General features: G+C 40.6%; 5 protein-coding genes across 8 annotated transcripts in view; all 5 read right to left on the reverse strand.

Moving 5' to 3' along the window:
- The window catches only part of LOC141776481 (tripartite motif-containing protein 16-like), a 2,161-nt gene extending 1,931 nt beyond the window's left edge, over positions 1-230 (reverse strand). The window contains exon 1 of the mRNA XM_074650096.1: positions 1-230. This exon is cut by the window's left edge and continues 1,931 nt beyond it. Within this exon, the coding sequence (XP_074506197.1) occupies positions 1-193 (193 nt within the window). The 5' untranslated portion in view covers positions 194-230.
- A 4,552-nt stretch (positions 231-4,782) lies between these two features.
- LOC141776485 (tripartite motif-containing protein 16-like) lies at positions 4,783-7,073 on the reverse strand. The gene has a single exon (XM_074650100.1). It carries the CDS (start codon positions 7,028-7,030, stop codon positions 5,357-5,359), a length of 1,674 nt encoding a protein of 557 aa, XP_074506201.1. The 5' UTR covers positions 7,031-7,073; the 3' UTR covers positions 4,783-5,356.
- A 7,076-nt stretch (positions 7,074-14,149) lies between these two features.
- On the reverse strand, positions 14,150-16,301 carry LOC141776487 (tripartite motif-containing protein 16-like). Its single transcript, XM_074650102.1, has one exon. The coding sequence runs from the start codon at positions 16,208-16,210 to the stop codon at positions 14,540-14,542; it is 1,671 nt and encodes a 556-aa protein (XP_074506203.1). The 5' UTR covers positions 16,211-16,301; the 3' UTR covers positions 14,150-14,539.
- Positions 16,302-47,933: 31,632 nt separating this feature from the next.
- On the reverse strand, positions 47,934-101,694 carry LOC141776444 (vasoactive intestinal polypeptide receptor 2-like). Of its 2 annotated transcripts, none has more exons than XM_074650054.1 (13): positions 101,419-101,694; positions 83,090-83,195; positions 74,927-75,040; positions 68,789-68,880; positions 61,446-61,543; positions 59,952-60,084; positions 58,102-58,252; positions 57,154-57,214; positions 54,730-54,799; positions 52,595-52,686; positions 51,174-51,303; positions 51,007-51,048; positions 47,934-49,422 (listed from the first exon to the last, which is right to left on the reverse strand). In XM_074650054.1, exons 1-13 carry the CDS (start codon positions 101,467-101,469, stop codon positions 49,249-49,251), a joined length of 1,314 nt encoding a protein of 437 aa, XP_074506155.1. In that variant the 5' UTR covers positions 101,470-101,694; the 3' UTR covers positions 47,934-49,248. The 2 variants fall into 2 exon arrangements, with proteins under 2 accessions (XP_074506155.1, XP_074506156.1); XM_074650055.1 differs by lacking the exon at positions 101,419-101,694 and adding an exon at positions 86,296-86,471.
- Positions 101,695-111,596: 9,902 nt separating this feature from the next.
- On the reverse strand, positions 111,597-121,038 carry LOC141776445 (tissue factor-like). Of its 3 annotated transcripts, XM_074650058.1 has the most exons (8): positions 120,838-120,993; positions 118,444-118,558; positions 117,362-117,416; positions 116,856-116,945; positions 116,069-116,175; positions 114,262-114,440; positions 113,953-114,118; positions 111,597-112,450 (listed from the first exon to the last, which is right to left on the reverse strand). In XM_074650058.1, the coding sequence occupies exons 2-8, from the start codon at positions 118,556-118,558 to the stop codon at positions 112,314-112,316; spliced, it is 849 nt and encodes a 282-aa protein (XP_074506159.1). In that variant the 5' UTR covers positions 120,838-120,993; the 3' UTR covers positions 111,597-112,313. The 3 variants fall into 3 exon arrangements, with proteins under 3 accessions (XP_074506159.1, XP_074506157.1, XP_074506158.1); XM_074650056.1 differs by lacking the exon at positions 117,362-117,416 and having other exon boundaries at positions 120,838-121,038; XM_074650057.1 differs by lacking the exon at positions 117,362-117,416 and having other exon boundaries at positions 113,962-114,118; positions 120,838-121,036.
- Between the last annotated feature and the right edge of the window lie 858 nt (positions 121,039-121,896).

Below are 121,896 nucleotides of genomic sequence, written 5' to 3' on the forward strand. Positions count from 1 at the left end.
GCCTCCGTTTGAAGGTTTGCCTACACTGAGGGCAGCTGTAGATCTTCTTCTCATCCTCTCCATTCCAGTGGGTTTTAATACAGTTCATGCAGTAGCTGTGTCCACAGGGAGTAGTCACCGGATCCTTCAGTAGATCCAGACAGATTGAGCAAGAGAATGACTCTCGGTCCAGCTGAACTCCTTGCAGCTCCATATCCAAACATCTGTTCTCAGAGTGGAGCAGGCTGTGCTTTAGAGCAGGAAGAAGAGGGGGAGGAGGAGGAGGGTTTTGATTGGACCACAGCAGAGGTGGGGGTGGGTCCTGTGTGAGTAATGGAGTCACCCCATTGGTCGGTGGAGATGGAGCTTCCCAATTGGCTGTTACAAAATTACTGTTATTGTTTCAGCCAGTGACGTCTCCATCAGTCAGCAGAGGCCTGAGGCCTGTACTACGAAGTGAGTTCAACATACCCAGGGTATCTTCTCGTTATCTGGCTTCACTTAACCTAACAAACGAGATCTCGCTAAACTGTACTACGAAGCTGGTTATCAACTCGGTAAGTCAACCCAGGGTTTCTCTGTCTGGTTATGAGCGCGTTCACATGAACGAGGAGGTGTTTGAAGCATCTGACCAATCACAGACATGAATAAGACTACTGCCAGACAGCCAGACAGAGCGGCACATTATACAAAGAGTAAACTATATTAGACAAATACGAAGAAGTTAAACACTTCATCTACATATCTGTTGGCTCTGTAGGCGAACTGCAGTGGGTCCAGCAGGGGGTTGGTGATAGTCTTTAGGTGGTGGAGCACAAGGCGTTCAAAGGTCTTCATAATCACAGAGGTCAGAGCGACGGGTCTGTAATCCTGAAGACCTTTGATCCTTGGCTTCTTGGGGACCGGGATGATGGTGGAGGCTTTGAAGCAGAAAGGCACCCTGCAGATTTCCAGGGAGGTGTTGAAAATCCCTGTAAACACTGGAGACAACTGGTCTGCACAGTGTTTGAGGGTTGCAGGTGAGACAACGTCTGGGCCGGTTGCCTTGCGGGGGTTTTGTCCTTTGAGCGGCCTGTTGACCTCCCCCTCTTGGATGGACAGAGGTGTGAAGGGGGGTAGGGGTGTGCTCAGGCTTGGTGCTTTTGGAGAAAGCTGGGGGGTGTTGGTGTGAACTGTGTTTACTGCTGGTGGCTGATGGCTGGGGGGAGAGGAGATGCAGTCAGGACTGGCACTTTGTCTGTCGAATCTAAAGTAGTCGTTGCTGTTGCTGAGCAATGTGTTCTCCCCTCAAAGCTCAAGCTAGAAATATGCATATCCAAACAGGCTGAGCTCTCAGAGTGGAGCAGGCTGTGCTTTAGAGCAGGAAGAAGAGGGGGAGGGTTTTGATTGGACCACAGCAGAGAGGGGGCGGGTCCTGTGTGAGTAATGAAGTCACCCCATTGGTCGGTGGAGATGGAGCTTCCCCATTGGCTGTTCCAAAATGACTGTTATTGTTTCAGCCAGTGACGTCTCCATCAGTCAGCTGATCCACTTCCTCAACACATGCTCATTATTGTTGCTGAGCAATGTGTTCTCCCCTGAATGCTCAAGCTAGAAATACACATTTGAAGTAATTCTCATTCTCTCATTTCATGTCCTCACTACTGAATGACTCTTTCTTTTATAACCTTATGTATCTTAACTTAGCTGTAAACCAGAGTTTAAATATACCAAATATACACATTTTTAAATAAAAATAGACATCCATTATTGGATTTCTATCCAATTTCTTTTCACTTTTGCTCAAAACTGAAGAGAACATGACAAACACTTCACCAAAAAAAGCTTTTGCATTTCTGAAATTATTTTACTTTTTCAGATTTTATTGTTTAATTTTACCTTTTTATTTCATTCATTTTTATTATTATTTTTTTTGTCTAACGCAAGTCAAGTTTAAAAATATGGAATCCAAAAGTATCAGAATATGCCTTAAAATGTGAGGCATTGAATTTGTGTATAATTTAAACTACTTATGTTGTTTTAAACTTCTATCTTAACTTAGCTGTAAACCAGAGTTTGAATATACCAAATATACACACTTATTCTTTTCAAAACAATGAGATCAAATCTCTGAACAATTAGTTTGTTGTCACGGCGTCTTTAATAACTAACCAACACAATGCAGAAGTCCACCAGTTACACACATCAAAACTACAACTACAACTGATGATCAATTATAAATATACAACAGCCTTTTGTCAGTGCAGCATCACTAGAATTAACCAGAGAGGAGGACACAACTCAGACAATTAAACAAAAATGACCAACAACAAATAAGAACTATATGGACACAGCAGCTGGTGCAAGAATCACATTGAAAACACATAAATTAAATAACCTGAAACTTCTTATCTGAAGAAGTCAAAACTCCAGCAACATTTGTAATATATATTATTGTTAGACCAACGTGTTTCGGCTTGTGGCCTTCATCAAGATCATCATAAAACACATTACCAAACAACAATTAAATAAGTTATGAAGCAGAAAAAAATAAAATGTGGTAAAAAACATAAATATGATAGACAAATAATCATATACATTCTACACACGTATCAGCTAAAGGCACAACTACAAAGGTGGGTTGGGATATGATCATCATTATTTAGATTATTGAAATAACAATGTTAATTTAACAGAATATAATAAAAAAAGTAAGAAGTGCTTTTATCTCAGGAAAAGCATTGCCACTGATGGAAACTGATGCTTAATATAATATAGAAATTAATGACAAAAATATTTTAAAACCAAAGATTAAATCAGGGATATCTGATGACATGGCCTTGATATTGTTTCTGAAATTTTCGGGTTTTTAAAAACATAATTATTTACAAATTCAATGCCTCAATTTTTTAAAGACATATTCTGAAACCATATTTTTAAACTTGAATTCCTGCCCCTCTACATTCTGCACCTTTGCTTGGATCACACCCAGTTTTTTACTCAGCCTTCATTTTGATCTCAACTTGTAAAGTTTCATCGCTGCATCTTGCACGGTTGTGACGCCATCACGGTGACAAAATACTACATGACAAAGTTCTGTTAAATTAAAGAAAACCAGGCTACAAAATAGATTGCATTAAATGTCAATGTAATCACTACTGAAACAACATCACTCCACAGATCCCTGATGTCAAAACCAACAGTTAAATTCTATTTGTAAAGACTTTGCAGCACCTGATGATCGATTACAAATATACAACAGCTTTCCTCGGTGCAAACTTAATGAAAACAGAGACAAAACTCAGATAATTTATCAAAAAGGATGAATAATAAATAACAAATCTATGGACACAGCGGCGGGTGCAACAATCATTATTAAGCCACATAAATTAAATAACCTGCCACATCTTATAGAATCAACAGCAGAATAAAACATCACCAAAGAAGACAACATGAAGCAAATATAAATTCAACAGCAGCTGCAAACACATACATACATATTGAAGTAAAGGAGAGTTGCAGTTTTTACACTATGTATCACACTCACATGCACACACAGACACAATGCTCCGTTTCTATGCAACACAGTGGTTAAAAAACTCTGCTCATTTCTCTGTGACGAAGATGTTTGAGTGAGGAAAGTTTAAAGGACAGAGACTGACTGACTCTAAACATGAACACTGTAGTTTGTGGTGTTTCAGGAGGAAAGCTGTCTCAGTTATACTCTCATATTATATTATATTGACTCCCTGGCGAAGGCTTGATGCCGAAAGTTGGAGATTGCTTTTGCTTTTGGGTCTAACATGACTATGCCATTACAATAAAGGCATTTTAATTGTTTAAAAAGAAAGTGTCTTGGAATTTGGATTTTTGTGCCAATTCTAACACCAGGAAAATCACTCATTTCTCTTTGTTTTTTTACTTAAAAAAAGGAGAATTCACTTTGACTAAGAGAAGTCCGACACCCCTGACCATGATGTATGAGACATTATAAAGTTTCTGATGGGCTTAAAAACATGGTTTAAAACATGCAGACAGACTGAGTAGAGGTGCTTTAACCTCCACTACATCCCTGGTTAGCAGGATGAGGGCGCCCTCTTGTGTTGTGCATCAGGTTTCACATTTCTCTTGTTATTAACCTGCTGTGATGTTCACTGCAGGAAGACATGTCAAAACTTCACTGAGCCTTTGGCAGCTTCAAACAACATCAGTAAAGAGACATTTAAATAGATGTAATATCACACTATGTCAGTTTGTTCACAGGAGTCACACCCTGTAACACTGATGCTGCATTCAGGTCACATGGGAAAGATGGTAGAGAGGAGTTTCCAATTTACAAATATTATTCTAACATCAGCTCTCAGGTTGTAAATAGTATTTGGGAATGTGAGATTTGAGGCTGTAGGTTAAATTTTCTCTGACGTCTTTAATTCTGATTAAACAACATTGAAATATTTATAACCAAATGTAGAGAATCATCTACACAATATCTGTTGTCTCATGTGTGTCAGGACTCAACAAAACCTCCTCATACCCAAACTTGACCAAATTCATTTATACTGTTTTTAAGTCTGTGTAATAAATCCTGTTTATTGACTAAGTGCACAAAGAAAATGTTGTTTTTAAAAAGAAGCAGTTGATGTAAAACTCTGCTCATTTCTCTGTGACAAACTGATTTAGGACAGAGACTGACTGACTCTAAACATGAACACTGGACCTTGTGGTGTTTCAGGAGGAAAACTGTCTCAGTTATACTCTCAGATCAGTTTAATATTTTCTCCATCAGCTTTGTATGATACCCTGGTATGAAGACAAGGAGGAAAATACTTTGTTCATGTTTGTTTATTCATCATGTAAACCTTCAGTTTGTTCACACATCCCATCAGTAAAGTCTGTTAAATTACTCTTGTTCAGTTATTCAATGTATAATGAATGATCTCCTTATTGATTATGATCATGCTAAACAATTAAATGAAATAATACATTTCTCTACAAAGTGTGAGAACAAAATATCTACAGTAAGTGAAGGTCTGATGCTTTCTCTCTTAAGACTCATGCAGTGAGAGAAACAACAACCTACAAATGCATCAATACAAATATTCATCAAACATTTAGAGCACAGAGAAGTTTACATTTTCATGCAGAGAAATATCAGTTCAGGTGAACAAACATCATCATGAGCAGTGAAACAGACACAGGAAGGAGCGCCACCTGAAGACACTCACACATTTACAGAACAACTCATGAGAAGATGTCAAAGAATCTCCATAATGTTTGATTGACAGCGGATCTCTGAGCAGTGAAGATATGACACAACAATCAGCTCTCAACAACAAACATGGAAACAGAATGAGTTTAAGAGTTAAAACACAGAATTTAACCCTTAAATGACTTCTGTCTATTTCAGTTTACACAACTCAGCAGTGACATCATAATCTAAAAGCCAAAGTCCAGCATAGAGAGGCTCAGTGAATGTGGTCTGGACTCTGTGGAGGAGAGTCATGGTTTCAGAGACGCTGTAGAAGGACAGAATACCTGCACTGTGATCCAGGTACACTCCTATTCTGGAGGACGGAGGACCTGAGACGGGAGTTTTGACTTTGTTGTACAAAAATATATAACTGTTGTTGTCACATCTTAACGCCCAAGATTTGTCATTTTGGCCAAACCCACATTCATCCCAGCTCCCTGCTCTCCTGACACTCTTGTAGGCGACCACCACATAAACTCCTCTTCCTCTCCACTCCCCCTCCCAGTAACAACGTCCAGTCAGACTCTCTCTACTCAGGACCTGCCCACATACAGTGAATCTGTCTGGATGAGTAGGATAAGACTGTTGTTGTTTCTTTAATGTTGCTTTTCTGTTCCCCTCAGATAATAACAGCCGTGTGTGTGCTGTGTTTGGATCCAGTGTGATTTCACGTGAATATTTTAAGAATCCAGCTCTGGTCTTGGGCTCTGGTTGTGACAGTAAAACATCCACTTCAGTCACTGTCTGTGAGACGTTTGTCCATTTCTCTCTCAGAATGTCCTGTAGTTTATCTCTGACTTCTGACACAGCCGCCGTCACGTCCTCAAAGTAGCTCAGAGGACGGATATTGATGCTGGATGAGTGTTTAGATTCACTGAGTGGTGACAGTGAGGGGTAGTTACGTAGAAACTGGTTGTGATCCTCTGTGTGTACCAGCAGCTTCAGCTCAGCGTCTCTCCTCTTCAGCTCAGTGATCTCCTGCTCCAGCTTCTCCTGAAGCTCTTTGACTCGACTCACTTCACTTTTCTGCTGGGATCTGACCTGCTGCTTCACATCACAGCTTCTTTTCTCCATGAGACGGATCAGCTCAGTGAAGATCTTCTCACTGTCCTCCACTGCTTTATCAGCAGAGCAATTGACAGCCTTCACCTCCTGTTGGAGCAGCTTCACATCTTTCTCTCTGTCCTGGATCCACTGCAGGATGTTGAGTCGACTCACCTCCAGCTCTCTCTGCCTCTCGGTCCTTTCTACTGCAGCTGAGACGGTGTCGTGGCCTTTATGTTCATCCACAGAGCAGAGATAACAGATACACTGCTGATCAGTACGACAGAACATCTTCATCACCTCGTGGTGAAGAGAGCAGATGTTCTCCTGAAGCTTCTTGGAGGGCTCCACCAGCTTGTGTTTCTTTAATGGAGCCACATCATAATGAGGCTGGAGGTGTTTCTCACAGTAAGAGACCAGACACATCAAACAGGACTTGAGGGCTTTCCGTTTCCTACCAGTGCAGACATCACAGGCCACATCTTCAGGTCCAGCATAGCAGTGATCAGCAGGAGCAGCTTGGAGTCCAGTCTTCTTCAGTTCCTCCACTAAATCTGCTAACATGGTGTTTTTCATCAGGACAGGCTTCCGTTTGAAGGTCTGCCTACACTGAGGGCAGCTGTAGATCTTCTTCCATTCCTCTCCATTCCAGTGGGTTTTAATACAGTTCATGCAGTAGCTGTGTCCACAGGAAGTAGTCACTGGATCCTTCAGTAGATCCAGACAGATTGAACAAGAGAAGGCTTCCTGGTCCAGCTGAACTCCTCTCTGCGCCATTTCACCTCTCAGTAGCAACGACTGTCTGAGTTTCACTTCCTGAGAAGTGAAGCAAGTTTGAGCTCTGACCTAAACAGCATGTGTCTGTGAAGTGAATAGGGCCTGTCAGCTCTCACCATGTTGGTTACACCCTCCTTCAAACTGTAGATCTGAAGGGGAGGGAACAAGGAAATAAATAGACCGAGTGGAGCTGCTGTGTTTGAGAGCAGGAAAAGGGGGGAGGGGTTATCAAGCTTTGCTTCATTCCAGGAAGAGGAGCGGTTAGAGAGAGATACGTGTGTGTTTAGTTTACAATATAGAGGTAATTTTTCAGTTAAAAACACCGGAGCCATAAGCTTTTAGGAGGTAAACTCTTCTTGGTACCTCTGGGTTTGGAGACAGCTCGTCAGTTTTCAGAATTAGCTCTTCTGTTTTTCCTGAAATACTGTTTGATGACGTTGATACAGCAAATGAAAAAAAGAAGAGTGAATCACTGCTGTAGAAGGAATTAAATCCCCAAAAAAAAAAGTTTTTACTTATGTGATAAAGTCTTTCAAATGTTTGTGTGGAAAACAGATTTAATCTAGAATATAATTTTGAGTAAACGGTGTATTTTAATGTTAGATGCATTTAAACACATAAATCCGATATGTTAGTTGTCCTGAATCCCACAGGACATGAATGCATTAGATCATTTGACTCTAATGGGAGATTACTGGCCTTATAATAAGTATATCCTAAATAAACAAATGCAAACTGCATGAAAACAAACAGTGTGATAAAGGATCAGTGAGTAACAATTAGGGGGATCTATTGGCAGAAATGTAAGAGACATTATAAAGTTTCTGATGGGCTTAAAAACATGATTTAAAACATGCAGACAGACTGAATAGAGGAGCTTTAACCTCCACTACATCCCTGGTTAGCAGGATGAGGGCGCCCTCTTGTGTTGTGCATCAGGTTTCACATTTCTCTTGTTATTAACCTGCTGTGATGTTCACTGCAGGAAGACATGTCAACACTTCACTGAGCCTTTGGCAGCTTCAAACACATCAGTAAAGAGACATTTAAATAGATGTAATATCACACTATGTCAGTTTGTTCACAGGAGTCACACCCTGTAACACTGATGCTGCATTCAGGTCACATGGGCAAGATGGTAGAGAGGAGTTTCCAATTTACAAATATGATTCTAACATCAGCTCTCAGGTTGTAAATAGTATTTGGGAATGTGAGATTTGAGGCCGTTGGTTAAATTTTCTCTGACGTCTTTAATTCTGATTAAACAACATTGAAATGTTTATAACCAAATGTAGAGAATCATCTACACAATATCTGCTGTCTCATGTGTGTCAGGACTCAACAAAACCTCCTCATACCCAAACTTGACCAAATTCATTTATACTGTTTTTAAGTCTGTGTAATAAATCCTGTTTATTGACTAAGTGCACAAAGAAAATGTTGTTTTTAAAAAGAAGCAGTTGATGTATAACTCTGCTCATTTCTCTGTGACAAACTGATTTAGGACAGAGACTGACTGACTCTAAACATGAACACTGGACTTTGTGGTGTTTCAGGAGGAAAACTGTCTCAGTTATACTCTCAGATCAGTTTCATATTTTCTCCATCAGCATTGTATGATACCCTGGAATGAAGACAAGGAGGAAAATACTTTGTTCATGTTTGTTTATTCATCATGTAAACCTTCAGTTTGTTCACACATCCCATCAGTAAAGTCTGTTAAATTATTCTTGTTCAGTTATTCAATGTATAATGAATGATCTCCTTATTGATTATGATCATGCTAAACAATTAAATGAAATAATACATTTCTCTACAAATTGTGAGAACAAAATATCTACAGTAAAGGAAGGTCTGATTGCTTTCTCTCTTAAGACTCATGCAGTGAGAGAAACAACAACCTACAAATGCATCAATACAAATATTCATCAAAAATTTAGAGCACAAAGAAGTTTACATATTCATGCAGAGAAATATCAGTTCAGGTGAACAAACATCATCATGAGCAGTGAAACAGACACAGGAAGGAGCGCCACCTGAAGACACTCACACATTTACAGAACAACTCATGAGAAGATGTCAAAGTACCACCTTAATGTTTGATTGACAGCTGATCTCTGAGCAGTGAAGAAATGACACAACAATCAGCTCTCGGCAACAAACATGGAGACAGAATGAGTTTAAGAGTTAAAACACAGAATTTAACCCTTAAATGACTTCTGTCTATTTCAGTTTACACAACTCAGCAGTGACATCATAATCTAAAATCCAAAATTCAGCATAGAGAGGCTCAGTGAATGTGGTCTGGACTCTGTGGAGGAGGGTCATGGTTCCAGAGACGCTGTAGAAGGACAGAATACCTGCACTGTGATCCAGATACACTCCTATTCTGGAGGACAGAGGACCTGAGACGGGAGTTTTGACTTTGTTGTACAAAAATATATAACTCTTGTTGTCACATCTTAACGCCCAAGATTTGTCATTTTGGCCAAACCCACATTCATCCCAGCTCCCTGCTCTCCTGACACTCTTGTAGGCGACCACCACATAAACTCCTCTTCCTCTCCACTCCCCCTCCCAGTAACAACGTCCAGTCAGACTCTCTCTACTCAGGACCTGCCCACATACAGTGAATCTGTCTGGGTGAGTAAAATAAGACTGTTGTTGTTTCTTTAATGTTGTAATGTTGTTTAAACACATAATTCCGATATGTTAGTTGTCCTGAATCCCACGGGACATGAATGCATCAGATCATTTGACTCTAATGGGAGATTACTGGTCTTATAATAAGTATATCCTAAATAAACAAATGCAAACTGCATGAAAACAAACAGTGTGATAAAGGATCAGTGAGTAACAATTAGGGGGATCTAATGGCAGAAATGTAAGAGACATTATAAAGTTTCAGAATTCACTTTGACTAACAGAAATCCGACACCCCTGACCATGATGTATGAGACATTATAAAGTTTCTGATGGGCTTAAAAACATGGTTTAAAACATGCAGACAGACTGAGTAGAGGTGCTTTAACCTCCACTACATCCCTGGTTAGCAGGATGAGGGCGCCCTCTTGTGTTGTGCATCAGGTTTCACATTTCTCTTGTTATTAACCTGCTGTGATGTTCACTGCAGGAAGACATGTCAAAACTTCACTGAGCCTTTGGCAGCTTCAAACAACATCAATAAAGAGACATTTAAATAGATGTAATATCACACTATGTCAGTTTGTTCACAGGAGTCACACCCTGTAACACTGATGCTGCATTCAGGTCACATGGGCAAGATGGTAGAGAGGAGTTTCCAATTTACAAATATTATTCTAACATCAGCTCTCAGGTTGTAAATAATATTTGGGAATGTGAGATTTGAGGCTGTTGGTTAAATTTTCTCTAACGTCTTGAATTCTGATTAAACACCATTGAAATATTTATAACCAAATGTAGAGAATCATCTACACAATATCTGCTGTCTCATGTGTGTCAGGACTCCTCACACCCAAACTTGACCAGACTGACTGACTCTAAACATGAACACTGGACTTTGTGGTGTTTCAGGAGGAAAACTGTCAGTTGTTCTCTCACCTTCCAGTAACAACGTCCAGTCAAACTCTCTCTACTCAGGACCTGACGATATGCACTGAATTTGTCTGGGCAAATCCACATTTAAATAGGGTTTCAAATGGGGTATGAAGCAGAAAAAAATTAAAAGTGGTAAAAAAAAAATATACATTCCATATCAGCCAATTGCACAACTACAAAGGTGGGTTGGTTATGTGATCATCATTATTTAGACTATTGAAATAACAATGTTCATTTTACAGCATATACTACAAAATGTCAGAAGTGCTTTTATCTCAGGAACAGCATTGCAACTGATGGAAACTGATGCTTAAAAATACCATAGATATTAATGACAAAAATATTTTATACCAACAATAAAATCCAGTCTTTAGCTATCACTGTGGAAACTGAGGACATGGCATTGATATTGTTTCTGAAATGTTCTCCTTATGTTTTAGACAACATAGGATATTAAATTCTATACAAATGAAATGCCTCACATTTTTAAGGCATATTCTGATACTTTTTGATTCCATATCTTTAAAGTTGACTCGTGTTAGACAAAACATAACATTTTATAAAAATGAATGAAATAAAAAGGTAAAATATAACAATAAAATCTCAAAAAAATTAAATAATTGGAGCAATACAAATACTTTTTTGTGAAGTGTTTGTCACGTTCTCTTCAGTTTGGAGTAAAAGTGAAAAGAAATAGGATAGAAATTCAATAATGAATGGTCTATTTGTATTTAAATATTTGTATATTTTATAAACTCTGGTTCACAGCTAAGCACAGACAGCTAAGGTTGGAAAAGCAAAGAGTAATGCAGGAGTGGGGACATGGACACGTTTTAAGGGTTAAAATGCAAATTAATCAAGGCAGTGAGAGAAACGACTGTACTCTGGGAAACTCCAATAGCAGTTAACAATAAATGACTCTGCTTCTGTCTGAAAGGGTCTCAGATAGATACCAAATGCAAACCTAAAGCCCCCCCCCCCCCCACTCCACTAACGACGTCTGCATGGCCAACGACCTGAAAGAGTTCTACCGTCGTTTTAAAAGACAATAGAGCAGTCCTGAACACCAACGACGACTCTCTCCGTCCTGGAGAGGGACGTTAACAGGCTGTTCAAGAGAAGCCACTGTACACTACCTGCTCAGCATCAAACTGCAGACTCTAATCCAGAATGAACCAGATCAACTGCTTCTGCTGTTCTTTTGTTGATTCATATGAATTGATGAATCTGTAGCATTGATTTACTTTTTAATTTAACTAGTCCTTTTATTTTTTCAAAACTAATCAACAGACAGCACACTCAAACTTATTAGTTTCTTTGTACCCTTAAAATTAGAAAAGATTTACTGATAGTTGTAAATAAATCGGTTCATTATAAAGTATCAGCTTGAAATGAAATCTTCAAACACACCGTGGTCGACCTGAACTTCAGCAGGTGGAAGCATGAAGTCCAAAAGAACTTTTGTAAAACATGGGTGATTTTAAGTTGAAATAAAGGAGGGCAAACAGAAGTTAAACCTCCAGTCAGTGAGTATCATGAACCGAACAACCACTAATAAAGGAAACAATTTTAGCTTTTTTAAATTTTAAATGATGCCATCCTAGAAAGTCTGTCTATCTATGCAACACAGGGGTTAAAAACTCTGCTCAGTTCTCTGTGACAAAGGTGTTTTAGTGAGGAAAGTTTTAAGGACTGAGGAAAACTGTCTCAGTCTTATATTATATTGACTCCCTGACAAAGGCTTGATTCCCAGAGTTGAAGTTTGCTTTTGGGTCTAACATGACTATGCCATTACAATAAAAGCATTTTAATTGTTTAAAAAGAAAGTTCCTTGAAGTTTTTTGTGTATAGGGGAGAGTGGGGTAAGATGAGCCAATTTTTACTTATGCTGTCCTCGAGGTTAGGAAAAATGAGACAGAAGCAGAATGAAAACTTGAACCTTAAATTCAGGATCTCTCCTATCAAATGAAATGACCAGCATGCATCCATCACAAAGCTGTCTGGAAAAAATGACCTTCCCAAAAAAAGTGCTCCTGTGGCTTAACTTGCCCCAGGTAAGGGGTAAGTTGATCCGAGTCAGTGGGTAAGTTGAGCCATCGTGAGGTAAACTGAACATCTGAGTTTTTAAGTTTAAACCTCAGCATAAGTGTGTTAACAAACAGTTTCACAGTTATGAACTTGTGAGAACAAACCACCTGTGAGTTTCAAGACCATTGAACAATCAAAATATCATTCAATATTCGACAATATTCCAGTCGTCAAGGTTGCAGTGAAATATGAACTGTTGCTCCCTCCTTGCAGTTCCTCCAGCCTTTTGAGGTTGAGGTAGCTCCTTCAGCACATCACTCAGTGGAAAAGATGCCTCATCCTTTTCCTTGAATACAAAGGTGGGCTTCTCACGTCAAGTGTTCCCCCGGATTCTTCTGAGAAATCTTGCACTCACTTCGTTGCCCTCCAGGCTCTCAACCAAGCCAATGTAATGGTAGCTTCTGCCTTTGGATACAAAGTTTACTATGACAAAGTCACCAACTGACAGATCTGAGATGTCTGATTCACTTCTCTCATCATTAGAACTCTCATGCTCAGAAGTGTCATCAAATGGGATGGCATCACACTCTCCTCAGAACTGCTGTACGCTGTGATTTTCGTCTTGGTCTTTGGTTTGACCTAGGCCTACCTGCTAAACCCTGCTCTTTCCAGTTGTTGGGGACAGGAAGGTTGTTCTTTCTGCCAATTCCAATGCCAGTTCACAGCATTTCTTTGGAGTAAGGCCGTGGAACTGTTCAGCCAGCTTCTTGATATGGTCTGCAAGCTCCTTCTCTACCTCCTCTGTGAGGACCCTCTTTGCCTCTGCTGTTCCACTATAACCACCTGTTTTAACTTCCTTTATCTCACTCTTCTATAAAGGTTAACACATAAAAAAATCAAACCAAGTTGTGTAACACTCAACAGTAATACCATTTTATACATCAGAGAATTCATTTGGTTAATTTATGGTGGGGTAAGTTGAGCCAGTGGCTCGGAATAACAGTAGAATATTAGTGAGCCAGTGGCTCAACTTACCCCATAGCCTTTGGCTCACTTTGCCCCATAGCTACCATTTTGGAAAAAATGGCCCAGTTTAGCAATTCAGGCTAATCTTTAGTGAAGGGATTAACATGGTGTTATATCTTAGTAAATCACCAACATGTATAATATATTTTTTTAGACCTGGATAAATTTGCTTTGACCTAACATTCATTATTCCTGACATGCAGAAAATTTACTTTGATGGGAAAAAACTGTTTTTGGTGTAAAAAAGTACTACTTATCCCATGTGCTTCACTTCATCACAGCAAGATAGAAATGATGGGTACTTCCTGAATTTATGGTCACATGACAAAACATAATCACAGTTGCCAAGATACAGGGGGTGGGTAAACTTACCCACTGGCTCATTTTACCCCACTCTCCCCTACTCTCATATTAGTTTTACAGATTTCTCCATCAGCTTTGTATGATACCCTGGAATGAAGACAGGAGGAAAATACTTTGTTCTTGTTTGTTTATTCATCATGTAAACCTTCAGTTTCTTCACACATAGCATCAGTAATCATGTACAGATTCACTACATCAACACAATCAGTTGGTTTGACCAGAATCTCAGCAATGTAAAAGAGAATAATGAATGATCCCCTTAGTGATTATGATCAGGATAACTACAGTGACAAAGTGGTGAGAACAACATACGGTAAAGGAAGGTCTGGTGCTTTCTCTCTCAAGATCCATACAGTGGAACAACCTAAAAATGCAAAGTCAGTTCAGGTAAACAAACATCATCATCATCATGAACAGTGAAACAGGCACAGGAAGGAGCGCCACCTGAAGACACTCACACATTTACAGAACACCTCATGAGAAGGTGTCAGAGTACCCTTAAATGACTTCTGTCTATTTCTGTTTACAGAACTCAGCAGTGTCTCCGTAATAATAAGGAAGCCGAATTCCAGCATAGAGAGGCTCAGTGAATGTGGTCTGGACTCTGTGGAGGAGGGTCATGGTTCCAGAGACGCTGTAGAAGGACAGAATACCTGCACGGTGATCCAGATACACTCCTACTCTGGAGGACAGAGGACCTGAGACGGGAGTTTGGACTTTGTTGTGCAAAAATATATAACTATTTTTGTCACATCTTAATGCCCAAGATTTGTCATTCCACCCAAACCCACATTCATCCCAGCCTCCTGCTCTCCTGATACTCTTGTATGCAACCACCACATCAACTCCTTCCCCTCCCCTCTTCACCTCCCAGTAACAACGTCCAGTCAGACTCTCTCTACTCAGGACCTGCCAACAATCAGTGAATCTGTCTGGGTGACTAGGATAAGACTGTTGTTCTGTCATTAATATTGCTTTTCTGTTCCCCTTAGATAAGAACAGCTGTGTGTATGCTGTGTTTGGATCCAGTGTGATTTCTCGTGAATACTTTAAGAATCCAGCTCTGGTCTTGGGCTCTGGTCGTGACAGTAAAACATCCACTTCAGTCACTTTCTGTGAGACGTTTGTCCATTTCTCTCTCAGAACGTCCTGTAGTTTATCTCTGACTTCTGACACAGCCGCCGTCACGTCCTCAAAGTAGCTCAGAGGACGGATATTGATGCTGGATGTAGATTCAGTGAGAGGTGACAGTGAGGGGTAGCTGGGTAGAAACTGGTTGTGATCCTCTGTGTGTGACAGCAGCTTCAGCTCAGCGTCTCTCCTCTTCAGCTCAGTGATCTCCTGCTCCAGCTTCTCCTGAAGCTCTTTGACTCGACTCACTTCACTTTTCTGCTGGGATCTGACCTGCTGCTTCACATCACAGCTTCTTTTCTCCATGAGACGGATCAGCTCGGTGAAGATCTTCTCACTGTCCTCCACTGCTTTATCAGCAGAGCGATTGACAGCCTCCACCTCCTGTTGGAGCAGCTTCACATCTTTCTCTCTGTCCTGGATCCTCTGCTGGATGTTGAGTCGACTCACCTCCAGCTCTCTCTGCCTCTCGGTCCTTTCTGCTGCAGCTGAGACGGTGTCGTGGCCTTTATGTTCATCCATTAAGCAGAGATGACAGATACACTGCTGATCAGTACGACAGAACATCTTCATCACCTCATCGTGACGAGAGCAGATGTTCTCCTGGAGCTTCTTGGAGGGCTCCACCAGCTTGTGTTTCTTTAATTGAGCCACATCATAATGAGGCTGGAGGTGTTGCTCACAGTAAGAGGCCAGACACACCAGACAGGACTTGAAGGCTTTCAGTTTCCTCCCAGCGCAGACATCACAGGCCACATCTTCAGGTCCAGCATAGCAGTGATCAGCAGGAGCAGCTTGGAGTCCAGTCTTCTTCAGTTCCTCCACTAAATCTGCTAACATGGTGTTTTTCACCAGAGCCGGCCTCTGTGTGAAGGTCTGCCTACACTGAGGGCAGCTGTAGATCTCATTGTCATCCTCTCCATCCCAGTGGGTTTTAATACAGTTCATGCAGTAGTTGTGTCCACAGGGAATAGTCACCGGCTCCTTCAGTAGATCCAGACAGATCGAACAGCAGAATTTTGCTTGATCCCTCTGATTTTCTTGCTGCGCCATTTCACCTCTCTGTGACAATGACTGTCAAATAGTCTTACTTTCGATGAAGAGAAACAAACTCTGTGCTCTGACGGACAACAAATCTCTGCTCGTTCTGCTCTTGTTCAGTTGCTGCAGTGAATGAGGTTTATCAGCTCAACATTTCACAACATGTTGTTTACACGTATCCTAATACCTGCAGATCTGTGAAGGGAGGGAACGAGCAAATAATTTGATAGGGTGGAGTTCGCTGTGTTTGAGAGCTGGAAAAAGGGAATGATTTTCAGGCTTTACTGCATTCCACAAAGAGTCTTTTTCAAGAGGCAAGGTGTGTTATCTGTCATTTACAACATGCAGTAAGAATAGCTGGACTTAAAGCTAGGACACTCAGTTCACAACAGTTATGCATTTAATTACCAGCCCTGACAGTATATTGTTTTCACCTTGTGAGTCTGTGTGTGTGTCATCATGACAAAATGTGGTCCTGGAGAAACCCTCTGTAGCGGGAACTTCCACAGAAGCGGTTTTGAGTGCTTTGCCATGTGTTAATATGTCTGTGTGTAGTGCACGTGAGGTGGAGCGAGCTGAGTGAAGGCAGGCAGAGGAGCAGAGGAGCAGAGTACAGCAGAGACTCCGGCCCTGGAGACCAAAGCTACGGTCTCCCCCGCGTCCTCCACCAACAGTGTTTTGCAAGATGGGCTTCAGTAGATATAACTTTGGTGCTTCCGTGTAGTTTGTGTTGGAGTCTGAACAGCGTAGCCACACGCGAGCGCGCATGGGACACCGACCCGGATTGATTTATACGTGTAAGATGTTACAAACAGTCCCTTTAATTAAACTAATATTATCCTTTTATTTTTTCACAACTAATCAACAGACAGCACTCAAACGTATTAGTTTCTTTATACCTTTAAAATTAGAACAGATTTACTGATATTTGTAAATAAATCAGTTCATGATAAAGTATCAGCTTGAAATGAAATCTTCAAACACACCGTGGTTGACCTGGACTTCAGTAGGTGGAAGCAGGAAGTCCAAAAGCACTTTTGTAAAACATGGGTGATTTTAAGTTGAAATAAAGGAGGGCGAACAGAAGTTAAACCTCCAGTCAGCGAGTATCATGACCCAAACAACCAATAATAAAGGCAATCATTTCAGCTTTTTTTTTTTATTTTAAATGATGCCATCCTAGAAAATCGGTCTATTTATGCAACACAGTGGTTAAAAACTCTGCTCAGTTCTCTGTGACAAAGGTGTTTAAGTGAGGAAAGTTTTAAGGACTGAGAATGACTGCTCTAAACATGAACACTGTAGTTTGTGGTGTTTCAGGAGGAAAAATGTCTCAGTTATACTCTCATATTATATCATATTGACTCCCTGACAAAGGCCTGATGCCAAAAGTTGAAGTTTGCTTTTGCTTTTGGGTCTAACATGACTATGCCATTACAATAAAGGCATTTTAAAGGCATTTTAATTGTTTAAAATGAAAGTGCTTTGTAGTTTTTTGTGTATACTCTCATATTAGTTTTACATTTTCTCCATCAGCTTTGTATGATACCCTGGAATGAAGACAGGAGCAAACACTTTGTTCTTGTTTGTTTATTCATCATGTAAACCTTCAGCTTGTTCACACATCCCATCAATAATCATGTACAGATTCACTTCATCAACACAATCAGTTGGTTTGACCAGAATCTCAGCGATGTGAAAGAGAACAATGAATGATCTCCTTATTGATTATGATCAGGATAATTACAGTGACAAAGTGGTGAGAACAACATACAGTAAAGTAAGGTCTGGTGCCTTCTCTCTTAAGACTCATGCAGTGGAACAACCTAAAAATGCAAAGTCAGTTCAGGTAAATTAACAGTAAATAAGCAGTGAAACAGACACAGGAAGGAGCGCCACTTGAAGACACTCACACATTTACAGAACAACTCATGAGAAGATGTCCAAGAATCACCATAATGTTTGATTGTCAGCTGATTTCTGAGCAGTGAAGAAACGACACAACAATCAGCTCTAAGCAACAAACATGGAGACAAAATGAGTTTAAGAGTTAAAACACAGAATTTAACCCTTAAATGACTTCTGTCTAGTTCATTTAACAGAACCCAGCAGTGTCTCCGTAATAAGGAAGCCAAAGTCCAGCATGGAGAGGCTCAGTGAATCTGGTCTGGACTCTGTGGAGGAGAGTCATGGTTTCAGAGACGCTGTAGAAGGACAGAATACCTGCACTGTGATCCAGGTACACTCCTAGTCTGGATGACCGAGGACCTGAGAGGGGAGTATTGATAATGTTGTACCAAAATGTATAACTATTTTGTTTACATTCTAACGCACAAGATTTGTCATTGAATCCAAACAGACATTCATTCGACATCCCTGCTCTCCTGATACTCTTGTATGCGACCGCTACATTAACTCCTCTCCCTCCCCACTTCACCTCCCAGTAACAACGTCCAGTCAGACTCTCTCTACTCAGGACCTGAGGACAATCAGTGAATCTGTCTTGGTGACTAGGATAAGGCTGTTGGCGTCTCACTGATGTTGCTCTTCTGTTCCCCTCAGATAATAACACCACTGTGTGGGCTGTGTTTGGATCCAGTGAGATTTCTCGTGAATATTGTAAGAATCCAGCTCTGGTCTTGGGCTCTGAATGTGACAGTAAAACATCCACTTCAGTCACTGTCTGTGAGACGTTTGTCCATTTCTCTCTCAGAACATCCTGTAGTTTATCTCTGACTTCTGACACAGCCGCCGTCACGTCCTCAAAGTAGCTCAGGGGACGGATATTGATGCTGGATGAGTGTGTAGATTCACTGAGTGGTGACAGTGAGGGGTAGTGGAGTAGAAACTGGTTGTGATCCTCTGTGTGTGACAGCAGCTTCAGCTCAGCGTCTCTCCTCTTCAGCTCAGTGATCTCCTGCTCCAGCTTCTCCTGAAGCTCTTTGACTCGACTCACTTCACTTTCCTGCTGGGATCTGACCTGCTGCTTCACATCACAGCTTCTTCTCTCCATGAGACGGATCAGCTCGGTGAAGATCTTCTCACTGTCCTCCACTGCTTTATCAGCAGAGCGATTGACAGCCTCCACCTCCTGTTGGAGCAGCTTCACATCTTTCTCTCTGTCCTGGATCCTCTGCTGGATGTTAAGACAACTCACCTCGAGCTCTCTCTGCCTCTCGGTCCTTTCTTCTTTCTCCTGGAGCTTCTTGGAGGGCTCCACCAGCTTGTGTTTCTTTAATGGAGCCACATCATAATGCTGCTGGAGGTGTTGCTCACAGTAAGAGGCCAGACACACCAGACAGGACTTGAAGGCTTTCAGTTTCCTCCCAGTGCAGACATCACAGGCCACATCTTCAGATCCAGCATAGCAGTGATCAGCAGGACCAGCTTGGAGTCCAGTCTTCTTCAGTTCCTCCACTAAATCTGCTAACATGGTGTTTTTCATCAAGACAGGCCTCGGTGTGAAGGTCTGCCTACACTGAGGGCAGCTGTTGATTTGCCTCAGATCCTCTCCATTCCAGTGGGTTTTAATACAGTTCATGCAGTAGCTGTGTCCACAGGAAGTAGTCACCGGATCCTTCAGTAGATCCAGACAGATGGAACAAGAGAAGGTTTCCCAGTAAAGCTGAACTCCTTGCAGTGCCATTCCCAAACAGAAACTGTGCTCTCAGAGTGGAGCTGGCTGTGTTTTAGAGCAGGAAGACGAGGGAGGAGTTATCAGGATGTCCAGCAGGAGGAGGTTTTTGATTGGACCGCAGCAGAGCGGGGGCAGACCTTGTGTTAGTCACATTTTACTCCTTGGCGTATCTTGACTTTTTCTTGTGTACCGGCACTTCTCACAAGCTCCTGATACTCTCCTCTGCCCTCTCCATATCAGGTTCTCAGGGAGATACATAACGTCCATTTTAGTTTTGTAAAATAATCTGTGAACTGTTGGTCATAACTTTTTTTAAATTTGTGAACAAATATAATTAATGAAACATTATTTTAAAGTTTTCTGAATCTGCTCTTTTAGGACAAACATGTACAAGAATAATTAAATGTTCAGACCAAGGCTGTGATATGTGTAAATAATAAAATAATCATTTAACTAGTAATAATAATGGTCCAAAATGATGTAAAATGTCATAGTTCTAATTAAAAAATCCTCCAATTTTGGTGGGGGAGGACCCCTAACCCAATATCTCCTTGTATCTTTTATTCACTCTAGAAATTCAGAATATGTCTCTATCCTGCTGCTAAAACCTCAATGATACCGAACTATAGGCTACGGATAACACAGGAAAGCACTTTAAGTATTAACACTAAACACACAAGCTTAACCCTAGAATGTTCCAGTGTGAATATTATTGGAGTATTAAGGGCCTACAACAGAAGATGCATAGCACAAGTATAATAATATAGCACTAAAACCACAGCTGATTATGACTGACACAGTACAACATGCTAAAAGAAATAATGAATACATAGGAATAAGTCACAAGAGATTGCTGATACCGGCCGATACACACAACAACATGTGAATAAGAGAGAACTAGCACTTTTTTTCCCCCACTTCAAGCACTGTGTAAAAATACTGCATTACAACTAAAACATCTGCATTCAAAATCCTACTTAAGTAAAAGAACAAATGCACTTGAACTATCACAAGTGAAAGTATTTATTCTGCAGACAGTTGGCTCCTGTGTCTGATTATTAGACTATAATAAACTATAATCCTGATGCATCAGTGTGCATCATGTTTTAACTACTTTATATACAGTTAGGGAGTAGTCCGGTGGTTCCCAGCCTAGAGGTCAGATCACAAGATAAATCTGAGAGAAGAGGGGAAAAAAAACATAGGTTTTGCTACACAAATTAGTGCGTGGGGATATTGAGGTCTAGAATGTAACAATGGGTCTTTCTCAGGGGACACAAATATAATCTATAACAATGTATTCTGTTTTATAAACTTTATAACCCATATCGTCCCATATCGTGCTCATTTCCAGGTTTATGCTTGTATTTTATGTTTCTACTAGAACATGTTTACATGCTGTAATGTTCAAACAACTCTTTATTTTCCTCATACTGTCTGTCTGAATATACCTGTATTTACCCTCTGTCTGAAACGCTCCGTTTTAGTGCATTTCAACAAAATTGCAATGAAACTGCGTTGCTAGGCAACAGTTTGGGTCCATGTTTATTTCCTGTCAGCTGATATTATTTGCATACACTGCAACAGGAAATAAACTGGGACACATTTAGAATGTTTATGTTTAAAACCATGTGATGATCTAAATATTGTATATTTGTGACATCACAAATGGACAGAAATCCTAACGGCTTGTTTCAAACGCACAATTTCTGAATTCTGTGTATTTCTCTGTATATTGAGCGTTTTGATAGTTTAACAGTATTCATATAGCACTTAAGCCTGCTTTATAATATAAAAGACATGGATATCTCAATATGGGACCTTTAAATTGAGTCTCCAAAAATCCATGCTCAAAAAAACAATGAGGCATGAGCTTGAAAGTGGATGAGAGTCTTTGATCGTCACATCCTGCTCTAGCAGCTCACATCGCTCCACTGTTATCAACCTTAAACTGGTGCCTGTGGTGTCCCTGCATGGAGAGGAGTTTGGTTCAAATCATTCAAAGTGGAGTTTCCGGAGCTTCTGGGCAGCGAGCGGTCTGTTCAGTGTTTCGTGTTGCCCCTGCAGAGCCAAACAAACGCGCCATGTTCCTATTTTCAGTCAAGAATGTCATAACAGGAAGGCGGGACTGGAGACTGCAGGAGATCCTGCATCGTGTTAAAAGTGAAGCTCATTAAATCTCGCTGTTGCTTCGCTTATACTTATAATCTTAAGTGATGAATTGAATGTTGTATTGGGTTGTTGGTTGTGCCAGCAAATCATCATGAATTGACATTTATTTTGGTATCTGATGTATTTTTTTATTTTAAAGTCTAGTTTTGATTCCATTAATTTGAGTAATGTTCATATTACTGTTATTATATTAAAGTTACTAACAAATTATTAAGTAGAATATGTCTTTCAAGGCATAATTTAATATAAAGAAAATATAAATTGTAATAAATAATAGTAATATAATAAAATTATAAGATCATTGAAACAGGGATCTTCATTTTACAGAACATAAATAAAAAAGATGCTTTTATCTCACGAACAGCATTGCACTGATGAAATAGAACCCATTTTCATTCACATATCTTGAGGTCAGAGGTCAAGGGACCCCTTTGAAAATGGCAATGACAATTTTTCCTCACCAAAATTTGGCGCAAGTATGGCGCGTTATTTATCCTCCTTCCTGACAAGTTGTATGACATAGCTTTAAAACTGAGCCCTAAAAATCGCAATTTGCGTTAAAGAAATTAGTAATTTACGTTAATGCGTTATTATCACATTAACTTTGACAGCCCTACTTTAAAGCAAATAAAAATGGATGAAATAAAACTTTAAAATAAAACAATAAAATCTGATCTGTCATATTCTCTTCAGTTTTAAGCAAACGTGAACAGAAGTTGGATAGAAATCCAATAATGTATATCTTTTTTCATTTCAATATAGACATAATACCCTAGTTCACAGCTAAGCTCAGACAGCAAAGGTTGGAAAGGACATGTTTAAAGAGACAAAGTACAGGTTTAGCACGGCGGTGAGAGAAACTAAACGACTGTACTCGGAGAAACTCCAACAGCAGCAAACGACTCTACTCCTGTCTGAAAGGGTCTCAGATCATCTTCACCCACTTCACCAACGACTTGTACACGGCCAACGACCTGAATGAGTTTCACTGTCGTTTTGAAAGACAATGGGTCAGTCCTGAAACCAACAACGACTCTCTCCATAACAACAAGAGAACATAACGCCCCCCCGCCCCCTCTCTCTCCATTCACCCTGAAGCACTGTGCTGATCCAGCCCGTTCTCATTCATAGGGCGTCAAACACCGATGCTTTGTCACGGACGTCTGCGTTTGATACCGCCCAACAAGAGTTGGCAGTGAGAACTGAGGAATATTTAGACCACTAAAAAGACTGTATCATCTGTCTGTCAAAACCCTTACAAAAAAGAATTTTAATTCAAGTTTATTTCATGATGTAAACTTAAGTATAGGTCAAGTATAATCCCAAGTATAGTTTATGTAATAAGCATAATAATATCAATGTATGAGTAGTATACTTTTAAGTGTACTACTTCAATACATCTTGGGACTAAATTGGCCCACTTTTTAGTTTATAAAAGTGTACTTTAAATGTAATGAGTACACAACTAGTTTGCATCCAAGTTGTATTTTGTACTGCAACTACAATATGAACTATACTACAAGTGAACTTATAGGTATACTGTTAGTTATATACTTGTAGCCCACTTTTTAGTTTATGAAAGTACACTTTAAAGAATACTCTCAGTAAACTACTAGATTAGTAGTTTTTACTGCAGGTTCTTTAAGTAAACGTATAGTGCCAAGCCAATTATACTTAGACTTTTCTGTATACTTGCCAATGACACTTAGACTTCTCTGTATACTTTTCAGTATAAGCCAAGTATACTTGGACTTTTCTGTAAACTTGCCAAGTACACTTATATGTATATTTGTCGGTATAAGGCAAGTATACTTGGACTTTTCTGTATACTTGCCAAATACACTTAGACTTTTCTGTATACTTTTCAGTATAAGCCAAGTATATTTGGACTTTTCTGTATACTTTTCAGTATAAGCCAGGAATCCTTGGGCTTTTCTGTAAACCTGCCGAGTACATTTAGACTTTTCTGTGCACTTGTCGGTATAAGCAAAGTATACTGGGACTTTTCCGTATACTTTTCAGTATAAGCCAAGTATACTTGGACTTCTCTGTATGCTTGCCAAGTATACTTAGACTTTTCTGTATACTTGTTGGTATAAGTCAAGTATACTGAAGTATAATTCTGATAAGTACATAAAAAGTAATCTGAATGCATATTATGCATACATACGTTTTAAAAGAAGTATACTAATAGCATACTTGAATAAACTTCTTCTTTGTAAGGTAAAATCTGAGCCAGGACAGCAGCTCTCTGCTAAGCTTTAAGTCTGAAGGATGGTTGGTAAGACTGGAGGAGAACGTTACAGCTACTCTCCCATAGTTTCTACTTATTCTGCTCGACACTGTGTGCAGGACTCAGGAGCAACAACCAGATGGTGATGTTGTGCTCGTCTGCCTGAACTGAAATCTTACAGACTTAGTTTCACTGAAACTAAGCAGGCACTGACTCTTCTTCACTTGCTGTGCATCACTCATCTGCTGTGAGCTGCTCTCCAGAATCCCACCGATGGATTGGATTTCCTTTTAATTGTGGCTGCAGGCGCTCACTCTTTGTTGTATCAGACAGGCTAAACCGACTGTGGCAGTAAAACAGCCTTTTGTTTTCAATAAACCCATCAGACACGCCACTGTTAATAACGTAGTAACCCAGTGTAATGTTTAAGCCAGATCTGATAAAATGATTCCTTCATAGTTTAGCAAAGTTTTCTAAAACTACTTTAAAAGTCCAACATATATTTCAACCACTAACAGAAATACTCGAGGAAAACTGTTTTGAGAAAGTTACTTTCTAACTCTTTTCAATTCACTCCCCCCCCCCCCCCATTTTACTTTACTTTAATACAGACCACAATTACCATGCCCACCATGTTCTATCTAGAGACACCGACGAGCAGTTATCACCTCATTTCTCACCATTTGTTTTACCACTTTCATCTCCTACGGATTTTAACAGACAAACCAGATTACAGGGAAAATGGAGGAGCATGGATGCCTTTAGTGACACCATTAGATAAAAGGTGTCTTATATCCATTGTATCTAAATGCAGTTAAACTGTACATGAAGAGTCTTATTAAACCTTATATGGCATTCAAGTCAGATGTTTTCCACAGACTCATGGGAAAGAACAGGAAAAAGCCGACATGGTCTCATTCACAGGGCGTTAAATACAACACAAGGCACGCTTTAGTTAATGTAACTACAATGTAAACCCATATGAGTCAATGTTAAACGCTCAGAGAAAGTGCTCCGGGAGTGTGTTGACATAGTTTAAAGACCGACAAAAAAATAAAGAAATATATATACGTATATAGTAGTGGCTAATGTAGCCTTGAGTTGCTAGACTTAAAGGGATAGTTTGAGTTTTTGTTTTGAAGTGGGGTTGAATGAGGTATTTTTCCATAGTAGGTGTATTACCTACAGTAGATGGTGGTCCACACCACTGTATTGCTTTGATCCGGTGTCGGTACTCCTATCTGTTTCTCCAAGCTAAGGGTGTGTCGACCGTCATCTACTGTAGGTAATACACCTACTATGGATAAGCCCCCACTTCAAAACACTATCACAAGTATATCTTAGATGTGGAGCGGGCTACAGGTCTGGTAAACTCACTCCTCTCTAACTCCACAAATCCAGATTTTTTTCATTTTCAAACTTAGTGTTAGTTCGGGCTTAAAATAACTACAGTTATGGTTAAAAGAAATCAATGTAACCATCACCCTGTTACTTCCTGTATCCCTGCATATAGTCCCGGCCAGAAACTCCCTCTAGTCAGAGAGAAACTTCTGTCTCATCTGAACCAGCCACAGAATTGGACCTGACCTCAACGAGGTCCAACATTTGGCTCCGTGGCCTCCCAGCATGGCTCTTTAATCAGCTCATCAGCAGACCACACAAAGCAGCCAGCTACTGTATAGGATCAGCACTGTGCCCGTTAATTGCAGAATTAGTGTCTCGTTCCAAGAATATGCTGGTTAAGGGCAGTGACCTGTAAACTTTAGAAGCCACTGACATGCTCTCAGCTTGTTTACATCCCTTTGAGACGTGTAAACAGTTCACTGTAGGTTCAGTGTGGATACGATAACTGTCATGACAGATAACCATGGTGGCGTCAGGTTTTACATGCTGGGGACACACAATGAACCATCTCTTGTGGAGCATTACCCATCCGTGCATGATATTCTCTCTGTTTAGACCCCTATAGCGAGAGGAACATCTTCATTATTGATGACAGGATGCAGAATGTCAAGAATTCCTCATGGGCACCAAACTGGAACGTGACTGGAGCTGCCAGAGGAGGTATCAGCCTTGAACGCATGCACTCACACTCACCATCTCTATGCAGAAGATATGCTCTTTTTTTAGATTTAAAATACTAAAAGGGAATTGTTGAGGCTGTCTCTCTCTCTCTCTCTCTCTCTCTCTCTCTCTCTCTCTCTCTCTCTCTCTCTCTCTCTCTCTCTCTCTCTCTCTCTCTCTCTCTCTCTCTCTCTCTCTCTGAGCCAACTGAATTCAATCCCAGCATCCCTGTTGTCGTGGTGACAAAGTGTAGCATGTGCTTCAGTATTGTTCCAGAGACTAATTCTCCTCTTGGCAGCGGTGGAGGAAGTTAGTAATAACTTTATTGATACAGAACTTTTCGGCAGGACGACATCGTTTGTCAGTGACTTCCAAAACAAGTCACTGTTGGAAAATAAATGTGTTTAATGACAACACAGTCTCATGTCAGTTCATACCACAGTTATGAAATGTAATATATTTGATTCGTGAACATAGACACGAATTTCCCTTTTTTTCATGACGCTCAGCACGACTTTCAACAACGTATTTTTTGTGTGTTTTCCTACGAATGTCCAGCAACACATGATGCAATTTTAGCTCCAGTCTTTTTGAAATAAAACCACTTAGTTAGGTTTAGCTCATGCATTAGCCGAGGCCGCAATGACGGCAGTGGTTGTCCTTCCTTCATCCGTCAGCTTGGTTCTTGGGGTTCCCCACACAGAACAAAGTGTCAAAAGCTTTCACAGGGTCAGTTTCTGTAGTAGCAGACCATCACAAAGACGGTTTCCATTTGCAGTTCAGTCAGTCAACTCACTGGAATAGATTATTTATGTACAGCATTTATGGTTTGGTGTTCAGGTTCCCAACAGGGAAACATCAGGCTCAGCTCAGCTGGGAGCCACATTTTCTAACTCCCCCGCCCCTAGAAGGAAGCTAGACTGGGAGCCTACAGGTGGATGCTGGGTAGAGGGTGCTGACAGCAGCAGGCGGCAGCCAGCAGCAGCTTTCAGGAGGGATGGATGGGTAGATGGGTGGGTCAAACAAACACAGAACTTTCACCCAGGAGACCGCTGTTCATGTCCCGTGTGAAAGCAAAAGTCACCGTTGACTTATTTGACCTTACTTAAGTAAGGAGCGCGTCAGGAGCGCGTGGCGGCTGCGTCGCGTGGTGGCTGCGTGACGGCTGTGTTTCTGCTGCTGCTGTCAGCCCTTTCTTTCTGCATAGTTTGCCTTTTAATGGCCATTTAACTTCATGATAAATGTAATTTATATTTATTTTAGACAGAGAAAGGTTCAGAAACGTGTGGTAATTAGTAAATAATAGTAATAATCCACAATTAAAACTCCGTACTATATTCATTCATTGAGCTCTCCAAGTCACTCTATGTTCTAGAACACTGTCCGGCACATATTTCAGAATAAAAGCCTCGTGTTAACAAATGAAGGAATTCTATACAAAGAAAAAACGCTTGAGGGCTTTTATTTCGAAATGAAAGCAGGAAGTGTTGATTTAAACCCCAAACCCCCAAACTTTATCAATTCATGAAGCTCTCAAAAATGCCTGAGGGCTTTTATTTTGAAATGAAAGCAGGAAGTGTTGATTTAAAAATAAGTCTTTACTTTTTTTCATCTCCGTAACATATTCTACAGATAGACATCAAAACTGTAGTAAAGTCTTGCTGGTATGAAGTTAATATACTGTCAATAGATCACCTTCCCTGTCTGTTGCAGCTGAGAAAATAGGCGAGCCCTCTATCCTATAAAATAGACGCGCGTCTCATGCGGGCAGTGTGGCTGCTCTAACCTGTTAACATGGACGCCGAAATAAAAAACAACACGCCACGCAGCCGCCACGCGCTCCTGACGTTGGTAGTATGTCCACTACTTTATGGCTATATCTTACGAATGAGCATTCCGTAAGATATCATACGAACCCTTGTATGAGGCTACGTTGCACAGACAGAACTAATCTGGTCCATTAATACTCAATATGCCTCCCTTGAGAATAAACTAATTTTCAGTCATTTGTTGTATCGCTGATTGTGTTTATCTGCTGACGTCAAGCTGTGCACATTACTGTCATCGCTGGTTTCTCACAGCATGTTCCTCTTTATCAGAGTTTCTATGGGTTTTTCTGTAAATGGGTGACAAGGCGAGTTGAATTTTAATGGTTGACTGGGAGCATTGACTATATATCCTTCATGGTGTGTTGGTTCAAACCTGTTTTTAAGTGCATGCAGGTCATGCATCTGCTGCTCTGGAAAGCACTTTGCGATGACCTCTTTTTTGAAAGTATTAATTAATGACAGAAAATACAAAAATTATACGGTCACAGCTGTAAATTAGAGCTAAAAATTGACCCATTTTCATTCTGAGTAGAGTCACGTCCAGAGTGACGCGTAGATGGTGGAACAGAAAACACAAAGGCACTTTCATAAACTTTATAGGGCACGTCTTTCCACAGAGAACAGAATATCTTGAGAGCTTCCAGCCAGGAAATACTAATTTGCTGTCAGGCAGCTGTGAGGGAGCATCATAATCGTAGAAAAAAAGATTATTTCATGTGTGACAGCGACAGTGAGTGGTGATGTTATCCTGAGGACGTCAGCTAGGCTTGAGTGTGTGTGTGTGTGTGTGTGTCATCTGAAGACATTTTGATTCTAACACGACATGACACAAGAATCCAGCCGCCCTGTTACAACATGGATTTCACATGTAGCGGTGAAATCCAGATAGTCGATTGAGTGTCGTCTGCCATACAGTTTTACACCCCCCTTCCGCAGTTAATATAGTCCTGTACACAGATCACTACACCAGTGGTTAAAGGAATAGTTTGAAATACAAAGCTAGCGGCTGCAGCTGTGTCAGAAGTCACTCCCTCGTGCACCCTATATACCACAAACTAACATGTTTACTGTATAAATAATAAGTGAATAAATAGTAAAATTGGATTTTGTCATTGCCAATTTAATGTTTGTATATAGTATTTCTGTCAATTGATTAAAAACGTTTTTTTTATCTGTTCGAAATGAACCTTAAAGGGAGATTTGGCAAGTATTTAATACTCTTATTAACATGGGAGTAGACAAATATGCTGCTTTATGCAAATGTATGTATATATTTATTATCTGATATCAATTAACAACACAAAACAATGACAGATATTGATCCAGAAACCCTCACAGGTACTGCATTTAGCATAAAACAATATGCTCCAATCATAACATGGCAAACTGCAGCCCAACAGGCAACAACAGCTGTCAGTGTGTCAGTGTGCTGACTTGACTATGACTTGCCCCAAACTGCATGTGATTATCATAAAGTGGGCATGTCTGTAAAGGGGAGACTCGTGGGTACCCATAGAACCCATTTACATTCACATATCTGGAGGTCAGAGGTCAAGGGACCCACTTGAAAATGTCCGTGCCAGTTTTTCCTTGCCAAAATTTAGCGAAAGCTAGTATGACATGGTTGGTACCAATGGATTCATTAGGTTTTCTAGTTCATATGATGCCTGTTTCTGCAATCTAGGCTTAAAACTGAGCCTACAGCCTAAAAATCACAATTAGTGGCGTTGAAAGGAATTTCCGTTAATGTGTTTAAGAAAATCTAAATATGAAATCAATAAGAATTGTTGATTTCTTAATCATTTTGTTGAAAAAGATTCATATACTCAAGTTTTTTTTTTTCTCTCTGTGATGTCAAATCCTTTGACACTATTTCAAAGTTCCACATGAAATATAATAATATTCAGAAATGCAAAGGTCTCCATGTAATTTTCAGTGCAGCTGAACCTTTCAACTTGATCATTTGAAATTCTGTTCAGGTTGCAAACGGCTGGCAGAGATCCTTGAAGAAAAGGACGTGTTGTGCTCATTTGTTGTCGAGTAAGAGCTCAACAAAAGCTCAGAAACAGGAAATCAATTTGAATTTCATTTGAATCGATGACGGTTCGGATGATTGACGGCGGCCCGATTGTTGCAGATTTACCACACATCTTGGCTTTTGTCGGCTGAGGCGGAGTGACAGCTCACCCTCCCGACGCCTCTGGTTGTTACCGTAATGCCGCGCTCCACCGATGACCCCTGAACCCCGGCGACGTCAAGCCTCCACCGACCACCACTCGCCCCACGCTGCGCTGTCAGTCTTATATCACCCGTTCCCCTCAGTTATACACACAAACACACGCCGTGGTGTCCCCTCACAGCTCTCTCAGACACAATCTCACCATATTCAAGTGACGGGTAGAGGACACATCAGAAAGAACAAATGAAGAAAAACAATCCGAGTGCTGTGCTCAAGGCTTGGACCCAAACACAGGTAAGGATGAGGCGACAGCCGGCAGAGTTCAATGATTTTATAACGAAAAACTTAGAATGCAGAACAAAAATGCAGCTGATCCGGCAGAAACGTCAGCAGAGTCAAACCAATTCATTAAAAGTTTGGTCACAAATGGATAAAATTAATAATCTTTATTGTCCACAAATGTGGAAATTAACCTTCGGCTTTACAGTTTGGTTAAAACACATCATAGTGAATCACAATAAATACAATAAATAGCAAGACATGCAAAGTGCTGACTACAATAATGTGTGAATGGTGTTTATGAATTTAGTAAAGTTATTGCATTTAGAAAGACTTTTTGTAAATGTTCTTGGTTGCTGCGGCGGATCTGTAGCGTCTTCCCGAGGGCAGTTTTATAAACTCTTTAAAAAGAGGATGAACGGGATCAGACACAATTTGTCAGGCTTTTTGTCCCGCCTGTGTTTTATATCTACATCCCAGTTGTTTTTGTTCTTTCCCAATAATTTTACTGGCCATGTTTGTGATTCTGGATAGTCTAGTTTTGTTCTTAGCCCCCAGGTGCCCATACCATGTACACATATTAAAAGTTAAGACAATTTCAACAAGACTTTTGTAGACAGTCTCTAAAATGTTCTTGCTTATACAGAAAGAATAGACTTGAATGGGAGAAAAACTCAGACAAGAGTGAAAGACATGAGGAGAACGAACTCACACAGAGACAGGGAATCACACAGACTAAATATACTGAGGAGGTGAGGATAATTAGGACAGGTGAGGATAATTAGGGGCAGGTGAAACCAATCAGGGCGGAGTAGACAATCACAAAGGCGGGAAAATCCAAAGGCAGGAAGTAACGCTAGACATGACACACATGGTGAGTATATAAAAATAAAACAGGAAACACTAAATGAAAGAAACAAGGGATATAACAGAAAACCCCAAAACCTACAAACCAAAATCCTCCGGACAAAATCAGAAGCCACAAAAAAGATAAACACAAGATAGTCTAAAGTCTTAAAGGTCCCATATCATGCTCATTTTCAGGTTCATACTTGTATTTTGTGTTTCTACTAGAACATGTTTACATGCTGTAATGTTCAAAAAAACTTTTATTTTCCTCATACTGTCTGCCTGAATATACTTGTATTCACCCTCTGTCTGAAACGCTCCGTTTTAGTGCATTTCACAGAATTGCAACGGAATTGCGTTGCTAGGCAACAGTTTGGGTTCATGTTTACTTCCTGTCAGCTGATGTTATTAACATACACTGCAACAGGAAACAAACTGGGACACATTTAGAACATTTACATTTAAAAACGTGTAATGGTCTAAATATTGTATATTTGTGACATCACAAATGGACAGAAATCCTAACGGCTTGTTTCAAACGCACAATTTCTGAATACGGTCTATGTGTGTTTTTCTCCATATATTGAGCGTTTTGATAGTTTAACAGTAATTATATAGCACTTAAACCTGCTTTATAACATAAAAGACATGAAAATCTCACTTTTTACAATATGGGACCTTTAACAAAAAGTCCAAGGACCTCTGGGAACAGAGCCAGACCGTGACAATATCAACATAAAAGTTGCTTATTTCCACATCCAGCAGTTATAGAGCAACATGATGATTCATTAGGAGTCTTTGTGTTTGTGTCCACCTGATGAATGTAAGTCCAATTTTCTCTTTTTTTTAGCTCTGTTTTTGGTCTCCATCTCCAACTCCTAAGAAAAATATGTCTCTTTAGATGTTAAATGCTCCACTTTCTGCAGGTGTTTAGACAGCAGACATTACAGCACAACTCAGATCACCTCCCTCTGCTTGTTTTCCTCCGGTAAGTGACATCTTGCAGATGCCAGATTTTTTTCAGGTTACCTGTTTCATGTACTACTGTCACGATATAGCGACCATTTTATAAAAATAACTTTTTTAAAATCATATTTGCTCCAATCTTGCCTACTTCAGCTTTGACTTTGACAGCCCTAATAATAAACAATAAATACATGTTCTTGCTGACCTCCCTCTTTTAAACTGTTTCCAGTATGTGTGTGAGTGCACCAACACAAGATTCTAAAATACATTATAAATACATTACAGACATCGTATCAGTAACCTGGATGAGATGTTAGAAACGTGATTACACCCGTTGGGACACCTGGGACACATCCAGAAATATAAATGGTTTAATCTGTAGAGGAATGACGGAGACTGGCAGGTTGTCAAAGATCCGCCTACGTTGTGGAAATGATGCATCATGACAGATAATGACACCTATCACATCCTCTCCTCCTGTCAGTTCATATTGATGTATGCCAACTGTGCAGTGTGTGTGTGTGCAGTGTTAAGTGTAGGAAATACTGTTACACCTCAGCAGAAAAAAAGACAGATTTGGCCTCATCTCACCGGACTACAGATGCATCATTTTGGGGCATGAGGTTTTACAACAGTGAAACATGTATGTCACAACACAGTCTCACGGCAGTTTGTGAAATAGTCAGAATATGTAATCTGTTTGATTCGTGTACACAGACACGAATTTCCCCTTTTTTTCGTGACGCTCAGCACGACTTTCAACAACGTATTTTTCATGCATTTTCCTACGAATGTCCAGCAACACGTGACACACGTGTCAATTTCCGCTCCAGTCTTTTTAAAAGAAATAGACAATGCTGGCAAGAAAAGCAATGCCGTTCACCGGCTTCATTCCTTGTTATATCTTTTTTTTATTCCTCCTGGTAGCTCCTGCTGTTGTTGCAATATGCAGATATATCCAGGATTTCTGTTTGTTGTGCAATTTGACAGTATTTTCAAGGCCTCGTGACCAACTCCGCCAACTGTCTCTCAGCGTAAGAGGAGTTGTTATACGTGTTCAAATTACACTCGATATTCAACACAGTCTCACGGCATTTTGTGAAATTGTATTAATTTATTTTTTATTAATTTATAGTCAAATTTAATCTATTTGATTTGTGTACATTAGACGCAAATTTCCCTTTTTCTTTTCATGACACTCAGCACGACTTTCAACAACGTATTTCTGGCGTGCTTTCCTACAAATGTCCAGCAACACGTGACGCACGTGTCACTTTCCGCTCCAGTCTTTTCAAAATAAAACTACTTAGTTAGGTTTAGGAAAAGATTGCTGTTTGGGTTTAAATAACTCCGGATGTTATGGGACAAATAAATCAATGTGAACTTCTGGTTTCATACGGGACACAAACAGTGATCTCCTAAGTGAAAGTACTGTAAAATGTAGGTATGTAAAATCTGTATGTAAAAATAAAATCTTGGATTCTGGCTGTCTTGATCATCTTGATTTTTTGCAACCAGAAGTGATACGAGAGGGTGGAGCTATATTAACTTTGATGAGCTGTAAACACTGTGAAAGGGTTAAAGTTGTACGACGAAAACACGGACAACTCTCAGACCGGACAACGCCGTGGTAGCGACCTGTCAATCACAAGGTAGCCCCGCCCTAAAGCATTTCCTGCTTTATGGTCTATTTGACTCTAAAGGGGACCATAATTTACTAAATGAACATCATGCTGTATTGAATAAGACTTGAAACTAGCGATTGAGACCATAATATTTAGAATGTTTACTGAGGTAATAAATCAAGTGAGAAGTAGGCTCATTTTCTCATAGACTTCTATACATTCAGACTTCTTTTTGCAACCAGAGGAGTCGCCCCCTGCTGGCTGTTAGAGAGAATGCAAGTTTAAGGCACTTCTGCATTGGCTTCACTTCTGAGACCCGGACGTTGCCGCATGTTTGACACTGGCTGAGTCATTGCAGAACCTGTCAGTGAAATGCCTCAAAGGTCAAATATTTTCTGTATTTTGCTGTCTCCTCTATGTTTTTATTAATGGCTGTTAAAGAAACTGCAGTAAAGACTCAGTTTCCCCCTTCTGGAGGACTCTGGTTTCCACGCACAGCAACCAGCAACATGAAGCCAAGTGCTCAGTCATCGCCCTAACACCGACCCCCTTCCCCGCCCAACCCACCCTCTCCCTCCCAATTAGCGGCGCCATCGCCTCAAGTCGCTCTGTCAGCTCTGATAAAGGCAACTCGTCTTCTCAGAGATGACTGAACATCCAGCTCGCCACCTCCAGGCCGGGCAACCCCGGGGATGGAGCCGACATGTAGGAAGGACACGGGAGAGGAGGAGGAGGAGGAGGAGGAGGAGGAGGAGGAGGAGGAAGAAAAATGAGGGAAAATGAAGAAGTTATAAGACTCAATGTCAAGTTTTTTTAATTTTTTTTTTTAAATTGTGTGTTCCATCTCTGTTGCCGAGTGTTGCTCAGTCAGACAGTTTGAATGTGGCATCTTTTTCTTTGGATTTTCTGTCAAATTTGAGTGAAGCTCTTTCCTTCATCTCTTTTGACTTGACATCCATATTAACTAATTACCGTCCTTCGGTTCACTTCAGACTATTCAGAAAAATTAACAACTTTCTATTTGCCACGTGCAACCAGACTGAGTGTTTAGTTCATTGAATATTACAGCTTTCATGGACTAATTATGTTATATTACTAATATGCTTCTGTTAACTGCTATTTATGGTCATCAAACAGGTCTTTTTATTCGTCCTAGATACACTCACATCGTCCTCAGTACAGCTGGATTTCTGCAGAGAGATCAGAGTGAGGAGTGTTCGGCAGCTGTAATGGTGCAGTGTTTGGCTCATCATTAGCAGGTATCATACTTGAGAATATCTACTACCCTATTTATTTTTATAGCCACTTCTGGAGTGGTATATGTGTCTTTTTTTCTTGAGGAAATACCTACTATATACATATCTGTTATTTTAAAACACTCTCTTATTTATTTATGAAATACAATTGGCCACAAAGTCTGACTATTATTCCTATAACTATAGGCAGATTCTGGATCCATACGTCACCTTCGGGAACAGAAATGGGTAATTTAGTGTATCCTTAAAACACACTTTCATACAATCTCAATTGTATTAAAAATATCAAAAAGTCCCCATTCATTTCAAAACATTTTTTTTTATTGTCATAAAGAGTTTCTAAAGTTGGAGCTGTATTTTTTTGGTTACTTGATTAACATTTCCGCCTCTGAATGCTTTCAATCTTTTTATTGAATCAGAAAACATGTCATATTTGTTCTATAGTCTCCCCATAAGCCTTATATGAAATGTATTTTTACTTTTTTTGTACCTTATTTCAGGTAGCAGCTGCTTGTTATGTACCATACTTTATCTGATCTGTCATAATGTAAATCATTGTGCCAAGTTCATTTAGTTAATAAGTCAGTTAATTTGAAAATAAAGAATTTCAAAGAAAGATGAGTTATGGGCCCTTAAATATTTATTCATTTTATCGATAAATATTATCAATGTTTGTTTAACTGGCCCTTGGCCTCCAAGTTGCAGAGCAAATTGTAATATAACTGCAGTAAAGCGTTGTTTTCCAACTTAAATTCAGTGTATTGAGTTTTTCTCAGAACAGGTCAGAAGGTAAACAAAACCCAAAACAGATATTTAAATCAAAATTCTAGCTCGCTGTTGCCATGGTAACACAGCTAAAACCCTGTTCCACTCTGTACACCTTAGTGTTGTTCCTTCCCTTTGAGTGATGTCATCACATTCTAATTGTGTTGTCATTAGAATGTGAATCGGAATTTCCATTCAGTGATGTCATCACTGACATCTAAGCCACTGTCAGTGATGTCAGTGATAACATCGAGTCTTTTTTACAATACAATACAGAGACTCTCTACAGTCTTCTACGCACATCTCAAGTCTGCTACAGACAGAGTCGAGAAGATGACACCTTCCCAGAAACTGAGGATGCATGCCCAGATGGAGAAGCAGATCCAGCAGCAGAAAGCTCAAATTATGGATCTCATTGGAGAGAAGCAGCATCTCGCTGAAAAGCTCAAAGAGCAAGAGGAGTGGGGGCAGAGGCTTTTTGAATACGCCGACAAAGAGGACAAGAACCTCCGTCAGAACCTCAGTGAGACGATCATCATGCTGAAAAACAAACAGGTTGAACTCCTGCAGAGCTACAGTTCTTGGGAGGAAAGATACACGGCTATGGAGAAAAAGTGCACACAGGCCTTGAACAAACAGGGATTGAAGACGGAAGTCACACCGGGAGACACTACCGCAAGACAGTTCGAGGATGAAAAACAGGAACTTGTGACCCACTACAGCAAGATCGTGGCCGACCGAGAACAGTGGGCATCGCATATGTACCATCGCCTGCACGGGAAAATAAAGGAACTCACTCAGAAGCTCTTTGAGGCCGACAACCTGCTGACCAAAGCTGTACAGCCACAGAGTGACACTCTTTGCCATGAAAAGTGCACTGCTCAAATTCAACTAATGGAGACCAAACTAAATCAAATGGAGGGTGAGAAGAAGGAGCTCAAGGACAAGTTTGCTAAAGACCTGTCAGCAAATGACCAGAGATGGGAGTCAAAAATTCAGCTCATGGAGACAAAAGTCCAACAAGCTGAGGTTGAAAAGATTGAACTTGAAGACAAGTGTGCTAAACACCTGGCAGCAAATGACCAGAGCTGGGAGTCAAAAATTCAGCTCGTGGAGACAAAAGTCAAACAAGCTAAGGGTGAAAAGATTGAACTTGAGGACAAGTGTGCTAAACACCTGGCAGCAAATGACCAGAGCTGGGAGTCAAAAATTCAGCTCGTGGAGACAAAAGTCAAACAAGCTAAGGGTGAAAAGATTGAACTTGAGGACAAGTTTGCTAAACACCTGGCAGCAAATGACCAAACCTGGGAGAAGCTGCTGATGAAATACCAGCAGGATTTGTTTCAGTTAGAGGAACAGGTTGACCAGAAGAAAACCGAGGTCCTGAATCTCAGCAACGAAAAGGAAGGTCTCTTTCAGGAACTCAGAGAGACCACGAGCCAGCTGACCAGCAAGGGAGGTGAACTCCTACTGACTGAGGCAGCTTGGCAGAAAAGATTCAACGAGCTGAAGGACAACAAAGAACAACAGCGGATGGAATCCCACGAGCAGGTCAATCAGCTGAAGCAGGAGATGCATCTCAGAGACTCTGAGATCTTGGATCTCAGCAAGAAGAATGAGAGCCTTTCTCTTACGCTGACGGAGACAACAAGTCAGCTACAGAGCAAAGAAGCCGAACTCTCACAGTCAGACCGAGCCTGGCGGGACAAGCACGACGCTCTTGAGGACAGGATGACAAGAGCCCTGGCCGAAAAAGACCAGAGCTTGGATTCGCTGACGCTTAAGATGCATTTCAGAGACTCTGAGATCTTGGATCTCAGCAAGAAGAATGACAGCCTTTCTCTTACGCTGACGGAGACAACAAGTCAGCTACAGAGCAAAGAAGCCGAACTTTCACAGTCGGACCGAGCCTGGCAGGACAAGCACGACGCTCTTGAGGACAGGATGACAAGATCTCTGGCCGAAAAAGACCAGAGCTTGGATTCGCTGACGCTTAAGATGCATTTCAGAGACTCTGAGATCTTGGATCTCAGCAAGAAGAATGACAGCCTTTCTCTTACGCTGACGGAGACAACAAGTCAGCTACAGAGCAAAGAAGCCGAACTCTCACAGTCGGACCGAGCCTGGCGGGACAAGCACGACGCTCTTGAGGACAGGATGACAAGAGCTCTGGCCGAAAAAGAGCAGAGCTTGGATTCGCTGACGCTTAATAACCAGGAGTCAGCGTCAATGGTGGAGGAGCTCTTGCAGATCTGCAAAGAGAAGGACAGAATCTCTAAGAACTTCAGAGAGACTGCTGACCTGATGTGCACCAGAGGCAATGAACTCCTGGAAAGATGCAAAGCGCTGACCAACCAATCAAGAAAGATGGTCTCGACCAAACAAGAGGAGCAGACGGAGAAGAAGGAAAAGAAGAAGAAGGGTTGCTTTAGCTGGTTTTGCAAGAAGACGTGTGCCGACGACACAAGAGTGGTTGAGGAAGCTAATGATTGTTCAGCTCAGGCTGGACAACAGTAGCTCTCTCTTCCTCCACCTCTCCACTTCTTCACCCTCCATCTTTTCACCCCTCCTCCATCTCCATCACCCCTCCTTCTATCCACCTTCCCTCCATCCCCCCTCCACACTCTCATCCCATTAGTCCCATCCCTTTGTGGTTTTGCTCCTGTTGATCAGGTTCCCACAATCTAAAATGTACGAACTTGAGGCTTATGTGAAATACAGTCAAAAGTTCGATCATATAGGGTGTCTCCTGGTGATCAGGTTTCTCCCAAATATATATATATATACTAGATTGAAGATTTGGATAGGGTGTCTCCTGGTGATCAGGTTTCTCCCTTAATCCAAGTATACATCAAATCAAATAAACAATAATGATCATATATGGTTTTCTCCTGATGTCTAGGTTTCTCACACAATCCAAATATATAAATTGAAAAATCGTTAAAAATCAAATAAACAATCAAACAAAAGTTCAATGTGTTTGCCTCTCTGAATAAACATAGAGATTATGCAAACATTATTGTATGATATTTTGGTCACTATAAAGTAAAAGCACTGGTATCTGTTTAAGTTATGATTTTATAACTGACGCTGATCAATAAAACGATCAATGTTACGAATTAAAAGAGGTTCCAAATGTTATTTCAGGCGCTGGTTAACAACAAGAGCTCAATAGAGAGGTCCTATGGGTACCCACGAGTCTCCCCTTTACAGACACTTTATGATAATCACATGCAGTTTTATGCAAGCAGTATAAATGTGTTATTTTCTCCTATTCTAAAATGGTGTATTTGAATATTTCTGCATACTGGGGTCCCTAGACAGTTTTGAATTACATTAATTGGGTATCACTGTAAAGCTGAGACTCTTGTGGATCCAATGATTCCAACTGTATTCATGTGTGATGATGTTAGTCCCTATAGGAGACATGTCATTGTAGTGAGACCATTTTTTTAAACTTGACCTCACTGTATAAAATGACTTGTGGTGACCTCTAGGATAATCACAGCCTCATGAAACGTTACAGTCACAAACTAAAGACCTCGAGCATTCAGAGGATGGATGGCTTTCCTAGCTAGATTGACAATAAGGGGGTTTCTGAGAAGTTTACACAACAGAAGTGTTCGCCATCCAATCGCCGCAAAAATGCAATTCTTGCAGAAATCTCCAAATGTCAAAAGTTTTTGATCCCAAATCACAGCATGGCTTTTTCTGTGTTGTTCCTCAAGGTCTTGGTGTCTTAATGTGGTATTCTGGAGGGATTATTGATCATTTTTATCAATTTTCCAGTGGAAATAAATGGTTATATTTAGCACCAAATCTGTGTAACGAATAGTAACAACCCCAAAAATTGCAGCAACAACTTATGAGACATAATAGAGCATGGGGAATGGACATCATATACTTCAATCATAATGTTCTAAACCCTTATACACTTTAATAATTTATTTTAATATATTTAATTAATTTATGTTTATTTCTGATTTATGACTAGAAGAACTTGTCACGCAGTGCTGAGCAGCATTTCAAATTAATCTACAGGTTCCCAGCTTTCTGTTAAATTGAGCAATATTTTAAAGGAGTCTGGCAGTCAGAGTTTTATCGTACGATGAATGTCCTTTAACAAGATTTCTCATTTGTTTTTACTTTAATTGACAGGGGAGATTGTGTGAAACAAACTTAAAGTTTTAAGCATATATGAGACTTCATTTCTCTCTCTCTCTTTTCATAAAATCGATACACAGGATTTTGTGAAAGAACGTAATGCATGTCTCAAGATTATTCATTAAAATGTTAAAATGTGTGTTTGTATTTCCTGCTGCGCTGAGTCAGACAGATTGCATTCTTTGCTCATGCTGTTTACACTCTTACCAGATTAATTATCCCCCCGCTCATTCAGAAAGCCGTCTTTAATGATAAATAGTTCATCATGTGCAGAAAACCTTTCAAAAGCAGCTTGATGCAAAATGGGAAGAGGAATAGAAGGCTGACAGGGAGTCCATCACCAATATTAGACTCACAAAGCAAACAAAACAGAAAAACTCATTGCTTTTCTCACCCTCAGCCTGCTGACTACATGAGGATTAGTAGCCTTACATACAGTACACAGGTGCTTTCAGTTTTGTCTAATTGGAAGTCAACTAAATGTTAACAGATGCGTCAGAGAGTCAGGGAGGAAAGTCTTTACACACTCCACAGCCCTGGGAACGGAAGAGGTCCAATCAGACAAAGCAAGCAAGTACACCTGTGTGTTGTTGTTGCTCCCATCATGTGAGAGTTACCATAATCATCAGTTTCTGACTGTTCCCGAAATATTGTTCACATCAACATCCAATTTGTAGTTACGACTGAGAAACTTCAAAAACTTTAATAGCTCCGACGTGGCTTTAAATAATATGAAAGGGCCTGAAAAAGCAATTAATGGATGTCTCACATCAGTCAAAGAAAGTCGTTCAAGGTAATTAAATACATATTTGATGGTGCAATATAATCAGAAAGTAGTTTGTCCTCTATGTAGCGAGGCCCCGTGTTTACCTGGTATTAACAGGTGATCGGTATCTGAGTAGGCTACATTATTAATGACATCCGATCCACGGCTGTTTGCATTTACACCTGGTTTTAATGGTTATCTCAATTTTGCCGGCAATGTGATCTTATCTCAGTATGCAATTAGTAAGTTAATTAGTTAGACAAAGCTGGCAAAAAAAGCAATACCATTGACCGGTATCATTCCTTGTTATACAGTATATATTTTTTTATTCCACCTCGTAGCTCCCGCTATCACTTGTAGCTTTTGTGGGCTTGCTAGCAGCGTGATACAACATCTGACATCTGAGTTCACCTCCTGTTACAGGCCTGCAATTAACATGACTGATTTTATTAACTGCAGCCATTATCTTTATCTAAACTTGACCATTCTGGTGTTGCAGTATGCACATATATTTGCAGGATTTTTCCGATGTTTGTTGTGCAATTTTGATGACGCACAGTATATTCAAGGCCTTGTCAACAACTCTGCCAACTGTCTCTCAATGTTCAAATTACACTCGATATTCAACACAGTCTCACGGCAGTTCGTGAAATAATCAAAAAGGTATTTATTTATTATTAATTTAATTTACAGTCAAATTTAATCTATTTGAATTGACGCAAATTTACCTTTTTTTTCATGATGCTCAGCACGACTTTCAACAACGTATTTTTTTAGTGTTTTCCTACGAATGTCCAGCAACATATGATGCATGCGCCAATTTCCTCTCCAGTCTTTTCAAAATAAAACTACTTGGTTAGGTTTAGGAAAAGATCGCGGTTTGGGTAAAAATAACACCGGACGTTACGTGACAAATAAATCACCGTTGACCTCTGGTTTCACACGGGACACAAACGCTGGTCTCCTGGGCTAAAGTCCTGTGTTTTTTGACCCACCCATCCACCTAAACCTCTGCTCTGTACACGAATCAGTATATTCAATTTTCACAAACTGCTGTGCAACCGGGCTGCGTTATTAGTAGCCATTAATGGAGCATATTGATATCAAATAATATATTTGCCAGGTTATTTTACCCCTAATGACCGTTGACAGCAGCCAGAGATGATCCACTGCCTCAGATGTTTCAGAAACGTTATTTTGGTCTGATCAATCCACATTTGGAACCTGATCATCGAAACATCATATCTGAAACATCGTAAATTAATAAATATACCAGCAGTAAGCAGTAAGCGAAACAATGTGCAGGAGTTTTTCATTTTTATTCACGTCGTGATTTCCTCCAACACACCAGTCACATATTACGCTGTCCCTTTAAATTAAAAAACTAAAATGCCACCACATCAATCATAAATAAGCGACAAATGTGTTTTCAATATGCTGGTAATACACAACAAATGTAGCTGCAGAGATTGTTTGAAGACGCTTCCCTTCTCAAAGACCTCCAGTGGACAGTTGACACAGCCACATTTGGTGGACATTATTAGTTATGTACATTTGGTGTCTACATTACAGAACTGCAGATAGTAAGACAGTAAAACAGCTGGAATCTCCACTAAGGAGCAAAAAAGCAAGAGCACATTAAGACTCGCTGTTGCTGTCTTCAGTTGTCAGATAATGTGAACACTTGCAAATCGTAAACATGGGAATCCCACATCGCTACCTTCCATCCCACATAATATGAATGTGGCATTAACTCTGGAGGAGCTGTTTGCTTAGATGGGCTACATCATGGAAGATGTCAGAAGGGCACAAAATACACACTTGTTATCAGCCGATGAAATGGCCATTATCAGTCCTAATTGAATCAGTAGGCATCTGTCGGTAAACTGGATTACCGCAGGGAGGTTCAAAATTATTCCACGGAGACCTCTAGCGGCCGTGGTAATTATGACGGAAGCAAAGGCGGAAGTCAGGTAACGTAGTATTAAGATTGACAAAGACAAACACAAACAAACACGGGACTTTCACCAAGGAGACCGCTGTTTGTGTCCCGCGTGAGAACCAAAACTAAACACTTATTTTAATTTACGTACATAACTTGAGTTCTGTAACAATCATACGACCCAAACCGTGATCTTTTCCTAAACCTAACCAAGTAGTTTTGTTTCAATTCACAAAGTTAACCACATGTTTAAAACTTAGACCGATTCACAGTGTGCAGGTAGGTGCAGTTAGCCCCGTCTGAGGCATTATAATGGCAGTGATAATGGCCATTCAATGGGCTGATACCATTTGAAATGGGTGCACGAAACAGATTAGGATGTTACCATAATCAGTGCAAAGTTTCCGGAATTTATAGAATTGATTTCAGGCTCTACGCGTCGCTGAGGGGCTTTGTTACCCAGAAATCATCACCTATCATTAAGTACGATAAAAGCACAAACAGTATCAAAATGCAAAGTTTTAAAGAGTTACATTCACACAGTGCAACGCTTACAAAGATAGCCTTTTTCAATCATCTTTTGCATGACATTCATGGTGTCTCAAATACAAATACATGTGTTGAATAAAGACATGATACTCAGCATCATGGCAGTCAACATTAAATACAGTAACATTACAGTTACATAGACGTCTTATGATACACTGAGTAACATGGTGACATCCTGTTTGTAACATATTTGGTAACACTTTTCTTAAGGCATACAGCTGTATTGGATTTTAAAGTTTGCTTTTTGCATGGCAGCTATCAGAACCTCTTTTTATTCCTCACAAATGTATTTCTTTGTTTGCCTTGACAGGATTAACAGGGTCTTTTATAGCTGAACAAACAACAGAAAATTAATCAGATTTAACAAAAGATACCAGAATTCGATACCTAAAACTGCAACCAAAACTGTCAAGGAAAACAAGTATGATAATTGCTTACAAAAAACAATATCTTAGACTAGATGAAGCTTTTCCAGTGTATATTTTGACGCTTTACCTTTACATCCTCTTGAGAAACTTGTATGTAAAAAAAAAAAATTGCATTAGGAGGTGATACCTTAAAGAAGCATATCGACAGATTTCTCAGCAATTCTCAAAATTTTGCAAAAACATGTATGATTTCCTTATTTTGCTTCCCAGATTCAACAACAACTAAGAACACATCTAAATGTGCAATTGGTCCAGACCTGTGTTGAATAATATATTTTAAGGCACAGCGGAGTCTGGCTCCTAGGAAATGTTATATTAGAGTGCAAGTTTGGTTAAATATGTATCTCAAAGAAATCAAAATTTAATTTAAAAAGTAGGACATACAATTAAAGATAGTACAAATTAAACAAAATATGCCACTTATCCAGGACAGTAAGGGGTTTTAATCTTCTGTTCACAAAAGATTTTAACAGGACGGAGTACTGTTTTACAGATAGTGACGAAGTAATAACCAGTAGTGTGAAAATCTGATTACCCAAAATAAACCCTTATTCTGTATGCCTTAAGCCAAGTGTCACCAGATTTTTTTTGTCTTGTGGCAACAATTAAACACAACATGTAGACAAATATAGCATGCTGCACAAAGCAAGCATTTCCTTTTTTTTTCTTGTCATCTCAGCACAATTTACATGAGATTCAACAAGAAATTGACACATTGACCAACAGCAATGAAAAAAAGGCAAAAACTGAGAATATCATGCAACTGCTGCTTAGCACTTGCTGCATGAATAAAAGCAACATTATTCCCATTCATAAGCAAAGAATTATCATTTCCTTTTAGGTTCCTGTATCCACCTGGCACTTCTGCTTTAACTGGTGACTGTTAGTATAGAATATGTTTTGAGCAGATTGTTGACTTGTTTTAAATGTGCTCTATTGTACCTGTAACCACAACCAACACTGATGTCACAGTGTACTGACACCTCCTGCAGTACCAACCCGGTCTCATGGGAAGGCGTATAAATACCACGTCATTCCACGGACATTCCACGTATCGTGAGTACGCATTTAGGCTTCTTTGTGTTATTTGTATGCCGCTTATCACGTGTCATTTGTACACCGTGCAAACATCCGCAGTTTGGTTTAGGCAAGAAAACCACTAACTCATGGTACGTGTCCACAGGGGCGCACCGCTTCCCAGCATTGGACGCTTGGTGGGCGGTCACTAGACACAAGGCACTAGGCACCTGATTGGACGAACGCTTTCCCTCCGTGGGCTGCAGCTCCCAGCTTTCAAACCAGAAAAAATATGGAGACCCGTTTGGAAACTTTCTTCTCTTATTTCACGAAAATAGTTCACCGAAATGTGTTTCTGAAAACATTTTAGGCGAGAAATAAGCCATGCCGCTGCTAAATCTGTCTTTATTTTGGATCAACAACATTTATTTTAAGAAAATTCTCGGGAGTTTCGAAAGGCTGTGAGTCGCGTCGGACGCCAGTGATTTGCAAAAAGTAGACCAGCCCTCAACTTTATGCAAATGAGGAGCGGGCGTCGTGACGCTCCGTTTCTCGAATCGCGCTGCCACGCTACCAGAATGCATTGCACGGCTGCTTACATAGACGATGAATGGGGAGCGTGGAAGGGACGGAGCCTGTGAACACGTACCATAAGGTTCAGGCAAGCAAACCACTTAGTTAGGTTAAGGGAAAACATCATGGTTGGGCCTAAAATAAGAACGTAAACTAAGTAAAATATGTAAGGAAACAATAAAACCCAACTACGGAAAACACGTTACAAATGTCGTGACAGATGTCACTAACGTAACTTATAAACATAACAACGGTCAACATCGGTCTCAAACACCAGTCTCCTGGTTAAAAGTTCGGTGTTTGTTGCTTCTTATGCTACGTCACTAACTCTTACCGTAGCATTTATACGTGGATACGTTTACATTGCAGTCAGTACAGGATACATGGTGTACAAATGACACAAAAAGGTGTGCTTATTGCACGCTAAATGCCTTGCACAATATCGTGGCATTCATACGCCTTTTCGTTCAAATGGGCTGTGAGTACACATCTGGATCACTACAGCAAGGTAAGTTAAACCACTGGTGTTAAATTGATCTTTCATATCAGTGATCTAAGTACTATGATTGTACTGCACTTGAGCATGGTTGAGAATGATATTAAATACAAAATTTATACAACAACAACAAATCTTTTTAGAGGGCCACATTGTGGCTCTATTTGCACCAAAAATGAATCGGTTCTTGCGTTCCTCAAGGCCTTAACCTCCATCGAATTCCACTGACATATGTTGGGTCGTTTTTGAGATATTCTGCTCCCCAACAGACAAACAGACTGACAAACTGTTCCGAAAACATTTAACCTCCTTGATGTAGGTCGGAAAATAAACTTTCAATTTGTCGCCACTTACCCACTCACTTTCTTTTCATCTGTGCAACCTGTTGGCTTTCACATACTTTGAAAGAAATAGATGGAACTTTTTGGAAAATAACACTATCACGGTTGAAGTATTTTTTGTGATCCCTATCATTTCAACTACTTAAACGCCTTTAAGAATGCTTTTTTCCAGTCTTTAAGATTTGGCTTACTGAACCATTTCTTCAGATTAAAAACATTGCTCTAAGGATATAAGGGTCTTATTTTCCCTGTGGGATGGGGCAGAGAGGATTTTCAACAGAAAACAGTGTTGTGGGTGGGAGTGATCAAAATCGCTGCATGAGCAGGTGGGAATGGATGGAAATCCTACAGCGTAGATCAACACACATCATTGTGGGATGTGATCCCTCACTGGCTTCCCACGGAAACATCAGTCCTGCTCAAATTGTGCATTAAAAATCTGTGAAATATATCCTGTCCTCTCCCAGCTACCCATGGTGTGAAAACTGTATAGTTTGAGTACAATAATTGTGGTGGTTGTATTGAGCTTGTCAACAAATCAAGTGACAAATGGTTACGCCACCAATCGCAACAGAAGTTCCCGGTGGACACAACAAGTTTTCCCTTTTCATTAACATGGCATCTTCAGTCTGAGCACCTGCATTGTTTCATCATAACAGATTAGCACAGTATCAAAACCATCATAGCACAGATAAACGGTTTGGAGCATGCACAGCACTTCTCGATAACATCATATCATTAAATGTACATTAAAATGATGCAGTTTAGGGTTCTGAATCGGTACAAAACAACCCTGTTTACCAGTGTTTTAACCAGCAGCCCAGACAACCAGGGCTCATGTGCTGACCTGGGTCAAAAATTTATTCTTTAATCATTTTTATAAGTGATTTTAACAAGCTTCAAGTATCAGATGGGTGGGCGTGGGTGTATGAACCACAATATACGTCACTAAAGTAAGAAGTTGCCACCTTTTCCTGCAAACTTGTAGGAAAAACCAGCTGCTGCATTTGAGCTGGAATGAAAACTTTGACCTGCACATAACATGGTCTGAAAACCATCGATTAATTTTACCAAACACACGTAGCTTGATTGTACAAACTTCTTGGGTAGTAGACCTGCTATTATGTTGCTTGGTTGAGTAAAACCTTGATGGGCGAAACCAAAGAAACAGTCTTTAAAAGTTATCCACCTGATCTTGTTGCCTCAACAAGTCCTTCAAATTAAACGATAAGATAAGTGTTTTCTGATTTGACACCACTATCGGCAAGACGACACTGTTTGTCAGTATCTTCCAAAACTGTTACAACTCAGCGTTTAAACAATACAGTCGTCATGGTTATGGTTTGATGAGTTTTAGACAGAAAAATGACTTGGCTAGGGTTAGGGAACAACCGTGGTCATGGTTAAAAGAAACCAACATTGACTCGCGGTGGAAAACGGGAAATAAGCAGCGGTCTCACGCGTTTATGTCCAATGTTTTGTTGGCAAAAACGACACACTGTTTCCTCTTTTTCTCCCAACCCGTTCTCTCTCCCAACTCGTCAAATACTGCCGTTTGGTCAGTGCCTCTCGGCGTCAGAAACACTTTCAACTATCTCCAATGTAAACGTGACGTAGTCCGTTCAGGGTTGGCGGGAGGGTCAAACAAACACAAGACTTTCAACCAGGAGACCGCTGTTCGTGTCCCGTGTGAAACTAAAAGTAACTTTACTTATTTTGTCACGTCAGTCTTTAGTCACGTGAGTCATCGGTGTCGTCAGCCCTGTGAGTCAGTGAGACAGTGAGTCAGTAGTCACGTGAGTTTTAAGTATTGCCAGCCCCGTGTGTCGCTAGTCAGTGAAGTTAGCATCAACCACGACCGTTTCCTAACCTTAACGAAGTGGTTGTGTTTCCTAAACCTAACTTCCTGTGAAAACGGAAGTTTATTTTGAAAGGACACTATGCATGTAACGAGGGTATATTGACACGCCGTCCCTGGTCCGTCCAAAAGTAACGCAAGAGGGGTACCCCGTGCGTTGGTCTCCGATCCGGAGGGGCACTGAACCAAGTGGCGGTATTTGACTAGTTGGAAGGGAGAATGTGTTGCTGCTCCCGATGGACAACAGTCATTATTCCATACAACCACTAGAGAGCTTTGTCACTTGACCGCAAACACGCTGTTTTGGGGCATTTGTTGAAACGACTGATGCTGTCATTGGGCTGTCATTTCCTCAGGCTTAAGGGCCTTTCACACAGAACGCATTAACAGTACCACTGCGCTCTGAAACTTATTATTTCCAATGGCATGCACCGCGCAATGACAACTTTTTTGCTGTGCCGAGCAATGCGCAAGCACAGCGCACTATGATGTGTGCAATCTGCAATTATGTCTGCGATTATGAATTCCAGTTCAGTTACGCTAACTCACGAACACGACCGCATTTCAAGATTTCCCTTTATAGCTAATGTACGAGGCTTCATAAAATACCTATTTCTCTCATAAATGTTTCACTTATATCAACCGCACATTGTCACAATATTATGGCTCTGACAAAGTTTGTACATTTCTTACCTTTCTGATGTGCACAGGTCCTGAAAAACAGAGTAAAAATGAGGTTGTTGCAACGATTGTCTACAAGACCTGTCCTTTCTTGACTCACTGAATAGGAATGGTTCTTTCTCGGCAGCAAACACAAGCACACCCTCATAGGATGAATCAGAACTGCTTCAGGCCCACTTAAGGTACATTTTGAAGGCTCGCAGACATACAGTATGTAAAGCTAAAACCAAAATCTGCTCTGAAATGATGTGCAGGTCCCACCCATGTGGTACTTCACCTCAACTTTGTGTTAAAACCGTTTTGTAAAATTATTCGACCCAGGTCAACCTGGAGACTGTGTTTTTTTTTTTTGTTTTTTTTTTTAAAGGATCCCTCAAGTCCTCACAGCACTGTGGTCTCTGTCTGCATGATGGACTGGGTTCGGGAGTTGCGGTGAAACTGCACCATGTGCTCTGAACCGTTCCTGGAGGCGAACGCGCTGTTGAAGAGGTGCTCTCTGTTCAGACGGCAGTTCAGACACATACTCCGCCACTTTCTCTTGAGCTCCCCCTGAACCTGCAAAAACAGATTAATAAACAAATGGGGCAAACTAGTTATGGGGAAAACAAAGCTTTCCAAAGCACTGAATCACTCGTTTAGCCGCATACGTGCTGAAAATAGTTTACGGTTTCAAATACAGATTTGAAACTGCAAAAATGGGACATTTAATGGCCAACAGTGGTACTGCATTTGTAATGAAGGATTAGTTGTAACACCTCATGATGAAACGTTGTCATCCCAATTCTGACGCTTTGTCAGACCCCCCGGCTTCACTCTTTTCACAGTAAACACGTGGTTAATGTTGTGAAGTAAACAAAAACACATGCTGAGGATCAGGCAATAAAACCACTATAGTTAGGTTTAGGAAAAAACAACGTGGTTGGGCTTAAAACTATTATGTTTTTACAGTGAAAATGACACTGAACGTTGTGAACACGAGGACACGAACGAACAGTGTATTGTAACGTGACGCACGGGACACACAACAGTGGATGAAAGCAAGCCCCCCAGGAAGAGCGCCGGTCGTTGATGCCAATTTTCATAGGGTCCAAACTGCGGTACTACAACTTCCGTGTCGGTCAAGCGATGCCATCCCATAGACTCACATTGGAAAAGACATGTCTGTAACTCAGTGGATAATTTTTTTTTAGGTAAATCAACTTCCCAGTCTGAACACTTGAATAGCCCTTATTTAAATCATTGGGTCCTAAAAGTTGTAAAATAGCTGAATCCAGAGTTATTTTCCTTCCTCTGTTCATGTGAATGAGACCCAGACCGAGGCTGCAGCGAGGGCTGGGAGACGGAGTTAAAGGAAACGCTACTGCGCCTGCTCCACGGGCCCAATGGATGCGGAGGATCGTCGGAAGATCCGGGTACTTGGAAGTCGAGCCATTTCGGCTTCATGTGCCATTGAGCCACTCTCATGGGAATGAACGAGAGCCCGCCTACAACGCTGTATCCAGTTCTCTTTATACATCCATGGATGAAAGCCTTGTGTTTGTTGGATGATGATTTTCAACATGTGAAGACGTTTTTTTATGAATAAGATAAACGGTTACAGCTAATGGATGGATGGATGGATGATTTTATTAGTTGTAATAACTGGAACAAGAAGTTCGCTGGTCAGATTTCACTTGAATTGTTTTATCAGTCTTTTAGATGCTGGTGTTTGCAACAAACAAGGAGCTGCAGAGTTATGACACACAGCCCATGTTTGAACAGATGCCACTCTACTGTTTTAAGCACTTGATGTTTGAATAATATAATTCAAAATATTTTTAGTGAAAAATATCTAATGATGGAATTTGGACACACACTAATTTTACCTCAAAGAAAAACATAATTAACTGCTTATGAAATGTTCCCACTTAAGACCACATTGAAATTAAGCGGTGTATTTTTAAAATAAGCGTGCTATCAGCTGACTGCACACATTTATGGGAATTTTTCAAAAGCTTTATTATTTTTTTTCCTCTTCTAAAATAAAATATTAAAAGGAAAATAATGTTATGCTAATTAATGTTGATTGGAAATGCCACAGTGTTTACTTCTTATTAGTATTACTACACACTATGTACTGTGCATATAATGAAAACGTACCTCACTGTTTAGGAAACAGTACAGAATGGCCACAACCAGACCCTGGAGAAAACAACACAGTAATGTTAAAAACACATTCACTTTCATTCATTAAGAAATATTAATGATAATGTCATGTAGGGATTGGAGTGGGAGGCTGATTGGAGGGAATAATAATAATGCAGCACCTGAAAGGATCCGAGTGCCAGGTCAAAGAATATCTTATAATCCTCTGCGATGGATTCACCGAGAGAAACGAAGACCACATAGTGGATCCCAAACAGAGGGATCAGCAGGAGAGTGGATTTGGCCAACCTCCTGAAAAAAACAAAACATAAAACAGTTCTTTGTAGCACCATTCAACTGTAACAGAGGTAATGTTTGTTCTTATTGCTGTTGTATGAGGTCATACATTGTTGATATGCTGTAAAGGGTCAGTTTTCCCCTTTAGGCTAGTGGGATCTTGAGTTACCCCTAGTTAAGGTTAGGCATTGACTTTGAATAATTAAGGTTAGGCATTGACCTGGAAATGTTAAGGTTAAGCGTTGACCTTGAATAGTTAAGGTTAGCCTCGGTTACATTTTTGCACGTTTTTGCAACTTGTGGGTTACCTTCTAGACATGACCACCAGCTCAACCCAGCAATACAAGAAATGTATTAATATGACTTTTGGCTAGTTACCTTTTAGGAACCATGTGAGATTTTGAGCCAGGCCGAATGGGCAATGGTACGCCTAAACTCATGTAATTTCATAATGCAAGCTCTGATTGATCCCAAATTTGGTGTGATAGTGGATAGGAGATCAGACATCAGAATGTGAATATATTGATGCATTGAGGAAATACAGTACTACAAACACATAAGCACAATAAGCGGAAAAGGTCAATGATGAATGTATTAATTTACTTTTAGGAACCTTTGGCTGGGATTGTCCCAATTTGTCACCAAATTTGGGATCAATCAGAGTTAGCATTATGAAATGACAGGAGTTTAGGTCTACCATCTCCCATTCGGCCTGGCTTTATTTTGCAATTCTTTTATTTATGGGGTGTGTCACAATATCTGTCAATTTAACTACTTTTGAAGAATCCATTTCATATGTAGGAGACCTAAGAGAAGCCCTACACTGAACAGGACTGACACTGAATCTTCTCCTACACCAACAGGAGATTCCGCAGTGGCTTATCCAGGCTTTTCATCACCTCTCGCCTCTGACTCTTACATCCCCACGGGACTTGAGAATACCTGACAGCTCAGCACAGCTCACATTTCCCTGCATGGTGTAAAATTGCCTGAAGATTAAACACACCGCCTCTGACTGGGCAAAGACTCAAACACACTGAATCTTGCAAGAATGTGTCGCTCCATTGAGGCATAGAGGTTTTACCTCCAACTCTCCATTTCTTGAAGGCTGCATCATCAAACGCTGTCTTGGTGAAAGAGTGTTAGCGTCATGCTTATCTCTCCAGACGGCGAACACAGAGGGGATAAAAATGTTCTGAGCGTCTCAGATTATCTGTTTTTTTTAGGCATTTAGCTGACTCTTATCCACACAAGTTTACATGCTGACACACGAGCAGGTGTAGCGTTTGTGCCCCTCGAGAAATACCTGTATTGTGATTGGTCGTTGCCGCCCACGTCAGGACACCTCAGCTTCTGAACCAAGATCCGAATGATGCTGATGAACAGGATGAAGTTCACCTTGGAGACAGGGAGGAAACAATAGATCTATCAGAGCAACTGATGAGAGTCAGAGAAAAACACACAGGGGGTGGTTTTATTTTGCAGTCTTGGGACAGTTTTCCACCCACAGAAAGCAACGAATGAAAAGTTAAGACAGAAATAGAAACTGAGTGCTCTGTTCAGAGAAAACTGGACTTTAATTTGTTTTCTCTGGTGCATCTTTGGTTCCTTTTAAAGCATTACAAATGGAAACAGTTTTGTGACATTTTGTGAAATCACCATATAGGATTTTTGGGGCATCTCAAACATATCATTTAAAAATACCAAGAATGAAGCATAAAATCTTACTACTGTTACTATTATGTATTTCAAAACTAAACAATTGAACGGTGTCTGTTTTCTTACAACAACTGTTCTAGGTTAACTAGCTCTGGTCGCGTCTAGAAGGTAACCCACAAGTTGCTCTCTAGATGGTTGAGGTTAGGCATTGACCTTGAATGTTTAACCCCTTAAAACTTCGACAAGCCCCAACGGCTACTCTGTCTTTCGGCTCAGTTTTCAAGGTATTGGGAATATACTGATATCACGTGAAACTAGAAAACCTAAGGAATCCATTGGTACCAACCGTGTCATGCTAGCTTGTCGGGAAGATTACTAAATAACGCTAAATTTTGGCGACGAAAAACTAGCATGGTGAATTTCAAAAAGAGGGGTCCCTTTGCCTCTGACCTCCAGATATGTGAAAGAAAATGGGTTCTATAGGTACCCACGAGTCTCCCCTTTACAGACATTACCACTTCTTGCATGCAGTACAAATGTGTTATTTTCGCTTGTTCTAAAATTATGTATTTGAATATTTCTGCATACTGGGGTCCATAAACAGTCTTGAATTACATAAATTAAGTATCACTGTAAAGCTGAGACTCTTGTGGATCCAATGATCTCAACTGTATTCATGTGTGATCTTAGTATAGAAGCCATTGACAATGTTTGAAATTTGACCTGATTGTATAAAATGACCTGTGGTGACCTCTAGGATAATCACAGCCTCATGAAACTTTACAGCCACAAACTAGAGACCTAGAGCATTCAGAGGATGGATGGCTTTTCTAGCTAGATTGACAATAAGGGGGTTTCTGAGCAGTTTACACAACAGAAGTGTTCGCCATCCAATCGCTGAAAAATGCAATTCTTGCAGAAATCTCCAAATGTCAAAAGTTTTTGATCCCAAATAACAGCATGGCTTTTTCTATGTTGTTCCTCAAGGTCTTGGTGTCTTAATGTGATATTTATTGATCATTTTTATCAATTCTCCAGTGGTAAAAAACTGGTTAAATTTAGCCCTAAATCTGTGTAACCCAAAACTTGCTGCAACAATTTATGAGACATAATAGAGCATGGGGATGGATGTCACAAATTCATATCATCATGTTCTAAGCCCTGATACACTTTTATTAATGACTAGAACAACTTGACACACAGTGCTGAGTGCTCTCAAATTAATCTTCAGGTTTCCAGCTTTCAGATGATGTACACCACTTCTATGTGACATTGTTGACTTTTTATCTCCCCCTGAACATCCCCTTTCCCCCACACCTCTAAAAAAAGAGGTCGGAATGTAAGGGGTTAAGGTTAGACATTGACCTTGAGTAGTTAAGGTTAGGATAGGTCATCGGGCAGCGAGTCTCGCACAAATTTCTGCACGTTTTCGCAACTTGTGGGTTACCTTCTAGACACGACTACTAACTCTACCCAGCAATACAAGAAATGTCTCCTTTACTTCTGTGTCTTCTACGTGAATCATCAACTTTACTTTGACGGTTGCCAGCTAAAATGAGAAGCGAGATTTTGTTCACTTCTGTCTGAAATCAAGGACTAATTGCTTCAAAAAATGAGCACAGATTTCGAGGGGTAAATCTGCCATCATTAAATCGTGCAATGCTTTATTGGAAAGCCTGAACAATAACTCATAATCCATTTTTCCATTTGCTTAGTGATCTTTGAACTGACAAGCATGTGAAACACCTGCAGACAAACAGGAGGTAATGAACCTCAACCTACCAAAATGGAGAGTCCGATTGGTCCGTTGATCACCCAGTTGGGTATGGGGTTGTCGTTTCTCTCCCAGCATCTGAAGGAACCATAAATGTAACTATTATAACATACACTGTATATATTTGTACAGCAAAAAACGGAAACAGAAAAGTGTGGATGGTTGCAAGCAGTGGGAGAGCCAGGCTGCTACCTACTCAGTGGAAGTTTGCAAGGGTGAGTCTGGCCCAGAACTTTTTAATAGTCATTCTCAGCTTAAAGTAAGTCTCATGTCCTTCAGGGCAATAAGTCACAAATCCATCCATCCATTTTTGGCACTCTTATCCAGGTCTAAGCAAGGTAGCCCAGGCTTCTCTGTCCTGGACCATCGGCCATGCTGGGACCTCGCTCTGACGGATCTGGACCTCCGTCCTCCAGGAGATTTTAGCCTCTCTATCAATTCAATTCAGTCCAAAGGGGCTTATTGCATACTTGCCATCTCCTGGTTTCCTCCCGGGGGCCACAATTCTCCCGTATTTCTCCCAATTTATGGCAATTTTTCACACCTTTTTTCCTTTTCATTATGTTTCTGGCACTGTACAGCGTGTATAAGCTCTACTGTTACCACCCGGACGTCAATAGAGCTACACCAAATGTCTGCTCGCGACACCGTGTCGCGGTCTGAGCTGCGCTCGCGTTTCAGAGCGCAGTGGTGCCGTTGTCGCATTGTGTCTGAAATGACTTTCAGTGAGTGAGAGAAGGAGAAAGAAATGCTCACACAGGAGCAAAAATGAATGAATGAATGAAAACTGATGTATATTTGCCTAGTTTATACCAGAGATTCACACAAGTTCACGCCAGAGGGCGAAATTATTTAGTTTTCTTTCCTGAGAATCAAAAGTAAAATTAAAAGTAGGCCTATTTAACAAAAATGCTGTTGCAGTCTACTTATTATTTTGTTATTTTCATTCTTTAAAAGTCACCAGGACGCAGGAAACAAAGTCTCTGAAACTCCCACTATGTTTTTGAAATCCTCCCTATTTCTGAGGTCTCAAGGTTGGCAAGTATGGCTTATTGGCATGGGAAACATACGAATACATTACCAAAGCAAATTGTGAACTAAAAACTAAAATCTCTCTATAGGTTCCATGGTTGAGAGGAAGTCGTGTTGCTCAGGCTCTATCTGTTTGACGACGCCTGGAAGCTACTTTACATCTCCTAGATCCATCCTTTTCATATATGTTCACATTATATGTATCAGTTTTTGTTATGTGGATTGTCTATGTTGTATTTTTTCATGATGTTGTTACTCTGTACACACCACATCTATTGCACGTCTATCCGTCCTGGAAGAGGGATCCCTCCTCTGTTGCTCTTCCTGAGGTTTCTTCCATTTATTCCCCTGTTAAAAGTTTTTTTTTTTTTTTTTTTCCTCATCAGATGAGAGGGTCGTACTGTAAAGGACAGAGGGTGTCGTATCCTGTATAGAATGTAAGGCCCCCTGAGACAAATTAGTGATATTAGGCTATACTGTATAAATGTAATTGACTTGACTCCTATATGTTCTGCGTCTGCCCCACTCTTACCTTTCATAATAAAGGTAAAATAAAATAATATTCGCTGGTGAGTATTTAACATTTTGGTGTCATTTATTCGTCAGTGTGTTAACGCCTTTAATCTCAACTGGAGTCTTCAGTCTCTCTCTAGGACTACAAAAATATAACTAAATAATCTCAACTCAAGGCCTTTTCTGGATATTTCAAATGCATCTCACGCCCTTTATCAAGTGACTGATAAACAGTCTCCTCACACTGTGGAGCCGTATCCTTGCTGTCCATTGTTATCAGACTGCTGCTCTGTGATTGCTTTTGAGTTGTTTCACAAAGTCTTTTTAAGATTACACCCACTCAGTGTGACAGGCTCAGTGATGAGCTGCGGTGTCAGCTGTAATAATGTGCAACACGAGCCGAGCGGATCCGCGGCACCATGCAGGCTCTAACGATAACAACTCAGTGCAAATCCCACCAGCTGAATTATCCAATAAAGTGCTCTTTGACATGGGGGATATTTGTCTTATAATTCTGGCAACCGAGCCACATTCACAGCTGCCTGCTTCATCTAATCGATAAAATGTAATTTGTGGATTTAATGAAACAACCGAAGCAGTCCATGTTGAATATCAATGTGTGCCAATCTCTAATTCCATTTCTCCTATCACATAATAAAGGAGAAAGTAATGACACTTCCAAAGAGCGCACGGCGTACGTTCATATATCCATTTGACAAAACAAATTACGCATACTTATTAATCAGACAACACATAGCATGCAGATTCCCATGATACAATTTAATCTATGTAATATATTTGAACATTATGATGGACTCAAATAACCGATATGAATCATGTTTTCATGCTGATGAGTGATTGGTTCATGAGTGGTTGGCGAGACTCACCCTGTGTCCTCCAGATAAATCCTCGTCATCACCCACGCAAAGACGAACACCGTGGGGATTCCTGCAAAACGCCACAAAGAAGACATTAATATAACAGCCCGTTGTCATTCCCAGGATGTCAAATACTGACGCTTTGTCACAGCCGTCGGCGTTCCATACCGACGCACAAGGGATCCTTTGGCGTCGGTATGTGGCACACTGTGCTTTCGATTAACTACAATGTAAACCCATTCGTATCAATATTAGACGGCTCACGGAAAGTGCGTTGGGAGTGTGGTGACGTAGTTTAAATAGCAAAAGAGACACGCCTGGCGGGCGAGAGGGGAGGTGGATGGGTCCAACAAACACAAGGCTTTCACCCGGAAGACCGCTGTTCGTGTCCCGTGCGTAAAGTTTCACGTTTTTTTCCGCTTTTATGTTGTTTCGCTACGTTGTAGGCTTGTTACGTAATGTTACGTAAGAAAGTCTTCTAAGGGCCGTTGTTCTTTATTTACGCTGTTACGTTGTTACGTTGTAATGCTACGTTGTTACTATGGCTGTCAATCGATAAAATTATTTAATCGCGATTTATCGTAAATTAATAACACCTTTTTTAACCCCGGTCTCCTGGGTGAAAGTCCCATCCATCGCCCCTGACCTCCACCCCATATAGAGTTTCATTCTAAAAGACCGCTGTCTATCCTACAGCGGTCGCTGTCGTCTTCTTTTAAACCTTCTTTCGGTGATCAACCATGTGAATAGATGATAAAACCTACTATTGGGTGTAGTAGGGCCCTACTGACCCACATCTACGGTGCTTGTAGAGACTGATAACGCCTGACAACAGGCTAATCGGCCGACTTCTGACACACGATTGAGCATAAAAAAATATTAATAATGCTTTAAACATCTAAGTCAACTCCTCTTCATTCCAAAAGATACTAAACCTCATATTAAATAAAAACTCACCCCAGCCGATGAACATGTAGACGATGAAGTGTCTGTTCTCCGAGAAGATGACGACAAGCAGAGTGTGGAGGTACAGACCCTCCACTAGCAGCCAGAAGAAGTTGGCCATGATGAAGTACTGGAAAAACACCAGGCTGGCTTTACATCCCACCTGAAACATACAAAGGCATCCAACCCAGAAATGTTAATTATTGATTAACTAATAATAATTATTATTATTAATGGAAAATGTCGCAAAATTATCAGCAATTCTGTAACAACATTACCGGTGACACAAAATTAACCTTTAAGTCATTTTCTGATATACTGCACATCCTATTGTTTGTCTTTGCAGGGCTGCATGTGACCATGAGACAATGTAGGCTAACCAGGCAATTATGCTAATTATTCTGATATGTGGACATATATCCTCCGTTTCCACCGGGGTAATCAGTGAGTTCACCGGGAGGTTGAGCTTTAATTTGTACATCCCAACATTATATTATAGTAGATGGAAGTATAAAGGTCAGAGCGCCCCGACAGCATTATTCCTATTCAAATTACGTTAGTTACGTGGTATAATAAAGAGTATAATGAGCGAGAAAGTCCTCTAAAGCCGGGTAGGAGTGGTGCACGCAGTATAAATGTGTTATTTTCTCCTATTCTAAAATGGTGTATTTGAATATTTCTGCATACTGGGGTCCCTAAACAGTCTTGTAATTACATTAATTGGGTATCACTGTAAAACTGAGACTCTTGTGGATCCAATGAGCCCAACTGTATTCATGTGTGATGATGTTAGTCCCCATAGGAGACATTTCATTGGAGTGAGACCATTTAAAAAAAAAAAACTTGACCTCCCTGTATAAGATGACCTGTGGTGACCTCTAGGATAATCACAGCCTCATGAAACTTTACAGCCATAAACTAGAGACCTAGAGCATTCAGAGGATGGATGGCTTTCCTAGGTAGATTGCCAATAAGGGGGTTTCTGAGCAGTTTCCAGAACAGAAGTGCTCGCCATCCAATCGCCAAAAAATGCAATTCTTGCAGAAATCTCAAAATGTCAAAAGTTTTTGATCCCAAATCGCAGCATGGCTTTTTCTATGCTGTTCCTCAGGGTCTTGGTGTCTTAATGTGGTATTTTAGAGGGATTATTGATAATTTTTATCAATTCTTGAGTGGTAAAAATGGTTAAATTTAGCACCAAATCTGTGTAACAAATGGTATCAACCCCAAAATTGCTGCAACAACTTATGAGACATAATAGAGCATGGAGATAGCCATCATATACTTCTATCATAATGTTCTAAACCCTTATACACTTGACACACAGTGCTGAGCTGCATCTCAAATTAATCTTCAGGTTCCCAGCTTTCAAATGATGTGCACCACTTCTATGTGACATCTACTGCTGACCTGCTATCTCCCTCTAAAGACCCCATTTACCCCACTAAAGAAAGATAAAAACTGGTCTACTGTGGGTCTCAGAGGGTTGAATTTGGGAAAGTTTGGTTTGTTTTGTTAAATAAAAAAGAGTAAGGTATCAAAAAAGCCAACATGCAGCCTCAATCACAACACAATATGTGTCTGGAGAGGACTTCAGTATAAAGTCAGACCAACTCAATTCAATTATGCTCACAGTAGATGGTTGGTTAGTTTTTATCATGTTATAAGACATGAGCTGCAAAAATATTTCCAGTAAATAGAAAAATAGAAAGTCGCATTTCTGTAAAACCTCATTTCCAGTTTGATTTAATTTTACAAACTGTGGCTGGAAACATCAAGCTGAGACTGTTTCTCCTCCTGTGACAGATGTGCTGTTAACACACGAGTGTGTAGCCTCCTGTTTACAGAGGTGGCGACCTCACCAGTGACGGCAGGTTGGAGCACTGCGAGGTTCGGTTGAAGAGGATGTCGTCTTTCACCAACACGGCCACGGCTCTCAGGACGAAGGAGAAGAAGAGGTTGAGGTGGATGTAGTTCCTGGTGCAGTGGAGCTTCCTGCACAGATGTTACACAAAATATACAGATTATAGACAAATTAGCTGAGCTCAGATTAGCTCTACCTGTGGTGTAGAGGAGTTTTAATCTAAATATAAAAGGATTAACCATCATCAAACACATGTACACTGAAAATTTAAATTACTGATGTCATTAAAAGAAAACTTTCTTGCTCAGTGTGTGAGATAAATGAGCCCGTAAAACATATTTTTCATGTCTGTTGTTTATCATATCTTGTCACAGATATGTGATTTATGCATATTTACTCCGTTAAAGCTTCACTGCTTTGGTCAAACCTCCAGCGGATTTTTAAAACTAATCCCAACAGCAAAGTAAAATTAAGAAGAAGCTCCAATCAACATAATTTAAATTAACAAACTGAATAAATCTAAATCCAATTAAGCCGTAAACTGAGAGGCCGACACACAAACACACACACACACACACACACACGCACGCACACGCACACGCACACACACACACACGCACACGCACACGCACACGCACACGCACACGCACACGCACACACACATCTGTTGACAATTAATGATAAATCTGTGAAATGAGAATATGGCTAATTGCCAGCGCCTTTTCATTTAATATCCAATTAAAGTGACAGCTCTTCCTCAGACTCAGCTGAAATGTCAATCAGCACACGAAGAAACAAACAGAGACCTAAAAGATGAGCCTGAAATCAACACCAGCCACTCTTCTTCAGTAATTAGTCATTACTAGAAGTTTTTTCTGTGTCTTTTTTTTACTGTTTTGTATTTTGGAGACCGAGCTTCCACACGGGAACCTCTGAGGTTTTACTTCATGTGATAATATTAAGGCTGTCAAAGTTAACGTGATAATAACGCAAAGTCGTTTTAACACCACTAAATTCTTTAACGCATTAAAGCAATTTTTTAACTCGTCAGGCTCAGATTTAAAGTGAGAAGATATTTAAAGTGAAGATACTGGCATCATATCATCATACCTCTAGACGTGAACGCGCGCTCATTCCACACTGCAGAAAAGTTAGTAGCTCTGAGAATATCTAGTGAATGTTCAGTGGGCGTTTGTGCAGAAATAAATGCTGCAGCTCCTCCAGACCAACAGAGGTTTCCCGTGTCTTGTGAAGTGACGGAGCTCCGCAGAGAGACACGTTGTAGTCTCGTTACCGACCGGGTGCCGGTGTCTCCCTGCTCTCTCCGGCTGCGGGCGGAGAGAGCAGGGAGACACGCTGCAGAGCCCCACTACCTCAGCCTACGCTGAGGCAGGAAAAGCCAACACTAGGATCAGATCTAAATCATGTTCATGGAGAGACCTTCGTCTGGTCAATCGTCAACACTAGATAATATAGTAATATTTGTTCTTACCTGAACAGACAGAGGATGGCGCTCCCCGTGGTGAGGGCGATCAAAGACAGGCTGTGACCCAGAGTGTACAACGTCTGGACGACCACGTAGAAGATCAGCTGCAGAGAGAGAGAGAGCAGAGGAGCAGGGTTACTGTTATATAATCTTCATCATCACAGCATCAGGAACTCAGCCAGCTGGAAGGATAATATCTCTAAATTCTACCTTCAACTTTTGAATTAGTGTTAAGTTATAGAAACAGCAGCTACACCCATAACACCTTGGAAACTGGTCAAATAAATAAAGATAGACAGAGGAGGCAACATGTCATCTGCTGTTGAACAGTACAAGAAAAAGATGTCCCTCCTCTGCACCCCTCAATGACTACGCTTACATGCACTTTATTATTCCACTATTATCCCGAATATGAATTAGGCCTTATTCCGAATGGAGCATTTTCTGTATAAGCAGCACAAAAAGATGTATAAATGCCACGATAATGCACGAGGTGTTTAGCGTGCACGAAGTATGGCTTTCTTTATTTCCCTGTGTCATTTGTACACCATGTATCCTGTACTGACTGGTTTTCTTGCCTAAACTGTGGATGTTTGCGTGGCACACAAATGACACGCGAAAAGGCTAAAATGCGTAGGAATGTGTAATGTTGTTGTATTTATAACACATGAGTGTGTATCCTCGATTAAGACATGTGGGATATCCCAATATTATTCAGGTTTTAGATGCATTCTTTGGACAAGTATACAGCGCATTCGGAATATGTGTCTGGATGGGGTTTGTTATGGCAGTTTGTGACACATGGCCTCTTGCCTGTTGACAGTCAGCCCTGTGCGTTGTACACAAACCAACTAGCCGACAGCTTGCAGAGATGCATGCCCAAAAGAAAAGCCCACATTTCTGGTTGGAAGGAGAAAAAGAGTCACAAAATGTAATGTATTGATTTGTGAGCATAGAAACAAATTTCACATTTTCTTCGTGATGGTCATCACGAAATCAATTCGTGTGTAATCCACGTATTTGTGAACCGGGAAGTATAGAGAGCGTTGAACGCCACGTAGGGAGGAGGTCGGGGAGGATCAACAAACACAGACTTTCACCCAGGAGACTGGTGTTCGTGTCCCGTGTGAAACCAGAAGTCAAAATTGATTTACTTGTCACGTAACTTCCGTACTTAAGTAACGTCACTTCAGGAGTTATTTTAATCCAAACCACAATCTTTTCCTAAACCTAACTAGTTTTATATTGAAAAGACTGGAGTGGAAAAGGACATGTGCGTCACGTGTTGCTGGACATTTGTAGGAGAATGCTTGAAAGTTGTCCTGACGTCACAAAAAAAAAGGGAAATTCGTGTCTATGTACACGAATCAAATAGATTCAATTTCACGACTACTTCATGAAACAGCTTAGGAGGAATATTTTCTCACTGTGCACTGTAAAACTATGACTCTGACACAAAGAGAAAAGTTTAAATGAAGAATTGTCATTAAAAAAGGAAAATAAAAACTCTTATTGGACTTTTTTATTTAAATGATCAGCGTTATGATTAAAATGACCGTTGTTATTTGTTACGGCTGCAGATCTGGCAATCTTTGTTGGATTCACTGCCAGTGAAGCTCACTGACAGTGAATTGGGAGGAGAGGTACTAACACAGGAGAGAGAGAGAGAGAGGGAGGCAGTATAATGGGTAATTCAGCGATGCCGTTCGTGACACAAAACGAGCCAAACAAGTGAGCAGGAGGAAGCTGCAGACAGGAACTCACAGGATGGCAGAAGTCTCATTTCAAAACTGAGATTTCCTCCATGTGATGACAAAGACAGAAAAATACACAGTGACGTCTCTCATTGAATAAATCTGGATGATTTGACGATAAATTATATAATTTCAAAACACAAACGATGAAAAATCTGGTGTATCCAGTCAGTAAAATATCATCTTGCATCACAATAAAACACCTTTCTTCCATGATTTGTTGAACTTTCTGCTAAAATAAGATGCAGATGCAGCTCACACAGCAGAGAGAGATCACATCAGCAGAGACGGGCGGTTTGTTTTGATGGGAAGTGATCAAATATCTGCTAACATGATATTCTGTTGCCTGCTGGTACATCATCATACTGTAGTTCATTTTCTAGGTGATGGACTTCATGTGATTTTATTAAAATGCAACGTCACGTAGATTTAAAAAGTGAATATATATGTATTCAATCCATAAACAGTCAACAATATTTGTTTTACTTTGGTAAAGTAAATCATTGTGCTTTGAGATAAATGCTAACTCCAGCATGCTAACATGGTAGCAATGATACATGCTGATTTATTTCCAATATAGTTTATTGCGTTAGCATGTTAACATTTTCTGATTAGCACTAAACACAAAGTACAGCTGAAGCTGATGGGAATGTCATTAGTTATGCAGGTATTTGGTCACAAACCAAAGTATTGTGACCAGGGCTGTCAATCTATTAAAATATTGAATCACAGTTAATCGCAACTGAATCACAAATTTTTTTATCTGTTCAAAATGTACCTTTAATGGAGACTTTTCAAGTATTTAATACTCTTATCAACATGGGAGAGGACAAATATGCTTGCTTTATGCAGATGTATGTATATATTTATTATTGGAAATCAATTAACAACACAAATCAATGACAGATATTGTCCAGAAACCCTCACAGGTACTGCATTTAGCATAAAACAATATGCTCCAATCATAACATGGCAAACTGCAGCCCAACAGGCAACAACAGCTGTCAGTGTGTCAGTGTGCTGACTTGACTATGACTTGCCCCAAACTGCATGTGATTATCATAAAGTGGGCATGTCTGTAAAGAGGAGACTCGTGGGTACCCATAGAACCCATTTACATTCACTGATCTGGAGGTCAGAGGTCAAGGGACCCCTTTGAAAATGGCCATGACAGTTTTTCCTCGGCAAAATTTTGCGCAAGTTTGGAGTGTTATTTAGCCTCCTTCGCAGCAAGCTGGTATGACATGGTTGGTACCGATGGATTCTTTAGGTTTTCTAGTTTCATATGATACCAGTATCTTCATTCTAGCATTAAAACTGAGCCCACTACAACCTAAAAATTGCAAGTTGCGTTAATGCGATAAAGAAATTAGTGGCGTTAAAATGAATTTGCGTTAACGCGTTATTATCGCGTTAACTTTGACAGCCCTAATTGTGACAATTCAATGTTGGACCTGTTGGTGGCGCTAGAGGAAAAGTCAGAGGATCACCAAATTCTTTAATATTCTTCTTCTGGGCATCATCAATGTCTGCACAAAATTGTGCGGCAATCTATCCAATAGTTGTTGTTGTGTGACACTTTCCCCCCTGGAGTTACTCCGTTATCATGGCTAATAACTGAAACTGAAAATTGATTTTGGTGTAGTGAATAGATAGAAATGTTTTATAAACTAACTTTAGATATTTCATGAAAAAAGAAATTCCAAATGATGAGAACGCTGAGACTTAAAGCTGATTTGTTCTTTGTACCACTTAAAGACAATGAGGTGTTTGTGGGGAAGTTACATCTGGTCTGCACTCTCTGTGACCTGCTGTTCTGCTTCCAGTCCGTCTATTGTGAAATGTCTTGTAATGTGTCAACACCAATTAACCAGGTCGGATTCCTTTTCACTCAGGACATAAAAGATGATTCAGAAAATAAAACACTGAGAGAGGATTTGACGCGATTTTCTTAAGAATAAGGCGAAGGGAACATATTCATGGAGAGACAAAACTCTGTCTGTTATAACCACGATGTTAAAGATAGCGATGAAATTGAAGATGCACCAAGAGAAACAAAAAAAAGAAGGGAGACTAAAAACTGAAGCAAAAGTTTAGCAGTCTGGAGATTTCTCCTTTAATATGATTTATATATATTTTTTAAATTTTACTAGAAATAAAATTGATTATAGTGACATTTCAGATCAAATGAATGTGCAGTTAAACTTCCAATAATAAGCAAATAATTGTTTTATGTAAGACGGAGAGAAAAAAAATACTGCTGTGTAAAAATACCGAAGATTTATCAGAAAAAATACCAGCAAAATTTCTAAAATGTTACAAAATATTTCACCAAAAAGATTATTTCTGAGAGCAAATCGTCTATTCTTCCATCATATAATTGAACACAATGCGGCGTGTTTCCAGCCTGATTTTCTTCATCGTTCTGATGCAAACTTTCTGGCTGTCAACGTGTCGCTTAATTGATTAGTTTTACAGATTTTTATTAGAAGCCTTCAGGTGTTTTCTCTCCTGTTTGGGATTATACATATGAATGTGCCTCTGAGGGATGGAAACATTTAAATAAAGCAGGACGAGTTGATTTCCGCTCTGTTTTTGGAACTTCCCTTCTCGACTTCGCCACGACATAAAATGTGCATCACTTGTGTTTCAACATAAATGAGATGAAATAAGGTCTCTGTGCTTTGAATGAAGGTTTGTCTCATTATACTGAAAGTGTTGGAGGATGAAGACAGGATGAGAAAGTGTTTTGTTGATGAGGAAACTTTTCTGGCATGAAGAGCTAAGGGACAGATAATTTCCTTTTTAGAAACGGAAACAAAGAGATTGAAATCTGCTAAGTGTGTGTGTGTGTTTGTGTGTGCGTGTGTGTGTCCTGTTATCTTGCTTCCTCAGAAAAAGGTGTTATGTGTTTGATTTCCTCTGTTTTTGGGGGGGAGATAATCAAAGATTGTTTGATTGACGAGAAGCTAAAAACATGTGTGACGTCAAATACACATTCAGTTTAAATGGACAGGTCCAATCCTGTGTGTGTTTGTGATCTTTCCTCAGATCACTTCACGTTATTTGAGCTCATCTCAGCTCACAATGTGTGTTTAACTCCTTTCAGACGTTCATTGGATATTTCACATGTTGCTCTAAATGTCTGAATAAGTTCCAGAGTCTCTTTTATTATGGAACGGTTCGCATGATATCTTATGAAAAGGTATTCCTAATTTTTTCGTGTGTTTTCCTACGAACGTACCAGCGTCAATTTCCGCTCCAGTCTTTTCAAAATAAACTTCCGTCTTCACAGGAAACAACTTAGTTTCGTTTTATTTATTTTTTTAGGTTTAGGAAAGATCGTAGTTAAGTTACACCACACAGGAAGTGGAGTAACTTAAGTGCGGACACAGTCTCACGGCAGTTCATGAAATACTCACGGAATTTGATTTATTTGATTCGTGTACATAGACGGGAATTTCCCTTTTTTTTCATGACACTTGGCACGACTTTCGACAATGTCTTTTTTGTGCTTTTTCCTACGAATGTCCAGTAACGCATGACGCACGTGTCAATTTCTGCTCCGGTCTTTTCAAAATGAAACTACTTAGTGCGGTTTAGGAAAAGATCATGGTTTGGGTTAAAATATCTCCGGAAGTGCTGAAACCTCTGTTTGACTTCTGGTTTCACACGGGACACAAACATTGCTCTGCTGGATGAAAGTCCGGTGTTTTTTGACCCACGTGTCCCCACCAACCTTCTCCCTACGTGGCGTTACATGCTAATTGATTTCGTGCTTTCCATGTGAGATTTGTGTCTATGCACAGAAATCAATACATTAAATGTCGTGACTATCTTACGAACTGCTGTGCGACTGGGCTGAATATTCACGTCTCAGCACGAAATGTGACACCGGCACGCTTTCCTCCGGTAGGCTGGCGGGTCTTTTACACGCTTTGCCGTGAGACTGAGCTGTGCAACCTGAATGTTAATATTATGAATTATTATATAATATTCAACTTGCTTGTTGCTTGCGTAGTGAAAGTGCTCTCGTCTGCAGCTGCAGCTCAGTTTGGGAAGCAGAGTGTGTTGAAACAAACCAACTATTGAGAATGTATGTACGGGAACATGTACATTCAGATGTATTTAACTGCCTGCTTTTATGTTAGAGTTAGGTTTTGGTTTATTAACACTTCACATTTGCATTTCTGTTTATTCTTCAGTCATTTCATTTCATGCGCTGTGGTATAATCTATAAGCTACTTTAATTGTTTAAAAAGTCAGAACAGACATTTCAAAAACACCTGATCTGCTGCTCCCAGATGAAAGTTGTCATTTTGTCTCTTTTTAACCTGCAGCGAACAGCAAAATATTCATTTACTTTCCTTTACAGAATAAAGCTCTTTTGATTTCAGGTCAACTAATCCACAAAAGCATGACGTCTGTCCAACAGGTTTGTCATTTCTCTTGTCTGAAAGCTCATTCATGTTTTGGCCTTTGAATCCTTTCACACAGCTTTTGAAGTATTCCAGTAATACATAAGGAGTCTGCAAGAAATAAATGCATCTTTTCTTCCTTTGTCCACCAGCCGAAGGTGGACCATGTTTATCAGACAGGTAGACAGATGTGGAATATTGTTCGGGCCGGGAGAAAGAAAAAGCAGATGAAGATGAGAAAAACAGGGAGAGAAGGAGAGTGAGAGAGACAGAAGAGAGACGATGAGACAGTTAGTTTAACAAGCACAATGGGTGATTCAGAATAAGACCAGTCGTGACCCAAACTGAACTTCAGCAGTGAAAGAGGAGGGGAGCAGCAATTATCAGCGTCCAGGCCAAACGAGGCCAAACATTCTCCTCACCCAAAACGTTCTTCTGCTTCCCCAAACTGTTAGAGGAGGAATCACAGCACACCAACACCAACAAACAAAACAAAACAAACTTATCATAACGGCCTCACGATACCTTCACGTGTTAAACTTATACTGTGAGTATGGTGATGTTTGTGAAAAATCCCAGTTAGCATTGATTCATGCCACGTGGTTAACATTGTGAAACGGTGGGTTAGATTTAGGTAACAGAACTACTTTGTTAAAATTAGAAAAAAGTCATGGTTTGTATTCAAAAGAGCATGGTTTTAATAAATAACAACATAATAACGTAACATCATGTAACTACTATAATTAGGTTTAGGTGAACACGAGACACATGACACTGACATCAGACACTTAACTAAAATGTTTCACTGGAGGTTCAGATGTGAAACTGTCCTGCCTGGATACATGCCAGCTGGCATTCTGGGAAACACAAAATTACAACACTTTGTTAAACCAAATTGCTCCCATTAGAGTTAAGGCCAATTGATGACGCAAAAACCAGGCAGGGGAAGCACACACACCGCCGTTAAACATGTATCACACTACTGTCGGGCATATTGACCTTTTAAAGATGCGGCTCTTTACCATGTTAATTAACAGCCGAGCCCTGCAGGCTTCATCAATTACAGGCCATTAATGGTCCCTGCTGTGTTGCAGCTCCTTTTCCACAATTCAGTAAGCGTCCAGGTGACATTTACAGCAACAACAGACGGAAACCCATTAACGTTGAAGACGTTTACCTTGTCCTGGCTGGTGTCCGACCCACACGCGCTGGTGATGTTTGGGAAAACGTCCGACCATCCCGCTGATGTGCAGTTCCTGCTGATGTTACCTGCAAGAGACAAAGAGATAGTAGCAAATTATCTCCACACTTCACCCCTACACCAACTTTCTATTCTTCCTCCGGTTGTGTTTACTGCAACAACAGCACATTACCAAAAATGTAGGTTTGGTTTAAAGGTTGCTAAGGACGTATGGGTGGGGTGGAATATTCAAAGGAGGCATAGAAGAAGAAATCAATGGTTTTGATATGTAACAAAAAGAAGTGTTCTCAACCTGTTGGGAACATCAGATGTGTGTTTTATTGGTTGCTTTTACATTGTAGATCTACTGTATATCCTGTTGATGTGTAAAATGTGTTTAAGGCCCAGACACACCAAGAAGGCCGACTGTGGTGCCGCCTCAAGTCGTCGTTGTCTTGGCCGACAAGTTGCATTTGAACACACCGCAGAGTCTACAGCTGACGGCCAGTTAGCACGTACGTTTTGCGCCTGCGTGAGAGGAAATAACTCTCCACACCAGCAGGTGGCGGTAGTCTGTATTCGTCATTCAAAAAGGGAAACCAGAAGGATATTTAAGCCGTTGTTATGATACGAATATGAAACAAAGCAGCGTCTGCCGACCATTTTCACACCAATCTCACTCAACACTTAGCTGTCATTCAAAATGAGAAGAGTCTTCTGTGTGTGTCCTCTTGACTTTACTCGTTGGTTTGCTTTCCTCACTTCAGTTTTATCTTCTCGTGCAACTTCTCTTCAACATGCTGAATTGGCCGAAAAACCTCCGACACTACTACACCGCAAAAACTAAGCCGACAGACGCTCACCGACGGCCCCAAACTGTCCAACGGCCGACCGACGGCTTGGTGTGTCAGGACCTTTACTTTTGATCACATCAAATGATCTTCATCAGCAGTGGTGTTTACCCATTTGTTCTTTTTCCAATTTAAAGAACATTTTAAAGCTGAAGGAGGTGAGATTGGAGCAAATATGATTAAAAAAAGTTATTTTTATAAAACTGTCGCTATATCCTGACAGTAGTACATGAAACAGGTAACCTGAAAAAAAATCATGTTCCTCGGTGTCCTCCGGTGCTCCTAACGGCATCTGCAAGATTTCACAGACCGGAGGAAAACAAGCAGTAAGAGCTGATCTGAGGTCTGCTGTCCATCTGCCGTCTATGAAAGCCGGCTGTCAATCACACGCGAACTCCGACCAAACGGTCAAACTAGGCAGAACTGATCAAATATGAATCAATATTATGTTACTGTAATGCCTATTTCTCTCCTAAATGTTTTCAGAAACATCTTGTAGTGCACGGTTTAGCTGTAGAATGAGAAAGTTTGTGTCGCGGTAGCCATTGTGAATTCTCTTGAAGGAACGCCAAACAACTGGTCACATGACCAGAGCACAGCCAATAGGAACGCTCTCTCTCTGAAATGACCTGTGATTGGTCAAAGTCTCCCGTCACGGGCTAGATGTTTTTGAAGCCTGAAAACAGAGCCATGAGGAGGTGCAGAAGTCTAGTTATCTCTCAGAACACTTGAATTACAATATGCTGAAAGGTTATTATGGAATTTTTGCCCAATGATGCCAAAAATATTCTGCCTACTGCCACTTTAAGAACCAGTGTGTAGGATTTAGTGACATCTAGCGGTGAGGTTGCAGATTGCAACCAACGCCCTCCCTTTCCAAACGTGTTGGAGAACTACGGCGGCCTTCAGGTATCGTAAAATCGCGAATGGCTCTCGATGGAACCAGTGTTTGGTTTGTTTTGAACATATAAACTAATACAAGAAACGGATACAACCATTAAAGTGTTATGAAAATAAGTGACATGTGGGTCTGTAACCACGTCTATGGGTTGGACTGAGAATATTTTAGTCTTTTTGATTCCTCTGACCAAAAACAACATTGTCTTTATGCAGTAAAGAATAATTATCTGGAGTAGTCGACACCTGGACGAGGTAGGAGATATCATGAAGATATCATGTATTGTGAATGTTGTGAATGTATAAAAACTAAAGTAGCATGGAGTGTAACTGAAAACACTGCACGGTAAAGCTCAGTATCACTCGGTGTGTTTCAAATGAGTGTCATGTCCGGTAGGCAGTGAACTCCTGGGGGACATTTTCCGGGTGTCCTAATGCCAAAAATCGCTGCGGTGCACTGGAAGTTCATCTCTCTTGGAAAATTCCCAGAATGCACTGTAAAAAGCACGGAGCATCTCTTGCTCACTGACTGGAAATAACGTCACCACACTTCTGCCTCACTGCACATTTAACAAACCCTCTTCACGGCGTCACAGCAGGGTGCACACAGCTGAAGCTAGGAGGACTTTTTAAATGTCTAACAGTGATTTACATCACGGTGTGAAGTGATGTTAATACTGTTGTCATGCTGCTGCTGTGATGTCCCACAGGACACAGAGCAGCTAAACGTCTGACCAAACTTCATTTATAAATCTACGTATTGTTGCAGCTCCATTGGCCCTGTTTTCACCCGGCCTTAACATGTGTCTTTGGGGTGATTCGATCCAACGCGTTCTCATCACAACTCGTCATGTACTGACGCTTTGTCAGACCTCTCGGCTTCACTCTTTTTGGTCGCAGTAAACAAATTTAATGTTGTGAATTAAACAAAAACACTTGCTTAGGTTCAGGCAATAAAACCACTATAGTTAGCTTTAGGAAAAAACAACATGGTTGGGCTTAAAACTATGACGTTTGTACAGTATAAATGACACTGAACTTTGTGAACACGGGACACGAACAGCAGTCTCCTCATGCACCTCCCCTCCTGCCCGCCCTGCGTGTCTCTTTTCGCTCTTTCAGCTACGTCACCACACTCCCGGCACGCTTTCCCTGAGCGTTTCATATTGACACAGATGGGTTTACATTGTAGTTAATGGAAAGCCTGGTGCCTGGTCTCATACCAACGCTAAGGGGTGCCTTAAGCGTCGGTATCTAACGCCGACGGCCGTGACAAAGCGTCGGTGTTCGACACCCTGAGAATGAGAACGGGCTGTCCGATCACAAGGTCTTTCTTATAAGCTTTTCGCGTGTGATTTTTACGCTACAGGCTTAACGTTGTGTAACGGCTTTTTGCGTGTCCTTTAACGCCAGCGTTATCGTGTAACTGACGCAGTTAGGTTTAGGCAACAAAGCCACTTAGTTAGGTTTAGGAAAAACTTCATGGTGCGGCTTCAAATAAGTACGTAAACTAACTAACATACGTACGTAAACAACGTAACTTAAGTACGGAAAATACGTTACAAACGTCACTAATGTAACTTCATAATAACACTTTGCGACTTGTCTCCTGGTTGAAAGGCCTGTGTTTGTTGGACCCGTTCATCGTAAGCAGTCTTTCTTACTTTTTATTCTACGTCACTAGCTCTGAGCGTTCACATGGATGCGTTTGTATTGCAGTCAGAACAGACTACATGGCGTGAAATAACACGCCAGAAAAGGCATTGTTATTTTACGTAAAATGACATTACATAAGCCATTTGGTGAGACCGGGCTGAATTATCACATGTTCAACTGAATCAGTAAAATAATCATTCTGAAATGCTGGAACATGTTTCTGAGGTTTCTGTTGATTCTTAGTGGAATTGTTAATACAACCAACCGTTTCACATTTCATGGTGTTTGATGTTAATGTGGAAATATTGCTGAGTAAAGCTAAATAAAGTAAAATAAAGACTTTCAAATGATATGTATTGATTTAGAAAAATACAATAAGCTGAAATGGTGCCAAAACCATTTTTTTTCTCTTTTGTTTTCCACTGCAGATAGTTCCTCCCTCGGTGTAGGTGGGATTCTTAGCGAGCCGCAACATATTCTCATACAACGTTTGATATCTTATGAAAAGTAATCCCTCATGTTTCATGTATTATCTACGAATCTCCAGCGTCAATTTCAAAAGGTCTCTTCATAAAAATACCTGGGAGTTATGATAGATTCAACCCTATCATGGACACCTCACATTGAATTTACTTGTAAGAAGATACAGCAGCGCATTTACTTTCTTTGCAGACAGACTTTTTCCATTTTTCAGTTCAGGGATTGAGAGTCTCCTGTTGTACCGCAGTACAGCCCGGCTCAGTAGTCTGTCTGTAAAACTTAAAACTAAACTTTATAGCCAAATCAAAATTTGTGCGAAGATCATTGGCCAACCTGCGACACCCTCCTTTCAAGCAGCTCACAACAAGAGCATGCTCAGACTTGCTAACAGCATCTCTTCTGATCCCTCGCATGTTTTAAATGGGGAATATCAACTTCTGCCCTCCAAGAGGCGATTTAGAGTCCCTCCATTTAAGCATCAGGCTGAAGAACGCTTATGTTCATCAGTCCATCTTGTCGCTAAATAATAATGAATATGTTGCTAAGGAGATGTAAATCCAGAGGACAGATGGTCATTTTTTAATGTGTAAGGTATGGTTAATTGTATCGTATCGTATCGTAATTTCCGCTCCAGTCTTTTCAAAATAAACCTCCATCTTCACAAGAAACAACTTGGTTAGGTTTAGGCAACAAAACGACTTAGTTAGATTTAGGAAAATATCGTGGTTAAGTTACGCCACACCGGAAGTGGCGTAACTTAAGTACGAAAGTTACGTAAAAAAAAAATACTTGGTTGAGTTTAGGAAAAGATCGTGGTTTGGGTTTAAAATAACTCCGGAAGTGGCGTAACTTAAGTACGGAAGTTACGTGACAATTAAAACAACATCGACTTCTGGTTTCACACGGGACATGAACAGCTGCCTCCTGGGTGAAAGCGCGGTATTTTTTCACCCACCTATCCACACCGACCTCCTCCCTACGCGGCGTTTGTTGCTCTTTATACTTTCTGGTTCACCATTACGTGGATTACATATGAATTGATTTTGTGGGAATTACAGTGAATTTAATTTTCGTAGGTATAGCGACGAACAGAGGAACAGCTGCACTTCGTTAGTTGTACAGCGTAGTTTTGTGGGCTGACTTTGCTATTGTGGTCGCTATTGATGGTAGCTTGGCGGTTTGTGCAGGATGTCCCGTGTCAGGCTAGTGACGATTCTCTTCGACCAATCAGAGGTCTGCAGTGTTTTAACTCCACCTACTAGTATCGGCTGGCTAGGTACCTCGATTGAGGTGTTACCAAATAAAGTACCAGGTACTATCCACAACTTTTTCTAATGGAAAAGCAAAAAAGGGCGAGTTGAGTAGAGTTGTGTCGTATACCATGCAGTGGACATGTGGCATTGCATAAGAAGTACTTTACTATTCTGTAAAATGTAGTAACTTCAGGAGGCTTGGATCTGTCCCCGACAGGGAAGCGCCAGAGTGGCCCCGGACAAGCCGCTACGTGCTTACATAATGTTTAGTCATCGATGTAAATCAGAGCATGGCCTCAGAGTGGAAATCCAAGCTGCCATCTGGTCACTGGCTGGCTGGATTCAGCAGGGAATCCTCTGCACACATTCACACAGACCGGCGATAACTGAGGCTGAATAACGAGAGGAAGAAACGAGGACAGAAAGCCCCATCAGTTTAAATAGTAAACCTAACTTTTCACCTCACTGTAACGTGTAGATCATTGATGTGTGAAGTAATTTTGGAGGTACTACACTGTATAATACTGAAGTTATTGAATATTGTTCTCTTTTCGGCGTTGTTATGTGTCCAGCTCAGAGGACGGCTCGTTGTGATTAAAATGAGGTTGTAGCTCATTGTCTACCTCACTTCGGTTATGAGTTATTGATCCAGGAAGTTTGAATCTGTCAATATCTTTCCAACTTTACCGAAGTACATCATCTAGGGGGGCTCCGTACATCAGCAATGCGTAGACTGTCAGAAATGATTGGAAGAAGAGCTCTATGAAGTAACTCGTTCCCTCGTTCCCCACACGTATCAATCAGCATGTCATCACCACATGATCGACCATCTGAATATGTTCTCTTGAAGTCTCCTTGTTCATTGTTGACCATCAATTATTCATGTTTCAAATTTCATTCTGCTTTTTATTCATCTCCCCATGAATATGAAATAAATAAACACAAAAGAAATAAATGGAAAATGAGTAAATAAGTGCATGAATGAACAAATAACTCACCATGTCTGCCAAATACGGTCTTGAGGACTCGAGGACAGGGGATGGTGACGGTCTCTCCAATCTCAGTTCGCTCCCAGCATGCAATGTTGTCCCACTCTCCTTTGCATCCCGGCTCTGTTAAATATTAAAAAGGTGGCTTCGTGAGTGCGTTTTCAACACAAATTAAAGAGGCCGTCCTCTCCAGACAAACAGAGGCACGTACAGCATATCTCAGCAGATCTCTCTCTGATAAACAAGTTGATCACTCTCATGTCTAACAAAGTATTACAGGTTATCAGTAGTCAGGTGTCCATTCATTTGTCAAGCAACTTTTAAGCAAACTTTTGAAATGTCGCAAAAAAAGAAATGTGAATTATTTCCATCAACTGGTTTGGAGCGAATAAACTCGGCTACAGCGTAGTTTGGGCAGAAGTTGGAGCTATAGGCTACACGTGGCTGTAATCCACCAGTAAACAGAGTAGAAGAAGAAGTAGAGATTCCATCAAACCTATCCTGACCCGCCGGATGGTTTGTTACACAAAACCATCTGAGAAGCCGTCACTGGGTTTGGAAAAGGGCAGGCACTCTCAAAATAAATACTTGGCAGGTGATTGGATGAACCATCTGTCAATCAAACCGGAGCGGAAAAGAGCGGAAACTTCTTTTCTATCGAGAAAAGTCTTCAGTGCCGTTCTCTGCTCTTATTTCAATGAAATGAACTCCAATTCTACTTCCAACTATATAAATAAAATGTATTATTATTATTATTTATTAACCTCTTTAGGAGTCGCCATTGTAATTTAGAACAATCGCCACTCCGTGTCGCCTCACACACATAAACCACGCCAGTAGCTGCCAGTAGCTCCTCACAGGACACTGATTGGTCCGTGCTCTGGCTTGCTGGACACAAAAACATGACTTGAAGCCTGACACGACGGATTAATGTGAGATATGCGATGCCGCGATTCTCGCGTGATCTCGTGACATGGCGAGAATCAAGCTGCCATACTGTATAAAGTAACGTCTAACCATCTACGAGAGAAAAAAATGGAGAGAGGTCTTAAAGAATTTGTCTGAATTCGGCAAGTTTTAACAGTTCTTTCATGTCAGATAGTATTGACCGTGTTTCGGAGACGAAGACAATATGAATATATATCCGAGAAGATGCCGACAGCATAAACAGCTGATCAGTCACGTGAGTTAAATGTTCTTATTCTGCAAAGGTATTTCCATAATCCATTGAGTACATCAACATATTTTCAACAAAAAAACACCACCTCAAGCAAGGTTTTTTTTCGCAATCATCAAGTTTTGCTGTTTCCAGAGCTGTACTTTTTTAATGCGATGCTTCAAAATGTGCATAAAAATATGCGAATGGCAACACGTTTATTGTGTTGTTGATCAAAACAAACACACAACGGTGGGTGGCGAATACTTATCGATCCGTGCACTGTGTGTGCTCTCTGTTTTACTGAACATCAAACAACATGTAGCTGCCGGTTGAAGAGAAATAATTAGTGTTTATGATTGTTTTTACAAAAGAAGCTCAGAAGGGAGGTTCACCTATAGGGTTGCAAAGGTTCAGGAAGTTCCTGGAAAATGTCATTTTTGATCAGTAGATTTGCAGAAAATTGAATTTGCATATATAAAGGATGTTTCTAGGAGACGTCTAGGCTTGTATGTGTGTTCTGAAACCTCCAAATATTACAGCACAAATTCAAATGCTATTCACATCTGTTACAAAATGTATTTGTATTCAGTAACATCTCTGTGAGAGACCTGCAGAATAAAATATTTGCAAACACAAACAACTGGATTGATTCATTGTTATATTTATTAACATTTACATATGGCACATTAAAGGAAGAAGAAGAAGAAGAAACTATATCCTGTTTAAAATAATTACACTCCTCATTAAGCATTTTGGATTTGGCATATCCTTCCCTAAATTGCACAGGAGACATCCACACGTATACTATTTAGGACTGAGACACTATCAGAATACAAGGGAGGAGTGGCCCTGAATGAATATAAAACTCTCTCCCACCCTCAAGAAACAAAACAAACAAACTGCCTCCCAAAAATAGCTCTTCCAGCTCTTCAGCGTGAGCCTTAATGGGTGCAAAAGTGCTGACGGCAAACTGAACAGTCAACAGGGCTTTTTAAGCGATAGATGAATGGAGACAGTGTGTTTGGTAAAATGTAGCCCTCATCTCCAGCATCCCTGTTACAGAAACACAGCCGGCCGGCCGGACACCGAGGCATCAGACTGTGACGGAGGAAAATAAAACTGCTATAAAAAGAAACCTATTAGTGTCAAGTCGAGAAAAAGAAACAGCAGCCGGAGGAGGTGAAAAGCTTCCATTTTTGGCTCCGGTAGTGTTTGAAATGTTGTATTCTGTAATACAAAATGGACACAACTAAAATGTGTTAAGCTGACAACTTTATCCAGAGAGACGGGTTGTTGTTCTGTCAGGTTACATAAAGAGGGACGTAGGAAAGGAGTCGTCCTTTCAGAGAGAATCTTAACTTAAGTAAGCAAAGTGTTTTTCAAACCTGTAGTTTGTTTGCTCTGGTCCGAATCAGGGATCAAATTATTACGATGTTAAATATTGCCTCGAGTTTGGTTTGTGTTCACAAAGCCCCCAGGAAGTGCGCCGGTCGTCGATCCCAACTTTCGTAGTGGCCAAACGGCGGTAGTGCAACTTCCGTGTACGTCACGTGATGCCATTGGGCCCAAAAATACTTTTTCCCATAGACTTACATTGGGAAAGAGACGTCTGTAACTTTAACTGTAATTTTTTGGAGTTGAACCAACTTCTCAGTACGAACACCTAAATAGCCCTTATTTAAAAAATGTAGTTTTTAAAGTTGTAAAATGCACCAATAGCCAAATCCAGAGTTATTACCCTTCCCCCGTTCCTGTGAATGAGACCCAGACCGAGGCTGGAGCTCAAGCCGCGACGACGGCGTGACTTTGGGACCACGTGACCGAGTCATGTGACCGAGCGGCCGCTACTGCGCATGTTGCATGTGCCCAAGATCCGGGTACTTTCCCAGACCGGAGCTGGTTTAATCCAAAAAGGCGCAATGCTTTCTCCAGTTGGGCCGGATCAAGGTCGGATCATGTTCTCACCACAAACGAAGCGTACCAAACCGTACCGCACTTTGTTTGGAACCGAACGGAGACCACCCCTTCAAGGAGGTCTCGGTTCGCTTGTTTTGGTGCTGCACCCGAGTGCAATTGCTACGGTCACACCTGCCCAAACGAACTGCACCGAGAGGGTGAACGCTCCAGGGTTCGATTCAACCGAACTAAACAAGGCAGATGTGAAAACGCCCTAAGACTTCCTGTATCCAACTGTTACAGTATGTGTTGGAGGAGAGGCATGTTTCCATTTAAGAAGGATAGATCGTCTGGCTGAGAGGGTTGTAAAAAAGCAATGACATGCTGTATCGTAGTGGGCAAATTCGGAGATGAAGGGAGGCCAAATAAAGCAGTGAGTGGGTTGGGCTCTATTTCTATGTTGTATGCTTGCTCAAGGGTTTTCAATACCTTGAACCAACAGTAGGTCAGTTTTGGGCATATCCAGAACATATGTAAATGGTCAGCAGGGGAATACTTGCATCTATTACAGGCGTCGCTTCTGGGTTTATTTCTGCCAATTTAGTGTTGGTATAATGGGCTTTATGGAGCATCATACACTGCATCAGGCTGTGTCTGGTACATAAAGATGAGGAGTGCACTAGACCAATGATGTCACTCCATTGAAGAGACATTTTAGTTGTGAAGGCATTTGTGAGACTTGTTTCTCCACATAAATATTTCTGTGGTTGGGAACTGGTTCTCAGGATTCTTCCTGATCAGCCGAAGTCTGGAGAATCAGTACCGCCACACCTGCACGTCAGAATTGTAAGAGACTATAGGACACAAGGTTTGGTCCATCTGCTGTCTGGTTGAAATCGCTCTGACATCTGACCTCCTCACAATTGCCTTCCTATTGTGTTTCTGCAGCCTGAACTAACACTGACTAGATAGAGAGGGAAAGAACATGAAGGTGGTTTGAAAAGGAAGAGTTAAAGTGCAAAAAGAAAGCGACGAAATGGCAGAGACACCGAGAGGGCAAGAGAGGACAAAAGAGGGACAGAGTGAGACAGATGTCTTTGGGTAAAAAACACTGATTCCGAACTCATCAGTGCATGAAGAGAAGCCCATCTACCCGCTAAGTGATCCGTCCTCTCTCTCTGTTCGCTTCCACAGAAACGCATCAGAGCCAACCGAATGTACAGCAGCACACATCTGGAGGGAAATCCTCTTCTCTCCGGTTTATGGTTCTTCTTTATTCTTTATTCACTACAAAGTGAAGGCTGACTGAGCACTGAGCCTTTTTCCAGCATCGCTCTACTTCTACTTTCATGCAGTTAGTTAAACAAATGGATTTCTTTTATCTGTGCTGCATGACAGTACTCCACCATCCTTCATCAACCGCAGACCCTTTTTCTAAATGTTTGGATGCATCTTCTGCAGGCAAACTTCCATGTTCAGTTCTGGTTTCATCAACATCCCAAATTTAATATATCATATGATGGACTTTCCGCAGTATTTGTGGCAGGTCCAATAAACACAACTGGCTGTGTCTTCAGTCTTTTACGCCGGTCCCCTGAGTAAAAGTCCTGTGTTGGTTTCAGAATTGTAAATGTTCATATTTAAAGATTTTCTGGGCATGTCAGTTTAAAAAATTTAGATTCAAGGTTCATTCCTGACCGTTAGAGCCGGCCTCATCAACATGGTCTTTAGACCCCCCCCACACTGGTTGACTCTCATCCCTCCCATAGATACTACACGTTACAGTAACGTCTTCACTGTCTCTATGCATTACATTGACGCACATCTTTTGGACTATTCTCTCTTTAAATTGCACTCATTCTTTATACTTTATTACTGTGAACTTTTGCACATTCCTGCACAAAACTGTACTCTTTCATTTTAAAACAGATACATTTTACATACTTTCTTATAGTTTCAGAGTATTTTAACGTCCGTCTGTTCACAGGATTACTCCAAAAGTTCGCGATGGATTTGAATGAAACCTTTTGGAGGGGTGGGGTGTAGCACAATGAGCAATCCATTATATTTGGGTGGCGATCCGGATCCTGATCTGGATTCAGGAATTTTTTTAAGAATTCCGATCAGCCTGAGCATTAAGACCACAGGGTATAACACATGCGCAGTGCAGCTGATGACGCGTTGATGACGCGTGACCCCGCCTTCTTCCTTTTTCGAGCAGAGAGATACGTGTGTGGATGTGTGGCGAGACATCGAGGTGCGACGGGAGCTGCTGTCGATCCGCGGTGAGAAAGAAAATAAAGCGGTAGATGACGGGGATGAGAGACAACGTAGTGTAACTTTATACAGACATAACAAGGCTGCTGAATGAGAGAGGCATCCGCCGATACGTTACACGGAAACACACCGTGTTAATTATAAGCCGACCACCTCACGGTACCGCCGGCTGTGATCTGTTTTTAAAGTCAGGCACCTTGGCGGAGGTCTGCGCTCTCCGAGTGCCATTCTAGTTTTTGATAGTTTTATAGTATATTATCATATTTGTGTTGTCTTTTCTTTCTTTTCTGTATTTATGTTTCTTCACGTTTGCAGTACTTCCTTTGAAACACAGACGCAAATTCCTTGTATGTGAGAACGACTGTTTATATACAGTAGATGGACAACAAGTCTTCACTTCCTCCTCCCTGTACAAAAGTGAAGCCAAAATATACAGGAGCTGCCATCTTGAGATTTTGACGTCATTTGGAGCGAGAGTCTGCGCAGTAGTGATCGGGAGGTGGAGCCGCGGTATCGAGGTCACCCGCCTGAACCAACCGCGAGCCGGGCACGGCCGCAGCTCGTCAGCGAGAGAGACTCACAGCTGTCAATCATGATGTTTCACCCTGTTTTTACAGCATCAAATAACTCATTAAAACCAAATGTATCAGAAAAATTAACACTTCTTATCACATCAGCGTGATAAGAACTAAATCAAATGACAGAAACATCTTTGGGAAAAATGTATTTGACGTGTACTTTGACTTTTTAGTTTACTATGGTGAAAACCTACTCACCAATAAACCTGATTCTGAATAAGCAGCCGTTCTGGAGCTTTGAAAGGTCCAGAGAGGGACACTTGAGTCGTGACCTACCTCAAAACACTTAAAACAGCTTTGGTAGATTTCAACCGTGAATAAAGAAACCCGACCTCTGTGTGCTGCTGTGAGGTTGTCGGTTTGATTCCTACTTGCAGATGAGACAGCCACATGTAAACAGTTTTTACCACGGGGGGGAAGGGGAGACGGAGTCCTGAGGGCTTGACCAAAATGAATGTCTGTGAGACAAACTGCTCTCCTCAGCACTTTTTCACCCACAGAGAATTTGAACCACGTTATTATTTTTGCTCTACTTCGTGTCATTGAGCTTTTAATTAACACAGCGGGGGGAGGGGGCGGGGGGGGGGGTGGTCTTAGAAGAGTCTTAGAATATATACATGACATTACGATATGTGTATTTATGAGAAAAAGCTTTAAGGAGGCAAAGGGAAAGTTTGCTCAACTTTCTCAGTTCTGACTAATTGGGTCTTAAATTAAAGGGGCTGTTTGTAACTTCTTATGGTACGTGTCCACAGGCTCTGTGCTTTCCATGCTCCCCATTCGTTGTCTATGTAAGCAGCCGCGCAATGTATTCTGGTAGCGTGGCGTCGCGATTCGAGAGACTAGGCGTCACGACGCCCGATTCTCATTTGCATAAAGTTGAGAGCTCGTCTACTTTATGCAAATCACGGGCGTCCGACGCGACTCGCCGCCTCTCGAAACTCCCGATGATCTTTTAAAATAAATGTTGTTGATCCAAATTAAAGACAGATTCAGCAACTGCATGGATTATTTCTCGCCTCAAATGTTTTCAGAAACACATTTCAGTGAACTATTTACGTGAAATAAGAGAAGAAAGTTTCCAAACCAGCCTCCATACTGGTTCCGGTTTGAAAGCTGGGAGCAGCAGCGAACAGCGGGAAAGTGTTCGTCCAATCAGGAGCTGAGTGCCTTGTTTCTAGGGACAGCACACCAAGCGTCCAATGCTGGGAAGCGTCGCGTCCCCTCGCGATAAAAAACGCCCCTATAGACACGTACATCACACGTATAATACGTGGTTAATAGCCTCGGTTATTGAATGAGATGGTCAACGATCACGTAATGTTTGGGTGTTTGTATACTTCTGGCCTTATATTATAGGCTAGTGTATGTTTTCTATTATTGATAATCTTGTGTTACAAATGAAGATTTAATATCTAACCTACATGTGTTCGTCATATTTACACGTTTTAAGTAGCCTATAACAAACAGCCTTAAGGCTACTAACATAACTGGATAATTCATCTTAGAAACAAATCTGTGTTGAACAGTCACTTTGTGTTAAATGGTATGCTTTTTTTTCCCTTGAGGGTGTCTCATGTTGTACAGATTGTGACGCTATCTGAGACAAATTGAATTGTTTGGCCTGTCCTGAATAAAATTAACTCGACTATTTGACACCTTTGCATTCTCTTGGCTGGTTCAGTTCTCAATTCTATGCATTTTTTGTCTGAAAAACATTTCTTTTTATCGTGCAAACTTCATTATTTACATCAACACAAACATTTGCTTCATTGATTTGCAGCACTAAAGTTATGTTTGGTTTTAAACGGCCGCTTATTTGTGTTAGTAAAATAAAAAAGCCATCAATTATTGAGGAGTTTATCTCTGATCCAGAGACAAAATGACAATAAATGTGTGTGAAATCATACAGCTAAAGATGCATATCACAGTAGATTACTAAAATACAGGAAGGAACTGTGTGTTTAATATTAGTTTTGTCTAAATATGATCAGGCAGAGAAATAATCTCATATTTCATCATGAGATATAATCTGATGAGTCAACTCAGGAGGTCAAATCATGTGCGCCTCATATCAAGATTTAGTCCAGATACGATTTAGTTGGAATACATCCCACATTATCTGTGTATCAGTATCTATTCACCAAGAGAATCTGACAGATTCAACTCTACTTGTGCTCCACTATGTGTCACCAGTTCTTTTCTTTGTCTCTGGAGGAGGTGTAGTTCAGCTTTAACGGTAGTTTAGTGAATGATCGTGACCTTTATGGCTGCCGGCAGCGTCCTCCTCCCTCAGCCTCCTCAGACACTCCGCCTGGTCTCTCTCCACCTCCAACATGAAGTTACAGGTTGGATGTCGCCCATCAACCTGCAGAGGAAAGGTTAAAACATCCAGTTTAATCTGCACAAAGCCAGGTTTCATTTTATAACAACCATAGATATTGCGACAATATTTCAGGGATGACCTTCTCCTTTCAGAAGGATCTTAAATACCGAAAGACAAATTATTAGCAGTGTGGATTTGACCAAAGTGGTGGAAATATTTGCTGTCCATTTCAATCAGTAAATGAACTCACACAACACAGCCATTAAGAAGAGAAACTATATATTGAATCTATTTTAAGATATGGTTATTATAGTTAATATTAACATACTGTACTGACCAGCTAAGGGTCCGGATTAAATAACCAGAATTCCTGCCCAGTCCTGCAAAAACACCTGCAGGAATTTGGGATTCGACCATCATACTGTATGTACTGAAACAAAGATGCCTTCATTAAAGCTCATTGATGCTACCATGCAAAGGGATCGGTCCCAACTTAAAATGTTTTTAACAAAGTTAAAATTAGTTTTCATGCATGAATGGCAGTAAGGCTGTAAGAGTTTTGCTAAATCGGAGAGCAAAATGTACAAATGATATAAAACTATACAGGCGGTACAATACAGTAAGTGTGTTAATCAGACATGGTTTCCTTATCAGAGTGCAGAAGTCTCCCCCGCGTCCTCCGACTGCGGCAAGCACTGTTTAGCAAGACGGGCTTCACTAGATAGAACTTTGTGGTTTCGGTGCTTCCGTGTAGTTTGTGTTGGGAGTCTGATTCTGAACAGCGTAGCCACACGCGAGATGATGGGACACCGACCCGCAATGATTTATACGTGTAAGAAGTAACAAACAGTCCCTTTGATGGGGGAAATAACAGATCATGAAAAGAATACTCTTTCTAATAAATGGAGAAAGTTGTTTGACGTCCGTTCGTTGTCAGCTCTTATAAAGCTCCTTCAGTGACAGGCTGCCGCGGTGTGTGAAGCAGAGATACTGCAGGTCCTGGAACACTTTACCATCAACATGGTCCGTCTGTTGTTCAGAGCTACGGTTAACACAGATTTTAACTAGATGGTGAATCAGAAGACAACTAAACTATAAAACTTTTAATCTGTGATCTGTCTTCACTGATGTTGACACGTATCAGATCAGTCCGATCGGCAGCAGCATCCAATCAATGACTGATATCCAGTAAGGGGGTGTGTCGGTCGGTAAAAAAGACTTCCGCAAAGGATACACCGGTGTTTCCTCGCTTATGGCTCCTCCGGCGAGCCTCCTCTCTCCTCGAGATGCATTTTAGGAATTGGGACATCCTTCGAGATTGAGCGCTGAGATCACAAGCCGGAGGGTCGAGGAGACACAAAATCGGGGAATTGAGATGCAGCTGCTGTGTCTCTGTTTCTGCTCATACGAACTACTCAGTTCATCTTCTACTGACTTAAACCAGAAACTGTAAGATGCATCACTTCCTGTTCACCAGAGAATGTGTTTTTTTCCTGACAGTGATTGTTCAGCTTGTGGAAAAACTTTAACAAACTGGATACACAGCAGTCTGAATCACTGGTGTATCACAGCAGCCAGCAAAACGTGACATTTATTTACATGTGAATGTGGAAAGAGATTTATATGACAGCTGGATGGAAACACGGTTTCTCTCTCTCTCTGACACACACACACACACACACACACACACACACACACACACACACACACACACACACACACACACACACACACACACACACACACACACACACACACACACACAGAGCATCAATCTGTGTCAGACGCTGCTTTTAGTGCGCCTCTACAGGCTCTACTTTCTTTTCCATTCCACTCATCTCTCGTCTTTTTACTCTTCTTCCCCTTTGGTGTTTGAAGTCAAAGACATTTTACAGTCCTCGTTCCCACACCTGTCTGAGAGCTGTGTGTGTGTGCAGACAGCATGCACATAGCTTAGTAGCGACATATTAATCACAGTGTTGGACGGCTGCTCCAGCCAATTCTAGTATTTCATGTTCCAGAAGTTCTGTGCAAGATAAATGTTACAAACACAAAGTCGTCTGGAGAGAAAGCGAACTTCTCAGTAACTCAGTCTGTATCCGAAACCTCATACTATACTAGTAGTACCACCTCATACTATACTAGTAGTACCACCTCATACTATACTAGTAGTACCACCTCATACTATACTAGTAGTACCACCTCATACTATACTAGTAGTACAACCTCATACTATACTAGTAGTACCACCTCATACTATACTGGTAGTACAACCTCATACTATACTAGTAGTACAACCTCATACTATACTAGTAGTACAACCTCATACTATACTAGTAGTACAACCTCATACTATACTAGTAGTACCACCTCATACTATACTAGTAGTACAACCTCATACTATACTAGTAGTACCACCTCATACTATACTAGTAGTACCACCTCATACTATACTAGTAGTACCACCTCATACTATACTAGTAGTACCACCTCATACTATACTAGTAGTACCACCTCATACTATACTAGTAGTACCACCTCATACTATACTAGTAGTACCACCTCATACTATACTAGTAGTACAACCTCATACTATACTAGTAGTACCACCTCATACTATACTAGTAGTACCACCTCATACTATACTAGTAGTACAACCTCATACTATACTAGTAGTACCACCTCATACTATACTAGTAGTACCACCTCATACTATACTAGTAGTACAACGAGGCGAGAAATCAACGGTGTAGATTTACAGTTTTACGATATTAGATGGCGAATCGAACATTTTCTCCAACGTTTACTTATTAAAGTCTCCCTTCAGTTTCTGAGCTTTACAAATGCTAATGAATCAGTCTCATCTGCTCCTTTCCTCGTGTGTTTTCCTGCCGTGGCTTTGCTCAGCAGTGATGCGCACCAGTGACTGCTGGCCGCCATCAAATGAGCTTCGGGGGGAAGATCGTTGCCCTGAGTCGTTTTGCTGTTCACTGGATTAGATATTACAGCAGAGGATGAATCAGGTCCAGGCGATAAGGCCTGTCAAGCCTCTGTGGTCGCATCTAGCACATTAAACTTTAAGATCTGCAGTCCAAAAAAAAAAGGTGAAGTGTGACGAAGTCCAAGAAGCAGCAGCAGACACCAGATACCTGCTGCGTTCCAGCCATGAGAAGATGGAAATCCCAACTTCCTGCTTGTAAAACTATAATGTATTTATCCGTCTGATACCAAATGAACGGCTACTACAACAGTACCATAAAGAGTAGCAAAAAGTAAACAACTAGTATGCAGCTTTAAAGTGTGATAGCAGGAAAAACACAGGTGGAATAAATTCAGATAATGACGGCTCGGCACCAATCAATGTCATTACTAACACCTGTGATGCCTCCTGGTCTGTTGTAGTAGTGAAGGCTGTACTGCAGCTATCAGTGAGGACATTCTGGATATAAGAGGACCTGCAGTATACTTCAAATATTATAATTTAAAGTTAAACGTTTTGTTTTTTAAGCAAAAGAAATTATGAAATGCATTATTTAAAAAATACAATGTGACATGTCTGGCGGAGTGGAGACACTTGCTACAAATCAACTTTTAAACTCTTTAAAATCTTGTAATGAAACACAAACTAAAACTGTTTTTAAATTAATACAAAATTTACAAAAAAAAAAATACAATACAAAATAGAATTATTTAAAGGTCCCATATCATGCTCATTTTCAGGTTCTTACTTGTATTTAGTGTTTCTACTAGAACATGTTTAAATGCTGTATTGTTAAAAAAAACACCTTTATTTTCCTCATACTGTGTGCCTGAATATACCTGTATTCACCCTCTGTCTAAAACGCTCCGTTTTAATGCATTCCAACGGAATTGCAACGGAATTGCGTTGCTAGGCAACCGTTTGGGTCCATGTTTACTTCCTGTCAGCTGATGTTATTCACATACACTGCAACAGGAAATAAACTGGGACACATTCAGAATGTTTATGTTTAAAACCGTGTAATGATCTATGTATTGTATATTTGTGACATCACAAATGGACAGAAATCCTAACGGCTTGTTTCATACGCACAATTTCTGAATATGGGCTGTGTGTATTTCTCAATATATTGATAGTTTAACAGTATTTATTTAGCACTTAAACCTGCTTTATAATATAAAAGACATGACAATCTCACTCTTTACAATATGGGACCTTTAACAAAAGATCGTGGTTTGTGTTAAAATAACACTGGAAGTGACGTAACTTAAGTGCAGAAGTTATGTGATAAATAAATCAACATTGACTTTTGGTTTCACACGAGACATAAACCTCCTCCTTTTCGACTCATCCCTCACATTTCTGTGTATTACATATAAATAGATTTTGTGGGACATACACGAATAACAGTGCATTTACTATTCATAGGTATAGTTATGAACGGTGTATGAGACCAGCCTGAACAGTCACCTGCTGAGGAAGACTAGTAGATGTATTAATAAATAGACCTAGAGTTGTTCATGAATGACCTTTTCATGCTCAGCATTACTATCAAAGTATTTGCAGTAAAAACAAGACGTGGTCACATTAACCAACAAGTCACCCCGAACTGGGGAACAAATTATGTTGTCCGTCAAAATGACACACGACAAGATTTCACGCTTGACCTCCAGCCTCGTCTTTGAATGCTACACAGTCAGTGATGACGGCGTCAGGCAGGACGGGAATGAGGGTTTAGCGTGGAGGACTAGTGGTGACTCGTGAGTCAGATTTTAGCCTGCGGCGTCGCAGGAAACATTTAACACGGCATCTATCAGCCATCGTGTTTTGACCTCCAACACATTAGATTTATATTTCAGACATGTCGGTGAGAGTTTCAGTCAACGCTCCGTGTATTTACATTCTGTAATCATCCCTCTAAGTATGTAGTGGTTTTCATTCTGGAGTCCACCGTTCTCGCGCAACAGTGCAACTGCTTTAAATATTGCAGGGAGTAATGGAAGAAGAGAGAGCCACCACAGTGAGCTATAAATAAAGAGCTGCAGGCAACAAGTACTACAACTACTATGTGCTGCATGCATAATGAACAAAAAGTCAATTATTGACTGACTTCTTTTTTTACAACAATGTGAGGTTACTAGAAACAGACACATCAGTTGTATTTCTGACAGAGGAGCTGCTCAACGAGTGTTTCAACTAAGGTTACTCTTTAAGGATTATAAGTTTAACTCAAATATATTGTTGAGGAATCTAGAGAGAGTGATTTACATGCCTTACTTTCTTTCTGTCAAGTCAAGTCAATTTTATTTGTGTAGCCCAAAATCACAAATCACAAATTTGCCTCAGGGGGCTTTACAATCTGTGCAGGATGCGACACCCTCTGTCCTTTATAGTACGACCCTCCCATCGGATAAGGAAAAACTTAACAGAGAGATACAGAGCAACACGACCTCCTCTCCACGCCAGATAGATAGAGCCAGAGCAACACAACCTCCTCTCCACGCCAGAGAGATAGAGCCAGAGCAACTAAACCTCCTCTCCACGCCAAACAGATATAGCCAGTGCAACACGACCTCCTCTCCACGCCAAACAGATAGAGTCAGAGCAACACAACCTCCTCTCCACGCCAGATAGATAGAGCCAGAGCAACACAACCTCCTCTCCACGCCAAACAGATAGAGCCAGAGCAACACAACCTCCTCTGCACGCCAGATAGATAGAGCCAGAGCAACACGGCCTCCTCTCCACGCCAGATAGATAGAGCCAGAGCAACACAACCTCCTCTCCACGCCAGAGAGATAGAGCCAGAGCAACACAACCTCCTCTCCAAGCCAGAGAGATAGAGCCAGAGCAACACAACCTCCTCTCCAAGCCAGAGAGATAGAGCCAGAGCAACACAACCTCCTCTCCACGCCAAACAGATAGAGCCAGAGCAACACAACCTCCTCTGCACGCCAGATAGATAGAGCCAGAGCAACACGGCCTCCTCTCCACGCCAGATAGATAGAGCCAGAGCAACACAACCTCCTCTCCACACCAGATGGATAGAGCCAGAGCAACACAACCTCCTCTCCACGCCAGATAGATAGAGCCAGAGCTCTATCCTCTCTGGCGAGCTCCTCTCTCACCTGCAGCTATTCTGAAAGTCTTCTAAAAGTAGAAAAACATTTAATTTCCCTCTTCATTCCAGTATTTAAATGTTGCTTGAATGCGTTTCCATACCTTATGTAAATCACTTTGAACTGCCTCTGTGTTTATAAACTTGCTTTACAAGGGATGACTAATCTCTATGCCACATCGTACATTATGAAATAAATCAGAAAATAAATCCTTGACATGTTGTTTATTGAGGAAATGAATCATATCCTTCACTGTGGATGAGAACCTAAAGCGCCTCCAGAGTAAATGTGATATCAGACATCAACAAACAGGCAATTGTATTCTTGAGACGGATCCCCAAAGCAAAGACTTCCTATAAAAGAGCGTTCACAGTCTTTATCAGAGCCGCAGTGTGTGTGTGTGTGTGTGCGTGTGCGTGTGCGTGTGCGCGTGTGCGTGTGCGTGCGTGTGTGTGTGCGCGTGCGTGCGTGTGTGTGCGTGTGTGTGTGTGTGTGTGTGTGTGGGTAGTAAAGCCTATTAGGACACAAAGATTGTATCAGATTACAGAGATGCTGGAAAATGTGGTTTCTTTTATCACAATAATCACACTGCAGGGGCGACTCAGAGCGACGCGGAGCTCCACGTCCTCCAACAAGCTCATACTGCAGTGGTTCACTTTATAAAGTCACTGTTACGGTCTGGCATGGTAACTAAGTCTCATCTCAAACTTCAGCATCTTCAGGGATTCAGACTGGGCCAGTTAAAGCTGCAGTGCCTTGCTCAAGGGCTCTCTGCAGGGACGGTTCACTTCTCCACCTTGTCCTTTGGGTAACAAGCCGCCCCAAATCTAAGTCATGTAAATAAACTCCACAAGGAGGATCCACAGATTTATGACTGTTGACCTCAGAGTCGGCCGGGAGGCGCGGCTCCACCATCTGCTTCAGGGCTTCACAGAATTCAGTCCTCATGGTACATCAGAGCAGAGCAGTATGGCAAGCCGACAGGATATTCATTAGAGATATCTGCAACGTCATTTTGTCTAGTCAAAACTCTAATTCAAGATATCCCTAATTCTATTTTGAGGAGTGCAACTCAAACTACTTTTGCCATTCATGTGTATGGGGTTTCTCATTACAGATATCCACAATTCAGGTGCGCATATCTACAATCCACAACTGAATTATGACTAATCATAATTCCAGTTTCAGATATCTACATTGTCCTTTTTAGATATATAAAATTAAATTTTGACTAGTCAAAATGATGTTGTAGATATCTCTAACTGGAATTACAGATAGTCAAAATGTAATCACAGATATCTTGAATTAGAGTTGTGACTAGATGAAATGACGTTGCAGATATCTGTAATTACGTCAGCAGCTACGGCAAGTGGGAGGCGGAAGCTATTCAAACTATAGCGCTGCACTGCAGCCGTATGGGTTTATGGGGTTTAAAGTGTGTCTGGAGACAATAAATCTACAATACGCTGTAAATTTCTACCACAACTCTCTAGCAAACAAAGCTCTCATTGGCCACAGATTCCTCGATGATGAGCTCTTTCTATTTCATGTCATTTTCTGACTATCTGATCCACAGCGGTCCTTGAACCACTCGTCTCCCAGCCGGCTGCACATAGAGACCGATGTTACGTGTCCAGCTCGGAGGACTCAAGGCTCGTTGTGATTAAAATGAGGTTGTAGCTCGTCGTCTACCTTACTACGGTTAGAGAGAGCCCTCGTTGGTGTTTTAACAACTTATGAGTTATTGATCCGGGAAGTTTGTATCTGTGATTCCAACTTCACCAAAGTTAGCAAAAGCTTCTGCTGACACTGATCAGATGCTTTGTTGGGCCGATATCCAATAAGAAGCCTTGCATGAGCAACGTCATGCACGACAACTCTGACTAGTCATAATGACGTTTGAGATATCTGTAACTGTTATTTAGGATAGTCAGAACTGAACTACAGATATCTCTAACTGTCGTTTTGACTAGTCACAATGACGTTAAAGATATCTGGAATAAGAATTCTGACTAGTCACAATGTAATTGTGGATATCTCTATAATGTTAATTCAGGACAGTCCAGCTTAGCTATTAAATGTTAAAACAGCTTGCCATAGAGTAAACTCACTCAACTTCCCTTTGCTGTAATAACACTGAATAAACACAGAGAGGGCAGCGACCCATGTGTGTAAGAAATATGACAAGGAAGGAGAAAAAGTGCTAAAAACCAACATTAAAAAAATGAGCATAAATACACTGTAAGTACTCGATTACTAAGTGCAGCTTGACTACATCACACACTATTTAATCATTCATCGCAAGTCCGTGGAGCGACAGTTAGCTTTCCGTATGGCTTGATGGCAGTGACTGGGGAGGGATTGTTTTATTCTTTTTGCTATATCCTGCAAAACCCAAATAAAAAGATTTTGATTTAAAAAAAAAAAACAGCTGTTTTAGGAAATTACTGGGTTTTAGCAAAGTGAAACTAAATGTTTGTGATCTGATTTCATCCGTTATCAGTAAGAATGATTGAGCTCGGGGCTCAGTGACACAGGCTTACACATTGTTAGTTTTGGTCTTTTCATGGGATTTGTTGTCAAAAAGAATGAGTAACACCGAAACACAGTTTGAGACAATAAACAGTGTCAATCCCTATTTAGGTCTATTTAACTTGATGCTTTTATCCGGAGTGATTTACGGCGGAATAAACCCACATTCAAACCAGATTATGAGAACTAAAAGACACCGACACCAAAGAGAGCTGCTAATAGTTTTAGTGCCTCTATTATATTCTGCTCCGTTGTGTGCCGTGCTGCGTATAATGGAAGCGAGCGTTTTCGTCTCATTGTGTTAATGTTCATGCTCACGGCACAAAAAAAGCAACTGTTGGTAAGAAAGTACACATGAGGAATCACAGCGCTATGCTTAATCATAATGGGTTATGCCTCGCAGCTTTCTGTGGCCTAAATACAAAATGACAACAAACAGATTTCCAAAATATCCTCCCTTTGAAACACTCTCCCCTAAACATTAAATATGTATGCAGTAAGGGCAACTTTAAAGGTTTGTTGACCAAACGGTGACTCTTTCTGGATTTTTTAGATAATCAGTGATGAAAACTGTCGTCATTTTTCTCTCTAAAATGTTCTCAGGGGTATTGTTTTATTAAGACTGACACTTTTGTCACGATAGGTTTATTTGAACTGAGATGAAGTTTGATCTAGTTTTATTTAGTTCTTTAGTATTTTTATTGAACCTGAGACGCCCCTCTGCCAGGCCAGATGTTAAAAAGCACCAATAAATAACTTAATAAATCATAAAGTGGGCATGTCTGTAAAGGAGAGACTCGTGGGCACCAATAGAACCCATTTTCGTTCACATATCTTGAGGTCAGAGGTCAAGGGACCCCTTTGAAAATGGCCATGACAGTTTTTCCTCGCCAAAATTTAGCGCAAGTTTGGAACGTTATTTAGCCTCCTTCGGAACAAGCTAGTATGACATTGGTTGGTATTAGGGCTCTCCCGAATACCATTGTTTGGGCTTCGAAGCTCTGGTGAGTAATTTTCTAAGCTTCGCGGCGCAATGCGGTAGGCTGACATGTTCTTCTTACTGTCAACATCTCCCTCGTTTCAGTGCAGCTTTCGCACAACAAACAGTGCTATCCATCTGAGAATATATAATAATAATTCATGTTGAATAATGAATAATGTTGTGGGATTATTCCTTCTAAACAAAACCAAAAAAAACTAAACATTCGAATACTGATTTGGAGGTCGATTACCATTAGCAATGGTCGACGCTTCGAAGCATTGGGGTCAGCCCTAGATGGTACCGATGGATTCATTAGGTTTTCTAGTTTCACATGATGCCAGTATCTTCACTCTAGCTTTTTAAACTGAGCCCGCTACGACCTAAAAATCACACGTTGCGTTAAAGAAATTAGTGGCGTTAAAACAAATTTGCGTTAACGTGTTATTATAAGTTTTAGTTAAACAGCCTGGTCTCACTCCCAGGACATCAAATACCAACGCACAAGGCATCCTTTCGTGTACGTATGAGACGCACTGGGCTTCCAACTAACTCCAATGTAAACCCAACTGCATCATTAGACGCAGACGTAGTATCAAGGGTGAGAAATCCTCAGAGTCGAGATACCAGGCTAAAGGCTGGAAGCTTCTGTGGCAAAATATGACGAATAGGGTTGAGATCAGGTTGAGTTCAAATGTTAACCTCATTTAAGTTTCTACTCATCAACACAACCTAGTTGTGTAATGTCTCAGAGGAGCGGCTTTATATTTATCTCCACCACCAGAAACTGCTGTTATTCTTCCAGTGAAGTGAAAACATGTAGAGCATTGAGCTGACTACAGGAGGCCGTATCGCCACACAGCCCGGCTGTGATAAATCAATACATTTCCATTTGAGCAAGAAGGCAGCTGATGCCATCCGTCTCCCTGCTATGTGATCCCAGTGTGAGTCTGAGGTGAGTCATCCCATTAGTTTCCTTAAAAACACTAAGAAGCTCCACAGTTATCACCTGGCACTGTTAATTAAGGTGCAGCTCGCATCACTTGTCGCTTTGCACAAAACGTAAATGTATCCATAAAAAGTATGCCGTAGTATTTAACATCCTAACATGCTCTGATGGTTCCAGCTCTGTTGATGCAACGTTATACAGCTGTTTGAAATCTACACCGATCAGCCATAACATTATGACCACTTGCCTAATATTGAGTAGGTCCCCCTTTTACCGCTAAAAACAGCCCTGACCCGTCGAGGCATGGACTCCACTAGACCGCTGAAGGAATGCTGTGATATCTGGCACCAAGCCGTCAGTAGCAGATCCTTTAAGGATACGGTAGATGATGTTGGAAAGCTAGAGTAATTTGAAAGTAGCATCGCCTCAGGAGCTCCGTCTAAACCCCCCCGTCAGGCTGGTGCACGCCAAGGGTAAAATGAGCAGGGAGGCATCTGATTGGTTCTTTCCAAGCGGACCGCGAGGCAGTGATTGGTAGACGTTTTTACGGGTTTACAGCAGCTACAGATGACGGCTCTTTACCGGTCCTTTTTCAGAGCTCATCAGTAATGGATCGCTGTCGAGGTGTAAAGACCATTTCAACCAATATAACAAATAGTGTCTACTAGATAACATCCTCAACCCTGCCTTTAAGTCCTGTAAGTTGTGAGGTGGGGCCTCCGTGAATCGGACTTGTTTGTCCAGCACATCCCACAGATGCTCGATCGGATTGAGATCTGGAGAATTTGGAAGCCGAGTCGACACCTCGACGAACTCATTGCCATCCACATGATGTAAAAGAAAACATGATTCATCAGACCGGGCCACCTTCTTCCATTGATCCATGGTCCAGTTCTGATGCCCATTGTAGGCGCTTTTGGCAGCACGGGGCACCCTGACCGATATGCGGCTACGCAGTCCCATACGCAACAAACTGCTCCTCACTGTGTGTTCTGACACCTTTCTATCAGAACCAGCATTAACTTTTTCAGCAGTTTGAGCTCTAGTAGCTCTTCTATTGGATCGGACAACACGGGCCAGCCTTCACTCCCCACGTGCATCAATGAGCCTCGGGTCTGACCCTGTCGCCGGTTCACCGGTTCTCCTTCCTTGGACCACTTTTGGTAGGTCCTGACCACTGCAGACCGGGAACATCCCACAAGAGCTGCAGTTCTGGAGATGCTCTGACCCAGTCGTCTAACCAGCACTATTTGGCCCGTGTTGTCAAAGTCGCTCACATTCTTACGCTGGCCCATTTTTTCTGCTTCCAACACAAAGTTCAAAGTTCAAAATCTTCACTTGCTGTCTAATATATCCCCCCCCAGCCAAGTGCCATTGTAACGAGGAAATCAATGTTATTCACGTCGCCTGCCAGTGGTCAGTGTATGTTTTTCTGACAAATTTCCTCTTGTGGTCGTACAAATAATGACCGCTATTCTCTGTGGGAACCATCGCTGCGGACCAAGACGACCCACAGACAGACAGATGTAACAGCCTTCTGCTGCTCTAATATGAAGCTTTTGACCTCTCCATCACCGTTCAACCTCTGGAATGAGATCTTTTCAACAGCGGCTGGAGAACTATGCAATCTGACCGTTCCCCGTCATTACAGCACTGTGTGCCGTTTCATCTGGCCTCTCAGAGAGAAATGAGACTAAATCTCACACGCTTGTTTCACGGTCTTAGTCTGGAAAACATCCAGATATGAATGGACTGAGCCAACAGCTGGAAGTCCGGGCCAATGAGCAAACTATAAGACAAGAACAGCAGGCTTCACTACACACATACACATTGATTTATGGCGTCCAACTCCATTATTTTCCATCACTATGAAAGCTAATTGTCTAAACACAACCCTTAATCAGGATGTCGGTCAATTCTGAGTGTTTCACTGAATTTTCTTAGTGTTTTTTCTCAATGAAACAGTTTCCAAATCAACACTAAAACGATAAATCTGACACAGACTGACAGTTATATAAATGTTGTAGGGTTTACGGCCCATCAGTCGTGATAGAGGGAGAGTGTAGATCAGTGAATGTTGTTAACAGGACCACAGCGGAGGTGTTTCCACCGTTCTCTTTCATCAGTTCAATTTATGTCACTTATTCATATTGAGAAGCTCCTTTTTGGTTGAAGGAACGTGAATGATAACGTTACAGTGTGTTTTTTCTCTGTTGGAAGCTAGGGGTGTAAGAAAATATCGATACACATAAGTATCGTGATATTATGTTCTGCAATACTGTATCGATTCTCCAAAACGCTGTATCGATTTTGAATTAACCTCTTAAAAATCTACTGGCCCGCCAGCGGAACCCGGCCGCTATTCTGTCTTTCGGAGGTTGTAGCGGGCTCAGTTTTAAAGCTAGAGTGAAGATACTGGCATCAAATGAAAGTATAAAACCTAATAAATCCATCGGTACCAACCATGTCATACTAGCTTGTGCAAGAGGCTAAATAACGCTTAAAAGTTATGCTAAATTTTGGCGAGTAAAAACTGGCATGGCCATTTTCAAAATGGTCCCCTTGATTCTGACCTCAAGATATGTGAATGTAAATGGGTTCTATGGGTACCCACGAGTCTCCCCTTTACAGACATGCCCACTTTATGATAATCACATGCAGTTTTGGGCAAAAAACATGCAGTTTTTAATAAATCCCAATATATCGCCTTGCTTCGGTATCGCAAAATACTGAATCGTTACCCCTGTATCGTGATACGTATCGTATCACCAGATTCTTGCCAATACACAGCCCTATTGGAAGCTAGTGATGAGTAAATGAAGGAATGAATGGATGTTATGTGCAAATTAACCTAAACCAGATGAAAGGAATTACACATGCGGCACCACGCTGAGACTGTTTACCTCTGTTCCTTTTTTTTTTTCCTTAATTGGCATTAAGAGATTATCCTAAAATGGAATCATGTCAGATTCTTTTGGCTTTTTTTTTTCATCTTAAGTCTCTAACTTCAATGGGCTTTGATGTCTTCGTACATAGATTTTCTGTAGTCAGTTTGGGTTTTAGAGCTGGATACGGTACGGCACAGACGACTCATGAGGCTCAGGTTCTATCTGTTTGGAGACACCTGGAAGTTGCTTCTTCATAGATGTTTACAATCTATCTATAATTTTGTCATCCTGATTGTCTACACTACTATGATGACGTTGCTGTGCCAATTTATTATTTGCAGCTCTTAAAAGTTTTTTACTTTTGTAATTTATTTCTACATGCTGTGTTTCATTGTTAGTGAATCTCTACTGCGATCCAATACTTCAAAAGCACACACGATAAAAAAATGGATTTCTTTTCTTGTCTCCTGAATGAAAACACATTTTAGCAGCTGTGTGGTAACGCTGTTGTCTACAGCTGATTCCAGCCGTCCGGTACCATTTGTTCTGCCAAAAAAACATCAGATAAACTCCACACAGACGACCCGGAGTCAGACCGTTGGCAGCGTGAAAGTTTTCTACACGAACCCTCCTGTGCTTCTAATGCGTACTCGTTTCCACTAACTGAGTTTGTGTTTAAAATCCGCTGTGCTGATTTGGATCTCCTGCAGCCGCGTGTTCAGACAGATGAGCTTAATATGCCTCCGTGGCCGGGAGCCCGTTCACACCTGAGTCCCTGCTGTCCTCTGGTGCACCGAGTGCTGCAGAGAACATGCACAGACTGGAACATTAACGGGGGCAAATTAAGGGACCCAGCCAGTACGGGAACAAATATTGGCTTAACCTCTTCAACTCTTAATTATCACATTATAATTATGTGTTCATTCGACGTGTCCTCATACAACCCTGTCTCCTACTAAATTACGTCCCCATACAACTAAAACTGCACTGGTTAACGTTGTAAATTGATTTCCTCATGCTGTCTGCCTGAATATGCCTGTATTTACCCTCCGTCTTAAACGCTCCGTTTTAGCGCATTTCGACGGAATTGCGACGAAATTGCAACAGAATTGCGTTGCTAGGCAACAGCTTTGGTCCATGTGTACTTCCTGTCAACTGATGACATTCACATACACTGCAACCAGGAATAAACTGGGACACACTTAGAATGTTTACGTTTAAATCTGTGTAAAGGGTCTAAATATTGTATATTTGTGACATCACAAATGGACAGAAATCCTGACAGCTTGTTTCAAATGCAGAGTTTCTGAATACGGGCTGTATGTATTTCCCTGTGGATTGAGCGTTTCGATACTTTCATAGTATTTATATAGCACTTAAACCTGCTTTGTAATAAAAAAAACATGAAAATCTCACTTTTTTATAATATGGGACCTTTAAGAAAACATCTTTGATTGGTACAGATCCCTGCAGAAATCACACCATGTTTTTTTAATGCAAATGAGAATAGTTGAGAATGAGAATGAAAATAATCATTCCCTCTAATATCTAAAATCATATTGCACTGCAATATCAGTCAAAATAATCGCAATAAGATATCTCCTCAATATTGTTCAGCCCTAAACCAAACTCCAATAACTTTATTGGGACAATGTGTCCCGAGTTAGAGCCAAACTGAACACCAATTATCTGGTGTGACATCAGCATCCATCCATCCTTCTGAAGTGCCCTTGAGCAAGAGAGACACTTAATCCCTCTCCCTGAATATAAGTGGGAAAGAGAGAAGAGTGACTTGTAAAGAATTTGTGCTTACGTGGAAAGGTTTTTTTTCCTTGTGTACTTGAGGTGGCATCAGTTAGATAATTAAACCCTGTGAACACTTTATGACAGCCCGGTCTGCTTTTAGTCAGAGGAGGAGGCTTATGGGAAGAGAGAGCGAACTGTTTATCCTGAGAGGTGGATCGGCGCTGGAAAAGGGCAGAGGGATAACAGCCGGAGGACGAATCCACGACGACGACAACCAGCAGAGAGAGCTTATATTTTCCACAAGTTATCGTAATTAATAAAAAGAGAAACAACTTCGGCTGTCCTAATGTGTATTATTCCCTACGGAAACAAATGTGTTAATTATCTAATATTGCTATCTGCCAATTGTTATTGCGGATAATAAATTAATAATAAATATAATGTCAGAAAATAATGGTTTTCCGAGCCCAAGGAGATGTTGGCAGTTTATGATCACATCAGAAGAAGCAGAAAACTCACATTTGAGAAGCTGGAATTGGGGGGAATGTTTGGTTTTTCACTTGAAAAAAATGGCTTAAAAACAACTAATCAATTATTAAAATAGTTGCCGGTTAAATTTCAAATTGATTAAGCAATTACTTTTTTCCGCTTCAGTAGGATTCTGATACAAATAGCCACAGGTCTGTGACTGACTACACCTCATATAGTAACAAGTAGTAAACTCAATATAATCACACTTCAACTGATTAGCAATTAGCAGAAAATTATTGGCAACACTTTTCATAATCAATTAAACCATTTTGTTTGAGCAAACATGCCCAAATATTCACTGGTTGCAGCTCAGATTTGATTATTTAGAGGTTTTATACGACAGCAAATTGAATAAATTGTCGCTGCGTGTTGGGCGTGACGTGCGACAAATCAACGTCGAGCTGGCCTCGACTCTTTTCAGCGCTCCAATGACGCGGCGAAGCACCAGCCAATCATATGTTTTTATTTCACCATTTCCGGTCCCTTGTAAAAATTAAGAAGAAACAACCAAACGTCTATTTTATGAATGTCGGTTCATTGTAATTCAATTAAAGCTGGAAGCCAAGGATGTGATATTATACTACGAAAACAAAAAATTCAGCAGACGGTCAATTTATTAAGTTTATAGGGGAAATTTCACGTCCATAAAGCCAATATCTCGAGGTCTCGTTCATCATTTGAACCCTTCAGGATTGAATTTAGAAAGTACTATCCAGATTATAAACAATAGGAAATGTGTTCATATAGTAAAATTGCTACAGGAACTTTTTGAAAAAATGTGATTTATTGCCTACCTTCTCTGTTAAATTATTAATTATATAATTCATATTATTGACTTTTTTTCCTCTCTCTTTTTTATTTTATTTTTAATATTTCTTTGTTGTATCTCAGTAATGTTCTCTGTTTTGTCATATTGTCACACATTATAATTGATGATTTCTAAATAAATACATTGGGAGGGTGGAAACCATTTCCTGTCCCCTTCTCACTCCCCCTATTTCCTGTTCCGTTACGCCATTACGTCTACAATGGAAAGGAAGTAAAACAACAGCGACTCGGCAACACCGTAGCTGGCCACGCTTGGCTGTTTTGTAGCGTAAGGCTACAACTAATGATTATTTTCATTAGTTAATTTATTGGTCCATCCACAAAATGTCAAATAGTAGCAAAAACGCCCAAGGTGACACGTTAAAAATTCTTGTTTTGTCTAATCGACAATTCCAAACCGAAATATATTTAGTGAAATTTAAAGTTCCGTTCCGTTCTCTTTGGTGACACCTGTGGCCATAAGCGGTTATTGCAGGTGTGTTTTTTCCTCGCTAATGGTTGCTCTGCTTTTTTGACTGTTTACCTTCATAATTGTTCCTCCTTTTTCATTGAGTTTGCTCTTTCTTTTTTAAGTCTCATCGTCTACAATCATCGCTCTATTCTTTGTTAGTTCGGCCATAGTAATAAATATTGTCCCGAGGCTAGAGGAGACCAGAAAAAAAACAGTGCTTGTGATTTTTCCTGGGATTGTTACCACAGACACCAAGTTAGTAATACTGCAAAATGCAAGCTCAACTGGCAATTAAGACATTTATTTAAATAAAAATCTTCAAGATTATTATTATAAGACTGAGAAAAGTATTCAAAAAGAAACCAGAATTTAGGGCACTTTTGCTTTAAATGAAAAAATGCTTACAAAATGAGTCAATTATTAATGTCACCTTCAGAGATAATTAGCAGATTAATTGATAATGGAAATAATTAGTTGCAGCTCTGTAATTAATCATCACAATAAAAGGGCTTAGTCTTAATACTCTCCACATTCTTATTATACTGAATATTTACGCTAAGGCAGCAGAAAATATAAATACCACATAAAGTAGGACAACTCCACACACGTCCCTATAATTAGAATATTATTAGCAGAATAAATGTGATATTTATTTATTTGTATTATTACTCTCTATTTGTGTCTTTATTAATCAGTGGGCTAATTTAATGTAATAATGTAAACTAGAATCTGAGCTTTATTTATATTAATAGGGTGAGTTGTCATAAAGTGGGACACTGGTCTTCCTCAAACAAATAAAAATAAATGTATATTTAATGTCATTCTAATATGCCTAAATGCTTCAAAACTATTATAGTATTTATTCATTATTTTGTATTTATTTTTTATTATTTATAGTCTTATTGTTTGTTAAAATTACTGAACATGGGATTGCATATTTAGTTTGTTTTGAGTGTTTCCTACATTAAGTAAGGTGATTTTTAGGTCTTTTAACAGACTTTAATGACAGTCCCACATTAGAAAAACAAGATTTGTCTGAGAAAACTTGTTATTAGAGGACTGATATGTCTACCATTTATTTTATGAGTGTGATATCTGCATTTTCTTTTTTGGTTTGATTAACACACATCCTGGAGATGTGGATTTAATGTATTTGCTTCATATCACAATATATTCCAGAAATCTGAAATGCAAAAAAAAAAAAAAAAAAAAATGTATTGAACTCACAACATCGCTGTTAATAGAGCAGAAAAGCGACTCACCTTGAGAGGACACGTCGAGAAACACAAGGTGACAAAGAGCAAACTTCTCATCTTTACTCCTCAGGTAGAAGAAGCAGGTATCAGGTCCCAACACAGGTAATAAATACAAGTTCAGACTTCATTTAAACTCCACTTCAGACTCTTTCATCCTGTCGACAGGATGTGAATGTTGGTTTAATTCCATGAATGTGGAGAGAAAAGAAGAAGGAGGAGTAGAAGTCAGTGATGTTGTGAGTCCAGACTGGTTTCCTCCACTGAGTGAGCAGAGAGATCAGTGACCTGCTGCAGCTTCAGCTGTCAATACCCAGTGATGGGCACGAAGACTTCCGGGACTGCATTTCAAAATAAAACCTGCATTGAGGATTGCTGTAATATATTATAATACATTTATTTATATTTTTTCAATTTTATCATTATTTTATTCTTTAGTTAGTCACCGTTAACTGCTGGTCATACAAGACCTGAACTGAAGAGTGAGTGTTTTGCTGCTCATGGATTCTACTTTTTATTTGTAAAAGGAAGAATGTTTTATTTCTTCTTTCAAGAGTGATATAGATGTTTTATGAGATAGTACAATGTACGAGTATTAGGGTAACATTGAGGGGGGAAAAAATCTGAGTTTACGAGAAAGAAGTCGTAATATTATGAGAATAAACTCTAGAGAAAAAAAGTTGTAATATTACGAGGATAAAGTCATAAGTTTAAGAGAAAAAAGTTGTAATATTATGAGAATAAAGTCATAAGTTTAAGAGAAAAAAGTCATAATATTATGAGAATAAAGTCAGAAGTTTAAGAGAAAAAAAGGCATAATATTATGAGAAGTTTTCCACTTCAACTCTGACTCCATCTTCTTTTGATTGTCGTGCTGTCGTCTCTTTACTTGTATTTATACAAAAGGGGACATAACAACTTTAACGGTCAGAACAACTTTACTATTAAAACAACTATTGCTGTTAAAAAGGAGAGAAATTATAGGAAAATAAAACTTTCAGACAGTTCAAACAATTCTTCTTTCATCCAAACTTCTCAGTGTTGTCTTAAAAAAATTGACTTGACTACTCAGGAAATTGCTTTGGGAGTAATTTCACACCAGAATAATTGAGACTGTCTGGGAGAAAATGGTTTTAAATAAAGTAAATACAGCACATAGACGGGTGACAATGAACTAACAATTCAAACCACAGCTCCTTTCTTCCAATGTGCAAACTACCAATACCATTGTGCAACGATTCAATAATTTGACTTTGTTCAAATCTCTACTGCTCTACAGGACCATCGTCAATAGTTTGTACCTCAAACAATACAGTCCCGAGGCTTTTGGGTGCAGACAATTGCATTGTGTTCTTCAATACATCACAGTGGCGTCAAATCTCTACATGAACTTAAAGCTGCGTTGGGTAATTGTTGAAGTTTGTTGTCTCTTCACCAGAGATCTCCCCAGAAAGCATCTGTCCTCTCCAAGATGCATTTCCATTTCACAGTGTTGAATGGCTCCAGGAGATGGAGATGCAAAGCTCTGTCTTGAGCTTCGAAACGGAAGTTGACAAAATAATCTCACTTTAGAGAAAATAATAATCAATATTAACAATTAATCAAATGACAAAGTGGAAACTGTGATAATGTGTAAGGAGTCGCAGGTAGTGATGAAGCTGTATCCACGGATGTATAAAGAGAAGTGGCTACAGTTCTTCCAAAATATAGTAAAATATAGTCGATTTTTATGCTTTTTTTTAGCCGAAAACAACAACATAAACAGTTTGTTTGTTAGATACATTTTAAGTTAAAATAAAAATTTACAATTTTTCGTATGATGATGCTCAGCTCCATAAAGCTGACACTTATTTACAGTACATGTCTGTAGTTTTTAAAAGTATGAATATAAAAAAAGCTTCTGAAAAAAAGTGTGAAAAAAAAGTCTGAAAAATGTTGGAAAACAAAAGTCTAAACAATGTCTGAAAATGGTAAAAAAAAAAAAAAAGTTTGAAAAAATGTCCGTAAAAAAAGTCTGAAAAATGTCTGAAAAAATGTCCGTAAAAAAAGTCTGAAAAAAAAAGTCTGAAAAATGTTGGAAAACAAAGTTGGAAAAAAAAAGTCTGAAAAATGTTGGAAAACAAAAGTCTAAACAATATCTGGAAATGGTAAAAAAAAAAAAAAAAAAAAAGTTTGAAAAATGTTCGTAAAAAAAAAAGTCTGAAAAATATCTGAAAAAAAAAGTCTGAAATAAAAAGTCTGAAAAATGTTGGAAAAAAAAAGTTGGAAAAAAAAAGTTGGAAAAAATGTTCGTAAAAAAAAAGTCTGAAAAATATCTGAAAAAAAAGTCTGAAATAAAAAGTCTTAAAAATGTTGGAAAACAAAAGTCTAAACAATATCTGAAAATGTTGGAAAAAAAAGTTTGAAAAAAAAGTCTAAAAAATGTTGGAAAACAAAAGTCTAAACAATATCTGAAAATGTTGGAAAAAAAAGTTTGAAAAAAAAGTCTAAAAAATGTTGGAAAACAAAAGTCTAAACAATGTCTGAAAAAGGTAAAAAAAAAAAAGTTTGAAAAAATGTCCGTAAAAAAAGTCTGAAAAATGTCTGAAAAAATGCCCGTAAAAAAAGTCTGAAAAAAAAAGTCTGAAAAATGTTGGAAAACAAAAGTCTAAACAATATCTGAAAATGGTAAAAAAAAAAAAAAAAAAAAGTTGGAAAAAATGTTCGTAAAAAAAAAGTCTGAAAAATATCTGAAAAAAAAGTCTGAAATAAAAAGTCTGAAAAATGTTGAAAAAAAAAGTTTGAAAAAAAAAGTCTAAAAAATGTTGGAAAACAAAAGTCTAAACAATGTCTGAAAAAGGTAAAAAAAAAAAAAAAAAAAGTTTGAAAAAATGGCCGTAAGATGACGTTGTTGACTCTGGTAGGAGACGGGACGCAAACAGAGGTCTTGTGTCCAATATGTCCAGATATCCACCCTTAGCTCCTCCTGAAGAAGAAGTGCAGCCCTATAACCTTCCTCATTTATTCCTTATACCACTCCTTGTTTATATTCCTTATGAAAAAACACAATTGCTTCATGTTTACATTAGTAGTTAATTGGCTCATGATGCTCACCGCCTGCAGTTCACAGTTTATCCACTTCTTTAATTACCGCTGAACTACAGACGGCTGTAATCCAGGCCTCTTTTCATCCCTCGTCCAGACTTTTTTTTCAGACTTTTTTTTGTGTTGCATGTTTCCCCCACAATACATGAAGGCCGAGCAGAACAACGGGCCGCTGGGTCCAACCGGGGTTTGTTTGTGTGAATCAAACTGTGAAGTCTGAATCCAAACACTCACATACCCTAAATGAACAACCCCGTAACCTGGCTGCTTCCCACAACCTCAACTTTGAAAGTCAAACTGATATTTGATGTCTTTTCCCTTTTATACTTTAAACTGCAGCTACATTCTGTCCATTGTTCAAAAGAAGATAAAACCAGTTTTGGACATCCAGTACTTGTGGAAACAGCATCTAAGTTGTATTCCTGTGTGTGGGTGATTCCCATGACAGCAGCTGACTGTAAGCACTGATTCCCACTAGAGCAGGGGTCAGCAACCTGCGGCTCCGGAGCCACATGCGGCTCTTCAGCTCCTCTCCAGAGGCTCCATGTGGACTTTTAAAAATGGAAATGAATAACTGTTTTTTGTTTACATTTACATTTTTATTTATCATTGTTGTAGGTCTATGGTACGACGGTACGACGGAGTATTAGGGCCACATTGAGGAAAAAAAATAAATCTGAGATTTCAAGAATAAAGTCATATTACGAGAATAAAGTCATAGGTTTACAAAAAAAAGTCGTAATATTATGAGAATAAAGTCATAATATTATAAAGTAGTAATTTTACATGTAATTGTCTTTTTTTCTCGTAAAGTTATGACTTTATTCTCGTAATATTACGACTTTTATTCTCGTAATATTATGACTTTATTCTCGTAAAGTTATGACTTTATTCTCGTAATATTACGACTATATTCTGAAAATCTCCGATTTTTTTTCCCTCAAAGTGGCCCTAATGTTTTGCGGCTCCAGACAGATATTTTTTGCCTAAAATGGCTCTCTTGATAGTAAAGGTTGCTGACCCCTGGTCTAGAGGTTTCACTTTTCAACACCTGTTGAGTCAGTATAGCTCCTTAAACAAGCAGAGCAGAGCTGAGATGAAGCCTTTAAACCTCTCACTACAGTGAGTCTGTCAGATTCTCAACTACAGTTTGAGATTATAGAGACTGTGTCGTTGACTATGAAGTGATGAAATATACTTCAGGTTAGCAGCAAAAATGTCACTTCAAACCCCAAGTGGAAACTTGTTGATTCAGTGGGGAATAGCAGAAGAGTAATACATGCACCCCTCATCACACCCATTATGAACGCACACACTCTCAGATGTGTACATGGTTTCTGTCTTGGTTACAGTAAACTCGTGAAAGCAGAGCGAGGATGAAGTGGCACATATTTACACAAAGCCGGAGACCGTCCGCTGCCCCGCTGTGGGCGAGAGTATCAACACTACGTTAAAATGTGCAGACAGAAAACGCAAAGCAGTCGCTCTCCGTCCAGCTGCTTCAAGTGCTTTATGATTTGTGTATAAACCCGAATTTAAACAGCGTGACGGTGTTAGAAATACTCTGAGCACCCATCCGGAGCAGACCAGGGAAAGAAAGTATCATAGTCTGTTAATTCTCTCTCGTTTCTTATTTGAACTTTAGGATTTGTTTTTTCATGTCACATGAAAATGTTTTTTAATCATATCTTGATTAATCTGCAGGAAGAACACCTGAGAAGAAATAAAATATATAAAAGTTAATGAAAGTTTGATTTAGTTCATAAATTTGATTTAAAAAGTTGAACCTGTTTTTTCGAGATGTGAATGATTACATAAAAACAGACCTTATCTGAAATAGACGCATAACAGAGACACTATTTAATAAAACAGGATTGATTTGATTAACCTTTTATCTCAAATCTGTTCAGTAATTATTCTTCCACGGCAGGCACGTTATGGACTAATGTGTTTGTGTTGCACTGATAAACAATCGAGATGTTAAAGGGCCAGTGTCTAGGATCTGGAGCCATCTAGTGGTGAGGTTGCAGACTGCAACCACATGAAACTTCTCCTGTGTGCCAAGCATGTAGGAAAACTACGTGAAGAAGATCCGCTCCCTCTATACATGACATGCGAAAAAAAGCTCAAATACGTACTGACGGCACGCGGAATGCCCGTGTAATGGCGTGCTATTTATACGCCTTCCCCTGAGCCCGCGTTACACTGTTTTGTCAACACGTTTTCACTCCCAACTCGTCAATATACCGCTGCTTGGTTAGTGCTCCCTCACCATCAGAGACCGACGCACAGGGTACCCCTCTTGAGTTACTTTTGGACGGACCAGTGACGGCGTGTCGATGTACGCTAGTGTCCTAAATAAACTTAGAAGTTAGGTTTAGGCAACACAACCACTTAGGTAGGGTTAGGAAACGGTCGTGGTTGACGTTAACTTCACTGACTAGCGACTCACGGGACTCAGAGGACTGACAATACCGCCGAGTCACGTGACTAAAGACTGGCATGACAAAATAAGTCAACGTTATTTTTAGTTTCAAACGGGACACGAACAGCGGTCTCCTGGTTGAAAGTCTTGTGTTTGTTTGACCCGCCCCCCCTGAACGGACTCTCACGCTATTAATACTACGTCACATGCTCCGACCGTCGAATAACGCCGTGGGTAGGTTTACATTGGAGTTAGTTGAAAGCTCGGTTCATCACATACTGTTGCTAAAGGATGCCTCCGTGCGCCGTTGTCTGATGCTGAGGGGCGCTGACCAAACTTACAAAGTTGGGAGTGAGAACGGGTTGCCTAAACCTATTACTGCTGGTTGTTTGCATGCAGTACAAATGACACGCGAAAAGGCTAAAGTGCGTACTCATGACACACGGGTTATCTGTGTAATGTGTCATATCATTCAGGTCTGAAGTATCATAGGTGGAAGATGAATTAAAGTGAAGAAATAAGATATAACATAGTGTGTACGGTCTCTACATGGAGTACTACATACATGTATGATCAATGCATAATACAGGGACATATAGCCTTTACAGTATGTATTAGCTTAGTGTGGGTTTACTAAGGGATTGAGTGTGAAAGAACATCATTTTCTCATTATTAACAGCAGCAACAGAAGGTTATCTGGAAACAGACCGCGGTGTTGCATTTAAAGCAGTGATATGTAGGTGTGAAGAGAAGGCTGAAAACACGGCTAATGTATGTAGGTTACTGCTTGTTCTTTCTCTTAAACGAATCAAAGGTCCACACGGTAGTTTCACGTATGATTGTAGATGTTTGACTTTTCTCAAGTAAATGTTAAAAAGGGATTATATATATATATATTTAATAATAAAATAATGTATAATAATTATACATTTGTTATGAATAATACATATAATATTTAAAAAATATTTTAAAAAGTATTCTTAAAGGAGTGAATTTGATTATTACTGTATGTGTTTATGAGTTTTGTGACTCTTTGCCCATGAATCCTGTAAAAACCTCACTTTCCAGTTACATGGACATCAATATGGAAAGTGTACTTTTCCTTTTTATGATTGAGGGCACGTTTATGTCATTAAAAAACAACCCATATTTATCATTCTTATTCCTCATATCTTATTATTAAACCTGATTAATGTCTCCGCTTCAGTTTTATTAAATCAGTGATGATATTCAACCCCTGCTAAATACTTCAAAACAGTTGTAATGACATTATCAACCTGTTGCAAATGTTTCTTCTTCTTTTTTTTTTAAATAAAAAAAATTGATTAAATGTGTGAAGAGTTAATTTTTTATTTTTTTTTGCCCACATAACCACGAAGTAAATAATAATAAAAAAAAAAAAATTGGGTGAGAACTGGAGGTTGTTTTTTGTTTATTTTACCTTTTTCTAACCTTCACATTAAAACCACATTGGTTGAAAAATCAGTCTTTGCCCAGCTGATAGATCACATTACTTTCCTGTCATGTCAGGGTTGCCAGGTTTGATAATACTTTACATTTTGTCCACAAGCGTTGCTCCTTTTTAAAGCTTTTATTATTAGGATTATCTGCCTCCGTTCTCTGTGTTTCTTTCCTCTTACCTGAACAGTCTGCAGACACACGATGTTTGTTGCCGCTGCGCTGTGGCTTTGCAAATTACTCTTCCCCCCACCCTCATATAAGGAAATCATTGTACCTCCTCCTCCTCCTCCTCCTCCTCCCCTTCATCATCATCCCTCTATCTGTCATTACCCTGCACAGTTTTAGAGAGGAGAGCACATGAAAGGAGAATAATGAACATGGCAGTGTTATACTCTCTCTTACAAGATAATCCTTTGTCATTACTTTTAGTTTGTGCTCATCTTGATGTCTCGGTGATTTGCCCTCCTGTGATGCTCTTGACCCGAAGAGAAAGAGTCTTATGATGCATCTAATCATCAGAGAACCAGGACGACTCCAAGATAATCTACTTAACCTTCAGAAATCTGTTGAATAGCAAACAGTGGGCGAGTAAAGAAAACGTGGGCACGGATGAAGATGTAAACAAACACCTTTTCTTACAATTTATTTATCCAACACTTTCATTGCACATTCACTACCACACACGTTTAGCTTGATTTTTGTCTCCAAAGGTTTGTTATAACAACGTATTCTCATCCCAACTCCTCGTATACTGACGCTTTGTCCGAACCCTCGGCGTCACTCTTTTTGGTCGCAGTAAACACGTGTTAAATGTTGTGAAGTCAACAGAAACACTTGCTTAGGTTCAGGAAATAAAACCGCTATAGTTAGGTTAGGCTTAAATTACATTTGTACAATGAAATTGACGCTGAGATATGAGACACGAACAGGATGAACGCCTGGTGTGTGAGTGTTTAATATCGACGCTGATGGGTTTACATTGGGGCCAGGTCTCGGGGGCCGCAGGCTACGCAGCGAATTCCATACGTCCCTCTCCCCAGCAACGTTTTCCAGCTCTTCCTGGAGGACCCCGAGGCGTTCCCAGGCCAGACGAGATATATAATCTCTCCAGCGTGTTCTGGGTCTACCCCGGGGCCTCTTACCAGTTGGACGTGCCCGGGAAATCTCCAAAGGGAGGCGTCCAGGAGGCATCCCGATCAGATGTTGAACCACCTCAGCTGGCCCCTTTCGATGCGAAGGAGCAGCGGCTCTACTCTGAGCTCCCTCCGGATGTCTGAGCTCCTCACCCTATCTCTAAGGCTGAGCCCAGCCACCCTACGGAGGAAGCTCATGTTGGCCGCTTGTATCTGGGATTTCATGCTTTCGGTCACTACCCAAAGCTCATGACCATAGGTGAGGGTCGGAACGTAGATGGACCGGTAAATCGAGAGCTTAGCCTTCCGGCTCAGCTCCCTCTTCCCCACAACGGTTTGGTACAACGCCCGCAATAACTGCAGACGCCGCAACGAGTGTGAGTACCTCGGGATCCCGAGATACTTGAACTCCCTCACTTGGGGCAAAGACTCGCTCCCAACCCGGAGGACGCAATCCCCCGGTATCCGGCAGAGAACCACGGCCTCAGACTTGGAGGTGCTGACTCTCATCCCAACCGATTCACACTCGGCTGCGAACCGCCCCAGTGTGTGCTGAAGGTCACGGTCTAATGAAGCCAACAGAACCATGGGTTCTTATTTCCCATTAATTGAACATGCACATCATATTAATGTTAATGAAAAAAAAAAAAGTGGTTTCTGAGGAGCTTAATATAAAGAGGCAGTCAAGAAGAAGGACAGTGTGAGGTTTTATCTTCCTCTATCATAATTTAAGTGTTTTAAAAATCACAGTTTTATTTACTTCCTATAAAAGTGACACTGTACTAAGCAGTTTAATAATGAGTTCATCTTTAAATAGAATTAATCAATTATTTTAGTTGTTGTTCTGTACATTAAAACATTTCACAAGTTCACTTTATATCAACTGTAGCTACACAGTCACCCTTTTTTTTCTCAGAATTTAATTCACTGTGCATGATGTGGATTTATCCTCCGTTTATAAACACTACCATGACATCTAGTGGGGAAACACCCTCTGTACAAACTCTGCTATCAACACACTGCTCTCAATCAATTTATATGATGTTCTCTTTGAATTTTACATGTTAAATCATGTTTCTTTAAACACCTGGCCGGCCTACTTATGCGCTCTGAATTACAATGAGGTCAACGGTAGATTAAGCTCCAACTCTGCAGGCAACAAATAGGATGAAATGGTCAAAGGTCGATGGCTTGTATCCCTGAAGGCCCGAGGGATTGGCCAAGTGGTGGAAGAATGGGGTCGACCGACAATCACCTCTTGTATATTTTCACCAGACAAAAAGGATAAAGTAGGATGCAATTTTGGAGCGTGAGTGTGACTACAAACGGAGTTCACTCCACCACGGAGTGGGAGGCTGTAGGGACCGTTGATGTAGGTATAGGGGCCGAATTGGAGTTGGGTCTCTGTCTGCTTGTCTGTCTGTGTTCCTGGTCCCCGTCCCCTGTACTCTGTTATCTCAATCTGGTCTGCTGGCCTGCAATGATCCACACCTGCTCTGCCTCAGCAATCAAGCTCACCTGCTCGTCATCAGTTCTTCATCTCCACACAGCATATGTTCACTGCACTGATTCGTCTCTCTGTTCAACGGGTTGTTGTAGCAGTGAAATCTAGTTAGTCAGTTTGCTAGTTACCCGTCTGCCTGAATCAAGTCTGTCTCTGTCTGCACAGTTTGTCCAGCCAGCCAGCCACGCCAAACCTCAAGCCCGCCAGCAGCTCCTGATCCTGGACCGTGTCTTCTGCCATCAGCCTCTCTGTGAATCATCTCCCACCATCACCATCACAATAAAAATTGTTTATTTTCCACTGAAAACAGCTGCCCGCTGCAGGTAAACAACACTGATGAGAGTTGAGTTTGTGTGTTGAGCTAAAACAGCTGAGGGGGGGGGTGCAGTGCGAAGTTGGTGTTGGTTCATTTATCGTTTCAGCTCAGTCACATACAGAACGGACCAGTCGGCAAATGTTCAGATGGCTCACTGCCTCTCCAATCATCTTAACCTTGTTATTAACTATTAAAACTATGTATTAAAATAAAGCCTCATGAGCATCATCGCTGAATATGAAATGAATTAAGAAAACAACAGGATCTGGAGAACCTTTTTTATTTTTAATGTTTTATTGCTTTTCCATCCTTTTGATCAACAAAAGTTCATCCAAATGACTAAAAGCATAATATATGAATATGGATTTGCAGCGATGAGTTATGCTGATGTTTTTGTAGTTTTACGGGGCAGCCACTAGGTGCCACTACAGCTCTTCATTTACTGTCCTTTTTAGTGGTCACTCCTATTTGGTCCTGACAGAACTGTGAGGGGAAAGTTGAATTGAATAAGAACAATGAATGGAAACACATGTTTAGAGGAAATAGAGTGAGGGGCAACTGGATTAACATGACGGGTTAAAAGAAGAAGATAAAGTAAGATTAAACAATCTAACTGGTATCACATTTTAAATCTTCTTAATTAGCTGCTGACAAAAGTCTTCCAGTTGGAACTGTTGCTGATGATCATGAGTCCACATGAGTCATTCACACACATGGAATAAATGTAATAAATGCACAGTTGGTGCAGCATGACCTCAGAAACAGAAGTATTAATGTAAATTCAAATGTGAAATAAAAAAAACTAATGACGACAACACACTGTAAACAAAGAGCACAGCAGTGTAAAGTAATGTTCTCCTAGAAACAGAGAGGAGAGAGGAAAGGGAGACCAGCTCCCCCACACACACACACACACACACCCCTACGCACACACACACACACACACACACACACACACACACACACACACACACACACACACTAAATAGGTGCCGATGATTGTTGAGATGTGTTTCTTTGTCGGCAGCATCTGCAGCAGAGGACCGTCACCGTAACGATGATGATGAGGACCGTGAGAAGGATGAAGACTGCACCGACCCACGCACCGAGGCTCAACTCTGGAGGGACAATGAGAGTCACAGTTAGACCGTCACTTTAAAGCTGCATTGTGTAATATCTAGCTACATGCTGCTAACAAATAGAGGACAGCATTTCACCTCTGCTACTGGGGCCATACAATCGAAATTTACAGTATTTTTTATCTGTTCAAAATGCACCTTAAAGGGAGATTTGTCACGTATTTAATACTCTTATCAACATGGGAGTGGACAAATATGCTGCTTTATGCAAATGTGTGTATATAATTTATTTATTATTGGAAATCAATTAACAACTCAAAATAATGACAGATATTGTCCAGAAACCCTCACAGGTACTGCATTTAGCATAAAACAATATGCTCAAATCATAACATGTTAAACTGCAGCCCAACAGGCAACAACAGCTGTCAGTGTGTCAGTGTGCTGACTTGACTATGACTTGCCCCAAACTGCATGTGATTATCATAAAGTGGGCATGTCTGTAAAGGGGAGACTCGTGGGTACCCATAGAACCCATTTACATTCACATATCTTGAGGTGAGAGGTCAAGGGACCCCTTTGAAAATGGCCAAGACAGTTCTTCCTCGCCAAAACTTTGCGCAGATGTGGAGCGTTATTTAACCTCTTTCTCGACAAGCTAGTATGACATGGTTGGTACAGATGGATTAATTAGGGTTTCTAGTTTCATATGATACCAGTATCTTCATTGTAGCTTGAAAACCGAGCCTGCTACAATCTAAAAATTGTAAGTTGCGTCAATGCTTTAAAGAAATTAGTGGCAATTGCCCACCCGTTGGCGTCGACCCTGTAGAGCAGTGTTTTGATGTGCAGGTCCCTGTGTGTTGTTTGACCGGATTTTTCCAAAGCACATTAAAATCTAATCAAAGCACAGGAAGTGGTTAAAGGACATCCCACCACTGAGATCAAGCACGAGAACGTTTCTGAGATATTTCAGTTTTTTTGAAGAAAAATGTTGCGGTTCCATTTTTGCTTTTTGTTTTGTTATGCACAAAATTAACATGCACATAAAAACAGAATGGGTGGAATTGTACCTCACACAATCTTTCCAAACACAAAAACATCAGTTTAGCAGATGTTTTATGAGGTACTAAAATGCCTGTCAGACTTCGGGTGAAAACATGCTTGGTTAACAAGAAAGCTCTCAGAGGCTTAGGGGACTCTTAGAAAAATGACCACAAAGTACGTCAGCTGGAAAGGTCCCTAAGCACACAGACAAAAGAACTTCTTATCCATAAAAGCCACAAGCGAGACTCATGATCTGGCCCACCCTCCTCTGCCAAAATGTGTCTCCAGTGCTGGTGTCCCTTCAGAAACCCGGAGGTGACCCTATGTCATGTGAGTCTTTGCAGTCTTAGCGATCACACGAGGGCTGAGGTGCAAAGATATCACAGGAATCACTCAAGATTGTAGTTTAACAATGTCCGTTCTACTCCTATTCTATTCCTATGGTCCATTCTGTGTGTAGTGTAGTGTGGTGTATAGAGAGTGTGTGTGTGCACCTTGCAGACCTTTAGTGGTTCCAGGTGTACACTTCTGTTTGCTCCAGGCTCCCTGCTTGGTGCTTTCGGGTCTGTTGCGGATGGAAGCTGCCACCATGAAGCAGTAACTCTGTCCTGCATCCAGCGTCGACACCTCTGCTGTACTGGATTCAGATATGTTGTCTCTCTATCAGGTCAGAAGGAAATACATAAATCCAACACACTGAACTTCCTCTATGATCATTCTAGTAGGTATTTCGTTATACAACGGCTTTGTGTGTATGACTGAGCTTCCTGTTAGTGTCAGTGTTGGGCAGCTGAGTACCGTACCTTGTTGGTACTTTCAGATTTGTAGTAGCTGATCTTATAGTTGAGCTCCTTTTTGAAAACGTCTCTGAGGCTGAGCTGCTTCCCACGCCGGTGAATACCAGTCAGAGGATCTGTGATGTTGACAATTACTGTTCTCTCATCTACAGCCTCCACAGTGAAGTTCACAGCACTGATGTTACCTGAGGAGAGGACAAATCGCCAGGGATGATGAGACTTACTGTCAGGCTTATTCATACGGGTTGAAAGTGTCTTATTCGTAAAGCTGAAGGGGGTGAGTTAGTAATAGCAGCTATCACCTTCTTTTATCATTTTGTGTGTTCAGCCCGTTCTCATTCCCGGGGGCGCCTAAGACCGACTCTTTGTCGCGGCCATCGTCGTTCGATACCGCTGCACGAGGCACCCCGTAGCGGCAGTATGAAACGCACCAGGCGTTCCATTAACTACAGTGTAAACCCATCCACGGCAACAGTAAACTTTTCGAGAAAGTGCCCCGGGAGTGTGGCGACTTAGTTTTAAGAGCAACAAGACACACACCGGGTGTAGCGGGAGGGGAGGTGGATGGGTCCAACAAACACAAGTCTTTCATCCAGGAGACCGCTGTTCGTGTCTCGTGCATCACGTTACAATCAGATGTTACGTTCGTGTGTGTTCACGACGTCCAGTGTCATCTTCACTGTACAAACGTAGTAGTTTTAAGCCCAACCATGTAGTTCTTTGCTGAATCTAACTATAGGGGTTTTGTTGCCTAGAATAAAGTGACGCCAAGGGGTGTGACACCAACGCCAAGGGGTGTGATGCCAACGCCAAGGGGAGTGATGCCAAGGGGTGTGACACCAACGCCAAGGGGTGTGATGCCAAGGGGTATGACACCAACGCCAAGGGGTGTGACACCAACGCCAACGGGTGTGATGCCAACGCCAAGGAGGGGCGTGTGACAAGTGCGTCTCCACATGCGTCTCGAGTGACCACTTGTGGTCTGACCACACTTACCTGCTCTCTATGCAGCGTACACGTAAACACGTACATCATTTCTGTTTGCAAAAAACAAATGCGTTGTTGTTGAGGCAGCAATGCACTTCAATTCCATTCTATTCCATGGTCTACTCCTTTGGCGTGTTCCAGGCAAACCAAATCACCTAAGATGTTCAACGCACTTGTAATATCTCTAAGGGCTCTTCGAAATTGTCAGGTGTCGTGGACAAAGCCGAATGTGTACATAGGCCTGCTTGCGCTTATGCAGAAGACATCAGTTGAGTAGGCGGTCCTTAATGTGGTCCAGGCCACATTCGCGTACACACTGCTAAAAGAATGCCGACCCAGACCACCTCTGAATGTGGTCTGAGCGATCGGATCTCAATGCGTCTTGAGTGCATTCACACCTGTACTTAGAGCTGTCCACTTGTGATCGGATCACTCAGGACGCATGTTTATGTCAGGTGTAGTACGGTGTTTTCTTTATACAGGCTTCCCCATGGGCACATCGTTACAATAATTCAACATTGACTTAGTTTCACACAGGACATGAACAGAAGTATCCTGGGTGAAAGTCCTGTGTTTGTTTGACCCCCCCATCCCCCCACCCCCCAACCACCTCCTTATGTGGACTTCCATGGACTCATTAGAAACATATTTCCTATTCGTCAAAAACAAACTTAATCCGGGAGGAAATCTGTTTCCCTCAAAACATAATTGACAATGCAGTTTCATTGTATGGGAAGGCAATTGTTAGGCGACAAGGCTGCTCACCGTCAACTGTGATGAGTGTTAATGTGTGGAGTTTTTTATCGTGTGTGCATGCGATACTTACTGTCTTTATAGGGGTTGAACTGCGGGGAATAGGTGTGAGGCAACTCCTCCAGCCCGTCGTCATAATCCACGTTCTCAGCCTCTGTTTTGACGTCAGCAGTGAAGGTCCTGTCAAACAGGAATACATGAATGTGGGTTGGAGGTATGTGATCAGAAACCGACGCACGGAGGCACCCTTTATCAACAGTATGTGACGAACCGGGCTTTCAACTGGCATTATTCGACAGTCGGAACATGTGATGTAGTATTAATAGCGTGAGAGTCCGCTAAGGGTGGGAGTGAAGGGAGGGGTGGTGGATGGGTCAAACAAACACAAGACTTTCAACCATGTTCATGTGAAACTAAAAGTCAACGTTGAATTATTTTGTCACGTGACTCGTTGGTATCGTCAGCCCCGTGAGTCGCTAGTCAGCAAAGTTAACATCAACCATTCCTAATCCTACCTAAGTGGTTGTGTTGCCTTAACCTAACTTCCTGTGAAGTTTATTTTGAAAGGACACTATGCATGTAAGCGTTTATTGACACTCTGTCCCTGGTCCGTCCAAAAGTAACGTAAGAGGGGTTCCCCGTGCGTCAGTCTCCGATGATAAATCAAAACTAAGATAAAGATGGGTAAGGCCACAGGCACAGATAATGATAACAGAGAAATATACATTTCTGTAGAAATATTTCAAAACATGAGTGGTGTTAGGAATTACAAATGAATGTGAAGTATACCAGATATCTAAGCTCTAAAATATTACAGAGATATTACTCAGGGTTTGAAGTGATAGAGGTCTTGTTCCTACCTGTCGAAGTCTTCAAGGTTGTTGGTCAGATCACATTCTGATCCTGACACTTGGATGCAGTCGATAATGTCCAGCCAGTCACCATTATCGCTGATAGTCACATGACAAAACACACAAAACAGGAGAATAATGTCAAAAAACACAAATTGCTGACTTATTGCAAGATCCCTGTAGTACAGGAGCACATAGACACTGCAAATAGATGACGAAAGAAATGGAAACAAATATTAAAACCTTCATGAGAAAATTACGGAAACCCTGAGAGCAAAAATCCTTTTTCTAAGTCTGATCTAAATAGTTTTTTCACTGGTCTAAGTGTTTGTTGGTGTAGTACTCATTTCAGCCACAAGAGGCTGAAGTGCTCCACTACCCCGTGTTCTAAATAGGACTAAAAGCATTCACGTTTTCTTCCAGGTGAGTTTTAAATGACATAACTTGCTACCACACAATATATATATATATGTATATACTTTGTGTTTAGAGTGAATGGAGAAATTAAAACTCACCTGGAGGAAAACATGAATGCTTTTAGTCCTATCATGAACAATTGTTCCTCCTGATCTGTGAAGAACACAGAAGACATTCTGACATGTCATATTAAAGGAAAACAGGTGTAAACATTTTTAATTAAATTATCTGTTTCAGTTTCAGGGTCCTTTTCACAGCATCATTTTTCGATATGACATGGAAGGGTAAATACAGGTGTGATTGAGCAATATGGCAGACTCCGTGAAGAGGACCCGCTCCCTATGGAGATGTGAGAAGCTCTTTCTAAGCCAACGAAAACACAACGATTCTTAGTTTCAAGTGATGATACACTAATGAAAACATAGTTACATAATATTTTTTGCAGCCAGAAGTGACACGAGAGCGTGGAGCTAAGTACGACTGAACACTGAATAAGACATTTCTAGGCGACCAAAATGACAAAGATGAAAACACGGACAACTCCCAGACCGGACAATGCCGTGGCAGCGACCTGTCAATCACAAGGTAGCCCCGCCCTAAAGCATCCCCTGCTTTATGGTCTCTTTGACTCTAAATGGGACCATAATTTACTAAATGAACATCATGCTGTATTGAAGAAGACTTGAAACTAGCGATTGAGACCATAAACTCATGTTTACAATGTTTACTGAGGTAATAAATCAAGTGAGAAGTAGGCTTGTTTTCTCTTAGACTTCTATACAATCAGACTTATTTTTGCAACCAGAGGAGTCGCCCCCTGCTGGCTGTTAGAAAGAATGCAGGTTTAAGGCACTTCAGTGTCGGCTTCACTTTTCAGACCCGGAGGTTTCCGCCTGTCCTGAATCCTACACACTGGTCCTTTAAATGATGGGATTACAGTGTGTGATAAGCCTTCAAATGTCATTCAAAATTAACTTCCTGGTTCATATTTAGATTGCTCACCCTACCCTAAAGCAACTTACAAACACGAACGTAGGAGCAGTGGAAGTATTGTGATCCTAGTAAAAGTAGAAGTACAACAATGTAAAAAATACTCTATTACAAGTAAAAGTATCATTATATTTTGGTCAAATTTGACCAATTGTTCAATTTTCAAAACTCTATGTGTGTGTGGACTCACCTAGAGTACTGGACAGTGTATTTGTAGTCAGATGGTGTGGTAGTCCACTTGAGGATGGTTTTAAAGTCCAGAGATACCCAGCGTACGTTCTCTGCTTTGGGCACAATGTTCCCATCTGTGAATAAAACGTAACACAACATTACAGAGGACCTGTTATGCTCATTTTCAGGTTTCTACTAGAACATGTTTCCTTGCTTTAATGTTCAAAAGAACGCGTAACTTTTCTCATACTCCGCAAAGTCTAGTCTGCTTTGATTGGTCAACTGAAGAAAACACTTTGGACTCCGCTCCAGCTCCGCTCTAACTATAGCTTTGTTTTAGGGCGTGCCAAACTTGCCATTCAAATGTGTTACTTTGTGACATCACCATGTTTCGGAGGAAAAGGCGGGACTTCAATCGAGGCGTTTCAGTCAGTTCAGGAGCAGCGTTTCTGTGTAACTCTCTTTGGACTTTGGGCTTTATAACTTCGCAGACCTTTTGCATGCACAAAAAAACTATATAACACACTAAAGGAAAGGTGGAAAAACACAATAGGTCCCCTTTAATTTCCACTCATCCATGAGCTCTGAAAGTTCTCCCCTCCTGTTTTTTTTTGTTAGTGTAATGTCACACCGATAAATCAGCTGAGAGAGAGAAAAACTTTGACTTCCACCTCCTCTTCTTTCTCATAAACAAACCATAATTAAAGACAGACTTTGCCAGTGAGCAAAGCTGAATAAGGGCCAGAAGTGATACCGTTACATAATAGAAACACACTTATAAATGCTGTTTATGCAGTGTGAGATACTGTATGTCCAATCTCGTAACATTCCACTATGTTGTGATTCATTTCTTGCGATGTCTAAAGAATTTTGTGGAACATCTTGTTTGGTTCGTTAGTTGCTTTAACATTTCCACATGTCTAATTAAATGCTGAGTCACGATTAGGTAAGAACTGCCATGAACGTTTACTGATTACAGAACACCTGAAGAATGTTATAGAGTTATTGTTCCACCAACTTAATGAAGAGCCTGTCTTTATACAACTATATATCCAGAGAACACTGTCTTTTCTACTGAAGAAATAGTCCCCTATGAAAACGGTCCACAGTGAAGTCTGTGGAAATTCCACTGACCTCCATTGTATTGTATTGGGGTGGGGGGGTGGGGGAGGGGCGGAAATATCACAGGCAAGTATTTCAAAACCAAGACAAACAAAAGCAAAACTTGCATGCAGCATAGCTTTTTTTAGCAGAGGTGACTGCCTGTAATATCAAACATCATTATGCCCCCATTATGTTAAGTTAGAACAGGAATGTAGGAACCAAACTCCAAACTGCAGAGATCCAGTTACAAGCTGTAAAACAACTGAAAGCCATAAGCAAACATCTTCGAACACAGCCAAAGTTCCCTCTAGGATGCCCTTCCCGTAGAGAAAACAAGATGAAGTGCCCTCTAGGGTGCCTTTTCAGCAGAGAAAATGTGATAAAGTGCCCTTCCAGTAGAGAAAACGAGACTCAGTGCACTAATGGGTGCTCTTTAAATGGAGAAAATGTGATAAAGTTCCCTCTAGAGTGCCCTTCCAGTAGAGAAAACGTAATAAAGTGCCCTTCCAGTGGAGAAAACAAGATAAAGTTCCTTATAGGGTGCCCTTCCATTAGAGAAAACAAGATGAAGTGCCCTCTAAGTTGTCCTTCCAGTAGAGAAAACGTAATAAAGTGCCCTTTAGGGTGCCCTTCCAGTGGAGAAAACAAGATAAAGTTCCTTATAGGGTGCCCTTCCAGTAGAGAAAACAAGATGAAGTGCCCTCTAAGGTGTCCTTCCAGTAGAGAAAACGTAATAAAGTGCCCTTTAGGGTGCCCTTCCAGTGGAGAAAACAAGATAAAGTTCCTTATAGGGTGCCCTTCCAGTAGAGAAAACAAGATGAAGTGCCCTCTATGGTGCCCTTCCAGTGGAAAAAACGTGATAAAGTGCCCTCTATGGGGCCCTTCCAGTGGAGAAAACGTGATAAAGTGCCCTCTAGGGTGCCCTTTCAGTGGAGAAAACGAGATGCAGTGCACTAATGGGTGCCCTTTAAATGGAGAAAATGTGATAAAGTGCCCTCAAGAGCGCCCTTCCAGTAGAACAAACGTAATAAAGTGCCCTTCCAGTGGAGAAAACAAGATAAAGTTCCTTATAGGGTGCCCTTCCAGTAGAGAAAACAAGATGAAGTGCCCTCTAAGGTGTCCTTCCAGTGGAGAAAACGTGATAAAGTGCCCTCTATTACGTTTTCTCTACTAGAAGGGCACTCTAAAATGCCCTCTAGGGTGCCCTTCCAGTAGAAAAAACATGATAACGTGCCCTATAGGCTGCCCTATCTATCTACAGATCTATCAATCTATCTATCTATCTATCTATCTGAACATGTGTTTTTACCTGCTGTAGTGACGATCCAAGCAGACAGACAGAGTCCCAGATAAAGCACAGTTTTCAGAGATGCCATGTTAGCACAACCCAAAATCCCTTCTCCTGGAGCTGTTGAGATACTGCTGTAGATAAGAGGTTCTTCTGGGTTTCAGCTGCTCACACTGACTGTGGTTTCTGGTGAACAGGACAGAGGGTGTGGGAGCTGTAAGTGGGGGAACTGGGGGGACGTTCTGCCTGCTGATCCCTCCCACATGCCTGCCTGCTGATGGGAGATTCTACAACGATTTGCTCAGTTTGAACTCCTCCTTTCTCCGAAGCACAGATTTTATGAATGTCCTCGAGCTGATACACGACACCCCGTTAAAACATGGAAACTGTCCCTCTGTGACGGACTAAACTCACAGAAACATGAGCAATTAGTTAGCAGTGGTCACACCCAGCCTGACAAGAACCAAATAGCTGATTCTTTCTTCGTGGGAAGGGAACTCTTGGCACCATGCTGCTCATGTATTCAACTGTGTTTCTGTGAACAACCAAACAGCTTGATGCCCCGTTGCCTTGACGGCTGAAAGAGTTTGTGCCAAGTGGTCCAGTTAAAGTTCTGTACCGGCCCTTAGCTCACCAGGAAACTCACTCATCTCTTTCTTAACTCACACAGCAACACTGGAGTCTCAGAACATGGAAATCTATATGGGATGGCAATGCTAATACCCACTAGTACACTTTTTCTCGATCGCTTTGGCTCATTTTTCAGTCTCTAACCTCTAAGTGCAATGGTCACAACTGTTTGATGGGACATCACAACTCTTTTGCATGTTTGCAAAAGGTAGTAACTCATCCAAAATAATTCATTCATGCTTCAAAAACCTAGTTATTGTGTCAGTAAATTGGTCAACAAAATTAAAAGTTGTTTAGTCATCGTGAGATCCGTACTGGTAAAAATAAGATAATAAGATAAGATATACTTTTATTGTCCTCCTGGGGACATTTTTCCTGGACTCTGTCCAACTGCAGTTACAAACACTAAATTAAAAATAAAAATGTTTAGATATTTGTCACCATGGCAGT

Source organism: Sebastes fasciatus, chromosome 11 (assembly GCF_043250625.1).
Source record: "Sebastes fasciatus isolate fSebFas1 chromosome 11, fSebFas1.pri, whole genome shotgun sequence".
In the NCBI taxonomy this organism is placed as follows: domain Eukaryota; kingdom Metazoa; phylum Chordata; class Actinopteri; order Perciformes; family Sebastidae; genus Sebastes; species Sebastes fasciatus.

What these genes read in the sequence shown, in the direction of transcription:
- LOC141776485 (XM_074650100.1), bottom strand. Translation starts at nt 7,030, where the DNA reads ATGGCGCAGAGAGGAGTTCAGCTGGACCAGGAAGCCTTCTCTTGTTCA.
- LOC141776487 (XM_074650102.1), bottom strand. Translation starts at nt 16,210, where the DNA reads ATGGCGCAGCAAGAAAATCAGAGGGATCAAGCAAAATTCTGCTGTTCG.
- LOC141776444 (XM_074650054.1), bottom strand. Translation starts at nt 101,469, where the DNA reads ATGAGAAGTTTGCTCTTTGTCACCTTGTGTTTCTCGACGTGTCCTCTC. An exon ending in CGCTGCCGGCAGCCATAAAG is followed by an intron (nt 75,041 to 83,089) that starts GTCACGATCATT and finishes AATATTTAACAG; the next exon opens with AGCCGGGATGCAAAGGAGAG. An exon ending in GACCGTATTTGGCAGACATG is followed by an intron (nt 68,881 to 74,926) that starts GTGAGTTATTTG and finishes TGTCTCTTGCAG; the next exon opens with GTAACATCAGCAGGAACTGC.
- LOC141776445 (XM_074650056.1), bottom strand. Translation starts at nt 120,904, where the DNA reads ATGGCATCTCTGAAAACTGTGCTTTATCTGGGACTCTGTCTGTCTGCT. An exon ending in GTTCAACCCCTATAAAGACA is followed by an intron (nt 114,441 to 116,068) that starts GTAAGTATCGCA and finishes TCCTCTCCTCAG; the next exon opens with GTAACATCAGTGCTGTGAAC. An exon ending in AATCTGAAAGTACCAACAAG is followed by an intron (nt 114,119 to 114,261) that starts GTACGGTACTCA and finishes CTGACCTGATAG; the next exon opens with AGAGACAACATATCTGAATC.